At 46.4% G+C, this 144,179-nt stretch overlaps 1 protein-coding gene and 1 long non-coding RNA gene across 3 annotated transcripts; one reads left to right on the top strand and one right to left on the bottom strand.

The window, feature by feature from the left end:
* Positions 1-24,586: 24,586 nt before the first annotated feature.
* Positions 24,587-78,736, bottom strand: TUNAR (transmembrane neural differentiation associated intracellular calcium regulator). 2 transcript variants are annotated; one of them, XM_070358497.1, is made up of 3 exons: positions 78,496-78,631; positions 77,898-78,233; positions 24,587-27,052 (listed from the first exon to the last, which is right to left on the bottom strand). In XM_070358497.1, the coding sequence occupies exons 2-3, from the start codon at positions 77,907-77,909 to the stop codon at positions 26,867-26,869; spliced, it is 198 nt and encodes a 65-aa protein (XP_070214598.1). In that variant the 5' UTR covers positions 77,910-78,233; positions 78,496-78,631; the 3' UTR covers positions 24,587-26,866. The 2 variants fall into 2 exon arrangements, with proteins under 2 accessions (XP_070214598.1, XP_070214597.1); XM_070358496.1 differs by lacking the exon at positions 77,898-78,233 and having other exon boundaries at positions 78,496-78,736.
* A 17,323-nt stretch (positions 78,737-96,059) lies between these two features.
* On the top strand, positions 96,060-103,660 carry LOC138984407 (uncharacterized). Its single transcript, XR_011461672.1, has 3 exons — positions 96,060-96,149; positions 98,116-98,200; positions 98,826-103,660. It is a non-coding gene; the product is annotated as an uncharacterized lncRNA (long non-coding RNA).
* The last annotated feature ends 40,519 nt before the right edge of the window (positions 103,661-144,179 follow it).

Raw genomic sequence — 144,179 nt, 5'->3', positions numbered from 1 at the left:
ATGTAAAGGCAGCATTTAGAGAAAGCAATAAATGATCATGCAGAACACTGAAGCTAGCAATTTAGGGAGATAAGGCCACTGCTAGGTCTGAAAAAGCAAGAGGGAGTGGTTACCTGAGCCCAGATACAGAGACATGTATGAAGAAGCCACCCAAGAGGGAATGTGGCCCTTGGATGGGCCACATAGGATCCATCAGGGAGGGAGCAGGGAGAATAAATTTCTGGATGGCCTCTTCTCAGTTCCTGCATTCTCCACTGGGGCTTCCCATTGCCTGAACTTAACTGGAAGCCAGAGGCAAGGGAGGCATTGCTGCGGGTCATAGAGTTCAGCCTCTTGGAACACAGAACAGAGTGGAGAATAGTAGAAAAAGATTCAGAGAAGCAAATGGAAGACATTCAGGACTGCTAATAAGTGATGGACCTGGCAGGTAGGTCCAGGCAGCTTGATCCCAGGGCCCATGTTTGGAACCAGCGCCTCTCACTTTGAACTTGGCAGAGGGAGCTGGGCCCACAGAGTCATCAGTGCACCAAAAGCACCTCTCAGGGATTTCCACAGAACTTCTCAGGCACTAAGCCTCACCCATGAATTATTCACTTGTCACATCAATATTTGATTTCTAACAAAAGAGCTGACTTTAAGAGTGCTGTGGTGCAGAATGGAGCCAATCTGAGCCCAGGGCTGCAACCAACTCTTTGTAGGTCCGATTCACCTTTGGCAGTTAAATGTTTTGGAATAGATAAGGGTCCATGATGTGTTTCATAATTATTTTATAAGTTGAGGCTGGCTATCAAGATGATGGTATATTTATGAACATCAATGGCATCCAACCAATTGAAGGCAGCTCACTCAGACCACAAAATATCAGCTCTGGGAAGACTCATATATGATCCCGGAAACTGAAAGTCCATGTTTTGAGTACCTCTTGAGATGAAAAACACCAAAACAGCGGGTTCTGGGACAACCCCGTGTTACTAGACAATGGCAGAAAGAGTGGAGAGTATTGTTCTAGAGTATGTGCCAGCCGAGTTGCCAGAGGCTGAGAACAGCCCCATTCTCTCTATACCTTTGGTGCCTTTGCACTTGATGTTTTATCTGCTTATAACATCCTCTACCTTTAATCAAATGACCAAATCTTACTCAATCTTCAAGTATCACCTTTTCTATGAAGGCTTTCATGATTTTCCCCCAGGCAGAGTGAAACCTTCTTAAGTAACACGATATTTATCTGTCTCCTCCCACCCCCAGACTGTGACTTAGCTTTATCCCATGGTCAGAGACCATGTCAGGATTATGTCTGGAGACCATGTTACAGTCATGTCTGGAGACCATGTCATTCATGTCTAGCTTGGCAGGAAACCTGGAACATAGTAGCTGCTCCATACCCTCTGGATGGATGGATAAAAGAGTTAATGAAGCCTGCAGTTTCAGAGGAAGCTATTTTTAGTGTTGGAGAAAGGACTTAACAAATTTCTGTGAGAAATCCAACTGAAAATTCCTGTCTGTTCTTTGGGTTCAGTAGGGAACCTCAGCTGGAATTCTGAGCTATAAAAAGTGTACATGTGGCAAAAATGTGCAAGAAATATGTGTATTTGGGTACTGGGTTTGTTCCCAGTGCGTGTGTGTGTGCGATTCTAGTCCCTGGAGGTCAGTCTATCCCTAAGTTTCTTTGACTATAACATGAAGATCATCCTACCTAGCCTTCTGGGTTACTGTAAGTTTTAAATGTGATGATATACTGACATATGAAAATTGTTGGGCACATATTCAGCAATGAATGATGATTTCTTGCTTCCTCCTTAGGCTGTCTCACCTCAGATTGCTAACACCAAGTGCAGGACTCCACATGGCATTGTTGCCAAGGCAATGTGAAGCAGATTCCCAGAGCACCAGCCAGTAGGCTATGGCATGCTTCTCACACTCCCCTGAAGCTTTTCCCTTCCCACTGCCTTGGTACTGGCCTATGTCCCTAAAACCTTTCATCTCAGACTTTGTCCTGAACTGGTTTAACCTCCCTGGGTCTGATTTTTACCACTTGAATCCATCTCCCATACTCCAGCCAGAGTTATGTTCCTAGAGCACAACTTAGACCAAACCACTATGCAGCTTAAATATATGTCACTGTCTCCTCCCTCCCAACTGAGCTGAGTCCAGCTCACTGAGACAGCAGTCAACACTAGCTGACATCTGGCTCTGCCGGTCCTCCTTTTGCACTACTTTCTCCATTCACCAAATGCTCTGAGAGTAGAATTTCTCTTCTTCGTGTAATTCTGCCTGTCCCACATTTGAGCCTTTCCCCTTACTGTTCTTTTGATCTGGGATGCCCTTGGTCCCACCTTCATGCTAAGAGCAACTTGGCTTTCAAGAATCAGTTGTATAATAACTAGAACTGGAGGCTGTCTTTCCCTTCCTGATACTTAAAGCTGATTCCGTGTCTCTCTCCATGACTCATATAGGGTTAGACAAACCACTACCATCGCCACTACTGCTATAGACTGAATAGTTGTGTCCTACAAAAATTCACATATTGAAATCTTAATCCCCATGCGTTAAAAGGTAGGCGCCTTTGGGAGTGCATTAGCTCATGAGGATGGAGTCCTCATGAATAGGATTAGTGTCCTTAGAAACCCCAGAGAGATCCCTTACCTCTTCTGCTACGTGAGGACACCTCAAGAAGACGCCATCTATGTACCAGGAAGATGGTCCTTGTCATATTGAATCTGCCAGTGCCTTGATCTTTTGATTTTCTAACCTCCAGAACTGTGAGAAATAAATGTCTAGGATATCACTGAGTTTGTGCTGTTTTGTTCAGTTCAGTTCAGTCTCTCAGTCATGTCCAACTCTTTGAGACCCCATGAACCACAGCACGCCAGGCCTCCCTGTCCATCATCAACTCTCAGAGTTTACCCAAATTCACGTCCATTGAGTCGGTGATGCCATCCAACCATCTCATCTTCTGTCACCCCCTTCTCCTCCTGCCCTCAATCTTTCCCAGCATCAGGGTCTTTTCAAATGAGTCAGCTCTTTGCATCAGGTGGCCAAAGTATTGGAGTTCCAGAGTCATCATCAATTCTTCCAGTGAACACCCAGGACTTGTCTCCTTTAGGTTGGACTGGCTGGATCTCCTTGCAGTCCAAGGGACTCTCAAGAGTCTTCTCCAACACCACAGTTCAAAAGCATCAATTCTTCGGCACTCAGCTTTCTTTATAGTCCAACTCTCACATCCATACATGACCACTGGAAAAACCATAGCCTTGATTAGACAGACCTTTGTTGACAAGGTAATGTCTCTGCTTTTTAATATGCTGTCTATGTTGGTCGTAACTTTTCTTCCAAAGAGTAAGCGTCTTTTAATTTCATGGCTGCAATCACCATCTGCAGTGATTTTGGAGCCCCCTGAAATAAAATCAGCCACTGTTTCCACTGTTTCCCCATCTCTTTGCCATGAAGTGATGGGAATGGATGACATGATCTTATTTTTCTGAATGTTGAGTTTTAAGCCAATTTTTTCACTCTCCTCTTTCACTTTCATTAAGAGGTTCTTTAGTTCTTCTTCACTTTCTGGCATAAGGGTGATGTCATCTGCATATCTGAGGTTATTGATATTTCTCCCGGCAATCTTGATTCCAGCTTGTGTTTCTTCCAGCCCAGCATTTCTCACGATGTACTCCGCATTTAAGTTAAATAAGCAGGGTGACAATATACAGCTTTGATGTACTCCTTTTCCTATTTGGAACCAGTCTTTTGTTCCATGTCCAGTTCTAACTGTTGCTTCCTGACCTGCATACAGGTTTCTCAAGAGGCAGGTCAGGCGGTATTTCCATCTCTTTCAGAATTTTCCACAGTTTATTGTGGTCCACACAGTCAAAGGCTTTGGCATAGTTGTACAGCAGCTCAAATTAATTTAGACCACCACTACCATTACTGTTGTCCCCTTCCCTCTCCTCCGCTTCTTCATCATTGGGTTCGATCCTTGGTGAAGGGAAAGGCTACCCACTCCAGTGTTCAGGCCTGGAGAATTCAAGCCCCTTGTATAGTCCAGGGGATTGCAAAGAGTCAGACATGACTGAGCGACTTTCACTTCACTTTAAGACTGGCTTATAAAGTCCTCCCCACACACTCCCTGCTCTTTCTCTTTCTGCCACTGCCATCAGGACCAAGAGAAGGACAAAGCTGTAAGATGTAAGGAGGCTGGGTCCTAGAATTACCATATGGAATAAGGAGCACTGACTTTGGATTATGATGGGGTAAGAAATAAATTTACTGTGTTCAGTCAACAAGAATTTGGGTTCTACCCTGACTAGTATACCAGAGTTTGGGTAAAAGAGGAAAGTGTGAATTTGGGTTCTGCTACTTGTAAGTCATATGACCTTGGTCAACTTGCAAGCTCTTCTTCTTCCTTTGTGAAATGGGGATAATGAAACCATCCAGCTCATCGGGAGCCTGTAGTCTAAAATGAGATCATGAGCAGAAAGTGCTTAGCACAGCACTTGGCACAAAGTGAAGCGCATGTCAGCGTCTGTGATTGTTAATGTTATCCTCTGCCTGGGGTGTTGGGTCTTGAAACTTGTACTTTGCTTCCTGCCGGGCATTGCTCCTTGTGTTTCATCTCTTTTGGGAAATGCATAGAGTGAGGAGGCTACAGTTTGTTGCACCTTCTTAATCACTGCAACAGCACAGAGGGCAGTGTTTGTACAAAGAGCGGGCCACTGTAAAGGGCTGGGAGCAAGGGATGTTTTGTAGAGGACGTGATGTCCAGAGGGCTAACTGGGTGTTAACTTGCCCTAATTTTTATCCATTCTAAATGATTCATTTCCTCTAAGTGATTGGGTTCTGACAGAATGTGGTCCACTGGAGAAGGGAATGGCAAACCACTTCAGTATTCTTGCCTTGAGCAGTATGAAAAGGCAAAAAGATAGGACAATGAAAGATGAAACTCCGGGAGTTGGTGATGGACAGGGAGGCCTGGCCATGCTGCAGTCCATGGGGTCACAAAGAGTCGGACACGACTGAGCGACTGAACTGAACTGAGCTGACTGAAGTGATGGGGGTGCAGCTATACATGATGGCATGTGGTAAGTAATGGGCAGCATTTTTTTTTTTCCTTAGAGGCACATAAAATGATGCACCCTAGACATACAGGATTGAGGGGTGGAAGTGTACGTGGGAGGATCAGGGAATGAGCTTCCGATGAAGCGGGGGCATAGACAAAGACCCTGAGGAGGGGAGAACCTGGCCCCATAGTGGGGGCTCTCATGCCCAGGGGTGGAGGCTTCTCGCTGTGTTGCAGATTAAGCATGGAGCTGCTGTCTTACACGGAGGGATGTTCATTCTTGAACTTTGGCGGCAGCACATTCTGCTGAGATGGAAATAAGGAAGCGTTGCTCTTGGCACTCCCATAAAGCCTGGGAATAAGAGGGCCTGGGCTGCCTATGGTGACTGTACAAGGGCATTACTCCACCCCCACCCCTACCCTCCCCATCCTGTCCTACAATTGTCATCTTCTGTGGCCCACATCCCAGGCTGCCTCAATAAAGATTTATTCCCTAACCACAGAGATCCATGGGAATTGGGGGCTATATCTTATTCATCATTATGACCCCACCCCACCCTGTAGTGTGGTGCATAATGTCCTGCACACAGTCGGTGCAAAATAAATACTTGCTGCATTGAATTAGATGAAAGAAAACCTGGACTCCCACTCCGGATCACTTGACGTTACAGTGAGGCTTCACACTGACACTTGTAAATGATCTGGTTCAGGGTGATCCTGACCATGAACAAGTCATTGTGGGCAATTGGCTTTTTTTTCCCCTTAGCATTCCTTCATTCCTGTCTCTAGGAATGACAACATAGAACCTGGGGAATTTTTTTTTTTAAATTCTCAGATCTTAACTCAACATTGGAGATATCATCATTTCTAGGATTACAGCTGTGAATTTAGAAAAATAATAATAATAAAAATTCATTGAAAAAAGACAAAGAAATTTATTAGTTCTTGCAACAGAAAATCAGAAGCAGGCTATCATCAGGTATGGCTGGATCAGGGGGCTCAGATAAGGTAATTTCTAGTAGGCTTCTTCCTCATAGTGTCCCTTCTTTAGATTTAAGAGGTTCTGAATGAACACTGTGGCAGATGCTACTCCCAGTCTCTGTAGGAGACCCACATTTCTCGGAGTCATCTCCTTGAAGGCCATCTTTATAAATGAAGCAGCAGACATTCCCTGTCCTCCAAGTCCTTTCCAAAGAACCACTCCCTGCAAGCCCTTCTCACAGCTCCAGACTTGATCCTTTTATATCCTCAGTGTGAGCAAAGGGCTATCTCAACACTCACCTTGATATCTAATACCTGTTGTATTTGGCTGCTTCACTGAAGCTATTAGACATTCCATTATATAATTTCTGTGCAGCTGTAGGCAAAGTTGGAAGTGAATACTGATCTTGATTTAGCTTGATCTCAAAGCTAAAATAACTTAGAAAGGATCAGAATGAGTGATGGAGGCTTGGAAGTTCTGCTCATGGGATTGAGGCATGTATACCTCATCCCCAAGTCTCTGTTTTCTCATCAAGATTGCCTTCACAGGGGTGTGACTGAGATTCAGCAAGGCAGTGATTTGCACGGAGCCACTGTAGGTCCAGGATCATAACAACAAATCATTGTTGTTGGATAATCACATGTATGAACACTAACTCAGTTCTCACAGCAAGCCAATGTAACAGGCTCTGTTGTTAACACTCCCATTTCACAGGCAAGATCATTAAACCACAAAGCGGTTGAATAACTTGCCAAGGTCTTCTGGTTAGTAAGTAGTAAAGATAGAATTTGAACCTACAGAGGTGAACTCTAGGACCTTGGTCTTCGTCACTGTGCCATACAATCTCCTGGCAAGTTGTAGCTCCTTTGCCCCTGTCCCTTGAATTGAATTCAGCTGACTTTGCCTCAGTCCTCCCTGCCATATTGTCCACACCTAGTTCCATGTTCATTATAGCTTGACAAGTTACACAGCCCTGTGAGGTCGATTGCGCCAAAAACTTGGAGTTCTAGCTTATGGATGGAGGTTTGGAAGAGTTTGCACAAATCTGTGTCTTGGAACAAATCTGGTTTTTTATATACGAGACAGTCTGCATGCCAGATTTATGAAGCCAATATATATTCGCCATTTGGACGAGGATTCTCTGGGGGATAAAACCCAGTGGCTGGCTATTAACAAAGAAAACAAATCTATCACACTACTTGGCAGGAAAGAGTGCCGTACTTCCAAGTGACATCAGGAAAATGGGTTGTGTCTTTTTCCCACCAACTGGCAACCACATTCTCTACAGAGGGAGCCAGCCTGTAGCCCAATGCAGCCTGTAAGGTAGGAGCCATGCTAGGCCTGACCCTTCTACCTGGTGTCATTAGGGAGGCAGGCGGTTCTCATGTGGTCATGACACCTCCTGAGAGTATGACTCAGGGCTATTACTTCCCCTGCTTGAGCCTGTCTCCCCACCGATAAAACAGAGGGAGGGGTGAACCAGAGGATGCTGAAAGTTCCCCTGCAATGTGTGATTGCAGATCCAGAGTCTGTGCATAGTGCACAGTCAGTGGTTTGGATGCTAAGGAGCATCCATAAGACACCAAGAAAGATGGAAATCCGCATTTTGCAATCAGAGGTGTTAAGTAAAGGAGGGTCAGGAGGAAAGCTTTAGGTTCTCGGGATCTCAGAATAGGTTTCCATCTTTTCTAGCTCCTGTCCTATTGTACATATACCCTGACAGAGAGTGAGAAGAGATGCTGGGCTGTTGTCTCATGTTGGATCTTTTTGATTGCTAGAAACATGAACTTTTTTTTTTTGTAAGTCCCTAAGACCTCAGCCCAGAAAGGGAAGTGATGCACCCGGGCTTGAGGGACTCCTATTCTTCTTCAGATCTTACTGGACATAAGCTTCAGTCTCTAGGAGCCGCTTCCTCTCATAGCCAGAAATCAAATGAGCAGTGCAGGGTAGTGGTTAAGCATTTCAATCTGCCTGGGCTTAAACTGAAGCTCTTCTACTTATTAACTTTGTCCCATAGGCAGATCTGTTACTCTGTCCAAGCCTCAGTATTCTCATTTGTAAAATGTAGATGATATATGAAACTACCCCAGAAAGTGTTGCAAATACTAGTGTGTTCAGTAACTTTTAGCTATGATGATGATAATGATGTCACAGCTTTGCCATTCAAGCCACAAACAGTCTTCCTAATCTTTAGTCTAATTGTTATAGGTTGGTTTTGGACCATTCAAAGCTGGTCACGTGGGAAGTTACTCTGATTGACTCACCCATGAGGCAGTCAAGAGAAAGGGGGAGTGCGCAGACGTAGGACTTAGAAGACGATGACAATTCCTCGATACAATCATGTCTACTAACAGCAGCTGCTGCTAAGTCACTTCAGTCGTCTCCGACTCTGTGTGACCCCATAGACGGCAGCCCACCAGGCTCCCCCGTCCCTGGGATTCTCCAGGCAAGAACACTGGAGCAGGTTGCCATTTCCTTCTCCAATGCATGAAAGTGAAAAGTGAAAGTGAAGAGCAGCATGCACAAGAAGGAATTCTGTTTTTGCAAACAGGATTGTAGGTATTCACTACAAGATGCGGTAGCAGATTCCCCATTCACTAACAAAGCCACCATTTCAGGACCTCTCACATCTGAATATGCTTTTTAACGAGGCTCTGGGTGGGGTGAGAGCAATGTATTCACAGGGCCATAGGTCTGGTGAAAGTAATATATTTAACCACTACTGATTAATACTGCTGTCTTTTCCCCATCTGATTTCCCCTCCATCATACCTTCCTCTGGGTCAGGTAATATTGGAGTGGCTGTGAGCATACTTAGTATCTGGCTAAAGGGATGTTGAGTTAGGGACACATTTATTTTTAGTTTTGTGGGCTAAATTTATGTCATTCGGTCTCTTTCACATACACTTAAGCTATTGATAGCTCACTCTGCAGGAAGAGTTTCCAGGAAAATTGTCACTCACTTAACTGACTTAGCTGGCATTATGACTAAAAGGCCAGAGATAGATTCTTACAATGAATACAACCTATGGCAGCCGGCGGCAGAAATATGTGGTTAACAAAGGAGAAATAAAGTTTGAAATATACAAGGAAGAAGCTTATCTGGAAAATTTCTGATTCCTTCATGCTCCCAGAGTCTCATAGTTTGGCTGGTTTTAAGTACACATGACAACTTGGAATTTAGAGTAGGAGTAATGAAGTCTGCATAGGATAAAACTGTTTAAGTCCACCCACCACGGTGGGTGACATCTTAAAGGGCCTAGCAAGTATTTTGGAAACTCAGAAGACATAAGATGCAGAAACTTTATTCTAAATGTGGGTGTGTAGTTGGCATTTACAAATTTCATTTTCCTAATGATTAATGACATTTTCAAGTGATTATTGCTCATTTGTACATTTTCCTTTATGAAATTTCTACTCTAGTCTTCTGCTCATTAAAAAAAATGGGTTTCCCTTGCTTTTATTAGTGAACTGCATATGATCTTTTTGTATTCTGATCACAATTAAATATACTATGAACATTTTCTTCCAATCTGTTTCAACTTTTCTAATGGTGCATTTTGATGAACAAAAGGTTTAAATTTTATGAAGTATCATTTATCAGTTTACTGTTTTCTAAAAAAGATCATGGCATCCGGTCCCATCACTTCATGGGAAATAGATGGGGAAACAGTGTAAACAGTGTCAGACTTTATTCTTTTGGGCTCCAAAATCACTGCAGATGGTGACTGCAGCCATGAAATTAAAAGACGCTTACTCCTTGAAAGGAAAGTTATGACCAACCTAGATAGCATATTCAAAAGCAGAGACATTACTTTGCCAACAAAGGTTCATCTAGTCAAGGCTATGGTTTTTCCTGTGGTCATGTATGGATGTGAGAGTTGGACTGTGAAGAAGGCTGAGCGCCGAAGAATTGATGCTTTTGAACTGTGGTGTTGGAGAAGACTCTTGAGAGTCCCCTGGACTGCAAGGAGATCCAACCAGTCCATTCTGAAGGAGATCAGCCCTGGGGTTTCTTTGGAAGGAATGATGCCAAAGCTGAAACTCCAGTACTTTGGCCACCTCATGTGAAGAGTTGACTCATTGGAAAAGACTCTGATGCTGGGAGGGACTGGGGGCAGGAGGAGAAGGGGACGACAGAGGATGAGATGGCTGGATGGCATCACTGACTCAATGGATGTGAGTCTGAGTGAACTCTGGGAGTTGGTGATGGACAGGGAAGCCTGGTGTGCTGCGATTCATGGGGTCGCAAAGAGTCGGACACAACTGAGTGACTAAACTGAACTGAACTGAATGAGTGCTTTCTGTGCCCCGTCTTGGAAATCTCTACTGATCTCAAGATTGAAGTATTCCCTTGTGTTTCCTTTAGGAAACTTTATAGGTTATTGATATTTCTCCCGGCAATCTTGATTCCAGTTTGTGTTTCTTCCAGTCCAGTGTTTCTCATGATGTACTCTGCATATAAGTTAAATAAACAGGATGACAATATACAGCCTTGACGAACTCCTTTTCCTATTTGGAACCAGTCTGTTGTTCCATGTCCAGTTCTAACTGTTGCTTCCTGACCTGCATACAAATTTCTCAAGAGGCAGATCAGGTGGTCTGGTACTCCCATCTCTTTCAGAATTTTCCACAGTTTATTGTGATCCACACAGTCAAAGGCTTGGGCATAGTCAATAAAGCAGAAATAGATGTTTTTCTGGAACTCTCTTGCTTTTTCTATGATCCAGCGGATGTTGGCAATTTGATCTCTGGTTCCTCTGTCTTTTCTAAAACAGCTTGAACATCAGGAAGTTCATGGTTCACATATTGCTGAAGCCTGGCTTGGAGAATTTTGAGCATTACTTTACTAGCATGTGAGATGAGTGCAATTGTGTGGTAGTTTGAGCATTCTTTGGCATTGCCTTTCTTTGGGATTGGAATGAAAACTGACCTTTTCCAGTCCTATGGCCACTGCTGAGTTTTCCAAATTTGCTGGCATATTGAGTGCAGCACTTTCACAGCATCATCTTTCAGGATTTGGAGTAGCTCAACTGGAATTCCATCACCTCCACTAGCTTTGTTTGTAGTGATGCTTTCTAAGGCCCACTTGACTTCACATTCCAGGATGTCTGGCTCTAGGTGAGTGATCACACCGTCATGATTATCTGGGTCGTGAAGATCTTTTTTGTACAGTTCTTCTGTGTATTCTTGCCATCTCTTCTTAATATCTTCTACTTCTGTTAGGTCCATACCATTTCTGTCCTTTATCGAGCTCATCTTTGCATGAAATGTTCCTTTGGTATCTCTGATTTTCTTGAAGAGATCCCTAGTCTTTCCCATTCTGTTGTTTTCCTCTATTTCTTTGCACTGATCGCTGAAGAAGGCTCTTATCTCTTCTTGCTATTCTTTGGAACTCTGCATTCAGATGTTTATATCTTTCCTTTTCTCCTTTGCTTTTCGCTTCTCTTCTTTTCACAGCTATTTGTAAGTCCTCCCCAGACAGCCATTGTGCTTTTTTGCATTTCTTTTCCATGGGGATGGTCTTGATCCCTGTCTCCTGTACAATGTCATGAACCTCATTCCATAGTTCATCAGGCACTCTATCTATCAGATCTAGGCCCTTAAATCTATTTCTCACTTCCACTGTCTAATCATAAGGGATTTGATTTAGGTCATACCTGAATGGTCTAGTGGTTTTCCCTACTTTCTTCAATTTAAGTCTGAATTTGGCAATAAGGAGTTCATGGTCTGAGCCACAGTCAGCTCCTGGTCTTGTTTTTGCTGACTGTATAGAGCTTCTCCATCTTTGGCTGCAAAGAATATAATCAATCTGATTTCGGTGTTGACCATCTGGTGATGTCCATGTATAGAGTCTTCTCTTGTGTTGTTGGAAGAGGGTGTTTGTTATGACCAGTGCATTTTCTTGGCAAAACTCTATTAGTCTTTGCTCTGCTTCATTCCATATTCCAAGGCCAAATTTGCCTGTTACTCCACGTGTTTCTTGACTTCCTACTTTTGCATTCCAGTCCCCTATAATGAAAAGGACATCTTTTTTGGGTGTTAGTTCTAAAAGGTCTTGTAGGTCTTCATAGAACCGTTCAACTTCAGCTTCTTCAGCATTACTGGTTGGGGCATAGACTTGGATTACTGTGATATTGAATGGTTTGCCTTGGAAACGAACAGAGATCATTCTGTCATTTTTGAGATTGCATCCAAGTACTGCATTTTGGACTCTTTTGTTGAACATGATGGCTACTCCATTTTTTCTGAGGGATTCCTGCCTGCAGTAGTAGATATAATGGTCATCTGAGTTAAATTCACCCATTCCAGTCCATTTTAGTTCGCTGATTCCTAGAATGTCGACATTCACTCTTGCCATCTCTTGTTTGACGACTTCCACTTTGCCTTGATTCATGGACCTGACATTCCAGGTTCCTATGCAATATTGCTCTTTACAGCATCGGACCTTGCTTCTATCACAAGTCACATCCACAGCTGGGTATTGTTTTTGCTTTGGCTCCATCCCTTCATTCTTTCTGGAGTTATTTCTCCACTGATCTCCAGTAGCATATTGGGCACCTACTGACCTGGGGAGTTTCTCTTTCAGTATCCTATCATTTTGCCTTTTCATACTGTTCATGGGGTTCTCAAGGCAAGAATACTGAAGTGGTTTGCCATTCCCTTCTCCAGTGGACAACATTCTGTCAAATCTCTCCACCATGACCTGCCCATCTTGGGTTGCCCCACGGGCATGGCTTAGTTTCATTGAGTTAGACAAGGCTGTGGTCCTAGTGTGATTAGATTGACTAGTTTTCTGTGAGTATGGTTTCAGTGTGTTTGCCCTCTGATGCCCTCTTGCAACACCTACCGTCAAGATTGCCGGGAGAAATATCAATAACCTCAGATATGCAGATGACACCACCCTTATGGCAGAAAGTGAAGAAGAACTCAAAAGCCTCTTGATGAAAGTGAAAGTGGAGAGTGAAAAAGTTGGCTTAAAGCTCAACATTCAGAAAACGAAGATCATGGCATCCGGTCCCACCACTTCATGGGAAACAGATGAGGAAACAGTGGAAACAGTGTCAGACTTTATTTTTCTGGGCTCCAAAATCACTACAGATGGTGACTGCAGCCATGAAATTAAAAGACACTTACTCCTTGGAAGGAAAGTTATGACCAACCTAGATAGCATATTCAAAAGCAGAGACATTACTTTGCCAACAAAGGTCTGGCTAGTCAAGGCTATGGTTTTTCCTGTGGTCATGTACGGATGTGAGAGTTGGACTGTGAAGAAGGCTGAGTGCCGAAGAATTGATGCTTTTGAACTGTGGTGTTGGAAAAGACTCTTGAGAGTCTCTTGGACTGCAAGGAGATCCAACCAGTCCATTCTGAAGGAGATCAGCCCTGGGGTTTCTTTGGAAGGAATGATGCTAAAGCTGAAACTCCAGTACTTTGGCCATCTTATGTGAAGAGTTGACTCATTGGAAAAGACTCTGATGCTGGGAGGGACTGGGGGCAGGAGGAGAAGGGGACGACAGAGGATGAGATGGCTGGATGGCATCACTGACTCAATGGATGTGAGTCTGAGTGAACTCCGGGAGTTGGTGATGGACAGGGAGGCCTGGCGTGCTGCGATTCATGGGGTCGAAAAGAGTCGGACACGACTGAGTGACTGATCTGATCTGATAGGTTTAACTTTTTCATTGGTCTTAGACTCATATCAAGTTAATTTTGTATGATTTGTATAAGACAGGGAGTAAAGGTTCATTTTTCCCCTCCATAAGGATATTCAAATGATTGAGCACTATTTGTTGAAAATATTTTAATTTTCCCATTAAACTGCACTAGAATTTTGTTAAAAAATCAATTGCTGTATTAGGTATGGGCTCATTTCTGGCTTTTCTATGTTGTTCCATTGATCCCTTTGTTGCTCTTGACATCAAATACCAACACATCTGTTAATTCTAGCTTCTGAGTGAGTCTTGAAGTTAAGGGAGTATACCCTCAAACTTTGTCTCTTTTTTTAAAAAATTAGTTTTTATATGTCCTTTGAATTTCCATATAAACTTTAGAATCAGTTTGTTTATCACTACCCAGAAAACCTACTGAAATTTGATAGAGATTGTTTTAAATACATAGGTCAAACTTGGGAAAACTGAAATCTTAACAATATTAGCTTCTGGGTCCATGAATATACAATGTCTATTTATTTAGATCTTTAAAATGTCTCTTCAGTTCAGTTCAGTTCAGTCGCTCAGTCGTCTCCGACTCTTTGCGACCCCATGAATCGCAGCATGCCAGGCTTTCCTGTCCATCACCAACTCCCAGAGTTCACTCAGACTCTTGTCCATCAAGTCAGTGATGTCTCTTAGCAAGTATTTGTTGCTTTGATCACAGATCTGACATATACTTTTGAATTTATTTTTAGTGACATCATACTTTTTTTGCATTAGTATTTTGTTCCCAATTATTTGTGGAAGGGAAGCATTCAGTTTTTTGCCATTAAGATAATTTTAGCTATAGTCTTTATTTATGGATATCCCTTAGTACTTTGAAAAAGTTATGTTGTATTCCTGGTTTGCCAATAATTTTTATCACAAATGGGTGTTGAATTTTGTCATATTGTTTTTCTGTGTCTATTGAGATATGATCTTATGTTTCTCCTCCTTTATTCTGGTAGTATGGTAAGCTACATGGATTGATTTTCTGGATAAACCTTGCTTTGTCACACCATATTATTCTTTTTATATATTGCTGAATGTGATTTACTAATGCTGAAAGGATTTTTGCATCTATGTCCATGAGAGATAATGGTGTGTAGAGTGGGGTTTGTTATTGTTATTGTTTTTTAAATGTCTGTGATTTTGGTATCAGGGAGTGTTAGCCTCATATAATGAGTTAGTAAATGTTCCCACCTACTTTATATTCTTAAAGCTTTTGCATCATGTTATCTTTTTTCTTTCCTCCCTTGTGTCTTTGACAGAATTTACCAGAGAAGCTACTAAAAGGCTAAAAATTTTCTTAGTGGGGAGGTATTTAATTTCAAATTAAATTTCTTTAATATATATAGGGCTTTTAAGGTTTTTTTTTATTTCTTTTTGAGTCACGTTTGACAACTTGTGTCTCTTAAGAGAGCTTATCCATTTCATCTAAATTGTTAAATTTCTTGACACGTAATTGTTCATGCATGCGTGCGTGCTAAGTCGATTCAGTCATGTCTGATGCTTTGCCACCCCGTGGAGTGCAGCCTGCCAGGCTCCTCCTGTCCATGGGATTCTCCAGGCAAGAATACTGGAATGGGTTGCCACGCCCTCCTCCAGGGGAACTTCCCAACCCAGGGATAGAACCTGAGTCTCTACATCTTCTCTAGATTTTTACCACTAGCACCACCTAGGAAGCCCATAATTGCTTATAATATGCAATTATTATCATTTTAATGTCTCTAGGCTACATAGTTGGAGAAGGCAATGGCACCCCACTCCAGTACTCCTGCCTGGAAAATCCCATGGACGGAGAAGCCTGGTAGGTGGCAGTCCATGGGGTCGCACAGAGTCGGACACGACTGAGCGACTTCACTTTCACTTTTCACTTTCATGCATTGGAGAAGGAAATGGCAACCCACTCCAGTGTTCTTGCCTGGAGAACCCCAGGGACGGGTGGGCTGCCGTCTCTGAGGTCGCACAGAGTCGGACACGACTGAAGCAACTTAGCAGCAGCAGCAGCAGGCTACATAGTGATATCCTTTCATTCCTGACACCAGTAAATTGAGGCTTCTCTCTTTTTTTCTTGATCAGTCTTACAGATTTATAATTTTATCAATCTTCCTAAAGAACCAGCGTTTAGTTTCACTGACTTTGTTTCCTATTTTTCTGTTCTACTTCATTGACTTTGCTCTTACCTTTATCCCTTTCTTTCTACTTACCAGGATTCTTAATTTGCTCGTTTTTTGCATAGCTTCTTTATTTTATTTATGTCTTTATTGCCTGTTCTGGGTCTTCACTGTTGCACGGGCTTTCCTCTAGCTGTGGCGAGCCGGGGCTGCTCTCTAGTTGCGGTACGGGGGCTTCTCACTGCAGTGGCTTTTCTTGTTGGGCAGCACAGAATCTAGTGTGTGTGGGGCTTCAGTATTTGTGGCTTGAGAGCTCAGTAGTTGTGGTTCCCAAGCTCTAGAGCACAGGCTCAGTAGCTGTGGCATACGGGCTTATTTGCTCCTCGGTTGTGGGATCTTCCCAGACCAGGAGTCAAACTCGTGTCTCCTGAGTTGACAGGCAGATTCCTTACCACTGAGCCACCAGGGAAGCCCTCCTGTGGTGTAGCTTCTTCATGTGGATGCTTAGATTATGTGAGTGCTTAGATTTTCTTCTTGAAGCTTATTTTATGTTTTCTGATGCAAACAGTAATGTTATGTTTAATATCATTTTTCATTTGTTCATTTCTAGCATATATAATGGAGAAGGCAATGGCACCCCACTTCAGTACTCTTGCCTGGAAAATCCCATGGACAGAGGAGCCTGGTGGGCTGCAGTCCATGGGGTCGCTAAGAGTCGGACATGACTGAGCGACTTCACTTTCACTTTTCACTTTCATGTATTGGAAATGGAAATGGCAACCCACTCTAGTATTCTTGCCTGGAGAATCCCAGGGACAGGGAAGCCTGCTGGGCTGCCGTCTATGGGGTCACACAGAGACGGACACAACTGAAGCGACTTAGCAGCAGCAACAGCATATATAAATTGTTTGCATATCAACCTTAAATCTTGCAATCTTATTAAATTCACTCATTATTTCTAAGTTATGTTGTGAATTTCATAAGATTTTCTATGTAAACAATAGTATTATTTGTGAATAAAGATGATTTTACTCTTCTTGATCCAATCTTTAAAACTCTTACTTATTTTTCCTTCCATTGTACTGGCTAGGACCTCTGGTATGTGGGATGTGTGCGTGCTCAGTCACGTCTGACTCCTTGACCCCATGGACCTGCCAGGCTCCTCTGTCCATGGGATCTTCCAGGTAAGAATACTGGAGTGGATTGCGATTTCCTTCTCCAACAGTTGACGAAAACTTACTTTCACTTTCACACTCCGGGCTTCCCTGGTGGCTCAGACAGTAAAGAATCTGCCTGCAATGTGGGAGACCCAGGTTCGATTCCTGGGTAGGGAAGATCCCCTGGAGGAGGGCATGGAAACCCAGTCTAGTATTCTTGCCTGGAGAATCCTATGGACAGAGGACCCTGGGGAGCTACAGGCCATGGGGTAGCAGAGTTGGACACAACTGAGCAACTAAGCATGCAACACACATGTTAGCAAACATGCTCAATTCTTTCATTTCATGGGGACCTTTGGTACCCCTCTCTTAGGGTGGCTGTTCACCAACTCTTTGCTCTGCTGACTCTCTCATTTTGCACCAGAAGTATTGGATCCATCGGAGGCATTCACAATTACCAGGATTAGATTCATCCCATTCTGTACGTAGAGGTTTCAGAGTGCTATGATATGAGCTTTCAGTGTATCCATTGTGATTTGTGGCACAAACATCTAGATTAGTTTTATGTGGAGATTTGTTTTGGATTGTCTGCTGTTTCTTTGTTCCTTGATCTTGTTTTCTAAAGTGGGAAGCATATTAAATACTCGTCCACAAGATGAGGTCGGTGTGTTCAGTTGGGAACACAGACAGCTGAAAAAGAAGGTGGCCCTTTTATGTGGTCATTGCCAGGAAATCTCCTCAAAACCACTAAAAATAGTCATATTATATATTCCAGTCTATGGAGTAACATCTTTTTGTTATCCTGCCAAGATTAGGGAAACAGTACAGCAGTGATTTCTTTATAAATATTGATAGAGGAGTTTGGCATAGAATATTTAAATTATATCTATGACAAGGCACTTGGTATAAATGCCTGGAATGTGAATTGTAAATATAGTTATAATAGTGTTTACAAATAGTGTTTACAAATTCTATTCTATAACTTTATGCTGATAAATAAACTATGGATTTAGTTTTGGAATTGAAAACTAAAAAAGAACAGATACCAGTCCTAACAGTGAGTATATCCATGCTGGTGTCTAGCAAAAAGACCAGCTCTGAAAGGAGGAGAGGAAACAGGATGCAGGGTCTAGAATGAGATACCCAAATTATCTTGTACCCAAATTATTGAAGACATAATTAGAATTATATTAATATATTTCATACATAAAAGTATTTAAATTTAAAATATTTTCCAGTTATATTTCATAAATGGAAAATATTTTAAATTTAAGGAGGAATAGTAAGTCTTGGGGTGTTACTATCTATCCCTGGAGACTTTATTCAGATATCATTGCCTCTAAAAAAAAGTGCTCATACATATAATTTGTCTCAAGGCCATACAACTAGTAAGGAACAGAACTCTTCAACTCCTTACACTTTTCAATGCAAGATCACTTTGCAAGAGGGATCTAGAATGTCATGTTAGAAGAAATGGTTGGTTGGGACCATTTCCAACCAAGCAGTGCCTAAGACTCCAAGCTCCCAATACAGAGGGACCCACGTTCGATTCCTGGTCAGGGAACTAGATAGATCCCAAAGGCCACAATTAAAGATCCTGCATGCCACAACTAAGACCCAGAACAGCAAATAAATGAATATTTTTCGGTTATTTGTTTATTTATTTGATGGCACTGGGTCTTAGTTGGGTGGTTACTAAGGTGGTTACTAAGGCTGGCTTCAAAGGAGCTGAGGATCCTGTACTCCGATGTCTTGGGAAATAAGGCTCAGTAAGCACCTTCTGGGTACCAGGTCCCATGCTAGGCACTGAACATGTGCTAGGCACAAGAGCTATAAACCTGATCAAGTTTTTGCAAGACACCATCCTATTTTATAGATAAGAGAGCGGAGGCTCCCAGAAGCGAGCTGAGGCTCACTGGGTAAGAGCAGCAGAGACCAAGCGCTAGGGCGACCTCTTCCAGCAGCCATGACTGTGACTCTGTCTTCTCCTGGAAAAGTAAAGAGCCAGCAGAGGAAGGATGTGCTCGTATCTGACTGAGGCTGGAGGCTGGTCTCCATCTGCTTCATCCATTCCACAGAGATTCTTCTGAGCACTTGGAATACAGAAGCTTAAAGTACAGGGCACAATCTGTCTGCACAAAAGAGTTTTAAAATTTCCCATCCTGCCATACTGTTCACAACACATTCACATACATACCTTTGTCTTCCTAATGAATACTTTTTTAAAAATTTTCTTTTTGAGTAGAAGACAGAGCTAAAATTTCAAATTACTGATGAAGAGCTGATTGTGCTCTCATTTTAATATAGGGCCACTTCCAAGTCTCTGATACTTAGTTTTTCAATTAAATAGACCTTTGCATCATCCCGGGTGAGATGAATCACTTAATATTGTCAGGAAAAGGATTCTGAAACACCACTGAATCTGATTTTTGTGTCGTTATTGTTATTCCTTAATGGGAAAAGATTTTTAAAGACATGCTTTTTAATTGCTGGTATTAATAGTTAATGGGCTTCCCTGGTGTCTCAGACAGTAAAGAATCTACCTGCAATGTGGGAGACCTGGGTTCGATCCCTAGGTTGGAAAGATTCCCTGGAGAAGGAAATGGCAACCCACTCCAGTATTCTTGCCTGGAGAATTCCATGGACAAAGAAGCACGGTGGGCTATAGTCCATGGGGTCGCAAAGAGTCGGACATGACTGAGCCACTAACACTAACTATTAATAGCTAATAGAAGCTTGCATTCCTTCATTTCCAAAATGCTATTACATAAAAATGTAATCCCCTGGAGTAGGAAATGGAAACCCACTCCAGTATTTTTGCCTGGAAAATTCCATGGACAGAGGAGCCTGGTGGGCTGCAGTTCATGGGGTTGCAGAGCTGGACATGACTGAGTGACTGAGCACACAGCACAAAAATGTAATCTACACACCAGCACTGAGAGATCAGATTTATTAAATTCATGACAGGAAAATGAAATATTCTTTCAGAAATATTAAGGATCCATCTCAAGATCAATAGTCAATCAGTGGCAGAGTTAGGACTCAAACACAGATTTTCTGGTTTAAGCCCCAGCCCCATTTCTGAAGGTCATCCCGGTCCTTAAAATAAACGAGAGAGTGGTCCCTGATGAGGAGTGAGTGATAGATTTGGTGCTCACGCTTACTGCTCAAATACCCACAGGCGATGGAATTATCCACCAGTTTTTCTGAAGCAAAGTGTGGGAGAAAAGACTTATTGCCCAGCTCTGGTGGCCAAGCTCACATCAAACCAGAGTGTCCCACTGAAGCTGAGTTCACACATCTCTTTAATACAGAGGCAGAATCTTTAGAACTTCAGAACCCCAAGTTCTACAGCAGAGTCGTCAGAACTAAAAATACTAAAGTTGGACTCTTTAGAACTGAAAGCAAAGAGACCAAGGAGAAAGCAGGGCCAGTCTGATCAGGTAATGTCTCAGAGGCCAGGACAATAGAGGCTCACACGGTGAGAAGGTAATACAACCAGGAGAAGGACAAGCATGTTGGGCTGTGTTCCCTGATTCCTATTCAGAATTATAAATACCAGTCTCTGGGAAATGACTAAGGGGTTAGCTAAGCTAATGATGTATGAACTCCAAAGGAACCTACTAGTTTATCCTGGAATGTGCAGGTTTGTGAGGAAGTGTTTGAAGTCCACATTTCCTGGGTTGGAGGTCCCAGAGATTCAGAGACCTGCAGGCATTCCAGGAGCCCTGATTTGTGGCTGGTCCATGCCAGTGGATCATCAGTTTGTGCTTTTGACCTTCCGTGATAGAAGCATCTTCCTGGTTTAGAAAAAGATGTCAGCTTACAGGTCAGGGAGATGTGACGAGCAAACTTTGGACCACCTCTGCTCGATCTAACTTTGATTCCTTTAGTCCCAATGCATGCTGCGAAGTCATTTCAGTTGTGTCCGATCCTTTGCAACCCTGTGGACTGAAGCCCACCAGGCTCCTCTGTTCATGGCATTCTCCAGGCAAGAATACTGAAGTGGGTTGCCATGCCCTCCTCCAAGGGATCTTCCCGACCCAGGGAGTGAACCCACATCTCCTACCTCTCCTGCATTGGCTGATGGGTTCCTAACCATTAGCGCCACCTGGAAAGCCCAGTCCCAATGAGACAGATAATAGTTTAAAATGTTGTCCTTTTATTGCTGACTAGCTACTTCCAAGTACCTTAGAACCATTCAGCTGTCACCCTTTGGCTTCCTGCTGTCTGCCGAGTGTGGGGAGTAGATGGGCTGCTTTGAATGTCTGAACAGGACGTTGGGTTGTGCTGTCCTCCAGCAATTAGGGGCAGGTGACAGAGCTGATGTCCAGGATTTGGAGCCAAGTCTCTGCATACCTGGCAGGCTGCTGTCCCAGGTAGGGAGAGGCATGCTGCAGAGACATCCAATCATGACTCTTACCTAATTTTGCATTCCCCATTATTGTCTAATAGAAATAGAGTAAATAAGCACACCTCTTACAATGAGTCTTGTAGTGAAAAATTATATATTATGTGACCTTATTTCTCATGGCAACATGTAGCCCTTCTATGAAAAGCACATACCAGTTTTGTACAACTTGTTCACAAACAACAGAAAATATTAAGTCTGTCCATTCCATCTGCTTCCCACAAGAGGAAAGAATCATTATGTAGTGAGGTCAGAAGGTACCCCAGTCCACAGGGGCATCTTTCTGGGGCCGTCTCATATAGAGGTCCTTCCTTTAGTGGGTGGGGCTACAGGGCACTCGAGGAGAGTCTCTCAGAAGAGAAGGCAGGAATTTGGCCTCTGGAACTTTCTCTTCCTAAAGTGTGACATGATCATAGCCAGTCTGGGTTCCCAAAGTAGCTGTTAGGAAATTGTTTAAGCAGCCAATGAGATTGTCTCTATGAAAAACAGTGAAACGAGGTGGGTGGGCTTTCTGGTGTTCTGCAGGCAGTTGACAGAAAAAGGGAGCCCTTAGACTAAGTATGGGTGATGGCAACAGTGAGAGATGGTGAGCTGGGGCCCTGGGGCTTTGAGGGGGAGAGGGAGAGGAAATGAACAGAGGACAGGAAAGAAGGAGAGAGAGGAGGAGAGCGAGAGAGAATGTGGGACATAAAGAGACAGATAAGAACTGCTCCCATATTAGATACACACAGGTGTTTGTTAGAAGCAATGTGAATGTAGGTTTTGATCCAGTGTTTCTTTAGTAAATGGTACTCATATCCAGGGGCTTCCCAGGTGGCATTAATGGTAAAGAACCTGTCTGCTAATGCAGGAGACACAAGAGACATGGGTTTGATCCCTGGGTTGAGGAGATCCCCTGGAGGCAGGCATGGCAACCCACTCCAGTATTCTTGCCCGGAGAATCCCATGGACAGAGGAAGCTGAAGGGCTACAATCCATGGGGTCACAAAGAGTCAGACACAACTGAAGCAACTTAGCACACACACACACATGAACAATGACATGCGGGTTTAAGTGACATTCTTTGGCTGCAAAGGTGAAGGTAGCAGCTTCTGGGCCCCTGGCCACATGACGCCATGGTTTCCTGCTGCTGCTGCTGTTGCTGCTGCTAAGTCGCTTCAGTCGTGTCTGACTCTGTGCGACCCCAGAGACGGCACCCCATCAGGCTCCCCCGTCCCTGGGATTCTCCAGGCAAGAACACTGGAGTGGGTTGCCATTTCCTTCTCCAATGCAGGAAAGTGGAAGTCGCTCAGTTGTGTCCGACTCTTAGTGACCCCACGGACTGCAGCCTACCAGGCTCCTCCGTCCATGGGATTTTCCAGGCAAGAGTACTGGAGTGGGGTGCCATTGCCCTAGTCAAAGTGAAATTGTTATTTGCTCAGTCGTGTCCGACTCTTGAAGACCCCATGGAACCCGCCAGTTTCCTCTCTATGGAATTCTCCAGGCAAGAATACTGGAGTGGGTTGCCATTCTCTTCTGGGGATCTTCCCGAGTCAGGGATTGAACTCTGGTCTCTCACATTGCAGGCAGATTCTTTACCGTCTGAGCCACCAGAGAACCTTTGCTAAGTCAACTCACCTTTCCAGGCCACAGTTTCTGTATCAATAAAAACGAGGTTAAAACTCCTGATGAGACTTGGGGCTATTAGCAGCCCCTGTTGACAGATGAGGAAAACTGAGGCTCACAAAGCTGGTCATATCGATCATATAAGACAGATGAAAGTCAGGCCCAGGCTGTTTCTGGCCATCGACAAGCACCCTGTGGCCCCTAACCACCAAGGGCACACTGCCATGGGTGCCTGGCCCTCCCCTGCCAGAACCCAGGCTTTCCGAGTCGCTTTCTGGTGTAGAAGTCAAAGGCATCGATTCAGCCATGTTGGCCAGACCAGCTTTGTTGTGACCCGGGAGAGGCAGGTGTAGTGGGAAGCTGTGTGACGTGACTGGATTGGCCCAAACACTCCAGCAGAGCTCAAACCCACAGCCTGGGCCACTCAAGGTCTGTGGATGGCACAGAGGTGGGACAGGCCTGGTTCTGCTGGTTTCGAGTTGTGTGACCTTGGAAAAGTCGATCAGCCTTTTTGAACCTTTCTCCTCATCTTCTAGGGCTTCCCGGGTGGCTCAGTGGTAAAGAGTCAGCCTGCCAATGCAGGAGATGTGGGTTTGATCCTTGGGTAGGGAAGATCCCCTGGAGGAGGGCATGGCAGCCCACTCCAGTATTCTTGCCTGGGATGGAGAGAGGAGCCTGGTGGGCTACAGTCCATAGGGTCACAAAGTGTCAGACACAACTGAGTGAGTGAACACACACACACTTCACCTTGTGAGATGGGGTAGGATCTCACGGGCTGTTGTGAAGGTCCCTTAGGATGGGAGGGAAGTCTCAGCCCTCGGGCTGGTCGTTTGGGTTGTTGCTATTCATGCCAAGGCTGGGCTCGGCATACTAAGCCCCAGGGCCACCAGCTGCCTCCCCATCACATCCCCACGAGATACCTTGAGATCATGGAGGAAACTATGAGTTTGCCCAGTCTGTGTTCTTGGGCTTTGCTAAATGAGGGCAGAAATGAAAGACTCTCTCTGCAGGAGAGAGTGCTGCCACTTGGGTTAGCAGTCATTGAACGGGCACCTTTATTTCCAGGCTGTGGATTAGGACAGTGTAGAAGGACCATCGGGGAGCTGTTGAGAGGATCGGAAAGGCAGTTTTTCCCCTCAATAACTTTCAAATTAGTACACTTGAAAAATCACCAGGGCTTCCACAGTTCAAACAAAGCAGTTTCATTGGAACAGAGTCACATTCAGTTTTGTCTGCTTGAAAAAAAAAAAAAAATCAGCACCTCCCTGGTGGTCCAATGGTTAAAACTTCACCTTCCAATCCACAGGATGTGAGTTCGATCCCTGGTTGGGGAGTTAGGATTCCCAACCAAAAAAAAAAAAAAAACATAAAATAGGAAAACAAGCAAAGGTAAAACAGAAACAACACTAGCAAATTCAAAAAACTTCAAAAATGGTCCACATCAAAAAAAAGAAATCTGAAATAAAATAAAACAAATATATATATAGGTAAAGGAATGACGTGAAGGTTTAAAAATACCAGGACGCTGGGGGGTGGAAAAAGGACATCGGTAGATTTTTTTTTTTTTCCATTGCACCTTTATTGTGTACACTGTTCAGAATTCTCACACAGTCTTTCTAGAACCACACGGAACCCGTGAGATGGCTCCCTCCCCCGACAGTCCATTATATTTCTAAGCAGCCTCCTCCTGGCCTCCCTCCTCGAGTCCTCACGTGGCCAGCGTTGTGCCAGGATGCAAGGAGTTGCCAGGGGTTATTCATTCTTAGGAGGGAAGGAGGGCGGGGAGCAGAGCTGGCCCTCGGCAAACCACGGGTGTGCATCCGGCCCCGCGGGCCCTCTCCCCGCCAGTCCCTGCCTCTCCATTCCCTCTTTGCCCAGCATGTGACGCCCCTCAGTGGGCTAGGGAATCAGACAGCTCTGGGAATTTGCCTTCTGACTCACCACTGCCAGCTACCTGACCTCGGGGAAGTTTCACCATCTGAGTTCCCCTTTCTTCCTCTACGATGTGGGACAGAGACTCTCCAGCTCATTTCCTGTGAGCATTCAACGACTGAAGGGATTCAGGGTCGGGCACAGCGCCTAGCACACAGTATGTCCTGAACGCACATCGACTTCTGTTCCTTCTGGTGGGGAAGAGAAAACTCTTGATGAGGGCCAGGTGCTCGGGGCATCTGCTTTATAAAGAGCCTGGTCCTTAACATGTCCAAGAAGTGACTCTCTAAGGGTGAAATTTCAGACACCACGACATTGGGAGGGAGAGACCTGGCGGTGATCTCCTGGACATCATTCGACTCCACATAGGCAGCCTGCTGCTTCTTTTGCCCACAGGCAAGGCTGGCGCTGGCAGAAGGAACACTAACCCTGTTTATAAGGCCATGCCGCTGCAGCCAGTAAAAGGCCCGTCTCAGGGAGGCAGGAGAACAGGGCACATTCATCCTGATTCAACTGTCCCTGCCAGGGAGGAAGTAGCTTCTTGTGGGTGTAAACCAGGAGCTTGAAGAAATGTAGCAATCTTTTAGGGTGACCATTGCATCCCCTTCTAGAGCTCTTGAAAAGTCATCTGTTGCAGGGGTGTCCTCCCAGCCTGAAACAGCCAGGTGAGCTCTTGGGGGGTGGGGTCCAAGTGTCATCCACACCCCCACCTACTTTGCAAAGGCTCCCAGGAGGCTCACTACGGGAATTACGCACCTAACGCTGAGCTTTTCCCCCGCTTGTCCTTCCCACCCATCTTTCATGGCATGTGGCCATCAAAATCAAATCTCATCGACAAATGGTCACAAGAATGAAATGACGCTGCCAATGAGAAGCTGAATACTCCATCCTATAGTTGATCCACAGATGTAGCCGCGCCCTTCCTCCATGGTATTCCTTGTAAAAAGAAACATTTTAAGCTGATCTATATCACTCAGCCCTGTTCATGCAGTAGTCTCAGTAAGGATACGGTACATCCAAAGTCCACATGCCCACGACCATTTTACATCTCCAGTATAACAATGAAAAGTCGCTCAGTGGACAATCCTAAAACATGCACCAACCAAGATCACAGCTGGTCTTATGGGAAAATGTCCTCCAGACTGAAAAGCACGAGAGGGAAACGATTCCAGATGAGAGAACAAGGACTAGAGCGATTACACAACAGAACCACTGCAGTCTAAGGTAGATACAGCAGGTAAAACCAAGGAAAGCTGTATGGATCCAGGAGCGCGTCTCCAAATATTTGGTTCATGCTAAAAAATAGAGCACATTTATTAAAAATATATATTTATAAACCTTGATATGAACAGATACACACATCAAGCCAATGAAAAAAAAGAAAAAATAAGTTATCTCCCCGGTATCAAATAGTTAGACACTTTTGATGAATGAGATGCTTGTCAAGGATTGTCCCTGTGGTTTTTTGGTACCAAACAGTTCATCGAGTTAGGAGGAAACATGTGTCCTGGGAGACAGGCCGAGAGCTGTGTCTGCTGTGAGCTGCGTCCACCCCTGTTCCTCTTTTTGAACACGTGGCATCTGTCAGTGACCTGGGATAACCCATCTCTGCACCCATCCACTCCCTGATGGTGTCAAAGGGCAGTTTTCCAAGCATCCTTTCGGGTCCCCTGCCAACGATGTTGAGTTCCTTGCTGTGTGAATGAGTTTTGGTGGATTCATTGTGCTTTAGTGTCTGCTCCTTGCAGCAGGATTGGTTGATTTTGGTGACCCTTTATGGAGTTCGAAGGTGCATCTGATTGGGCGGTATGTGTCGGTCAAGGCTGCTTGCTGGCACAGTGTCCGGTCACTGATCGGCCAACACACAGGACTCCTCCTGTCTTTTGGCCATCCCGAGGCCTGAGGGCCCACTGGGCCATTCACAGAGTGGTGTAGATGTATACAAATATGATGACGATCAGGTTCAGAATGGTCCCAATAATCCCCAGCATCGCCAAGACACTCTCTTCTTTACTCTCTTTTTCCTGGCCTCCTCTGTCTTCGTCATTTCCACTCGTGATTACCATCTTGGTGGCAAATGTCTTTATCTTCCTCACCAGACTAACCTGTGATTGGAAAGAGGCAGCACAAAAAAATGACAGTTTATAAGCATCCTCTCCAAAGCCTGGCAGACCGGGTCGGGGAGTGATTTCATGTCTGGGGACTAGGCCTTGGGTGGGCCCGAAAAATCTCTCATGGAGAAAACCTTGGGATGCACTGCTCTTTGACCATGGAGAAATGGCAGAGCATGGCTGATCACTTTCAAGGATGAAGATTGTGATATTGGCATAAAGAGCTCAGCCCGGCGTTCAGCTTGGCCACCACCCATTCTACTGGGATTTTGTTTTACTCCTTTTCCTTGAAGCAGAGACAGACAGCTGCACAGTCATCCAACACAAGCACGTGGGCTCTCCCACAGCAGCGGGAACTTGACACGTGTTCACGTACTAGATCCCACCCTAGACAAGTACAGTCCTGCTCGTGCATGAAGTGGGTAGGAGGGCGTCGTGGTCACACTGTGCTTTAAACACTGGCCACCCTGTGAACAAGGGTGACCGAACCTAGGGAAGGCAAGTTACTGAGACCAGAGAGGATGGAAAGGGGGGAGGGAGAGAGCATCATAAGAAACCCACATCACCGCCAGCGGGAGCACACACTGGTCAAATCATTCTGGAAAGTTCCCTGGCATTACCCAGAGAAGCAAAGAGATAGTCCCCAGCTGGGCTGAGCTCCTGACCTCCTAGATGTTCATTGAAGAGAAATCCCTGTACCTGTGAACCTGGCGACAGTGACAGGAATGCTCCTGTGAGCTTCAGCTGGGAAGGCAGAGGACCAGAAATTACCCAAACAGGCATCAAGAGTTGAAGAGAAGGACACGTGGCTCCTACGATGGACGCATCCACACCAAAGAATATGACACGGCAGTGAAATGAACGCACAGCGGCTACACGTGATGGTGTGGGTGAGGCCCCGTCTCGTATGAAGAAGGATGGTGCAGAGAACACCCACAGCATGTGTCAATTCATAAAGACTCAAACAGGGCACGTCAAACAAGTATATTTAGCGACACGCACTTAGGTGTTTGTAAAATGCAAGAGAATGACCAACAGAATTCAGGAGAGTGGCTACTTACAGGAAAGGACAGAGCGGGAATCCCCTCAGAGCAGCAGCAGAGACCTTCAATATACTGGTCATTTTCCATTTGTGAGGCTGTGCGGGAAGCATGTCGAGGTTCGTTTTTTATCTTTATCCTTTCAACTGTTTCAGAGATTGCCTGACGTGTATGACGTATTTTGCAATAACAAAGATATTTCTATTTATTCTTTAAAATAATATGACCATTCAGGGGGCCTGGTGGGCAGCTGAAACCTTCTTTTCCACTGATGACTAATCCAAACAACGTGGGGGGTGGGGTGGTGGGGATGACTAATGTGTATGAGATGGCAGCAGCAACAGCCTGTCCTACTTGATGAGATGGGACAGGGACCAGGCCAGGGCCCCTGGCTGTACCTCTTCTATTAGAGAGCTGTGTTTTTTCGAGCTAGAAGGCTTTTCAGGCTCCAGAGTGGTGACAGTCAATTTTCTGTCAACCTGACTGATTCCTGGATCCTGGGGTGCCCAGACATTTTTCAAACATGATTCTGGGTATGTCTGTGAGGGTGGTTGCTGGATGAGATTGACATTGGAATCGGTAGACTGAGCAAAGCAGACTGCCTTCCCCAGTGTGGGTGGGCCTCATCTAAGCTGTCCAAGGCCTGAATAGCAAAAAAGGGCTGAGTGAGAAGGAACTCTTCCTGCCCGACTGCCTTTGAGCTAGGACATCAGCTGTTTTCTGCTTTTGCATCCAGAGGGAAACCTAGGCTCTTCCTGGGTATTGAACCTGCCAGCCTTCAGACTGAAATGAAACCATCAGCTCTCCTGAATCTCCTGGTTGCTGACTCACTCTGCAGATCCTAAGACTTGGGGGTCTCCATAATGACATGGCGCTTCCCAGGTGGCACTAGGGGTAAAGAACCTGCCTGTCAATGCAGGTTAGACGGAACAGACGCAGGTTCGATCCCTGGGTCAGGAAGATGCCCTGGAGGAGGGCATAGCAACCCTCTCCAGTATTCTTGCCTGGAGAATCCCACAGACAGAGGAGCCTGGTGGTCCAGAGTGTTGCACAGAGTTGGACATGACTGAAGTGACTTAGCACACATAATGATATGAGCCAATTTCTTATAACAAGCCTCTATCTTTCTATCTATCTCTGTCTCTCTCTCACTGGTTCTGCTTCTCTGAAGAACTCCTGACAAGTCAGTTCAGGGGTCAAAGGATATCTCAGGACAAACATATTAGAGGAATCACGAAAAGGACTCCAGGTAGGCAGAGAGGGCGGCTGCCAGGTGAAACGCCTGCATGCCTCTTCCCTCCTCTGGGCACATGAACCCCTGCAAGGGCCAGGTCACACCTTGGGAATCTGGTCTGGATTCAGGACACAGTGTAGGTGGATAGATTTCTTTGTGAAGGAGAGGCACACGGTGAAGACCAAGGGAACTGATGTAACAGGCACGTGTGCACAAACGAACAAATGTGTGCCTTAAAGGGAAGGCTCATTCCCTTCACAACTTTGGCTTACTTGACAGACTCAGAGTGGGTTCCTACCACCCTAAAGTGGTCAGGGCAAGACTTCGTCTTTTCAGAGCTATCCACTCTGTCCTAGCCAATGGAATGAAACTTCTTGGAATAACATCTATATACAGGATGTAATTTCTAATTAAAATTGCTTTTTAAATGAAAAAAGCAGCTTTGGCTAGGCAAAGCTTCTAGGCTGGACATGTTTGGTTTTCTTTCTTTTTCTTTCCAGTACAGTTTTTTTGATGATGGGTAATACACAAACAGAAAGGTGCACAGACTTTAACCATACTTGATGAGTGTTCATACCTGTTAGCTGTCACCAACATCAAGAAACAGAACCTTCAAGTACCCTAGGAGGCTCCCTCTTCCATTCAATCCTTTTCTTCCTTCTTCTTGAAAACCGTTACCTTGATTTCTAACATCCTAGGCTAGTTTTGCCTGTTTACGGATTTTATGGAAACAGAACCATACAGGATGTCCTCTTTTGAGTCTTTCCCCTTCACTGTTATGCTGTGTGTAGCTGCAGCTCGTTCATTCTCATTGTGAACAGTACTCCATTATATAAACAGACCCACTACGTATGCATTTATTTTACTGCTGATGGGCATTTGGGTTGCTTTCAGTTTGAGGTCATTATGCTGTTCTGAACATTCTTTTACATTTCTGCTGGCAAACGCACATATGCATTTCCCCAATGTTTTAAATGAAAATTTTCACATACAGCAAAAGAAAAAATTTATACTGAGCACCCATCCACTCAGCAACTAAATGTCACTATTAGCATGTTACTATACTTGGTTTTAGTCACTCACCTAGAGCCAGACATCCTGGAGTATAAAGTCAAGGGGCCCTTAGGAAGCATCGCTAAGAGCAAAACTAGTGGAGATGATGGAATTTCAGCTGAGCTATTTAGAACACAAATCATGATGCTGTTCGAGTGCTACACTCAATATATCAGCAAAGTTGGAAAACTCAGCAGTGGCCACAGGACTGGAAAAGGTCAGTTTTCATTCTAATCCCAAAGAAGGGCAATGCCAAAGAATGCTCAAACTACTGTACAATTGCAGTCATTTCAAACGATAGCAAGGGTACGCTCAAAATCTTTCAAGCCAGGCTTCAGCAGTACATGAACTGAGAACTTCCAGATGTACAAGCTGGGTTTCAAAGAGGCAGAGGAAACAGAGATAAATATGCCAACATTTGCTGGACCATGGAGAAAGCAAGGGAGTTCCAGAAAGCCTTCTACTTCTGTTTCATTGACTATGCTAAAAGCCTTTGAATGTATGGATCACAACACACTGTGGAAAATCTTTAAAAGATGGAAGTACCAGACCACCTTACCTGCCTCCTGAGAAACCTGTATGCAGGTCAAGAAGCAACAGTTAGAACTGGACACGGAACAACGGACTGGTTCAAAATTGGGAAAAGAGTAAGACAAGGCTGTATATTGTCATCCTGCTTATTTAACTTACATGCAGATTACATCATGTGAAATGCCAGTCTGGATAAATCACAAGCTGGAGTCAAGATCACCAAAAGAAATATCAACAACCTCAGATTTGCAGATGATACCACCCTAATGGCAGAAAGCAAAGAGGAACTAAAGAGTCTCCTAATGAAAAACAAAGAGGAGAGTGAAAAAATTTGTTTAAAACTCAACATTCAAAAAATGAAGATCATGGCATCTGGTCCCCTCACTTCACGGCAAACAGAAGAGGAAAAAGTGGAAGCAGTGACAGATTTTACTTTCTTGGGCTCCAAAATCACTGTGAACAGCGACTGCAGCCATGAAATTAAAGGACACTTGCTCCTTGGAAGAAGGAAAGTGAGGACAAACCTAGACAGTGTATTAAAATACAGAGATATCACTTTGCTGACAAAGGCTCATATAGTCAAAAAGTTATGGTTTTTTGCAGTGGTAAAGAATCTGCCTGTCAATGCAGGAGACGCTGGAGATGTGGGTTTGATCCCTGGGTTGGAAAGATACCCTGGAGTAGGAAATAGCCACCCACTCCAGTATTCTTGCCTGGAAAATTCCATAGACAGAGGAGCCTGGCTGGCTGTAGTCCATGGGGTTGCAAAGAGTCGGAGATGACTGAGCACACACATCATCTTTCCAGTAGTCATGTATGAATGTTTCAGTTGAACCATATGGAAGGCTGAGTACCGAAGAACTCATGCTTTCATATTGTGGTGGTGGAGACGCTTTTGAGAATCCCTTGGACGGCAAGGAGATCAAACCAGTCAATCCTAAAGGAAACCAAACCTGAGTATTCATTGGAAGGACTGATGCTGAAGCTGAAGCCCCAATACTCGGGCCACCTGATGTGAAGAGCTGACTCACTGGAAAAGACTGATGCTGGGAAAGATTGAGGGCAGGAGGAGAAGGGGACGACAGAGATGAGATGGTTGGATGGCATCATCGACTGGATGGACATGAGCATGACAAACAGGAGATAGTGAAGGACAGGGGAGCCTGGCGTGCTGCAGTCCATGGGGATGCAAAGAGTCAAACATGACTTACTGAACAACATTTGCTTTCTCAGATACCTATCCCTGAATCTTATCCAGCCATCTTTTTGGGGTGCATTTCAAAGTAAACTGCAAATATCATTATCTGTGTCGGGTGCTCAGTCATGTCTGACTCTTTGCAACCCCATGGACTAGAGCCTGCCAGGCACCTCTGTCCATGGGATTTTACAGGCAAGAATATAGGAGTGGGTTGCCATTTCCTTCTCCAGGGAACTATCATCCATTTAAATACTTTCCTTTAAATACTGCAGTTTACATGTATTAACTAGAGTCAAGGTTTGTTTGGAATGTTTTCTTTTGATGTAAATCTGTGCCATTTCCTATTGGCTCCATCCCCCTAAGAGAAGAACTGCTAGGGTATAAGGTATAAGTGGTTGCACGCACTCACTTGTTTCTGAGTGCAAGGTTGGCCCCTTGTTTCATCTTGGTGATTCCATGGCCTTTGCATGGGGTCACAAGAAGGCAAAGGGACATCCACTCCCTTCTCTGCCCTGGACAGACATCTACCCAAGCACCAGTTCTCTTTCATGGGTCTCTTGTTTCTTGTAGTTCCCTTAGCCAGACTTCAAGCCCTGAGAGAGTAAGCTTTTGAATCTCCAACACCAAGCACAGGGCTTGGCATGGACCAGGCATTTGGGGAAAGTGCACTGAAGCAGTGCGTGAGTGGGTGCTGCAGGCTGGGGGAGCGGTGGGGGTGGGGGTGTGAATCTGGCCATCCCCGTCTCTGCAGGGCAGGGACAAGATCACCAAGGTTGGTCTAAAGAGACACAATTAGCTCTGCCCTTAAAACCCAACACCCATCATCGCAGTCACTCAAGCAAAACAAAGTACCAGTCACGGAGGCTGCTTGGTTTCAAGGCTTAATTTAGCCTCTTCCCCGAGTTAACCCAAGACAGCTCTGACTCAGGAGGAAGTGGAGGAGAATAATCAGGTCGACTGTGTTTACTTTCTGAGGTCTCTGCAGCAAACCAAGAGCCCAGAAGAGGCCTTCTCCGACTCCCGAGAGCTACATTCCAAAAGTCTGCCTCCAAGGGGCTTGAGTCATTAGCCTGAATCTCCCCAGAGAAATGGCGTTGGGAATGCAGCCGGGTTCCCAAGGGAGCCACCGAGGGTTTCCTTAGAGAGAAGTGATTGGAACACGGTTTTCCTTGGGAAAAGCTGTCTGGTCAGGGAGTGGAGGAGAATGAAAGAGGTTGGGAGATTAGCTGAAAACTAGACCAATAACAGAGATGGGAGGGGAAAACAGAACCAAAATAAAACAGAAAGGAAAGCTGGGGACTAGGCAACGTCTGACATGAAGCCAGATGCATAGGCATAAGTTCATTCATTCATTCCGTCACTCATTCCTACCTGCCAGGAACTGGAGTGGGGCAAGGGGAGTGAGAGTTAGCTGCTAACGAGAAAGGCATTTTTTTGGGCATGTTAAAATGTTCTAGACTTAGATTTTGGTGATGGTTGCACAATTCTGAATTGTACACTTTGAAGAGGTGAATGCAGTGGTTTGTGGATTTTATCTCAATAAAGAGGTTTATCTCAAAAAGAGAGCATTTGCAACAGTAGTGGAAATATAAATTACCTAGAAATCAATCTAACAAAAATATGTAAAATTCTTTAAAAAGAAAAGTTTACAGACATAAAGTTGCACCTATATAAGAAGGAAGACACACCATCTTCAAGGATTGTGAGAGTCAGTATCTAGAAAACATGATTTCTACCTAAGGTGATCTATATACAGAGCTACTACAGTCAAAATTTCTACAGGGTCTTTGGTGCTACCCAGCAGGCTGATTCTCGGAGAAGGCAATGGCACCCCACTCCAGCACTCTTGCCTGGAAAATCCCATGGATGGAGGAGCCTGGTAGGCTGCAGTCCATGGGGTCACACAGAGTCGGACACAACTGAAGCGACTTAGCAGCAGCAGCAGGAGCAGCAGGCTGATTCTAAAATGTATATCAAAGTGCAGAGAGATAATAATAGGCAAATTATTTATTAAGGAAAAATAAGGAAAGGGAACTTGCCTTATAAGACATCATGAATTATTGTACAGCTTTAGGAGTTAACCCTTAGAAAAATAAGTCCAAAGAACAGAAAAAGAGCCACACATATATGGACACTGCTCATCACTGGGGGACATGGGCTTCCCATTTATTCCAGCTTCCCAGTGCTGGAATAATTGGGTAACTATATAGAAAAAAATCAAACCAAATTCCACCAGTTCCAGGTGGATTACAGACAGCTGCGAAAAGGAAAACTTAAGAACTTTTATAAGACAATATAAGTGAATATGTTTATGACCTTGAGGCTGAGGATACCTTATTGAGACATAAAAGTTCAAACTATAAAGAAAATTAGTAATAAATTCAAAAGCATTAAATTTAATACCTCTGTTTATAAAAAAAGTGTCATAAAGTCAAGCCATAATCTTGGATACATATATACACACACATGTGTATGTACTATGTGTCTACATATACATACTATATACACTGTATATCATACATATCATGTTAGTGTCATGCCAGTAAGAAAATGATAAAACTCCCAGTAGAAAACTGGGCAAAAATCATGTTCAGGCACTTCTCAAAAGAGTAAGTAAGCATCGAGAAGCTAAACCTCAGTAATCAGAGAAACGCAAATTAAAATACGATGAGAAAAAAAAAAAAAAACAAAATACAGTGAGTTACTACCCAACAGGCATGATGGACAAGAGGTAAAAAAATCAGAGAAAGCCATTCGATACTGACAAAGGCTGTAAGGCAACAGGGAGGCTTGTTCACAGCTTCGGGAGTACTGGGGCTTTCCAGGTGGCTCAGTGGTAAAGATCATCCTGCCAGTGCAGGAGACGCAAGAGACACGGGTTCGATCGCTGAGCCGGGAAGATCCCCTGGAGAAGGAAACGGCAACCCACTCCAGTATTTCTGCCTGGAGAATTCCATGGACAGAGGAGCCTGGTGGGCTACGTCCACGGGCTTGCAAAGAGACAGACATGACTGAGCGACTGAGCACATGCAGAAGTACAGCGTGGTCACCGTCACTTTGTAAGGTAGGATGCTATCATCTCATAAAGATGCATATACTCAGACCCAGGTGACCCACCATCCCACCTGCGGGCACATACCTGGGTACACCTGCACAATGTCCCAGAGCTGCCAAGAATGCTGACAGACAGCAATGTCAGTGTTCACGACATGTTGGGAACAACACAAATGTCCATCCACCGTGGCTTGTCATATATTCTATATGGCGAGAAAAGGAGTGAAATGCTGCAGCCTGCAAGAATGAATCGCTGCTACAATGTAGATTTAAAAGTAAGCCGCCAAAGACTGCATAAAGGATATCCCCATCTATATGAAGTTCAGAAACAGGGGAAACTGAACAAGTTGTTTAGAGATACAGTAAGTGAGTGAAAGTCACTGAGTCATGTCTGACTCTTTGCGATCCCCTGGAGTATACAGTCCATGGAATTTTCCAGGCCAGAATACTGGAGTGGGTAGCCTTTCCTTTCTCCAGGGGATCTTCCCAACCCAGGGATCGAACCCAGGTCTCCCGCATTGCAGGCAGATTCTTTACCAGCTGAGCCACAAGGGAAGCCCAAGAATACTGGACTGGGTAGCATATCCCTTCTCCAGAGGATCTTCCCGACCCAGGAATTGAACCAAGGTCTCCTGCATTGCAGGCGGATTCTTTACCAACTGATCTATCAGGGATAAAACTACAAAGAAAAGCAAGAGAATAATAAACCACAAGGCCAGGGGAGTGATTACTACCAAGTAGAGAGGGGGAGTGGAAGGGATCCGGGACCCCTGAAGTACTGGTAACATTTCTTAAGTGGGGAGGTGGGTACATGGATGCTTTACACTTTACATTTTCTAAATAGACTTTTGATATCCATCCAATAATTAATACAATTATTTAATGAGTAATTATTTCAACTGAATACTTACTAATGAAACAAAGCTTATAATAAAAACAAATGTATAATTCATTAAAACAACTTAAAAAAAAAGATCCACAGGGCTCTAAAGACTACAAGTATTGCTGCTGCTGTGGCTGCTGCTATGTCGCTTCAGTCGTGTCTGACTCTGTGCGACCCCATAGATGGCAGCCCATCAGGCTCCCCCGTCCCTGGGATTCTCCAGGCAAGAACACTGGAGTGGATTGCCATTTCCTCCTCCAATGCATGAAAGTGAAAAGTGAAAGTGAAGTTGCTCAATTGTGTCCAACTCTTCGCGACCCCATGGACTGCAGCCTACCAGGCTCCTCCATCCATGGGATTTTCCAGGCAAGAGTACTGGAGCTATGTAAATATGTATGTGTAAATTTCAGGGGGAGCCCTGTGCTCTGTAACCAGGGAGAGGCCACCCTCTCTGCAAAGACCAAGGTGATGTTATAGAACTCTGCTCAATGTTATGTGGCAGCCTGGATGGGAGGCGAGTCTGGGGAGAATGGATACACATATATGTATGGCTGAGTTCCCTTGCTGTTCACCTAAAACCATCACAGCATTGTTAATTGGCTATATCCCAAAACAAATTAAAAAAAAAAAAGATCAAGGTGACTGTGCAGGCAACAACGCCTCAGGTTTTGAGAAAGTGATATTCAGTGGGAAGAAATCACAATGCTGCCCTCAAATGCATCTGACATCCTAGCTCGGCTCTGTGGTTTACCAGCTGTGTGAGTTGGGCAAGCGGCTTCACCTCTCTCAGACTCCGTTTGCTAATCTGTAAGGTGTGGGTTAATACTCAGCTTGTAGGACTAAACAGAATGGCCGTGAACTGTCTGGTTCAAGGACTGGCAGCTACTGAGATTAAATGATGAAGATGTGCATGGTGATTGGCACTTGTTCTCGTGGCCCCAGGAGCCTCCTTTCCTCCAGCTAAACACCACCCACCTCTAACTGGTTTGTGCAGTCTCGCCTAATCACGTTCCTGCTCCTGGAAAGACCCATTCCAAAATCACAGCATTTACAAGGCAAACAGTACTCCAGGCAAGGTCTTCCCAGCCCGGTGGGGCAGGGCTATCCCCTCCATCCTTCTGGGGCAGCACACCCACTAACGCTGCCCAGAACCACACTGGCTTTGGGGTCACCACACCATGCTATGGAATCGTCATGCTACAGAGCCATGTGGACCTCTTCCTGTCCGAGGGAAGTGAGTGTGTGGAAGCCAAAGCCAGGACTAAGTATTCTGACTCTGTTACATTTCAGCAGGCTGACTTTTGCCCATGGAGCCACCCGTGAGGCCATCTCAGCTTCCAGAGGACCCCTTCTACCCACCCAGTCCTCCTCCATCTTCAGACCGTCCACAAACTGGACATGCACACCCTCCACGCTGTTGTCTAGATGATTCACGTCCCAATTTTTGACCAGATTTCCAGGGTGATGCTAACGTGTTCATAGCATCATAAGTCATTTGACTTCTATTGTTTGCTTTCCCCTTCTATGCATATTTCTCTATCTTTTTTGTAAGATGCCGTGAAGTCCAGCTAAGATTTCTAGGTCTACCACGCCAGTGACCTTGCCAGAGGAGGACATGGCTGAGAGACGCAGTCCTAGGGACCCACGCTGGGTCCTGGTGCCCTAGGCAACCCCTAGGGGTTGCAGGGTCCCCTTCTCTACACCCAATTTCTCAGAGCTGCTTAGTAAGTCACACATCTTCCTTCAGCTGCCACTTGGCAATCAACAGCAAACAGGGAATGAAAAAAAAAAACTTACAGGATTATGAAACATTGCGCAGCAGTTTAAAATGAGGATCAAAAGACCAAGTGGCCTGAAGGCAGATGCCCCCGCTATGAGATGGGAGAAAAAACCCCACAAGATATTGCAATTCAGTCCTACTTAGGATTCCAAATAATAGTTTTAAAGCCTCACTAGAACAAGAGAAAAATGCCTGGGGGGAGAATATTTTGAAATTTTCTGTCATGTATTTGACTATGTTACTTTAGATGTGAAGAGCTGACTCACTGGAAAAGACCCGGATGCTGGGAAAGACTGGGGGCAAAAGGAGAAGAGGGCGGCAGAGGATGAGATGGTTGGATAGCATCACCAACTCAATGGACATGAATCTGAGCAAACTCCAGGAGACAGCAAAGGGAAAGCTTGGAGTGCTGCAGTCCATGGGGTCACAGTCAGACCCGACTGAGCGACTGAACACACATTGTTTATATTCCCTCATATTGAAAACACATATATGCGTAAATAAAACCATGAAGACTCCAAGTGCTTCTGTCTTTCTAAGAGCCTTAGAAAATTCACTATACGAGTGAAAAGGACAAAGCAGGCAGCCTTCTCTGTGACATATCTCTCTGTTGGGGGAAGGAAGTGGGGAGGGGGCTAGAATTTGAGCTGGGAAAGGGGTGTGGCTGAGTGTGGGAATGCCAAATGTTAAAAGTTCTGACAGTGTTTTGTTCCACCAGAGATACTCAAGGCACATGGACCTGGCTTCAGTACCCTTTAATTCTAGCAGAAATTCGCCAGTCTTGGGACTAAATCTGTGCTCCCCAACATGCTAAGAGGTACCACTCATTCAAGACAAGGAGGGGAGAGACCATTTCATTCAAGTTCTTTCCAGGATTTGCTGACCACCTTCCCAAGAGTGGCTCTGGCTCAATTGTAATTCCCAGTGTTTTTCCATCTCAAGGACATTTTTATATTGTTGGGGGGAGGAAGTTTCATTCCATCCTATTTAACAAGGATGAGCTTTTGCCTGGACATTCAGAAACGCTGGATGACAAATCCAGTGGATGATGCCAGAGCATTAAAGAACCATTGACATCTCCTTAGAGAACAGACCTCAGTGGTCACTTAAAACACAGCATCCCCTGGGGAACCCATAGACCAGGATCCCCATCAGTATCCTCCGAGCATCCACAGAGCATGCGCCAATAGAAAACCAGGTCCCTCGGGCATCTCGTGACCCAGGGAGGGGGAGACATAAACATCACTATGGAGATGCGAGCCCTGGGCACAGGGGAACACACAATGGGGGAGTCCCCACTCACGTGAGAGGCATGCAGGGAATTCTCCCAGGAAGATGGGAGGGAGCTAAGCTGAGACCCGAATAGCTAGCAGGACTAGTTCAGCCCATTGTAAGAGAAAACTAGGCGTTAGGAGATTGGCAGGCGCAAAGAAAAGGTGAATGTGCGAAAGGCTGCGTGCAGTGAGTCTGGGCGATGAAGCATCCCAGTGAGTCTGGGGAGAGCTGAAGTCTCAGGGGGAAGAGGTCAGTACAGGGGCTCTTGTAAACCACACAAAGAGCTTTGGAATTTATTTCACAGACTATGCAATAAGTACATGGATGCTAGTTTCGTATTTATTGTCTCAACCATACATATACACTATACGTGAGATGGGCTTCCCCAGTGGCTCAGGGGTAAAGAGTCCCCCTGCAATGCAGGAAACACGGAGATGCAGGTTTGATCCCTGGGTCAGAAAGATCCCTTGAAGGAGGGCATTGCAACCCACTCAAGTACTCTTGCCTGGAGAATCCCATGGCCAGGGGAGCCAGGCAGGCTATAGTCCTCAGGGTCACAAAGAGTCAGGATGTGACTGAGCATGAGCACAAGCACACATGAGAAACTTCATGAAAAAATTGCCAAAACCCATTTAGCTCCTAAAATCAGACCCCAGTAATAAAAAATGGTAACTCGCTCTCCAAGATGAAATGTTCAGACCAGGTGGCCTCCAGCTCTGCCTCGGGAAATCAGCCAGGAAGCACTGTCTGAGGGACAGACACCCAGCATCCAGGTCAGGTCCTCTGCAGAAGCTGGGCAAGAGTTCTCCAGAGGACAAACTCCTGCCCGTGTGCCCACATCCAGTCTAAGCAGCCACAGAGCAGCCTGTGCTTCATTAGACGCTACTCAAGGCAGATGGCAGCTCGGACACACCTGTGAATTTACCCCCGGGGGCTCCAAAGAGCCGGCGAAGAAAAAGCATTTGTAAAGCATTTAACCTGCTCCACAAAGGTTTGCAATTGTTATTATTATCATTACTGGGTCCAAGTTTGTACTGCTCATCAGAGACAATTTGTTGGGACAAGGAATAGCTACTTTATTTGGAAAGCTGGCAGACTGAGAAGATGGTGGACTCATGTCCCAAAGAACCATCTTGCCTGAGTTAGAATTTGGGCTTCTTTTATACCAAGAGGGGAGGAAGTAAAGTCAAGCATTTCTTGGTTCTGGTCAGCCTCCAGAAGGGATGTGCTAGTTTCTTCCTTCCTGCAGTTATTCACAGGTGGGCCTGGTCAGGAGGTTTCCTGTGAGCTAAACAAAGTTGTTTTAGCTTAATGCTCATTACCTCAGAGACAGGGTTCCCAGAGATGGGCCATTATGTATAATGTAAGCTTATAGGCATCATCCCTTTAGTGATTAACTTGTAATAAAATACAAAGGTTCTCCTCTATTACATCATCATTATCATTGTCTTTTACTGACAGATATTGCTGGATCCAGCTTTGCACATGAGACCCATCATGACATGACCAGTAACTACTTCTCTAGCTACCCAAGAAGATAACAATTGTAGCTGCTAATCAGTAAGTACAAGGTATGGGCCAAACTCTATATTGTCATCCAGCCTGTCAGCCACTTGAAAAGTATTCACTGAGCACCTACTATGTGCCAGGCCCTATTTGAGAGTCCTGGGATACAGCAGCAGCAAAAAGAAGTGCTTGTCCCCTTTAAGAGACACGGAACTGAGACTCAAAATAGTTACTGAACACCTACAACATGCCTGGCACTGCCCTAGGCACTAGGGGTATGGCCGTGAATAAAACAAAGAACTCAAAAACTGAGTCAGGATCGAGCCAAAGTACTGCTCACCCTCTGCCTCCCTCTCATGCCTCTCACTCTGCTCCTGCAGCCCCCTCCCCTTAACTCCCACCGTGTTCTCTAACCTCAGCGCATCTGCCCACTCTCCTCCCAGCTTGGACAACTGCCATTCATCCATTCAGGTTCAGCTTACTTGGCAGCCTCTCTCCAAGGATCCCTTCTTGACATCGGGAGGCCCACTGCAGACTGCGTCTTGAGCACCACCAGTCCTATTCTGTAACCATCCCTTTATCTGGGTCCTTCCCTACTCAACTGTGAGCTACTGAGTCTGGTTCATCTCCATATCCCAACCCTCCCCCACCTGGCCTGGACTTCTAATGGTGCTCAGTGTACTGAAATAGCAAGTGAATGAATGAATGAAAAGATGGAATCAAGGGAGCCTGGGGAAACCCAGGGCATCTTTCTTTCTTCTCTTGTCTGCCATCTACAAATGGTGACACCATTTGCACTCAGAGTGAGCAACGGACAGACTGACCAGCCTGGCCTACCTGCTCCTAACCTGGGGAAGAGCCTGGGCAAATCTCTCTGCACTCAGCTCACCCGTGTGGTCAAGGTGAGTGTGGGTCCAGATAATAAGATATGGGGGCCCTTGTCGGTAGATGGGCTTGTTTTCTTTCCCACCTTGAAGTCTGATGAAAGGGAGGCTTAGTTTACTATGTGGAGGGTAAGAAAAGTTTAAATACTCATATAAACAGAAAAAACAGCTCCTTGTACTAACCTTTAAGGGTAAATTAATCAGTCTTTCTCTCGCTTAGATGAGAGTACACTTTTTAGTTTTGGGAAGAGTGAATTATATTAGCCTAGACTTCCCTGAGATCATCAGGGAGCTCCAGGGAAAGACTGCTTAAACTCAGCAGTGGAAACAAGACACAACCCCACCAGCCTGCCTGCTACTTCCTCTGCGCCATGGACCCCACTTGCCAGGAGAACCCACGCCCAATTCTCAGGAGAAGCAGGAAGTAGGGAAAGAGGCGGGGACTCTGAGGAGCCGTATCTGAGTTCCAGTTTGGCCCCCAGTGAGCTGTGTCACCTTAAATACATTATCCTCTGTCTCCAGTCCTCATCTGTAATCAATTCAAGATGGACACAAACCTTGACTTTCAAGAAACAAATATTTTCCAACAGTTGAGGGTAAAGCTTACTGGAGGGAAAGTTGGCAACACCCAGTAGAACTGCATGTGCATTTATCTGCCAAGCTGGCAAGCTCACTCCTTGGACAGAGCTCTGAAGATAACACCCAGCACTGCAAAAATATTCACGCAGTTTATTCAGTGCAACATCACTGGAAAATGCAAAAATGTGATAAGCAACCTAAACACTCAGACACAGGAGGGGAGCTGAATGAACTCTGGTATAGCCACACGGTGGAGTACTATGCAGCTGTAAAGAAGGAGGGCAAGAGAGTGATACGAACTAATTTGGGGATCATTCCAGGACTTACGGTTAAATTAGAAAAGCAAACAGTGAGAGTGGAATGCTACAATTCATTCAAGATTGAGGCTGTAAGATATACAACCTGCTCATCAGTACAGAGGAAATACAGAAAGGCTAAATTAGAAATGAAAGAGAAGATGGGCTACCTAGAGGAGGTAAGAAAGGGGTAGAGAGAAGTCAAGGATGAGATCAGATTGGCAGGGATGAAGAGGGAGTGACACGCCTCCGAGTATATCTTTTGGTTCAGATCTGATGGAGAAGCACTGTGATGTTTCATATGACCTTCATATGCACACAAAAAGCAACTAAAAACAACCAAGATGTGAGAGAAACTCAAAATAGGATGTCAGTGCTAACATAAGGACCAAATTGCTATAAATAAGTAATATAACCACAGTGAAGAGGGTGGGAAAGAAAAGTATTAACTTCAGAGGCTTTGGAAAACCATGCTTTGAATGTGTAGTGTGGCACTGAGGATAGAAGTCGCTGGCATCACTTAGTAAACGCATTTCTCACAGGGATGTGGGTCAGCAATTCTGAAACTGCTCTATACTGGAGTTAAATACATATATCTGAGATAATGAGAACTGGGCTTCTCACTGCTGGAGAAAGGAATTACACATAAGGAAAGGAGGGAAGGTTAAATGAACCTTGTGCCGTTGAACTGGAATTAGAGCTATCAGGATAGACTTACGGTTTTTAATATACATACAGGTAGGTGGATACAGGAATACAGATGAGGATATATTCGTGTGTTAGTGCATCGCCATGTAACTCCCAGCTGTGTCCCTGGGAGGGTCTGAACGCAGTGACACCTCAGTAGCAATGAGCACACCCAACACCCAGATCTTGGTTTCTATATGCCATTCTCCAATGAAAGGAACCAGGACCCTTGGAGAAGTGGCTTGCCACAGGATTTGGGAAAGGAAAATACAAGATAACTTTGAACATCTTACGACTTGAAAAAATAAAGAAATGCTCACAAAAAAATGAGTGGGGATGGTCAAAAACACAAGTACAAAACTGAAGGTGTTCCTAATATGAAGCCAAAGCTGGAACAACATAAGCAAGAAAATAAATAGCCACAGTAACAAATCATAGCTTACAGAATAATGTAACTATCCAGGGGTCTATATAGCTATAAATAACCACATACACAAATAAATGGGAGAGAAGGGCCAGTTCTTTCTTACAGTAGAATTCCAAGTAGTAAAAGCAGAAATAAAGAAGGAAATAGAAAATTATCATTAGGCAAAGATTACAGTCATAACTGTTGTAGAAAAGACCCCTTGATGGATGCTAAAATTAATGGGTGAAAATTTAGGGAGAAAGAGCATTTGCTTAGTCTCCTGGGTAAAGTACCTCCCTCCAGACACCTATTAATTTGAAAGGAAAGATAGGAACTTGACGGTGGAGAAGCCTGGCAGACAGCACCTTAGACAAGTGACCAAGGTCAACATGACCAGTCATGAGATGTAGACACTATAAACCTGATAGGAGGCAGAGAGCAGGACACAGCGTCACCTCCGTGGGATCCCTGCCCGAAACGGACCACCTCGGTTCACACCTGATGGAACATCGCACAAACCCAAACTGAGGGTCATTCTACAAAATCACTGATCAGTGCTCTTCAAAAGTGCCAAGATCATGAAGAGCAAGAAAAGACAGAGCAACTGTTACAGACTGGAGGGGACGAAGGAGCCAGGACAATTAAGGGATGTGGGATCCTGGGTGGGACGCTGGAACAGGGAAAGAACCTTCGTGGGAACTCTGCTGACTTCAGAGTAAGGTCTGAGGTTTAGTTAGTAGCCGTGTACGATGCTCTCTGCCTGGGTTTGCTCACTGCACTCTGACCATGCAAGACGTGAACTTGAGGGGAAGCTGGGGGAGGAGAACTCTGTGCTATTTCCACAACTGTAAGTCTAAATTAGTTTTTTGAGAGGTAATGCTTAGCATCATCATTCAGTTACTTCACAACTGCTTTTGCCAGATCACCAGGCCTTTGCCGGGCCCTACAGAACTGTCTGTGGCGTGTGTGTGGGCATGCTCAGTTGTGTCCGACTCTTTTGCGACCCCATGGACTGTAGCCTGTTAGGCTCCTCTGTCCATGGGATTTCCCAGGCAAGAACACTGGAGTGGGTTGCCTTTTCCATCTCGAGGGGATCTTTCCGACCCAGGGGACAACCTGCGTCTCCTGCATCTCCTGCACCGCAGACAGATTCTTTACCACTGAGCCACCTAGGAAGACCTGCTAAAGTGTCAATCACTCTGTGGGGGCTGGGAAGGGGACCAATCCTTGGTGAAAGGAGCTCCAGAACTGAAGGGAACTTGTGGCACCTTTTAATGTCCTCAGCCAAGGCTGGAGTTCTAAGGGGTCCACAATCAGTCTCTGCAGAGATCCCAGACTAGGTTGCCCCTCGGCTCCCTGACTCTTCTGCAGACACCACCACCACTACCCAACCGCCCCCCTCCTACAGTGCCTTGCTTCTCAAGAGCACCCAGGACTCCAGGCCTCCACCGCTCAGGGGCTGAGTCTCAGGGCCCCAGGTTCTGGTCAGTTTACATTCTGCATTTCCGGACTCACAATGAGGCCTGGTCGGCATGCACCTGTGCTGCACTTTGAAACAGGTCCCTGCCTGATTGCAGCTCCTAGTTCCTGTCTGAGAAGCCTGATCAGCAACCCTGGGCCTGGGCTGCTGACCTTCATGTCCGCTCCATCCTCCAGGGAAAGATTGCTTTGCTCCAGAAGCTGACTGATGGCTGGCACTCTGCTCCTGAGGCTGGAGGGGTCAGGCTGCCGCCTTCCCGAGTCTGGCCCATGCCCACCTGCTCCTCAACCCTGCCTATCTTGTGGCACGTGTACCCCACTGCCCAGCAGACAGACCCCCAATACCCCACAGACCCACAATGCCAACTGCTTGCCGGCCTCAGTCTGTCTGCCAGACCACCTTTTCCCAGCTCCCCAAAGACGCAGGTCCCAGCCAGCCACTCAGGCCAAGCAGCATATCTCCAGGTGTATCAGGCAAGACCCCAGATCTATTCTCAGGCAACTAGCAGAACTCACATTATATGGACGTGAGCTGTCAAACACATCCACAGCCCACAGCATCTGCCAAAACCCTCTTCCCCAGCTGTGGTGGGTCACAGATGACCACAGAACCTCTGACACACTCTACCCTGCAGAGGCTGGATCTGTGTCCCCTCCCTTGGGGTGACAGCACAGAGTTGGGAGTGACCCTGTGCCAGTTTCTGGGTCCAGCCTCAAGACACTGGTGGCTTCCACTTCCTACCCTCTGGAACACTGCACTCCAGGGGAAGCCAGGTGCCCCCAAAGAAGGTCAACATCCCTAGGACTGCCTGCTGCAGAGAGGCCTGATCCTTGCCCATGGAGAGGAACGAGGAAAGAGAGGCTGAAAACCCCAGCTGTGCCAACCGCCCCACCCAGGTACCAAACGTCTGAGTGGATGAACCTTCAAACCACATGACCTGAATGCAGGAGTCCTCATGCGGAAACCGCCCCATCAAGCCCAGTCCATCCACAGAGACTTAAGAGATAATAACAACTTCTGTTTCAAGCCACTAAGTTCTGGCTGTTGTGCAGAAGATGAGATGGTTGGATGGCATCACCCATTCAATGGATATGAACTTGGGTGAACTCTGGGAGATAGTGAGGGTCAGGGAGGCCTGGCATGCTGCATGAGGTCGCAAAGAGTCAGACACGACTTAGCGACTGAACAACGACAGCAACGCAGCAAGAGATAACATTGGCTGAAGGAGGCTTTTGTTTGCAACCCTCCAGGAGAAAGAAGCTTGTCTTCTTCAAGTAACAGCAAGTTATTACAGCAGAATCTGATAGTTAAACAGGCAGACAGTGTCTTCTGGGAGAATAGCAAAGATCATGAACATCAGTTTTCTCATCTGTAAAGTGGGTGTCACAATTCCCCAGGGAGTCGGATGAGAACTGGGTGACCAAGCTGGCCGTATCTGAGATCTGTGTCCAACATGCGTCACTGGGTGTGTGTGGGTGGGCAGGGCCGGGGGCGGGGGGTGCTTCATTCTGAAATCCATGGATCTGAGTTCAAATAGATCCAGACACCTAGCAGGGACTCAGGGTATCGAGTCTGGCTGCCCTCACCTGGACAGTCCCACTTGGCTAAGCCATCATCTCTCACTTCCTGCTGGCCAAGGGACCTTGGACACCCTGAGGGTAGTCAGGGGAGCACGGGCTGATGGAGCCCTTCCTAGGGGCTAGACAGTGTTCTGGGCATTTCACATCCGTGGACAATTTTAACCCTCATAACAATCACAGAGGAGGAAGTGCTGCCATCATATTTTACCAAGCAGCAAAGTCAAGCCAGTGAGAGGAAGGGACATCCCAAAGCAGGTCCCACAGCTGGGAGGTGTCAAGAGATCTGGACACACATCTGGCTTTAAGCCTATGCTCCCAAGTACCCCATTCTATTGCTTCCTGGCAAAGGGCCACAAACCTCCCTCTCTCTGTTCATCTCTGAGCCTCCGTTTTCCTGGTGTACAAAATACGATGGGAACACCTTCCTGCTAAGTGTTGTGCAGATTAATGAGAACTCACCTTGGTGCCCAGCACACCTCTTCTGTCTCTCCCCATCACCACATTTTGTGGGTGAAGATTGCAAATAAAGGATATCCCTCCTCCTTGGAAGAAAAGCTATGACAAATCTAGACAGCATACTAAAAGGCAGGGCAACTCTGTGCCAACAAAGGTCCATATAGTCAAAGGTACAGTTTTTCCAGTAGTCATGTATGGATGTGAGCTGGACCATAAAGAAGGCTGAGACTGAAGAACTGATGCTTTCAAATTGTGGTGCCAGAGAAGACTCTTGAGAATCACTTTAGACAGCAAAGGAGGTCAAACCAGTGAATCCTAAAGGAAATCAACCCTGAATATTCATTGAAAGGACTGATGCTGAAGCTCCAATACTTTGGCCACCTAATGCGAAGAGCTGACTCACTGGAAAACACCTTGATGCTGGGAAAGATTGAGGGCAAGAGGAGAAGGGGACAACAGAGGATGAGACAGTTGGATAGCATCAAAAACTTGGTGGACATGAGTTTGAGCAAACTCTGGGAGAGAGTGAAGGACAAGGAAACCTGGCGTGCTGCAGTCCATGGGGTCGCAAAGAGTCAGACATGACTTAGCAACCAAACAACTGAGAAAATGTATGTTCCTTAGTCTCCCCAAAAAATCACACAGGGAAAGGACAATCCTTTTGAGGAAACTCAACGTGAAGGTCTTGATCAGATGAGAAAGAGAAGAAGCTGACGTGACTGTGAAGGAATGTGGACCCCTCCTCCTGCAGGGGATATGGAAGCAAAAGTCTCTATTCTTTGCCCCCCACCCCAGTCCAGGCTGAGAAGTTTAACTGGCATATGAAAAGGATGTGGCCAGAAAGTCCTTTAAAGCAGGTCTCCAAATCTTCAGGATCTAATGCCTGATGTAATGATGATAGAAATAAAGTGCACCATAAATATAATGAATCATCCAGAAACCACCATGCCCCCACCCCACAGTCCACAGAAAGATTCTCTTCCACGAAACTGGTTCCTGGTGCCAAAAAGGTTGGGGACCGTGGCTTTAAAGAAGTGAGTTCCTCACCCCATCTCCTGATTACCCAGCACTCGTGTGTCCCCATTTCTCAGTTCCCCTGGGGGAGGTCCCGGGGTTTCCGGAGGACACAGCACAGTGCCTGTAATTGAGATTTCTTAGCACTCAGGTCTTGCTGAGCAAACAGCTCAGCCAGCTAGCTGTGGATCAACAGCCCGTATTTCATGAATATTTTTCTTTGGATGGTTGTACCCATCAACACTTCACTTTCTCAGGAGCATTTGCATTTTAATGTGAATTTTTTCTCGACACGACTAGACAGCTGGGTGGGTTTTACCATCGACTGAGATACCAAAATCCCATCTCTGCATATGGATTCTCCAAGGGTGTTTGTGTCCTGGCTGGAAATAACATCCATCTGAATGACAGCTTTTCTGAAGAAGCTGCTACTGACATGCAGACGTTACATGTAAGGGTTACAATTTTGATCCAATGCGTGTCTAAAACTAATGGGGAAAAATTTTTTTAATGGATTTTGCTATCAGGCCTCATCCTCCCCCAAACATATATAATATAGCTCCTGCCTACCTGTCCAAATTCCTCCTACTCTCCTTCTCAGTCCTTCCTGTACCAACTGCAACCCTTTTGGCAAATACCACCCCCAACGCTTTGCACTTGACATTTCCTCTATCAGACACTTTGACCGAACTTTTGTGCTGACTTGCTCCCACCGTATTCAAGTTTTGCTCAGATAGTCTGCTGTCAAAGAACTCTTCCTGGCTACCCCATCTGTAAAGGTCCTACCTCTTCATCCTTCATCCACATTCCTACTTTATTTTCCTCAAGGTGCTGATCATGACCTGAAAGCATATTATTTTTCATTCTTCCTCTTCTTCCTCGCTTGGAAGATTAGCCACATGAAGGCAATCTTGTCCTCCAGCGAAGCCCCAGTGCCAAGAACAATGTCAAGTGAATAAATAGACTCCAAAAGTTGCTTTAAATAAGTGCCCATTTTCCAGATGAGACAGTGTGGCCCACTGCGGGTAAACGATTTGTCCATGACAGCAGGATCCAGGGGCATCAACCGTTACACTGTCGTGAGCCCAAATCTATCAGATTAACTCCTACAGTCTATATTGGCATACCTTCTTTCTTTTTTAAATTATTTATTTGGCCACATCAAGTCTTAGTCATGGCATGTGGGATCTTCGTTGCATTATGCGGGATCTTTCGTTGCAGTCCACAGAGTCTCTAGCTGCAGCATGAAGGTTTAGTGGCTCTGGGGCATGTGGGATCTTAATTCTCTGACCAGGGATCGAACCTGCATCCCCTGAATTGCAAGACAGATTCTTAATCACTGGACCACCAGGGAAGTATCTATATTTGCATAATTTCTATTTCATGACTCAACCCAAGCACATTGGCTCCCTTGACATCTCCGACACCGACACCACCTACATGGGGGCTGGTGCCCAGAAGATGCTCAGGCAACATCTGCAGAAAGAAGTCTGAATGCATGAGCAGGATTCCTTGTCTATGATTCACATGGGGGAGAGGAGACGGGAACATCAGGGGTCTTCCCATCCGACCACTCCCTGGTCACTCAACCCCTTTTCTAAGATCTTCCATGCAGGGGTGCCCAGATTTCTGCTGGAGCATCTCAGGGCTGCAGGAATCACTGCCTCCCACGAGCAGTTGCTCTTGTCAGAAAGCTTTTCCGCCAGCCAGACGATAGCTTGTGCTCCTTTCTCTGCTAAGCACACGCCTTCTGGAACTCTTCCTTGAATCGCTTCCTACTCATCTCAAACGTTATGTTAGAAAATAAAAGAGAGAATCAATAAATGATCGCTGAAGATAAAAGGCTGGGGGAAAACACGCTCTTAAAATGCTAAAGGCGGCTGAAAAAGAGAGAAAAAGGAATTTAACAGAAGCACTTGTAAACCATGCGCCCTCAGTCCTGTCTATCTGCACATAAAACAGCCCAGAACTTCCCGCTACGAGACTGTCTGTCCATAAAATGGGGATGTGGGCCAGATGGGTTCATTGCTTCTAAAGGCAGTGCTGCCCCTCTTTTACTGCCTTTTGTTAGATGCTGACAGGTGGTCAGAAATCCAGCAACACTTGTCCTTCTGGGACCATTCTCTGCCTGGGACCCTGAGCACCATGTCCTACACAGGAATAGCTGACGTGGATGAGCACTGTGTCCAGGCCACCCACTCACTGCCTAGCACAGCCCTGGGCACGAGGCAGCCTCTGTCTGCAGCCTGCATCCAACAGACCTACGGCTCCCCAAGGGGAAAGAGGGTGGGGAGGGATAAACTCAGAGCCTGGGTTTAGCAGATCCAAACTACCACCGATAAAACAGATAAACAACAAGGTCCTACTGTATGGCACAGGGAACTATATTCAATATTCTGTAATAAACCGCCAGGGAACAGAACATGAAAAAGAATATATGTATGTATAACTGAATCACTTTGCTATACACCAGAAACTAACACAACATCGTAAATCAACTATGCCTGCGTGTTAAATTGCTTCAGTCGTGTCCAACTCTGCGACCCCATCAGCGGTAGCCCACCAGGCTCCTCTGTCCATGGGATTCTCCAGGCAAGAATACTGGAGTGGATTGTCATGCCCTCCTGCAGGGTATCTTCCCAAGCCAGAGATACAACCTCCATCTCTTACGTCTCCTGCATTAGAAAGCGGGTTCTTTACTGCTAGTGCTACCTGGGAAGCTCCCAAATACTCCAATTTAAAAAAAAACAGGGAAAATAAAAAGGAATCCAAGGCTGCAAATGGCAGACTCCTCCGCTGCCCTGGGCTCCACCCGCTGGGGCCCAGGGACCCTGGAACAGGACTCTGCCTTCTGCAGCTCTGGCCCCGGCTTCATCCTTAGCCACGTCCTGCCATCCTCACCTAGTAACATTCAGCTCTCGCTGTGCACAGAGGCTCAGACTCCTGCTGAGGGCAGAGACTGCCCTGCCCACCCCTTGTAATTAGCACTGTTCTACGCTTACAGAAAGACTCTTACAAGTTTGCAGAATAAACAAAAACCATCAAGGAACAGCCAAAAGCTCCCAATACGTGCCTGCATCTCAGATCTCCTCTGTGATTTGAGGACCTTCCGAAGCTGAAGGGCTCCTGTGAATTTCCTTTAAGTAAGTGTATTGTTTCCTCTCCACAAGTCAGAACATTCTAAGGAGAAAGCTCTCACTAGGAGAAGAGGAGGATAAGTGAACTAAAGTACCCGCTGTTAATATTTACTCCACGTTTTCCCAATTTTGCACCTTATCTGGAGTCATGAACCCCTTTGAATTCTTCCTATGCAGGCAGAAAGCCCTGGGCACCAAGGAGTCCTTCTAGGGGGCGCTGGTACACTGGTACACTGGGGTGCCCAGGTAGTCTCTTCAATGAGAGGGTCTCCTGTCCTGAGAGGGAGGACTCAGGTCTTTTCTGGGGTTGCAGGGAGCCTGGGAGTGGGTTGTGCAGGCCTCCCACCTGGGGAAAGGTCATGGGGTCTGGGAGAAGCAACCAGCCCGGGGCTGATCTGCACGTCCCCTGACAAAAACCACGGGACTCAGAAGGAACTCAAGCAGACCTCCTCCTGGGGCAGCAGAGACAAGTGCATGGGAAATGTGACCCCAGTCAGAAAGGAAATGAGAGAAAAGGAGAATAAAAAAAGCAAGCATCTGCACCTGTGCAGAGCCTGGGAAGTGTCCCTGTCCAGCTGTGTGACTGAGGCTGGCCACTCCCTCTTTGCAGGTCTCGCTGTTTCCATCTTTAAATTAAGTGAGGCGGACATGACACCAGACAATCTGTGGGGCTGCTTCCAGCTCCTGCATCCCATTATTCAATAGCCTCAGTCGGGAAATATATGAGAGAGTAGATTGGGATCAGAAAGCCAGGCACCTGTTGAAGCCACCAGCATCTGCCAGCAGAAATAACTCTTCCTCCTTTGCTGAGAAGCTGGGCCAACTACTCTCCCCGGTACTGCACAAGGCATGCTGCATTCACCGATGCTCTGACCACCCTCAGCCTCTTCCTACACTTGGTAGGATGAGAAATGCATCTTACTTTTTTCTGGATGGCCAGCACCTAGCACAGGGCTTGGCACGCTGCGGGCACACAGTAATACTTGATGGGTGGGGCTCCAGCAAATCCCCGGGATGGCTCACAACACCCACTCTGGTGGGGACTGCTGACTGCCTCACCAAGTCCAAGGTCTCCTTTTCCCTGGTACACAGCCAGGCTTCATTTCCCATCTGTCTTGCTGTGAAGTGTGGCCATGTGACTGAGATCTTACCACTGGATGCGAGCGAAGTGATGCATGCCAGGGCTTTGGGAGGTGGAGCAGTCGAGCTGCCCTCTTTGTTATTCCTCCAGCCTGGGACAAATGGCGAGAAGGTCTTAAGAGTATGGAGAAGTCCGAGATGGGGAAGTTGGGTCCCCGCGCCGCCGCCTGGAGGAGAGTTGTCCACCCAGCAGGCACACCCACTGGACGGTTTATGCATGAGAAATACACTTCCAGTGTATCTGAGACAGTACATTTTGGGGTCATTTGTTATAGTCCTTCTGTTTGCCCTAACATTCTCTCTGCCCTTTTAAAAATGGAAAAGAAAACTGTTGAATTGCAAAAGGGGAAAGTTACAGAAAAGCTGATGCATTTGCAACATTTCGTTTAGAACTGGTGTTTCCAGGGCTCTGAGGATCAAATCTCTCCTCTGCTTACGGACACACTGATGCCACCCTTCTCCCACAACCTACTATTAGCAGAAAATGCCAGCACTCCAACAGTCAGCAAAGTGAATGAGTCTGGGCCTAAAATCAATCAAGTCTCTTGAAAAACAGGTACTGAAGACCTACTCGTTATAAAGCACGGGGATGGATGCCCTAAATTTGCTGTCTGTGTTTCCAAACCCTAAATCAGTCTGCGTGGCCTGACAGGCACAAGTACAATCAGCACAGTCAGAGGTGGCAGAAGAGAATAACTGACATTGACGGAGTCCCAGAACTTCTCAGACGGATGGGAGTCGGAGGGCAGGGCATCCAGACATGAAAGATACAGACCTTTTTATGGGGTGAGGTGGTCAGTCATATTGGAGAAGGCAATGGCACCCCACTCCAGCACTCTTGCCTGGAAAATCCCATGGACGGAGGAGCCCGGTAGGCTGCAGTCCATGGGGTTGCGAAAAGTCAGACACGACTGAGCGACTTCACTTTCACTTTTCACTTTCATGCACTGGAGAAGGAAATGGCAACCCACTGCAGTGTTCTTGCCTGGAGAATCCCAGGGACGGGGGAGCCTCATAGGCTGCCGTCTATGGGGTCGCAGAGTCGGACACGACTGAAGCGACTTAGCAGGTTAGTCATATATGAAAAGAAAGAAGTACTCAGCTACCAAGAAACAAAGTTGCAGAGAAGAGCAGATCAGAAAGCACAGGGCTGGGTGCACCAGCTCTGCTCTTCCTCCCTGTGGGACCTTGGCCAGCTCCTCAGTCTTTCTCAGTCCGATCATTCATCTGCCTGGGAAGAAACTTACAGCAGCCGCTAGGCTTTTCTCAACTCCAGATAAACAGCACAGGAGCCAATGGGCAACACGAGAGAAAGACCCAGATAAGCAAACACAACAACTGACCTTAGAGGAGAGAAATAACTCATGGGTTAAAGCACATAAAGAAATCACAATTTTTAATTCATATCCCACCACTCAGCATAATAATAGTTACGAAACAGAAATAGATTCTGAAATAGACTTCAGAAACAGAAATAGATTTCCTACCAGGAAAAGAAGCAGAGAATAAGGGAAAGCTCTTAGGATTTAAAAATATTTCAGCAAAGATGTTTTTAAAAGTGATTGTAAAAGATGGACTGGAAAATGAAATCAACAAAATCTAGACTAAATAGCAGAAAGTCAAAAAAATAAGAAAATATGAGGAAAAAAAATGTGGAAATATCTTGATCCATTCTGGAAGGTTTAAGAGCCAACAAGTAAGGGGTTCAGAAATGCAGCATGGACACAAATTAGAGATATGTTAAAAAATCAAATATATTAGGATCTCCCAGAGCTAAGGGACTACGTCTTCAGTTTACAGAGTCCGTTAAGTGTCCAGAGCAATGAATGAATGAAATGTATCCTCATGTAATGCATAAATGTGAAGGGTGAGGAAAAATTCCTAACGTCTGCCAGGAAAGAAAAGCGGGAAATAGACTACGTGAAAGCCTTTGACCATATGGATCACAACCAACTGTGGAAAATTCTTAAAGAGATGGGGCATCAGTGGTGGCTCAGAGGGTAAAGAATCTGCCTGCTATGTGGGAGACCCAAGTTCAATTTCTGGGTTGGGAAGATCCCCTGGAGGAGGGCATGGCAACCCACTCTAGTATTCTTACCTGGAGAATTCCATGGACGAAGGAGGCTGGTGGGCCACAGTCTATAGGTCACAAAGAGTCAAACGTGACTAAGTGACTAACACTTGCACTTTCACACTTCACCAGTCTCCTGAGAAACTATGCAGGTCAAGAAGCAACAGTTAGAACCAGATAAGGAACAACAGACCGGTTCAAAATTGGGAAAGGAGTTCGTCAGGGCTGTATACTGTCACCCTGCTTATTTAACTTATATGCAGAAATTCTGGGCTCGATGAAGCCCAAGCTGGAATCAAGATTGCCAGGAGAAATATCAACAACCTCAGATATGCCTATAATGTCAGAAAGTGAAGAGAAACTAAAGAGCCTCTTGATCAGGCTGAAAGAGGAGAGGGGAAAAGCTGGCTGAAAAGTCAACTTCATAAACCTAATATCATGGCAACCGGTCCTTTACTTCACGGCAAATAGATGGGGAAGAAGTGGAAACAGTGACATTTTATTTTCTTGGGCTCAAAAATCACTGTGGACAGTGACTGCAGCCATGAAATTAAAAGACCCTTGCTCCTTGGAAGGAAAGCTATGACAAACCCAGATAGCATACTAAAAAACAGAGACATCACTCTGTCGACAAAGGTCAAAGCTATGTGTTTTCCAGTAGTCATGAACAGATGTGAGACTTGGACCATAAAAAAGGCCGAGTGCTCAAGAAATGATGCTTTTGAATTGTGGTTATGGAGAAGACTCTTGAGAGTCCCTTGGACTGTAAGAAGATCAAATTGGTCAATCCTAAAGGAAATCAACCCTGAATATTCATTGGAGGGACTGATGCTGAAGCTGAAGCTCCAACGCTCTGGCCACTTGACGTGAAGAGCCAATTCACTGGAAAAGACCCTGATGCGGGGAAAGACTGAGGGCAGGAGAAGAAGGGAACAACAGAGGATGAGATGGTTGGATGGCATCATCAAAACAAGGACAAGAGTTTGAGCAAACTCCAGGAGATAGTAAAGGACAGGGAAGCCTGGTGTGCTGCAGTCCATGGAGTCGCAGAGTCAGACAACTTGGCAAGTGAACAACAAGGACAACAGAAAATCTACAAGGGATCTGGAATCAAACTTCTCATCAGCAAGGTAGACAGCTCTAAAGTCATCCAGATTCTTTAGGAAAAGGATTCTGAACCGGAAGTCTGCCCTCAGTGTGAGTATAAAATACAGACATTTTCAGACAGTTTACTTTCCAAGTATCTTTTCTTAGGAGACCCCAACCCTGGAAAGCAGTAAAGGGAAACCCAGATGATCTCAAGGGAGCAGACATGCAGAGGAAGCAGCCTGCTTCAGGAACAGAGAGGGTCTTGAGAGGACAAAAAGCAAAAACAAAAAACTGGGAGAGGCTTAATAGAGCAGGTGGTATGAAAAATAGGGAGAGTATGAAAAAATGAAGATACGATAAACACAGATAAAGCAAGAAGGAAAAAGAAAGACAGTGAGAAATTCCAGCAAGGAGGAAAAAACAAAACACAAAACTCGGCACAATAAGGTCATGATCCAAACAAAAATATGGCATGATTTTAAACAGTGGACGGAGTTTCAGCAAAGAGAATCCATCTGAATCTGTTATGGAGCATTCTGCCATGAGGGACCCAGGGGTTGTGAAGCTGATCTTTGGAGGAAGCAGTGGAATCCCAGGACATGGTTTAACCCAGCATCAGACACTTCTGATAGAGCAATTATTACATCAAGTCACCTGTTGGTTTTGATTTTTAGAGTCAATTTACAACAAAGCATGTGGCAGAAAATACAGGACTGGAAGTAAATGGGAACAACCCCGATGTAACATCAACCATAAAAGGTGTGTGATTCTGAATCTGAGAGGAAAGGCCAGAAGAATTCCAAAACACTGATAACCTCAGCTTCCAAAATGTGGAGACGGAAGTGTCATGAAAGGGTAACGGGGAAAACAGTTATATAAATAAGTAAATAAAAGCACTAGAGGAGCTGTTTGAACCTCACCTGCAAATAGTTTTTTTCTCCCCCAAACTTACTTATTTTTAATTGAAGGAAAATTGCTTCCCAATAGTGTGTTGGCCCCTGCCATGTATCAACGTGAGTCAGCTGTAGGTACACAAGTGTCCCCTCCCTCTTTAACCTCCATCCCACCTCCCGCCCCTTGCCACCCCTCTCGGTTGTTACAGAGCCCCGATCTGAGTTCCCTGAATCATACAGCAAATTCCCATTGACTGTCTATATCTTACCCACGGCAGTGTATATGGTTCCATGTTCCTCTCCGCTCGTCCCACCCTCTCCTTCCCCCTTCTTCACCCATGTCCATAAGTCTGTTCTCTGTGTCTGCATCTCCACTGTTGAGCTGTAAACAGATTCATCAGTACCATCTTTCTAGATTCCATATATTTTTGTTAATATATGATATTCATTTTTCTCTTTCTGACTTACTTGGCATATACCCTGAGGAAACCAAAATTGAAAAAGGCAAATGCTACCCCAACGTTCACTGCAACACTATTTACAGTCACTAGAACATGGAAGCAACCTAGACGTCCATCATCAGGTGAACGGATAAAGAAACAGTGGTACATATATGCAACGGAATATTACTCAGAAAATACGTTTTTTAAAGTTCCCAGGCCCCCCAAAACGTCTGCAGACTTATTTTGTGTCTGTATTATTTGGAAAAACAACAACTTTCTGTTGATGGAATACGGCAGTAGAGAGCTGTATAGTTTGCAGACAGTTTAGGGGTGTAAAGAGTAGAGTCTCCCTCCAGCCTTCTCTCTGGGAAGCCTTCCTCACCAAAGATGCCCCCCTCCCACGTTAGGCCTAGTGGTGGGCTAAATCCCTGATGGGACCTTGTAGGGATTCTACATCATTGCTAGAATGCAGTAAGTCTCACTTTGCGGAAATGTGAGGTTCAGTGATCTCTGACTCTGATGTGGGGGCTGACTCCTGGGACCTACTGTGAGGCTGTAATGGTAACTACCCGGCAAAGCACAGGAGCCTGGCTGACTCCATCATGCCAGTGCCCGGATTTGGGCTTGACTCATCCTACAGCAACTCTCCACGGCCCTGACCCTACACCCGTGAACACACATGCACCAAAAGCAGGCCCACGCGTGCTCTGCTGGAATCCAGTTCCGTGGGCACAGAGCTAGGCTGGGGTCCAGTACTTCTCCCATCAGATCAAACCTGCGTGCAAATCTGCCTTTCCTGCCCCACGCCTCATGTCCTGCCCCTCCCACTGGTCCTTGCCAGGTCCCAACACGCTTTTGCCTAGAGCTGAGCTCCCAGGTAAAGAACCCACCTGCCAACGCAGTAGACATAAGGGACGCAGATTCAATCTCTGGGTTGGAAAGATTCCCCTGGGGAAGGACAGGGCAACCCACTCCAGTATTCTTGCCTGGAAAATCTCATGGACAGAGGAGCCTGGCAGGCTAGGGTCCATGGGGTCCCAAAGAGTCAGATACAACTGAATTGACTTAGCACGCTCCCCTCCCCAGTTCTTCCTGCCTGGACTGCCCTCTTTCACGTGGCTGATTCTTGCTTTTCCTTTAAGATACAGCTCAGAGGGCCCCTCCCCAGGAAACCTCTCTGAGGAGCTTATTCTGGTTTCAGTGCTGGTCTGAGCTCTGAGCATCATCCAGAGATGCCGCTCTCTGACCTGACTCCCAGAAGGGTGAGCCTGCATCGTCCAATTCTGCCCTTGGCTCCAGCCCAGTGCCACCAAAGAGATGCTGTCTGGCAAGGGCACACACGGATGAACGCTCCACCCAGTGGAGGTGCATCCTCCCATCCTGCCAGTCACTAAATACCTCCAGACCTTGGCTGTACGCCCCTCCACGCCCATCAGCAGCTTGCCGCGGGGACTGGCAGGCAGGCTCCTCTATTTAGAGCTCTTGAAGCTTTGCAGTGGTGCAAAAAGAAGCAGGTCAACTGGTGGAAAAGCCTGCTCTTTCAGGCACAGCCTTAGGGATTTTTTGTAAATGTAAAAACCTAACAATCTATAGACCTACAGCTGAGCACCTGCAGAAGGTCATGGGCCTGATGCCAAGCCTTCTTCCTCTGTTGACCAGGAACAGTTTATACTCAGGGAAAAAAAAATGTTTTGATGAGCGTGAAAGCCACAGAGGCCCTGCAAACCCCTGAACCACCTCACGAAGCTAGACCGCCTCTCTCCCTCCCCTAATCTCAGGCAGCCCGGGGAGGGAACCCAAAGCCCTCTGGGCTCCATCAGGGCATGACTATCTAAACTAATTCATTTAGGGGTCCCCAATCCCTCCTTAGAAGGCAATGGCACCCCACTCCAGTACTCTTGCCTGGAAAATCCCATGGACGGAGGAGCCCGGTAGGCTGCAGTCCATGGGGTCGCTAAGAGTTGGACATGACTGAGTGACTTCACTTTCGCTTTCGCACATTGGAGAAGGAAATGGCAACCCACTCCAGTGTTCTTGCCTGGAGAATCCCAGGGACGGCGGAGCCTAGTGGGCTGCCGTCTATGGGGTTGCACAGAGTCGGACACGACTGAAGCGACTTAGCAGCCACAGCAGCAACCCTTCCTTGCACAGACATGGCAAAGAGCGTGCGCTCAATGACAGCTCATTAGCGGGAACTGCCTCGCCTAATCCCAGGCACACAAGTTCTGACAAAACGGTGTTTGTTTCACCCCTAAAGGACACCAAGTCCAAGGACATGAGCTTTTCTTCCCTGAAACACTCCCCCATCCCACTGACCCAGCAAGGGACCACCCGGCACAAGCTGCCCCTCTTCCCTCTTCCAGAAACTTGCCGTTTCCCTGAACAGAGTCTGCCCAGTCTGGGCGTGGCAAATCGGCTCTCTGCTTTTGAAAAACATATCTTAATTTATTCCTTAATTTTTGGTTGTGCCCTGCACGGCATGGAGGATTTAAGTTCCCCGACCAGGGATTGAACCCATGCCCCCGTGCAATGGAAGCGTGGACACTGAAGCACTAGGCCTCCAGGAAAGTCAACTGGCTCTCTGGTTTGAGTCAACGGGCACAAGGGTGTCTGGGCACCAGGCACTGTGCTAAATCCACCACACGCATCACGTCTACAAGGCGGGGCCTCAGGCTGGAGGATGAAGCAGGCCCAGCAGTGGAGCCATGGTCAGTCCCCGTCTCGCATCTCAGCCTTGGAGGCAGTGTCCGTGGGAGCTTTCTCAAGTACTGCTGTCCCAGCCCCACTGCAGACTAGCTGAATCCTAATGCAAAACAGAAAAGACCCTGATGCTGGGAAATACGGAAGGCAGGAGGAGAAGGGGACAACAGAGGATGAGATGGTTGGGTGGCATCACCGACTCAATGGACGTGAGTTTGAGCAAGCTCCGGGAAGCCTGGCGTGCTGCCGTCAGTGGGATCGCAAAGAGTCAGACACGACTGAGTGACTGAACAACAACAAATGCAAAATGAGGAGGCCCAGGCATCAGGATTCTCCAGGAGGTCCTAGCAGGCGGTTGAGGTTGCGGACTCGGGACTGGGCACGCAGCCTTGGGTAACGGGTCTTCTCAGTGTGCCCATGTATGGTGCACCGGGCGCTCTGCTGGCTGCTGGGGGAGCCTGTGGTCTTTCAGAAACAGCCCTGCCCTCAGGGAGCATTCAGGCAGCTTCTGGAACCAGGGCCACACACCAAGGGGGAAGCCAGCTCCAAACTGTCAGAGCTACAAGGAACTAGTGGGGCATGGCCCTTGTGCTGGGGTCCTGGGCCACTTGGATTCTTCCTGGCGGCCCCTCTTCCTTAAAGGGCCAGGCAAGTATCTTCAGGTCTGCCACACCCATGCCCACCCAGGTTGCCCCAGACTCCCATCTCCCGAGACCCGAAATTCCCATCCTCCAAACCTAAGTGTCCCAGCCTGCCTCTCTGCTACCAACAGGACAGACTGCTCCTGCCCAAACTCCGCAACTGCCCCCGCCCCTGGTGCCCTCTCTTTTCTTGGTTCTCCTCTAAGGTCTTGGCAGAAGACCCCTTCTAGAACTCTCTAAAGGCTCCCTGCTTCCCTGGTGGCTCAGCAGTAAAGAATCCACCTGCAATGGGAGCGATGCAATAGATTTGGGTTCAATACCTGGATTGGGAAGATCCCCTGGAGGAGGAAATGGCAACCCACTCCAGTATTCTTCCTGGGAAAAATCCCATGGACAGAGGATCCTGGTGGACTGCAGTCCATACAGTTGCAAAGAGCTGGACACAACTGAGCAACTGACCACACACACACACACACACACACACACACAACAAAGGGTCCCTGCCTATCCTCCTCTCTCTGGTCTCCTCTAGTGACAAGATGTTCCCACCGTGGGCCACAGTTGCTGCAGACTTGACAGATCTAGAGCATCAGGCATGTCCACGCTTCCACTTGCAAATGCAACAAGTTTACCAGAGGGCCAACTCCACCCACCCCCAATCCTTTCCTCAGATCTGTTCCCACCCATCCCTGCAGCCAGATGGTGTGGAGCCGTCCTTGACAATGCTCTGTTCTTCAATCAAGTCCTGCCACTTTCTCCTCAAACATCTTCTACATTATGACTAGAGTTGACATTTCTCAAGTATGGGGTTTTAATGAACATACACACCAGCTCACCGCATCCTGAAGCAGCCCTGAAGTGCGCACGAAGCAAAGAGACTCGCCCACGAGTATCTCAGGGGACCCCAGCGCCTGCCATGGGGTGACTGAGTTTGTAAAAACGTGGCAGATCCCATGCACCCAAAACTGTGCTGGAGGGAAAATAGAACTGGCCAGACATCCCTGCCCTGGAGATGTCTGCGAACTGGTGGGGAAAGAGCCAGACTAGCTTGAACGTCTAAGCACTGAGCCACCTCCCCAAACACAGCTGCCCCTTGGTCTCCCTGAAGTCAGAACGACACCCAGACTGAGCAAGGCGCCAGGTGCCGTCTGGAGCCCTGAAGAAGAATGCTCCAGCCAGCCGGGCCGCCCTGCATCCTCCAATATGCCGTGTGCCCACGCTGCCACCCACTCACTGCATCCAGGCTTTGGCAGCATCCCAAACAGATGCCCAAAAGGCAGAACCCGTCCCGGTGAGCTCTAAGCTGACAGCAGCTGACTTCTTGCCCCATGCTAACACAGAAGCCAGAGGACTCTCCAGGAGTATGTGCCAAGTCAACCTGAGAAGAGGACAGGTGAGACCCCCTTGGGCCAGAGATAAGTGACTACTCACGGAACCTTCTGGTTGAAGGCATGGTCCACTCGAGACCCCACCACCCAGGCAGTCTCTCAGAAGATGGATTGTATTTTGTTCCCCCCAAAGATACAATTCAACAGAACAAATTCAAGTCCTGACCACCAGTACCTGTGACCTTATTTGGGTCTCTGGAGATGTACTCAGGTTAAGATGAGGCCATACTGGACTGTTGTTGCTTAGTCACTGAGTCGTGTCCCACTCTTTGCGACCCCATGGGCTGTAGCCCACCAGGCTCCTCTGGCCATGGGATTCTCCAATCAAAAATACTGGAGCAGGTTGCCATTTCCTTCTCTAGGGGATCTTCCTGACCCAGGAATCGAACCTGCATCTCCTGCATTGGCAGGCGGATTCTTTACAGCTTGAACCACCAGGGAAGCCCCTATACTGGTTAGTATGGGTTTAAATCCAATGCCTGGTGTCTTTATAAGAGAAAAGAGAACATTTGGTACAGAGACACTCGGTTCACAGGGAGAACATCACGGGATGGAGGCAGACACTGGAATGATACAGCTATAGGCCAAACACCACCCAGATTGCCAGCAACCACGGGAAACCTGCAAGAGGCAAAGGCAAGGTTTCCCCTAAAATCTTCAAAGGGAGCGTGGCCCAGCTGACACCTCGATTTCGGACTTCTGGCCTCCAGAATGCATTTCTGTTGTTTTAAGCCATCTAGCTTGTGTTATTGTTACTACAGCCCAGGAAACTAAGCACTCAGCAAGGACACCGGACAAAGGAACAGCCAGATCAAAAAGCCCTGCCCATAAGCAGGTGCTGCGCAGAATCACAGGGCTGTGAATGTGGTAGGAAGTCGTCCATGGGGTGAGACCTGGTAGTACAGAGACCCTGGTCCACATTCCTGCTCCACCCGTGTGACCCTCTGGGCACGCTCCCAAGGCAGTCTGAGCCTTGTCACCTGTCATTTCAGGCCATTAAGCTCCACCCATCCACCCACAGAGCTGCAAAATTCAACTGGGCCCAAGATGGGCTTTATGAACAAAATGGTTGTATGAATTACAAGACTTTCATGGGAGAGCTATGACAAACCTAGACAGTATATTCAAAAGTGGAGACATCACTTTGTTGACAAAGGTCCGTATAGTCAAAGCTGTGATTTTTCCAGGAATCATGTACAGATGGACCATAAAGAAGGCTGAGTGCTGAAGAATTGATGCTTTCAAACTGTGCTGCTGGAGAAGACTCTTGAGAGTCCCTTGGACAGCAAGGAGATCAAATCAGTCAATCCTACAGGAAATCAACCCTGAATATGCACTGAAAAGACTGATGCTGAAGCTGAAGCTCCAATACTTTGGCCACTTGATGCAAAGAGCTGACTCACTGGAAAACACCCTGATGCTGTGAAAGACTGAGGGCAGAAGGGGGAGTCAGAGCATGAGATGGTTGGATGGCATCACCAACTCAATGGACATGAACTTGAGCAAACTCCAGGAGACAGCGAAGGACAGGGAAGCCCGGAGTGCTGCAGTCCATGGGATTGAAAAAGAGTCAGACACAACTCAGCAACACAACAGTAACAACATGAAACAAAGTGGAAGTTGTTCTAAAAGCCAGTGGTTTTCTCCAAGAAGGGAATTAATGTTCAAAGTCGACGTTACTCTCAAGGCTGCCCTCTAGGGAAGTGAAACTCAGTATAGCTCTCACCAGAATGCATTTTCAAAAATCAGTTGACTCATTTGAGTGTCTCTGCATACTGAAAACATTTGCTCTATTTAAAAGTGTTTTCCAGCAAGGATTTCTCGTTTGCAAATGTTGCTTCCACCTCCACATTACCAAGCGGGCTGTCCTTCTAAATCACAGACTGGTTGGTGTCACAGAGTGTACCCCACGCTGGGCTGGCTCTGACTGTCATGGTTCTCCATGCTCTCCCAGACCTGCGTCCACATTCCTGCGTCCATCCCCAACCTGGGGAGCATTCTTCCTTCCTCGGGCCAATGCTTCCTTCTCATCCTTCAGGGGCTGACTAAGGAAACACCTCTTTGGGGAGATTTCCAGGGCAGCTCTGTTAGTCTCTGAGCAGCATGTTCATTGTGCTAGCTCACCCATATCACATGCTTCCCTCTGTTATAGATGGGACCATCACCTTCACCCAAAAAGACCCTTTTTAAGGAGTCAATACCTAGAATCAAATCTCACTCCTTTTCGTGCCATCTGTGCCACTCTGGACAAGGCTTTGAGCTTTGTTTTCTCCATTGCACAAGGTGGAGGCAATAACAGTGACCACAGGAGGCTCGGAATTAAATAGTGCATGTCAGGCTCTGAGCCCAGGGCCAGCACATGTCACTATCATTAAGTGACCTCTGAGGCTTCCCTGGTGGCTCAATGGTAAAGAATCTGCCTGCAATGCCAGAGAGGCAAGTTCAATCCCTGGGTCAGAAAGATCTCCTGGAGAAAGGAATGGCAGCCCACTCTAGTATTCTTGCCTGGAGAGTTCCATGGACAAAAGAGATTGGCAGGTTACAGTCCATGGGGTCGGGTCGTAAAGAGTCACACAACTGAGTGACTAACACTTTCACTTTTTTTCACTTTCAAGTGACCTCTACAGGCTCCTTAATGTCCATGAGTCCCCAGTGTGAGTTCACAGACCAGATAAGGGGACCCACAGGCATTAAGGAGACCAAGATCTTAGCTGTCTTTGGCAAAATGAAATAAAAAAAAAAGAACACTACATGTTGATTGGTTAATTAATTAGATTTAATTAAGTGAATTAATGAAAAATAAATACTCTTTGGAAATTCCAATAGTAGAGTCTTCCTATTTTTTTCCTCAGTATTCATCAACTGAGGACGCTAACTGAGAGCAGATCAGAATTTGGCAATCTCATGCTGATTCCTTGATTAAACAAATTTCCCCACCTGCGGACATCAAAAGGCTGGCAACTGTAACCCTACACCATGAAATGGGGAAGTGAAACCTCCCCTCTGCATGCGCTTCCTGGGGAACCATCCCAGTTACATGTAAGGACAGTCAGCTCTCCCCGCCACGTGACTCCAGCAGCCCAGCTACAGGTGCTCAGACCAGAAGCCTCCCACCCCCAAGCCAGGCCACTCAGCTTGTCTCCTGGGAATCTAGGCCCCCAAGAAGAGGGGGTGAGTTGTGAGGTCATGCAGATATAGGGCTGAGGCTGCCACTTGGGGATGACCATGATTGAGCCACAAACTCAGAGGAACAGAAGAGAGAGCCAGAGTTGAGAGACGGGAGCAGGAGGGAGGTGCCAGGTGGTGAGACCCCAGGCTCCCGACAGGGTGAAGGGAGAGCCCAGGCTCCCGACAGGGCGAAGGGAGGCGTCCTGACAGCTGATGATTTTTCTGTGACTGCTTCTCCTTTGTGAAGCGAGACTGCACTTTTTTTCGGTCTCCGTGACGTGCTGATTCCTTACCCACCATCTCCTAGGGCTTATAATAATCCACATGTTGATTTTTCCATCTTTCCACCCCTCTGGGTTCCATGAGGGCAGACACTGGGTGGGTCCTATTGGGACAGAGCAGCTGCTCAATGAAAAGTCTCTGGGTGGATGGAAAGATAATTATAAGCCTACTTGGGGTGGGGTGGGGAGTCTGATTCCTGCCACCCCATGTGCCAATCAAGACACAGGACTTCCCTGGGAATAGCCCCGAGAGAAGTCATTTCTCTGCACTGTTACCTCTCTAAATCTTCCGGGAAAACAAGAAGTGAGAGAGCCAGAAACCAGAACCAGACAGGGGTGACTGCTTGTGGGCTTATGGGGAAGAAGTCCCTGCCTAAGTCCCTTCTCACAAGCAAGGCCCATCCCCAATGAAGGACCAGGTGAAAGAGGCGGCCCAGAGTCATCGGAAACGTTCTGTTCTCAGTCCTGGTTCCAGCCCAGAGGATGTAAGACAAGATCCTAGGGCATCATGGTCCAAGGCAGGAGAATGGCCTGCAGAGCAGGGACCAGAATCAACTGAGAAGCAGTGCAGGTTGGGGGAGAAGAGAGGAGAGGACACAGAGCGATGGGAGGGCGGGGTCGGGAGAGAAAGGAGGCAGGGAAGGAGGTGCAGGGACGTCTGACTTTTCCATGAGATGCAGCGAGCACAGGGCTGAGGACCCATGAGCACGTTTCCATCTCTTTTAAAGTCAGAAGGAAAAAAAAAAAAAACACAACTTTGTACTTAGAAGAAAATGTTACAATATATAATACAAAAGTATTCCTCGTGACATTAATTCAATCATGAGATACAACTTTTAATACTTTTTGAGGCGGAAAGGCCCATGGAGGCAAAAGGGCCGGTGAAAATGAGCAGGAGGCCTGGGTGCAGGGGAGGGAGGCGAGGGAATGAAAGAGGCGGCGAGGAGGGGTGATGACACGTGGTCTGCACCAGCGCCTCTCTGAACCACCGAGCAGACATCAGACTCTCAGCAGCTTTGTGTGCTTCTTCAGGGAAGATGCCTGGAAGGCAGACAGGAGGGTGCAGGGCTTTAGGGAGCTCCAGTTTCCCGCAGAGCAAGGTGGTCAGTGTTTGTAAATGTCAGCAGAATGACCGGAAGTGCTCAGGGTCCGATCGCCTGAGTCACATCCCACTCGGCCGCCCACCATAGACCACCACCTGTACAAGCCACCCAAGCTCTCCATGGTGGCTTAAAATGTGTCCCAAATTCGTCAACGTAATTCCCTTCAACAGGGGCCCTGATGTAGACAGCCTTAGTGATTTGCTTCTAAGGGACAGCTTACGCCAGAAGTGACACTGTGAGTTCCAAGACCATAAAAGGGAGATACAGAGAGCCCTCCCACCCCTCGGCGCCCTCTTGGGACATGTGCACTAGAGCCCTGAGCCAGTGTAGGAAGTCCGGCTGGCCTGGCCTGCCTTGCTGGACAGACCATGTAGACAGACTGCCCAGAGATCCAAGGAGCCTCAGCTGTGCCAGCCCCCTCCCCACACCCCCCAGGCTGTGTGCATCCTCCTGGCCCAGTGCCATGCATGGAAGTGAGGAAGCTTCTGGATGATTTCAGCCATAGCCACAGCCTGACTACAATCTTACATGAGGCCTTCAGCAAGAACCATCTAGCTGAGCCCAGGTGGCCCCTAGACTCCTGAGGAAAAATAAAGGATGCCTAGTGTTTAAAAAGCCACTATTTGGAGATGTTTTATAGGCAGCAATCTCTAAGCCTTAGTTTCCCCATCTGTAAAATGGGAATGATAAAAGTAACTGCTTTCTTGAGCTGTTGCTCAGATTAAATAGCCCATGGAAAGACATTTAGCACAGTCTCCACCGAGATTAAGCACCTAGTATGTAAATGCTATGATTATCATTGTTATTACAACCACTGTACGGAAGAGAAACAGGGCTTGAAGAGCCTAAAGCAAACTGCACACGAAGTGACTTAGATTCTGCATGGTTTGACTCTGAAAATAGGTTCAACTAACACACATGCCCCCTGGAAGAAGCTGTGACAGTAGTCAAAATCTCACTGACGGGACCTGCCTGGTGGTCCAATGGTGAGGAATCTGCCTGCCAATGCAGGGGACACGGTTCCGTTCCTGATCCAGGAAGATCTCGCATGTCATGGGACAACTGAGCCTGTACTCCGCAACCGCTGAGCCACACTCCTAAAGCCTGTGCTCTGCAACAGGAGAAGCCACACCAGTGAGAAGCCTGAGCACCACAAACAGAAAATCGCCCCCACTCGCCACAACTAGAGAAAGCCCACATGCATCAATGAAGACCAGCATAGGCATAAATAACTAAGTAAATAAAGTTTTGTAAAAGGCACTTAAAAAAAAAAAATTCTCATTGAAGAACTGCCATTTCCATCTGGGAGGAGCTATGTTCTTGACCAGAAAAGCAGAGGGACTAAAGGCAGACACTCAAAACATCTTCAAAATAATCACCCTGCCTATCTGCATGGCACTCAGACATTTTCCAGAACATTTAGCCTCCCTCCACAAGAGGATAATATTTTTTAGCTCTGCTCTCTCCTTTCGTTAAAAATAAGTATAAATAAGGCAGTGAAACCTGTGAAACTTGCCAGCAGGTAGATTACTTCTGTCCCAAACTGCCATAACACACGGGCCTCCCAAGATTATTTATCTAATACATATATTCAAACAAGTTTGGGGGGTAATAACCTGGGAAAGTTTGCAAACAATTCCTTCACGTTCCTGAGGGCTGTGATGGATGCATTTTATGAACGGGAACCGTACTTATATATCTGCCTAATAAAGCCTTGAAGGTTTTACTGTTGTGAAATCAGCCGACAGTACTGCCATCAATCAGCTCTCACGCGTTTGGGAGCACCTACTTGATAAGGTGAAACACAGCCGGGAGAGCCGGGTTGCTACAGAAGTTCATCAAACAAGCCCCTTTCCACACAGCACCCCTCACTCAGCCCCTAAGAGGCCTGGAGTCACTCCGACGCTAAGGAAACTCTGTCTATGGTGCTGGACATGCAGGAACAGAGACACCGATGGGGATACCATGGGTGCTTTGGACTAAATTCGGGTACATCCAAGGAACTTGGAGAACCTGGGTGGCAGGCTTTCCTGGATGACTGATGGGGCTCTTCCGGATACCCCAAGCTCCAAACAGACCACAGCCTCAGTGCTACGCATGCCCAGATCCTGAGAAGCATTCTAATCTGCTCTGATACCATTCTCTCGAGTCACATATCCCCACACGCTGCAGAACTGCAATGAACCACAAAAGGGCCAGAGACCTAGGGGGTCACTCCCAGCCCCCTCCAACTGGGGTTGCCCAGAACCCTGACTCTGGGCCTGGCTTCCAAGAGGAAAGGCAAAGGAGCAAGGAGAAGGCCACATCCTTCCTGACTGGTTGGGGGCAAAGCAGTGTGAGTACAAACTGTCCATCTCCAAGTGGACCTGCGCCAACCCTGGGCACTGGCCAACTTCAAAGATCATGACCGGCTCCAGACTGATTTGATGCCCTGCTGGGCTCCAGTCCCACTGTGTGACCTTGGGCCAGTTGCTTCACCTCTCTGGGCCTCTATTTCTTGACCTACAAATGGGGCCTTTGAGAGGGTGGAGTTGCGTCCCTTCTCCCAGCCCACATTCCCGGACAGTGAGCCTGTCAGTGGACAGCAGTTCTTCAAACTGCCCATGATGCTCTGCCCTTGGCATGATCTGGCAGTCAGCCTGCCCTAGGGAAGGCTCTTTTTCCAGGGCCAAACTCCCCAGAAACAGCTAAGAATTTGCCTGCTGGCCTACAGGACAAGCTCTGTATCTCCCTCTCCTTCTCTTGGCAACAAGAAGGTGGAGGATGGAAGTGGCATAACCACATCCACTAGTGACCCCTCGGACCCTCTGCCTTGTGCCCACTCCACCGGCTCTGCAGAAGTCACCCATCCTGCCAAGGATGCCGATTTCAAGGCTAACGTTTCGACCGGCACGGGCTTAGGTTCCTGACACTGACCCTCTTCCCACGCATTGAGTCCATCACTGGGGGGAGCTCAGGGAGGCCAGCCGGCAAACACACACCCTGGATTCTCTCAGCTGTGGATGTAGGTCTGGGAGCATCGTTTTTAGGCCAGGAGCAGCCTGAATGCGCTTGCAGAGGCGCAGGGAGACCCACGGCTCAGTGAATCAGGCTGGGACACTGCCCGCTCCATTTCCTGTTGGCTGGAGGCCACGATGGCTGGGCAGCGAGCGCTGCAGCCAGCGGCTACCTCGCTCTCCCTCGGAGTCCGGCAGGGTCGGTGGAGCTGGGGTCTGGGCAGTGGGGCCAGACTGTATCTATCCCTCAGCAGACACAGAGCAGTAGCAAGGTGCAGGTCACAGACAGTCACGCTCATCCCGCAGAGACAATGTCTTCTTTTTACACGCCTGTGTGTTCTACACACCTTCACGGTAATATAGACTTTATAAAGGGAGTGTGAAACAGGATCACCAGCTATCTGGTTAAAAGCCACACCCTCGCTCAAGCACTTCCCATGGCTCCCATCACCTGAGAGACCCGGTCTTCCAGACACACTCCCGCAGGGCCAGAACTGACTCACCTGTGCTCCTGCAGCTCGATGCTACAGCCTTGCACCACCTGCTCATCTACCTGCAATGGTCCAGCCTCTGCACCTTTGCTCTCCTCTTCCCTCCTGCCTGGTATGCCTCTGGGCTTCATCTTTGCTTGACAAATCCCTACTTGTCTCTCAAGACTCATGGCAAACGCCCCCCACCCTCCCCCATCTAAACCCACCTCCGCCTTCGCAGGGCACATCAACCACTCTAATTAGCTACAGGTAGTCACACGTTTCCCCAACTGTCTCTGAGTCCCCTGAGGACAAAGAGCATCCTGCCTGTCTCCATCCCCACACCATCCTCCCTGATGGGCTCTTAGTGATGGCCTGGTCTGTGTGTCCACTGCAGGGATGTGCAAGATGGATGCTAAGAGTGACCAGGCTTCCTTCCACAAGATTCAAGGAAAAGCACCTACTGTGGGCAGGACCCAGAAGGTCCTGAGGTTTGCATGGCCTTTTTCAAGTGATACACTGACAGGCAGACTGGCTTCAAGGGACCATGAATTAACGTTGTGTTGACCCATCTAAGATCATCTTTATATCTTCCATCTCTATACCAGGTCACGCACTCAGCTCTGCTTGGAGACAAATCTTACGAAGTGGTCCATCTCTCCCTCCTACTCAGCACACAATATTTCTGAGTGTGGTTTGCTTCACGCAGGCCCAAGAAAGTCACTCTGATAAACCTTCCACCTCTTCCTCGGTGGAAGACGGAGGCCAGAGGACTCCAGCCCAGGCCTCACTGTTGCATCTGCATGAAAGCAAGCAGACGCCAGAGCCGCTGCGTCTCCCGTGTAAGGGGGGCCTGCAATGGTGCCTGGACATAGCTGGTGCTCTGGGCATGTTTCTGGAAGGAAGAGAAGGAGGGACAGCAGGCCCCCACCCCAGGATTAACTGTGGCTGAAGAAACATCTCACCCAGTGGAAGGAATGGAATCAGGGTCTTTCTAGAAAAATTCCTCTGGAAGAGAACTCCAGACCCACTTCGATGACCCCATCAGGGATGAATCACCCTATAATCCGGTGCTCTGAGTTAAAGGGCTGCTCCTAAAACAGTGCATATGTGGCGGAGGGCCTGGAAGCTGAGACTGGCCCCGTGAGCATGACAGCGTCACCTGGACAAGGTTTCAAAGCCGTGGGGGCACGGAGCATGGCAGCTCATCAGGGCTGCTCCCCACCTGCTGAGCCCCCTTCCCCTCCAGCCTCCAGGCCCCGTGGGCTCCTGGAGAGTGACGGGGCTTCGGGCAGCTGCGACGGTTTCAGGAACAGCATGGAAGCCGGTGTGCGGCTAGAAGGGGAGAAGCGAGGGGCGGGGCAGGCAAGGTCGGACACAGGGCCAGGTGGTGCAGGGCCCTGGAGACAGCCCCTGTCAGTGCTCTCGGGGACACTGGCGAGCTCCGAGCAGAGACGACCCCGATCCTTTGGAAGGCTCCCTCCGGCAGCGGCTGGAAAGCAAACTGTCGAGGGTGGCGGGGGAGCAGAACAAAAGGTTCTGAGAGCCATAAGAGCAGCCGGGGTGGAGGTGGAGAGATGGGTCAGCATGAGTTGGGTGCTGTATTCTAGGTGTTTGGGGGCAGGAAGGGGCATGAGTGATCAACCACCTGCAAGAGCCAGGGGTTCTCACCTGCTTATTGCTCCTGAGCTAAGAATTACCGGGAGGGTGCTAAAATACAGATTCTGGGCCCCCACCCTCTGAGGTTCTGACTCAGTAGGTCCACAACAAGACCCAGGAATCTGTATTTTAGTAAGCTCCCCAGATGCTTTCATGGAAGTGGCCCCACTGTATCCCACTTGGGAAAAACCCTATGTTATGACTCAATCCTTGAACCTAACAGCCAGCAGAGAGTCAGAGTGGGATGGAGGCTTGTCCCAGGAGCCCAGGTGAGACAAGAGGTGGGCGCCAGGCTGACAAGCAGGCCCCCTGACTCCCAGGCTGGGCCCTCCTCACTGGCTTCCTTTGTTCCGCTGCAGATGGGCAGGGGTGCGCTCCCAGGCCTACAGGAGCCACGCACAGATATACTGCAGCTGTCCATCGTCTACCAGTTTGGCCCCAATGCCCAGCAGTGCCTAGACGGAGCTGGTGTACAACAGATTTTTGTTCAGCCATTGATGATCACCACCTGTCCGATGGGAGAATGATGGGGGCGGATCTCAGTGATCAAGCAGGACCAGAGAGGCACACAGGGTGGAGATGGCAACACTCCTGGACAGATGGACGGGGCAGCTCTCCAACTCCACAGGGCTGTCCTGGAGCAGGCCAAGGACAGCCAGACCTCGTGGAAAAGCAACCTCAGCATCTACAGAGATTTCAGACCCACGTTATCTCGGTAAAACTGTGAAAAGCCTCAGCCTTCCCTCATAGTGAACAAGTGTATCCTTCCACTCCTGCCTCCAGGTGGAGAATGCAGGCTTCCATGTCTATCTTTAGAGTGTAACACTGCAAAGCCAGGCTAACTCTCTTAGAAGTTTTCATTACAGCCCTCTCACCAGGAACATGTGCTCATAAACTGTTTCCAGTTTAGGCATGATGCTCTCAAGGCCCATTCACTGTATTTAAAAAGAGAAGACTTGTCGATATCAATCATTAAAAGATTTCTGAATTTTAAAAAAATCAAGAATCTTTCAATGGGGAAGGGGGCTCATGTTGAGGCCAATGTGACTTGCGTGGTTTATCTGTGGCAAAATGAAACAGTCTTGGTCAGGCTCCCAGACTATATTAGCAGATACAGGCTCAAAAGCTGGGATGATGAAAAAACAGGAAGCCCTGGGCATTCCTTATGTGTGCTTCTGCTCAGAGGTGCTAAATGAGGCATACAGAGTGGCTCATCACAGTTTATTAAGAAACTGAAGCAAGTGAGAATACACAGACCCTCCCCAACACCCTGTCTGACCTGTGATTCTGGTTTCAACGATGCTGAGTGCAGAAGCATCCAGCCTAGCAAATACTAAGACAGGTCCTCGAAGTCTACCAGAAGGCTTTACAAAGGTGCAGGTTTTTTAACCCCATGTAAGATTTCATTTACACTTGTCACAAGCCACATACGAAGAAGGCATGAGACATCTAGAATTCTTTAGTAAATTTATTCTGTGATTCTCGATGCTGGAAATGGACGTTAAATCATTTCTACTTACTGGGCCCCAATAACTGTTGATAGGAATCACCAATCAGAGGCCAGGGACTGTACTGCCTTCCTGCGTCACCCCCAAAGCCTCTGTACTGCCAGTTTCGCATTCTCTGTCACTGAATAACCATATACTGAACATCTGGCCCAGAACTGAAGCTACCAGGAATCTGTCCACTCAAGGTTTGGGTGCAAAAGGTAAAAATTCTATGGGTCTCACTGGGGACAAACCATGTAATTTCTAGTTCACCAAATCAAAAACACTGTGCTGGCTGCTAAGACATTTTGGTACTTTACCGATGACAGATGAATCACAATTGAGTTTTTCAACTCATTCTGTCTGCTTTTTCTCATTAATCACCTATCACAAATCTCGACGCTCTTGGCATATAAGCCGTTTAGGAATCCAGAGGAGATGGAGAGAGGGTCCTTTTTGTTAAGACATCACTTGCTCTGATGCAGGCAAGGCCAGAATCACTGCTGAAAGGAATTTAAACTGCTGGTGAAGACAGTCAGCTTGAGTATCATTGCTAGAATGTAAGGATGGGTGATTTCAATGAGCTCCCTTTAGCATCTGTGTAAATTTGTGTGTTGCAGACGGGATTCTGGAGTCTCCTTCCTGGGTATGGATGACATCTTCCAGATCTGTGGAGCTATCAGCAAAGATGGCAACAGCTACACTAACGTGGGTGACTTCTGCAGGCTCCACCAAGTTTCTGCTATGACTGCATCTCTATTCCAGGGCTTGAAAAGTTCTTGAAACTGACATTCCCTCCTCCAAGCCCTGGAAATTCTTAAGAGCTGGAGGTGGACCTTTGTATGTTCCTCCTACTTCCTTCTCTCCTTTGTTGTCTGGGGGAGGATTAACCCGTGTAGCATCCTGGAACCAGAGTCATACTCATTTCGGAAGCTTCTGTTACATAACTTTTAGTCTGTGTCCCTTTTTGTGAGGTGCAGGCTGGCAATGCCTTTCAAAATATCCCACGTGTCAGCCCGTGATCGCTCCCAGGGTGACATGGGACCTACAGAGCTATTTTAGCTTCCTCCAAAGAACCACCAACTCTAACCTTTATAGGGTAATACTTGACTTATTTCTAATTATCTTTCGAATCTAATACATTCGACACAGAGTTCAAAGAAACTCAACCTCTTGAATGCAGAAGTCTTTTAAGAACTAGATAGCTGCCCCCCACCACCCATGTTACCTACGTCAGAGCTACATGCTCTCTCCGTGCCATGGCGCTATTTAGAAATTTGACAAGAAAGACACAATTTGGTTTCCAGACACACTGCAGCACCCATGGGAATGAAGTCTGAGGGGCAAGGGCGGGGGTGTGTTTTCAACCCCAGCACTTGAAATCGTGCTTTTTTCTGCCATTCCGTAACTGTGTGACCCTGAGTGACACACCGCAGCTCTCTGAGTTCAGGCTCTGAATCTAGAACAGGGGTTCATAAGATCTACTTTGCAGCAGAGTCAGGAGGATTAAATGTGTAAAGACTGGTGGTTCCTTTCTTCCACCCTCTGTATCTGACAACAATCGCAGCTTCGCTAGGAATGCTGACCTCTGACCTCAGACTGCTTAAGTGTGACAAGCCAGCCTGCCCAGGGAACCCAGCAAAAACACCACTGCCAAATCGACGAACTTCTCACCATTTCTCAGCTTCAGCTGAATTCAAGGCTCTAATTAAAGTACTTTCCATTTTCAAAACAACTGCAAACGGTAATTACACACTTATCTTCCTACCTTCCAGGAACAGCCTGAAAAGACTACGGAGAAACCTCCACGGCCCCTGGACCTCAAGCTATACAGTTAGACGTGACATTTCTCCTACTCCATGGACCCAAATTACGTAAGGGCTCCTGCGGCTCCTGGCACAGGGACCCTAGAGAGGGTCCCGCTCAGCCCTCTGAGATGCGTGCCAAGACTCCACCCCACAAGGCGCCCCGATGGGGAAACTGGCATCGCTGTTTTTGAGATGAAAAGTTGTTTCATCACATACTCAGGGTAGTGCTCCCCCTTAGGATTATCAAGACGATTGTTTATAATGGCCCGTTCTTTACTGTTTATACGGATGTTTAATAGGAAACGTTATGTAACCTTAAAGCACAGAGCATTCTGGAGCTATTAATAACTAGCTGCATCTAGATTCCGAGGACTCTTCGGGCTTAAGAGTTGAAGAGGACCTCCTGGCACTAATGTACACACACACCCAGGGACACAGAGACACACAGACACACAAACTCATGGCACAGACGTAAATGAAGACCCCAAGAATGCGGGTGACTCGTCCAAGGTCACAAAGCCAATAAACAGAGTCAAAAATAATCTCCAGGTCTCCTGGCCTCTGGAAGATGTTTCTTTTCTCTACACCCCCCGCCCCCCTCCACCCCCGTAAGTTCCTGTGTACATCCTTAACCCTGTACAAGTACCGCAGTGTCCAAACTGGGTTCTCACAAGGCAGGGGCTAGTCAGCCCCAGTCAAGAGTTCCCGGTCTAAACGTTCTAGTTAGAAATGGGACACTCATGAGGAAACATCTTGTCATTCATTTGTGATAAGACCTGTCCTGCTGTCTCAACAGAAACATGAGGCACTGAAATATATTTGAACATGAGGCCATTATAGGTGTGGTGTGGAAGAGGTCCGCTTTAGAGATCTTCCAGAAAAGAAGTGGGTTTAAGACAAAGCAGAATCGAAAATGGAGATTTTGTTCTCAATCGCACACTTTCCCACCAGGAAGGTTAAAAAAAAAAAAAAAAAAAAATAAAGAGAGAACTGATGAATTAAAAACTATAGATGAGGAACAGGGTAACATTTTCCTGTGAAACTCGGCTTTGGGTAGCAACAGCATGATATACGACACAAAAACTGTTCTCTCATAATTACATTATCATTTTCAAAAGTAACTTCATGAAAATTGTTTCTCTGCATTCATTTTTATTCAAAACCTCACCCATTAGACATGAGGCACTAAAACACACAATGTTGGGAGATTAATATGCCCACACAAGACGCATTACTTGCCATTCACAGACCATGCGAGCTTGTCAAAAATAAAAGCTTTGCTCTGGTTCTGTGAACAACAAACAGTCATAAAACCCACTGGGAGCTTAGTTTCTGGGGGAAAAGGTGGGACATGCCTGCTTCATTGGAGATTCAGTAACGCTTTAAAAGGTTCATTAATCCAGATCTTTAAAAGACCTATGACAACTCCATTAAGAGCCCATAGGTCAAGTTGATGAATTTAGCTGTAATCAACAGGCAAAGACTAAGTCAAGGTCTAAACAGCCTTGTGGCCCGTTTCATGTGACAAACCCCCTGAATACCTGCTGAGGCAAGCGTCACCATTCGCTAATACAATCAGCAAACAGTGCAGAGAAGAGCGTCTAAAAATCACTTTATTTCCTGGCATTACTGGGTTAGTCGGAGAAGGTTTTACCTTGCAACTACGATGGATTCCTTCTGGAAAGAACAGGCAGGCTCACCAGCTGGCCGCTTTCAAGCCGGCTGGACATCCAGTCGATGTGCTGTATTTCATCAGTTCTTAGAGATCAATGTCATCTCTCCAAATGCAATGCCTAACCTGCCCCATAACCCCAATCTGGCACCTTGGAACGTTTGACAGCTATCACACTTTAGCCCAATAAATAATCCACTAAAGCACGGCCTGGGCTTCACCTCCTGTGGATGCAACCTGAATTTTGCAGCTCCCTCGGGCACCACGTCCTCCTCTTGGAGATCAACAACCTATTCAGTGTAGAGCTATCCGTCCAAACGTATGTGTCTGACTAGCTCACACACCCCAGCTCCGGCCTGTGACCCACCCTTCTCCCACTAGAAGAATCATTTCATTGGAAGGGATCTGAGGGTTCATCTAGTGTAACTCTTGACATTTTACTATCAGGGAAACCGATGGCCCTTCCCTGACTTGACACCAGTACCATCCAAGTCCTGTAGACAACCATGTCCAACACTTGCTGACTCAAACGACTAAACAAGCCATTCAGATGAGGACCAAACGACTCTGTGTGGCTTCCCCCTTGAGGGTCGCTCTAAGTGCACTTAAGCAGGCAGTTAGCGGCAAAACCAGAGAGCTGGGAGCAAGCAAAGGCTTCCAATCTACATGAAAACCCCTCTCCTTTTCTTCTGGATTGAGCTGTGGGACGTTCTGCTGACAAGGAGGGTTGGCAAACATGAGCCAAGATGAAATTTCCAACAGGGCTGATTCCTACAGGGTGGCCATCTGGGATCAGCCAGTTAAGTAACCATCTCCAAGACTTACCCAACCAGCCTTGATGAGCCCTCACCCTTTAGAAAGGTTCAGGACTCAGTTCTGAAGCCAAGCATGTGCTAGGCACACGCAGCACAGAAGAAGCACACAGGAGGATGCCAATGCCCACCTTTCTCTCCTTTAAGTGGTCTGGGAGCAAAAGAATAAAAGAAAGAGAGCACCCAGGGGAACATCTCTTCCTCCCACCTGAACAGAAGTGGCCGAGCACTTAACAGTTCACATTAAGGCTGAGCAGTTGCATGATGAAGGGAGGGATGAAAACATACACACCACCAGCGATTTATGTCATCCGAGCAGATACTCGTCAGCACAACTATTTTCACATGGGCACAGCAACTCCAGATAAAAGCAGGTAGTAGGAGAACTGGGACAGGTGTGTTTGTTACAAAGGGATCAGCTCTCCAGGGAGTGGGGGAAAGAGCTCCCTGGTTGCCAATCTGTGGTCTCCCTGGTTTGCACTTCCCGGCCCTGTGACCTTGATTAAGTCATCAACCTCCCTGGGCCTCAGTTTCCTCATCTGAGCCGGAGAAGGGGAACCCACTTCCTCGGGTGGTTTGGAGGCTCCCTGCCCTGCACAGCCTGGACACCCTTTTCCAGGTCACTATATATGAGTCGTCTCTTTCCCACAAATGATGGAGACTGAACCCAGGTTGCCTATGTCATTATCTCGACCAAACAGGTCTCCTGCCTGCGTGTCAAGCCCGTATCCACCTCCCTGATAGCCCAGGGAGGCACCAGGTCTCGAACGCAGCCCGGCAGCGTTCGGCCTCCAGGCAGGGCTTGGGGAATAGGGGAATACAGTGGTTCAATCGGAAGCGCCGCGGGCAGGCTCTGGGTGAGTGGGGGCCGGGCAGGGGCTCAGAGGCAGCCTCCGGGGTCCGTGGCAAAGGGGCTTTGTTCCGGTGGCGGAGGGCCTGGCTTACCGAGCAGCGCATCCGGAGGCGGGCGGGGGGGCGCGCGGGGCACGCAGCAGAGCCACAGCCCGGCCGGGGCCCGGGGCGCCCAAGGCGGAGGAAGGCGAAGAGGAGAAGGAGGAAGACGAGGTGGAGAACCAGGAGGCGGCCGCCGGCTCCCGCCTCATTCTCCCGGGCACCGCCGATCCGCTGGCCGCCGCCTGCTGGGGCTGGCCGCCCGGCGCCGGACCCCGCGCGCGCGGCTCATGTCCCCGTCCGCCGCTGGCGAGGTGTGCGCGCAGCCTGGTTGTCTCCGGGCGGCGCCCCGGGGCTCCTCATGCCCCGCGCGGGGCTCGGCAGGAGGACCTCGGGGAGGCGGCGCGGAGGGAAAGAGAGGAAGAGAGAGCGTGAGTGCGCGCAGAGCTGCGCCCCGCGGGTCCGGGGGCGGCGGGCGCCCGGCAGGACCGCGCCGCCCCACCCACCGCGCCGCTGCGCCTGGCTCTGCGCGCCCGCCTGGTGGGGCACGGAGCCCCAGAAACTTTAGCACATGGCCGGTCCGGCGGCCGTTCCCCCCCACCCCCTCCATCTCGCTTCCCCTCCCCGGCCCGGGTCCCCGAGAGCGGCTTACCGGCGACGACGGCGATCGCGGCCGCGGGGTGCCCAATCTGCCGCGCGCGGAGCTGTGCGCACCGGCTGGGAAGGAGGGAAGGGCTGGCGGCGTCGAGGTCCCTGCAGGGGAGGGGCACCTCGGCGGCGACGGGCCGCGCGGGTTTAAGGGAGCCGGGGAGGCGGGCGGCGTGCCAGCCCCGGTCCGCAGGCCCGGATGGGGGAGGGCCCGTGCGCCCCCCCCCCCCCGCGGCGCCGCTGCTGACAACGCGCGCGGGTTTCCCCGGCCCGGGGTCTGCGGAGCCAGCCCCCGTTACTTAGCGACTCGCTCCGGGGAGCCCACGCTGACGCGCGCGACTAGCAGGGCTGCGGCAACAGAGCGAAGGGGAGGAGAGGGGAGGGGAGCTCCGAGGAGGGGGCAGTGCGGGGAGGGCGGGTGGCCGCGGCCCGAGCTCCTCCCTCCGCCTCCCCTTCTGCGCTGGGGAGGGGGCCCCGGGGAAGACGTCCTCCAGCACGGGCCTGGAGGATACGGGGTGGGGGAAGGCCCGCACCGAGCGGGAGCGGATGGGGAGGGGGGGCGCCGCGGAGATGCGCCTCCCCCTCGCTAGGGCTGCAGCAGCAGGTGGCGGCGACGTGGCCGTGGAGACCCGGCTACTGCAAGGGCCGGGCCGGGCACGCGAGGACTGTGGCAGTGGGCGCGTGGGTGTGTGCGACACGCTCCCACCCACGTGGCATATTGGGGACCTGGGGACGCGGGCGGAGGAGGAGCCTCCTCCTTCCTCTGGTCTCTCTCTCCCTCATTCCTGGATTTTTGCTCCTGCGCTGCGCTGACTGTCTCTTCCCCTTGGAAGCCCGGGTCACTCAGCTCGCTGCTTTCCGCTCCTCCTTCCTTAACGCCCAACAGATGACCCGGGATGTCAGATGTCGGGAACAGCTTCATGCTGTTCAAACCAAGCCCGGTGTTGGCAGCTCCCCACCCTGCCCGCTCCCTGTACCCAGTTGCCGACATTGGGGGCGGGCCCTTTAATCTGACTCGGGGTACCTTACTATTTTGAGATTTGGGGCCCCTCCAATTGCCTGCATTATGCGCAATGTGTCCTAAATTACTTCCCACCTTCCACAAAACCGGGTTCCTCCCCAGACCTGGTAGCTAAGTGTTAGCACCTAAGGTGCACCTTAAATGTGACCTGTAAAGCTACAGCCTGATCTGGGAGACCCCCAAAATTCATCCCAAAGCCAGGGAAAGTGGACAAGAGTTTGTGTAAGACCTCATCACAGGCAGGAACCGCTTTCCCAGGTGAAACAGATACCCTGTCCAGGTCCACTGGGTGCCTCGGAGCAAGCAGAGCCCGGGCCTCCTGATGTCCGAGCACCCACATCCCCACTGCCGCTCTTCAGCAGCTGGGTGCAGGCAATCTCACCTCCTTCCTCCTCGGAGGACCTCTTATTCCTGCTGCCTCCCCAGCCTGGACCAAGCCCACACCCCCTTTTCACCCTACTGTCCTCTCTGGTGTGCCTGCCAGGAGAAAGAGGCAGCTCACCCACAGAGGAGAAGGGATCTCCCCGGCCAAGAAAGCTCCAGCATCCTAGCAGGGGTTCTCACCAGGGCAGATCCCATCCCTGTGGGGCTTTAGAGAATACCATGGCCCGAGTGGGTTTTGTTGGCCCTGTGACAAGACTTTTCCTAGTTATTAGTATTGCCATCATCATCGTGAGTATTACTGAGATGCCAGTAACTCTTGTTGAAAACCCCTGCAAACCCACCCTGTATCTTAAGAGACAGAGGTCCAAGGACTTCCCTGGTGGGCTAGTGATTGAGAATCTGCCTGCCAATACAGGGGACACGAGTTCGACCCCTGGTCCAGGAAGATTCTACATGCCGTGGAGCAACAGAACCTATGCACCATGACTGCTGAGCCCAAGTGCCTAGAGCCTATGCTCTGCAACAAGAGAAGCCCCTGCACCGCTGCAAAGAGTAGCCCCCGCTCACTGCAACGAGAGAAAGCCCTCACATGCACAGGGAAGACCCAGAGCAGCTGTAAAAACAAAAACAAACAAACAAAAAACATAAAAAATGGAACAGAGGTCCAAAGGCAGCAGTTTTCTGAGAAAACCACTTGGCATCGCAGCCCATGCTCCACAGTTGAGATCCAGCATCTTCCAGTGCAATCGAAAGCAACATTCCTGAATTTCCAATCAGTTTTTATGGGTGGCGGCAGCCTGGCAGCTGGTCCACAGAAACTCCAGAAGAACTGCTTCCTGGCGCCATATTGGCAGCTGGCTCTTTCTTCAGCCTAGACTTTCCAATATGCAGCTCTAATTGGACATCTGATTTGGTCAGGGAGCCCAGTGCTGACAATAAATACAGGCTCAGAGCTTACGTTCCATGCACAGCCTGTACTGGGGCCCCCCTGTTCCAAGAAACAAGGGAGCCTGTGGGGAAATGTGATTTGACAGGATGAACATCTCATTCACTGTTCACAAAGATCTGAAAAATAATTGGCTTGTGTCAAAGTCAAAGCCAACATGTTCATCCTTTACAGTGTGAATATGGTGGGGGCGGAGGGGAGCAAGAAGACAACAGGCAGGACTTCCTCTGCATCATATTGCTATTCCTCACGCTTTTCTCAGTAAAGGTGGGGAATATACGAACACGCTGAGGTTGAGGAAGCTCGTGAGTCGTCAGGGCCACATCTTTCCAGGACGTCCATCTGCACCACAGGAACTGCCCCCCCACCCCATATTTGTCAGGAGTGTCCCCTGGAGGTCAGGCAGAATGCTGGGCACCAAGGATGCAAAGATGAATTAGATAAGCCCTCTGTCCTCTGGGTCTTCCTCGGGACATCTTTAGAGGACGTAACTCATGCCACGTATTAATACTAAGGGTTTTATCTACAAGAGCTCCTTTTAACCTCATTAACCCTTCTCTGCATGCATGTGTGCCAGGTCACTTCAGTCATTTCTGACTCTGCCACTCTATGGACTGTAGCCCGCCAGGCTCCTCTGTCCATGGGATTCTCCAGGCAAGAATACTGGAGTGGGTTGCCATGCGCTTATCCAGGGGATCTTTAAGGGGACCTAAGGATCGAACCTACATCTTCTGTGGCTCCTGCATTGCAGACAGATTCTTTAGCACTGAGACACCGGGGAAGCCCCAACCCTTCTCTGAAGGATTTTCTGAAAGGTTATATACATTCCCTAAGGTCACACGGCTGGCAAATGATTGGACTTGGGAGTTGCAACCTGGTCTCCCTGACCCCCAAATCCATGTTCCTAACCATTTCCTTGTATTATCTGCCAGGCTAAAGAAAAATGGAGACAATAATAATATAGAAAATGCCCATTCGACATTTAAGATTATAAATAAGATGTGTGTGTGTGTGTGTTGTATATGTGTGTGTGTGTGAAGTCACCAGGATTGTTCCTGGAAGAGTCAACTCTCAATAAAAGCTAACTGTTGCTATCATTTCTGTACTTTATTGTGCCCATCTTTGCATGAAATATTCCCTTAGTATCTCTAATTTTCTTGAAGAGATCTCTAGACTTTCCCATTCTATTGTTTTCCTCTATTTCTTTGCATTGATCGCTGAGGAAGGCTTTCTTATCTCTCCTTGCTATCCTTTAGAACTCTGCATTCAAATGGGTATATCTTTCCTTTTCTTCTTGGCCTTTCACTTCTCTTCTATTCGCAACTATTTGAAGGACTCTTCAGACAACGATTTTGCCTTTTTTGCATTTCTTTTCCTTGGGGATGGTCTTGATCCCTGCCTCCCATACAATGTCACAAACCTCCGTCCATAGTTCTTCAGGCACTCTGTCTATCAGATCTAATCCCTTGAATCTATTTGTCACTTCCACTGTATAATCATGAGGGATTTGATTTAGGTCATATCTGAATGGTCTAGTGGTTTTCCCTACTTTCTTCAATTTAAGTCTGAATTTGGCAATAAGGAGTTCATGGTCTGCCACAGTCAGCTCTTGGTGTTGTTTTTGCTGACTGTATAGAGCTTCTCCATCTTTGGCTGCAAAGAATATAATCAATCTGATTTCGGTGTTGACCATCTGGTGATGTCCATGTGTAGAGTCTTCTCTTGTGTTGTTGGAAGAGGGTGTTTGCTATGACCAGTGCGTTCTCTTGGCAAAACTCTATTACCCTTTGCCCTGCTTCATTCCGTATTCCAAGGCCAAATTTGCCTGTTACCCCAGGTGTTTCTTGACTTCCTACTTTTGCATTACAGTCCCCTATAATGAAAAGGATATCTTTTTTGGGCGTTAGTTCTAAAAGGTCTTGTAGGTCTTCACAGAACCGTTCAACTTCAACTTCTCCAGCATTACTGGTCAGGGCATAAACTTGGATTACTGTGATATTGAATGGTTTACCTTGGAAACAGAGATCATTCTATCATTTTTGAGATTGCATCCAATTCAGACTCCTTTGTTGACCACGATGGCTACTCCATTTTCTTCTAAGGGATTCCTGCCCACAGTAGTAGATATAATGGTCATCTGAGTTAAATTCACCCATTCCAGTCCATTTCAGTTTGCTGATTCCTAGAATGTGGACGTTCACTCTTGCCATCTTCTGTTTGACCACTTTCCATTTGCTTTGATTCATGGACCTGACATTCCAGGTTTCTATGCAATAGTGCTCTTTATAGCATCGGATCTTGCTTCTGTCACCAGTCACATCCACAACTGGGTATTGTTTTTGCTTTGGCTTCACCCCTTCATTCTTTCTAAGGGAACGTTTCATGAAAGATGGCCACAATAAAGGACAGAAATGGTATGGGCCTAACAGAAGCAGAAGATATTAAGAAGAGGTGGCAAGAATACACAGAACAACTATACAAAAAGGATTTTTATGACCCAGATAATCACGATGGTGTGATCACCAATCTAGAGCCAGACATCCTAGAATGTGAAGTCAAGTCGGCCTTAGGAAGCATCACCATGAACAAAGCTAGTGAAGGTGATGGAATTCCAGTTGAGCTATTTCAAATCCTAAAGATGATGCTGTGAAAGTGCTGCACTCAATAGCCCAGCACATTTGGAAAACAGCAGTGGCCACAGGACTAGAAAAGGTTGGTTTTCATTCCAATCCCAAAGAAAGGCAATGAAAAGAATGCTCAAACTACCGCATAACTGCACTCATCTCACACGCTAGTAAGGTAATGCTCAAAATTCTCCAAGCAGGCTTCAACAGTACGTGAACCGTGAACTTCCAGATGTTCAAGCTGGATTTAGAAAAGGCAGAAACAAGAGACCAAATTTCCAACATCTGCTGGATCATCAAAAAAGCAAGAGAGTTCCAGAAAAACATCTACTTCTGCTTTATTGACTATACCAAGGCCTTTGACTGTGTGGACCACAACAAACTCTGGACAATTGTTCAAGAGATGGAAATACAAGATCACCTGATCTGCCTCTTGAGAAATCTGTATGCAGGTCAGAAAGCAACAGTTAGAATAGGACATGGAACAACAGACTAGTTCCAAATCAGGAAAGGTGTACATCAAGGCTGTATATTGCCACCCTGTTTATTTAACTTATATGCAGGGTACGTCATGAGACACGCTGGCCTGGAGGAAGCACAAGCTGGAATCAAGATTTCCGGGAGAAATATCAATAACCTCAGATATGCAGATGACACCACCCTCATGGCAAAAAGCGAAGAACTAAAGAGCCTCTTGATGAAAGTGAAAGAGAAGAGTGAAAAAATTGGTTGAGGTTCAGCATACAGAAAACTAAGATCATGGCATCTGGTCCCATCACTTCATGGCAAATAGATGGAGAGACAATGGAAACAGTGACAAACTTTACTTTGGGGGGCTCCAAAATCACTGCAGATGGTGACTGCAGACATGAAATTAAAAGATGCTTGCTCCTTGGAAGAAAAGTTATGAGCAACCTAGACAGCATACTAAAAGGCAGAGATATTACTTTGCCAACAAAGGTCCATCTAGTCAAAGCCATGATTTTTCCAGTAGTCATGTATGGATGTGAGAGTTGGACTATAAAGAAAGCTGAGCACCGAAGAGTTGATGCTTTTGAGCTGTGGTGTTGGAGAATACTCTTGGCGGTCCCTTGGATTGCAAGGAGATCCAACCAGTCCATCCTAAAGGAAATCAGTCCTGAATATTCATTGGAAGGACTGATGTTGAAGCTGAAATTCCAATACTTTGACCACCTGATGCAAAGAACTGACTCCTTGGAAAAGACCCTGATGCTGGGAAAGATGGAAGGCGGGAGGAGAAGGGGACGACAGAGGATGATATGGCTGGATGGTATTACTGACTCAATGGACTTGAGTTTGAGTGAACTCCGGGAGTTGGTGATGGATGGGGAGGCCTGGCGTGCTGCAGTCCACGGGGTTGCAAAGAGTCAGACACGACTGAGCAACTGAACTGAACTGACTGATCACTATCATCATTAGACCCGCAATTTTATTTTGAATTAATAAACCCCATCTTATGGGGATTTCCAAATACTATTGTTGGAAGAAAAGACAAAAGTGGTAAAAGTGCAGACCTCTGTCTGCAGGACTGTAGCTGGTTGCACAGAGGAGGTGGTATTTGAGTTGAGTCTCTAGGCTTGAGTAGGTAATGGAGGGTAGAGAGGGCAGGAGCAGCAATGGGCTGATCAGGAGGAATGAGTGGGAGAATTCACAGAGCTGTGAACAAGCAGCTCATGTGCTCAGGGGTTGAGACCCAAGACGGGAAAGCCAGAGGCTGAACAGGAGCTGGGGAAGCCACGGCATCTGTGAATGCTGGTCCCTTCTCTAAAGACGCAGGCAGGACCCTCTGCTGAGCCGGGGCCTTGGGGTGGGGAGTGGGGAGGGAGGACAGTGGGGCAGGGAGCCAGAAAGAGGACCCAGCCTCTAGGCAACCTCCAGGCCACACACGACAGTGGCACCTCCCATCACAGGGGCCACGGGTCATGATCCTTGACAACCTCAGCGCTCTGCAGGCCCCTTCCAGGACAGAATTCATCACACCAGTCCCTTAATGCAAGAGCAACCTTAGCAATGTGTAGTGGCACATGATATGCAGAGGAGACATGGCCCCCTCACCCATTCTCAGAATTTTTCTACAGCTCATTCATTCATTGGTACATTCATTCATTCAATACTGTAATATTATGTTTAATATTATAATATGTTTATTGAACATTTACTATATGCCCAGCACTCTGTTGGCTCTGGTGGGGAAAGAGATCAGTCAGTGGTGGGGAGCGATGGCAAGACCAGGGCTCAGAGCTGTAGTGACTACAGGCCGTCTGGTTGCACAAAAGAGGGGCTCTTCCCTGGATTCAGGGCATTGAGGAAGGTTTCCTTGGTGGGATGATCCCTCAGCCTCAAAGCCAGTACCTTGCAGAGCCCACGACTTGAACCTGGGGCTTCTTCCAGGCTGGCTGGTCTGGTCCTGATAATTGTAGCATCTGAAATGAGCAGTGTTGCTGCTAACAAGACAGCCAGGGTTAAAGATAGGGCCTGTATGGGGGGCCAGGGGGTAAGGGGCAGGCTCTTGAAAGGCAGGTGAAATGAAACACTCTCCTGCCTAGAAAAGGAAGCTTTAGGTCTGACTCTTTCCTTTCCAACACCCATTTTAATTTGATTATCAAAAGAATTCCACCAGCCACACTAAGAAGAGGTGAGAGACTTGGAATTGGGACAACAGAACAGAGGACCGTGGGAGAAAAGAAAACAGATAACTTGGAAAGAGGGTATTACCACCTTCAAACAGCTGAAGTGAGTGAAAGTCGCTCAGCTGTGTCCGACTCTTTTCAACCCCATGGACTATAGCTTGCCAGGCTCCTCTGTCCATGGAATTCTCCAGGCAAGACTACTGGAATGGGTTGCCATTCCCTTCTCCAGGGAATCTTCCTGACCCTGGGATTGAATCTGTGCTGCAGGTAGAATCCTTACCGTCTGAGCCACCAGAAAAACTTCAAACAGCTGAAGGTCTTTCTTATCATAGGAAAGGTTGCGTTAGATTTTGTGTGTGGCCCCCAAACGTTGAACTGAACCACCAGGGAGACAGTTTTTCTTCAGGACAAGGAAGACTAACACTTAGATCGATGAACTAGGGCTCACAGACAGCCATATCTGGCCCTCTGACTGCTTTTGTAAACAGTGTTATTGGAGCATACCCTGCCCGTTCATTCATGTACTGTCTATGGTGCTTTCATGCTACAAGAACAGAGTTGAGTGCTGCAGGGACTGTATAGCCCACTAAACCTAAATAATTCTGTATCTGGCCCTTTGAAAAACAGTTTGCCTGAATTAGAGCAACCCAGATACCAAGATACCAGATACAAGATACCAGAGGATGAGATGGTTGGATGGCATCACCGACTTGATGAACATGAGTTTGAACAAGCTCCAGGAGTTGGTGATGGACAGGGAAGCCTGGCATGCTGCAGTCCATGGGGTCGCAGAGTCAGACACGACTGAGCAACTGAACTGACTAACCGACTGAGATACCAAGTGTCTGAGCAAACTCCGGGATAAAGTGAAGGACAGGGAAGCCTGGCATGCGGCGGCAGAGTCTGGCATGACTTAGCAACTCAACAACAAGATACCAAATGAGGTGCCTTGGGAGGCAGGAAGTTCCCCATCACTTGGGGGTATTCAACATAAGCTGAAGTCCTGTTAAGCAGTGATGTGGCTAAGAGTCCAAATGAACATTGAGGTCCCTTTGAGATCATAAGGATCCAGCAGTTAATGACAACTACTCACATTTCTTCAGTGCCCACCAGTCGTATAGTCACAACTATCAGAGAATAAATCCATCTTCAGGGCAGCCTCAGTAGGACATCAGGCCTACAGTGTTTCATCACCAGACCTGAAGTCCATCAAACAGAGCGATAGCATCCTCTGCCTGTTTAATGTAAGACAGATGATGGGCAGATTCAGGCAATTATCTTCCCTGGTGGCTCAGATGGTAAAGAACCTGCCTGCAATGCGGGAGACCTGGGTTCAATCCCCGGGTCAGGAAGATCCCCTGGAGAAGGAAATAGCAACCCACTCCAGTATTTTTGCCTGGAGAATCCCATGGATAGAGAGGAGCCTGGCAGGCTACAGACCATGGAGTCACAAAGAGTCAGACACGACTGACCGACTAACAAGTGTGAGCCTCTTCAGGAAGTCTTTACACCCAAGCCTCAGTTACAAGGAAGATGCGTTCACATGTACTCTCCCTGATGAATGAGGGTGGATCGTTTCTGGGCCACAAATGTACCCACAAGGCTTACCTGTTACTGTGTGTTTAAAAGGAATTCCCTATGAAATAAACTAATTTAGCTTTGGTAGGCTTCTGTTGGGCTTCCCAGGTGGCGCTAGTGGTAAAGAACCCGCCTGCCAATGCAGGAGACTTAAAGAGACATGGATTCTATCCCTGGGTAAGGAAGATTCCCTGGAGGAGGACGTGGCAACCCACTCCACTATTCTTGCCTGGAGAATTCCATGGACAGAGGAGCCTGTCAGGCTACAGTCCACAGGGTTGCAAAGAGTCGGACACAACTGAAGTGACTTAGCATGCACGCACACAAGCTTCTATCGGGGTCCTCAGGGACGTCATTCAGAACACTCAGTGCCAGACCTTGAACTGGACAGAGCAGCTGCCCTTGAAAAGCTGATGGCCTGTGCCCCAGCTCGCTTGGCCAGAATGTGATGAATATCTGGTAGATCCCAAAGGCAGGGAGAGACTCACTCGGCCAGGTGCACTTATCCAGCAAAGCAACGTTGCTGCACAGTGCTGTTAACAGAAATTTGTTTTCTTTCCAAGTAGAACTGCAAAGAAAAGCAAAATGTTCTCTTTAGAGGGGAAAAAAAGTCTGTGGCCCTTTCACTGTCTTGTCCTCAGCTAGATTATATATAAACAGCGTCAGTTCCCCCACCTCAGACTGTCTTGCAAACACTGTGATGGATGCAAGAAAACATTTTTATGCAGTAATCCACAGCCTGTGTGCAGAAGCAAAGATTTTCCAGCCAGACGAGGAGAAGGACCCCTTATGAAGTGCACTGGCAAAGACTAACTTGATTAAATACTGTTCTTAATGACCACACGAAGGACTGCTTTCTGATCCTTACTGGCCCAGACCAGTTCACACCATGGTGAATTCCAGGTACTGATTTTCCCAAAGCCTTTGTCGCTTGCCTTGAGTTTTCATCCCTTTCCCCAGTCAAAATAAAACAACAGCAGCAACAAACTCATTTCGTGTTTTTCCATTTCATATTTTTCTTGCTGCTGCTTTTGCTTTCAGGTGACAGTTAGATAATCAAGGTACGTACTGATAGGTCGCCTTTGGCACAATTCCCCAGTCGAGAGACAGACACCCCTAAGAGCTTTCTCCTGAGAAGCATTCAGATGTTATTCAAGCTCTGATGCATCCATTCTCAGACACTTAATCACGCTCAAAACCCATTTGAACCAAAGTTTTGCTAGCTCTCCAGCTAGGGGGAATCTTGGTACGTAGAATTTTAAAAGAGCAGAGAGAATGCTGGAGACTCCACCTGGCGATAAACAAAAGAGATGCCTCGGAAAAGCCTCTCAGCGTTCCTTGCCTTCACAGGCATCCCTAAGCTGCCCTACTCCTTTGTCCTGTCTTTCTGTGATATGGATTGTCTAATCTCAGTGCTGAGGCCACGTATCCAACCTCACCTCTGTTCCAGGCTCCAGAGCCCATGAACCTCAACTTTGCTTTTTTTTTTTTTTTTTACCATCTGCCTAGTCATAGCTTGAATGGCATTGAATTCTTAAATGAGGGTTGATTGGTGTGTGTTTACGACAACTGACAGTGTGGAGAGCAAGGTACTACTAGCCAGGTCCCCAGATAATTATAAATAAAATGGCTCCTAGATATTTTATTGATAGTTACCTGGTGTCAACATTCTTGGTTGCAGCTCCCAAGGTAAAATTTTAAAGTATTATTGAATTCATCTCCCCATATACATTCAAGTACACGTTACCTTATTCCAAGGATTACTATATTAATGTAGTAATTTAGTTCTGCTGGGAAGATCTTCCCATAAAATAGACATTTCCATAAAATTACTGAAAATGTGAAGGTTGTTGAAGTCATTCATTCTTCCTTAGTTTCAACTATCCATAATGTTAATTGCTCTAAATGCTGACAAATACTCTCCAATGACAGGGAAGCCATGGTCATTAAGAGGTAACGTGCCACAGAGCTGAGCTATGATCAGAGACCTTGAATCCGCCCCCTCCTCCACACACACCAGATTAAGCTTATCATCTGCTACCGTTAGACAAACCATTGCGCTGTCACCTCAGGCATGTGTACGAGAGAAATCACTTGCCTGCAAAGAAGACAGAAGTTTTCATACCTTGTCTTTCTGATCAAGATCCTTGCTAAGACTTTTTATTTGTTCCAACAAATTGGCCAGAAGCTGACCTGGCCTGTTGGAGACTGCCTAAAACCAAATCCTATTCAAGGAGGCTGGTTGCCTTGCAATCGAGTCCTCTAAACAAATAAAAAGGGAGGGGCTTCCAGTCGTTTATGAAAAGGTATCTTATAAAACACATGCATGCCTAATTGCCAGGGTGATTACATGAATAACCCATTTACAAAAATGTCCCAAGATGTTTCACTGAGTTAAGAAACCTTTCAAAAGGAATAATCAGGATACACAAATTTCTGCTGAAGTTTTTTCATCATTTACCATCACCACCATCTTTAGCATCATTACCAGCATTTCTCGAACCTCTATTCTATGCCAGCCGCTTTCACATACATTAGTTCAACCTAAAATTCACAGAAATGCTGCAAGTACATCTCTTTATCCCCATTAAACAGGTGAAGAAGCAATGGTCCCAAGATTTTTAATCTTGGAAAATGTAAACTTAGCTGGTGAATATTTCAAGTTGTTAGAAGTCATTAATTTACTGGTAACAGTAAAATATCTGATCAGAAAAGGCTTTAGCTAATAAAATGCAATGTGCTCTGTTACATCAATGAACATACGTGCAGAACTTTCAAGTAATAATTATTTCTCCCTTTTCAGAGTTACAAAAGAAGCAGTGTCTGACTTATCTCTCTCCCTTCTAAATGGCTAGTATTTTAAAAATTATTGTTATTTTCAGAGTTTACCCACTCAAAATAATCACTGCGCTTACTTTTGAACAAAGAACAAATGTTCTTTCATTTCTTATCTGTCGTATTCTAAACTATTAAAGTTTAACTGTCAACTCCCTGTTAAAACATCATTGCAATCCATTACATTTTTAGAAACCATTGAATATACAAGTCCAGAAGGTGCCTCTCTGTTTGCTTCCAGCCCATTCCGGTTTCCTGAAGTCCTTTCAAAGATCACTCACTAACGGAGTTTCATAGCAGTGTTTATGTTACAAGAACAAGTCTTGCAACTGGCTTGAGTAGGATGGAAAAGGTGGAAGCAGTGTAATCAGTAAAAATGAAAATGTGTTTATTTGTTGCCATTTTAGAGGTGGCTGGCATCCTGTGTGTGTGTGTGGTGAGAAAGAGAGGGAGAGAGAGAATGTGTATGCTTCATCAAATAGCTGGAGAAGTTATAAAGGAGGAGAGATGCAAACTGATAGTACAGAAAGCAGCAGGCAGCAGTGGGTCTCTCGTGATGACTTTGAGTTAATACTCCTCCAGGGAAGACGCAACAACAACAAAAAAAGAAAGCACACGTAGAGCAAATTCTGTCCTACAGCGTTAAAAATGGTCGGGTCAGCCAAGCTTTTCTGGCAAAGCAGTATAGAATATATGTTTACCCTGTTAATTTTAAGTATTACAACCGGACAGTGACTAATATCCAAAGGTTATAATCTGCTTTGGGGGTTAAGTATGATGGAAGAGTGATAAAGAAAATGCAAAGTTGTTTTTTTTTCACAGTAGCTTGGGAAAACACTGCCTTGAAAAGCTAGTGTAACACTGCACTTCTCCCCTCAATATGAGATAAACTAATTAATATGTATCACAAATCCAACCACAGTACTGGACCCAGGAATTTCTTTGGTGCAGTATTATTGAGAAGCATGTACAGTCAGGGCCAACCTGGGGAAGTGAGGGCTTTAAGGCATCTAGAGGGGTGTTTGGGGGGTTTTTTGTATTTTTTTTACTCTGTTCTGGTGATAAATTTCTGGGAGCAGCTCATGGAGCCATACTGATTCTCTCATGTGTGTGTGTTCAGTCACTAAGTCATGTCTGGCTCTTTGCGACCCCATGGACTGCAGCCCACCAGGCTCCTCTGTCCATGGGGTTTTTCCAGGCAAGAATACTGGAGTGGGTTACCATTTCCTTCTCCAGGGGATCTTCCCAACCCAGGGATTGAACCCACGTCTCCTGTGTCTCCTGCACTGGCAGACGGATTCTTTACTACCGAGCCACCTGGGAAGCCCCGTTGATTCTTTCACTAAGTGGCCAACATGCACAGCTTGCAAAAATGTATTGATGGCTATTTTCCTTTATGCATGGTTGATGTGGTGGCTGGGGAAGCAATGGTGGCTACCATCAGGGAACCACCTACCAGCAGACTTGCAGAAAGCTGGCCCTGCACGTGTTGTTTTAATAAATCCTTCTACCGAATTGAGAGGTGGTTCAGGTATTACCCTCCATTGTAGGGAAAAAACCCACAGATCAGTGGTACTAAGACACATCTAAAGTCGCTGCCTTAGTTATCCATTGCTGTGTAATATATTACCACAATGCCGTGGCTTAGAACACACAAGTATTATTTAATAGTTATCGTAGGTCAGAAATACGGGCATTGCTTGCATGGGTCCTCTGCTTCCGAGGTGTCTCACAAAACTGCAACTGTGTGCCCGTCAGGGCCAGTGTCTCATCTGAAAGCTCAACTGGGGATGTAGTCACTCCAGACTTGTTTTGCTTTATTCCACACTGTTGTTGGCAGAATTTATTTATTTTTTTAAAGGTTACTTTCCACTTTACAGTTATTACAAAATATTGGCTATATTCTTGATGTTGTACAACTTATACTTGAGCCTACCCAATAATTTCTGCCTCCAACACCCACATCCTTATTTTACCTCTCCCCAACCCTGCTGGTAACAACCAGTTTGTTCTCTATATCTGTGAGTTTCCTTTTTGGTTATATTCACTATTTGTTGTACTTTTTAGATTGCACATGTAAGTGATCTCGAAGAGTATTTGTCTTTCTCCATCTGATGTATTTTACTAAGCATGATGCCCCCCAAGTCCATCCATGTCGCTGCAAATGGCGAAGCTTTCTTCTTTTTTGTGAGTGAGTAGTGTTCCATTGTATATCTAATTTCTTTTGGGAAACTTGTCTACACTTTGACAGTTTTCACACATGAGACCCACATTCCCATGAATGAATGAAAACCAACATGAACAGCAGCTATGATGCAGGCACGTGACCTGGGCTTTTTCAATCACATCCCCCCATGAGAACTGGATGTGGAAGTGTTACATGAGGCATCAGTCTCGATCACAACCCAGGAGATGATGTCTACACGCACAACAGAGGAGAAATCTATTCCTCTGGGGCAGCTTCTGGTATCCAGCCTGGGGTGATTGGTACCAAGTTGTGGGTATTGGCTATTATGGCATTCTGGGGCGCTCAGTATTAGTTGTGGCTATGTGGTTTCTGAAAGCATGTTGTCTTAACCCCATGAGATAATGAATGGACTCGAATCTCTGATTTTTCAATAAGAACCCTGACCAATATGACAAATTTTTCCAGCGTCCCTCTTGGCACTTCCCCACACCCTCTGTGCTATGATTGGACTGCATTAAAAATATTCGGAGTCACCAAATACTCCCTTCTTTCTCTGAATCTTGGGCTTCTCCACATGATATTCCCTGTGTCTGAGACATTCTTGCATGCATAGGTGCTTCAGTTGTGTCTGACTCTTTGCAACCCTATGGACTGTAGCCCATCAGGTTCCTCTGTCCATGGGATTCTCCAGGCAAGAATGCTGGAGAGAGTTGCCATTTCCTCCTCCAGGGGATCTTCCCGACCCAGGGATCCAACCCACGTCTGTATTGGCAGGCCGATTCTTTACCACTAGCGCCAATTGGCTAGCCCTGAGACATTCTTACTTGCTGCTTGTTTACCTGGATTTCTTCTATTCAGTTTTCAGGTTCTATCTTGGTGTTACTTTCCCGAGACATTCTTTCCCGACTGTCTGTGTGAACAGTCTGTTTTTGACCTAAACTGCAGCCCATAAACTATTGCATTTTCATAAACTATTAACTCATCTACATCTATCCCTAGATTATGAGAAAACAACATGCTTATATTATTCACTCTTTGCAGTGGGACAGCCATTGTTCTGCCCATCCACACTTGCTCTTATTCTGGAAAATACTGTATCTAATTCTGCTATACTGGTAAGAATGAGACTGTTATCTTTTTGCTGGTTCCAATCCCCCTGGTAACTAGTAGGGTAGAAACCTGATGCAAGCTGGGCCAAATACAGCCTTTCATTAGGATTTTTGAACAAGAAGGGAGAAGAAGTGAGCTTCAGATCCATCCAGATTCCAAATTTTGAGATGTGAGTCTGGGGATTTTAGAGGTCAAGCCCCGTGTGTTATTTATCTGTTGCACAACCAAAAATACCACAAACCTATTGGTGTAAAACAACACACATTTACTATCTCAGAGTTCCTGTGGTTCATGAATCTCGGCACGGATTTCCTGAATTTCATCTGAGAGCTACAATCAAGTGTCCACCAGTGCCCGAGTCTCATCTCAAGGTTCAAGTAGGGAAGGAACCCTTTCCAAGTTCGTACGATTATTCGCAGAACTCAGGTCCTTGAAGCCTATAGGACTGAGGGTCTTGGCTGGTTGGCTGTTGCTGGCCAGAGGCCACCTTCTGTTCCCGCCTGTTTGTTGGCTGAGGTTGCTCTCAATTCCTTGCCACGTGAGCCTTCCCAACATGTCCACTGGCTTCATCCAAGCCAGCAAGGGAAAATATACTAACAAGAAAGGTGTTACCGTCTTCTGTAATATAATCTCAGACGTGACATCTCATCACCTTTGCCATATCCTGATACTGAGAAGCAAGTCACGGGTCCTGCCCACGTTCAAGGACTACGGATAGTAGCTCACACGTGCTGGCCCCTCTAAGCATTTAAGCCTTGACTACTCAATGGTTTCCTGAATCCATGCATTAAGGATTGAAATAAGAATATCTGATGTACCAAGTAAGAACTCAGCCAGGCGAAAGTATTAGTTTTGATGTGATTAACAGTTTCAATATGTATGAGAATCATATAGCACATCCCGCTTATGGCTATGAGTACATAATTTTCCTTAATGCTTGTCAGACACGGAATTTAGATTAGTTGCTATTTTTTAACACAGTTTCAGTAATTCTTGATAATCAATTTGTTTCAGAAAGAATTCAGCATTCTTGCAGTTCAATGTTCTAAAAATATGCTCTAGGAAAAAAATTATAGCCTAATGCAGAGTGCATGTCTTTTTCTTTTTTTTTGCTGAATAATGCTCTTTGTTTCTGCAGAGTCATGTGCGTTCCCCACTGGTTTGGTTCAGATAGTTAAAATAGTTGAAATGTTTTGCTTGCTCTTTTTAATACTTGAAGGGTGTCAGCGTGCATTTTGGCATAGCTAGAAATGGCCCACGAGGGGTTCTCTTTACAATATTTGGCAAAGGTAATCTCTCAGATTTGCTAGTTGTATAAAGTGGAACATAAATACTTTCAAATGAAAAGTATTACCTGACTTAAACATCTCTGAATCTGTGGTTTTAGGGCACCCCGAGTAGAAAAGTGCTTTGTAGACTTTGAGGCACTATACAAACGCTAGTTGCTGTTGTTAGAAACAACAGTATCATTGTGGTGGAATTTGCTATTAAGAGATGTAGAGGGAGACCTTTTCTATTTGACACACACAGAAAGGGTAGCTGCCAACTAGGTAGAATTTTGGACTTCAGTAGAAGAAGCTGGGAGAGGAACATCACAGAACTCACCGGGTGAGGCTCACACTTGAGTTAGCGACGGTCAGGTTCATCTCCCCCAGCAGATGTCGAACTCCTTGAAGTCGAGAAGCATGCTATTCATCTCTCTGTCAGCCCCTTCTCCACGCCAAGTACCAGACTCTCAGCAAATGTTCCTTCCTTTGCGATGAATGCCTTTGCAAGCCAAGTCACCCGAACGAATCAGTTCTGTATATTGTAGAAGGACTGAATTTGCTTCCTTCACCAAATTACATCTTGTAGCTTTCTTTCCTTTTTCTTTCGGCTTTCTGTAAGCGATCAGAAGCTGTAAAACTCTAAAAGGATGCTAATTAGAAGTTAGTATAACTCACAGAGAAAGCTCTTTAAAATGGCAGACATGAAGATGGAACATGATAACAGAATTTGCAAAATGGGTCCTTACTTCACTATATCATGTGGCATTAAATACTTTTAATAGAACCACATCTTTCAAAAGCAGAGAGGCACACTGCTGGCTGTTTCTATTGTACCTCTATAAATTGAAGTTATTGGCCTGTATTGCTGTTATCTGATAGAACGGGTTCAACCTCACAGTTTGGGAGGGGAGAAATGATCTGCGTGTACCCTGAGTTTTTATTCTTTCTCTTTCTCATCCAGTTGTCATCTCTGTAGAATGGAATCTCAAGAAGACCATGAGATTTGTTGGCTGTATCTTTTACTAGCAGTGTGACCTTGGGCAAGAGATTGATGTAAGTTTCAGTTCATTCATCTGTAAAATGGGGATCCCAGGCTTGTCTCCGAAGCTTCTTAAGAGAATTGAATAAATCCGTGTGGAAGCACTGTGCAGAGTGGCAAAGACCTACCTCCTTCCTCCTCCCTTTCTTTTCCTCCTTTCTTCTTCCCTCTCTCCTCCCTCCATCCTTCAATTCTTCTTTTTCTACCTTAAAATCATTCTCAGGGCTTCAGCAAGATACATTCTCCTTGAAGGTGGAAGAAAGAATAAGAGGAGAAAAAAAGAGAGAAAGAAAAGCAAGATGGAAGTAGACCCACAGATTTGCAGACCTCCCTGGTTTGCTTTCGTTGGCAGCAATAGAGTAGGTTAGAGAGGAGTCAGTGAAGGGGGCACAGGTGCACTTGACTGTGGTGTCGAGGGCTGACCACCTGGATCACAGCCTTGGCTCAGCCTTGACTGTCCACGAGACTTTGGGCAAGTCATTTGGCCTCTTTGAGCCTTAGTTTCCTCATCTGTGAAATGGGCATAATAGCTGCTGTCTCACAGAACATTAGATAATGGATATGACAGTCTTATATAAACTGTAAAACTCTACAAAAGTACTGGGGATTATTTGATTGTTAGTTAATAATGAATCCAAAAGCACTTGGAAAATCTAAATCCTACCCTCAAAAGGGAACATTTTCAAGTTCCTCCTTTCATTTTAAAGGTGCAGAACCATGAAATACCAGTGCATTGGCTAAGAGGTCTATTTTATATTCAGGTATTCGGGTAGGGCTGTAATTGAATTTCGTCATTAATGAATGGAATGGAAGTTCCATTTTTATTTCTCCAACCTATACTTTTTATTGCACGTCTACAGTTGGCTGGATTTGGGGCTGGGCCCTAGAGATGGAGCGACCCAAGTCTCTGTCCCCTTTTCCCATCCCACCGCTCAAGATGGGTGTAAGAACGTTTCCAGTAGAGGAGGGGCTAGGGATTCCTGAAGCAGAGGACTTCTAGGGAAGCTGTAGGTCACAGCAGGGATGCTGGTTAGGATATTACTTGTAAGTGGATTCATTCTATCTTGAACCTAGTAAGTTTCTTTTTCATATTATTTTTTTTACTAATTTTGCTGCTGATTGCTAAGTGCCTAGGAAATAAACCTACTACTCACCACTTTATTGGAAAAAGTCTGTCTTCTTCATTAACCTCTGCATCCCTTGTGTCTTTCTAAATGAACTCTACAGACACTAACCCATAGAATTTGAGAACTGGGAAAGGGCCTTAGAGACAACATATTCTGGTTCCCTCATTTTACAGAGTGTGAGCCAAGACCTGGAGAGACCAGGTGACTCATTCAAGGTCACACAGTAAATTAGTAACAGGGTTGGGAATACAATCTAACCTCAGGCTCTTTGCATGACTCCCAGCTGCTCCCAACTCTAAAATGTGTTCTTATTTTCCACGCTACCGACAGCATTCTTCCCAAGTCACCACTGCCTGTTTTATTTTTTTCTTTTAAGAAATATATATCTTGTCTTTTAAAATTATTGTGTTATTTTTAAAATTTTTATTATTTTTAATATTATTTTATTATTTTTAAAACTAGCTTTCAGATGTACAACATAGTGATTCAAAATGTATATAGCTTATACTCTGTTAAAGTCATTATAAAAGATTAGCTATATTCCCTGTGCTGTATAATATATCCTTATAGCTTATTTATTTTACACATAGTACTTTGTACTTCTTAATTCCCTACCTCTTTTTTCCCACTCCCCCTTCCATCTCCCCACTGGTAACCACGAGTTTATTCTCTATACCTGTGAGTCTGTTTCTGTTTTGTTATATTCATTCGTTCTATTGTTTTATATTCCACTGGTAAGTGATAACATACAGTATCCATCCCTCTCTGTCTGACTTATTTCACTAGCATAATACCCTCCAGGTTCATCCATGCTGTTGCAAATTACTGTCTGTTTTCTGAACTAATCACTCAGGATCCAAGGTTAAGCTAGTGATGGCCCTGGGTAACTTTCTTCCAGAGAAGACAGCACTGATGAGAAACTGAGTTTGGCATCGCAGGTGAGCACGTTCTGGTTTGGTTATTTCGGGACAGCAGTTTGCTTGGGGTACTTCATGGCACTCCAGAGCCCTGGGAAAAAAGTCTAAAACTAGTAACATCTTTAGTTTTTTTTTTTTTTTTTCTCCACTGGGAAATGTTAGAGCAGAGAACTGGAAGCCTGAACACCAGGACTTAGCTCTGGGTCATCTCCCTAATTTTCCACGTGACCATAGGCATATGTCACTGTGCTTTTTCATTCATTGATTTGGTCAGACAGTTACACAGTCCATTTAGTCATTAAAATTGAGGGCCTCATGCTCGGCATTGGGGATACACTCACATATCAAACGTGGACTCTGTCCTTGGCTGGGCAGTCTCATGTGGGAGCGGACACACAGCAGGTACATAGTGTCCTGCAGTTCCTGGGCTCATAGAGGGTTTGATGACATTGCACCCAATTTAGATGGGGGCAGGGGTGGGGGATGGTGCTGAGATCCAGGGAAGAGGTCACGAAAGAGGAGGAGTTAAATATAAGGAAGCCCTGAAGGATTAATAGGTAACCAGAGGATCTCAGAGGTACAAAATACTATCCATGCATCCATCTATCCATCCATCCATTTCTCTCTCCATGCATTTTATTGACAGGTGTTAAACATCTCCTAAAGATCGAGGAATAAGGAGACGATAAGCTAGTTTCTGTCCCCAAGGAGTGCCCATGACCTTGAGCAAAAGAACTCTGGGGCCACAGAGGAGCATCTGGCTTCAGGGGACAGTAAGTCACTTGCTCTGACTGGAGCAGAAGCCCCTGTGAAGAAGCAGCTGGAGACACTGGAGAAGGAGACAGGACCTTGTACCCCGTGAAAGGCCTTAGGAACCATCATAGGAAATTCGTGATGTACCTGAATGACCAGGAGGATGGTTTACGGGAAGATCAGCATGAGGGGAAGAGAAGGGCAGAGAGCCGCCTCAGCCAACCTGGGATTTGGGACGCTGTCTCTGGCTGAACAGTGAAGGATGAATGGACGGGGGAAGAGCAAAGGGGGCAAGTTAGGAGACTGTCGCTGATGTCAGGGGGACTGTCAGGGTGACCCGGATGAGGGTGAGGGCAGAAAAGATAGAGGGGACATCACTGAGCAGGAACCAGAAAATCTTATTTTACATGCCCCTGACACTAAAGAGAAAGTTAAGAGATAATAAGTCTCACCTGTGGTCATGACCCTGCGTTAAGGTCATCACCCATGAATCTCAGTCCCAGGGAAGCCAGCCGTGCACCTGCTGCCAGCCGGGGCCACATGGTCCCCTCTGTTGGACGCATTTCTTCATCAGTCACACCTGAGACTTGAGCTGATGCTCCGCTGGCTTCAGCTGTGTGACCGTCTCTGCTCTGCGTGCTGGCAGCTGGCCCCTGAGCATCTGCTTTTATCAAGGGTGTTTAGGGTCTTAGGATAGGGGCGATTTTAATAGTCTGGACCTCTTGGAAGACAGGGAGCCAGAGGAGAAAAGTGGCGACCCGCAGTGGAGTAATCAGAGAAGCCATCCAAGGAGGAGGTGGGCTGGGGGGCACAGCCATGGGGAGGGATCTCTCTAGAGGAAAGGGAAGCCACCACGTGGGGCCAGAACAGGACAGCACGGGGGTCCTGGCGGGATGGCCCTGGCTGCCTATGGCCAAACGCTGCCGTGACTGGTCATAGCATCCCAGGCTGGCTGGGGAATACGGTGAGTAGACCGCTGAGTGCAAGCCCGTGGCTACCTCCCTTGCTAGGATGTATTCTGTGAGAGGAGAGAAAGGACAGAGGAGATGGTAGAAAGAGAAGGATGAAGTCACCTTGCAGGTGTGGATGGAGCTTGATTACTGGGGCCTTGAAAGCCAAACAACAGGCAGAAACACACACGTCTCCATCCCACCCCCTTCCTGCTCCTGGAACCGCGATGTGGATGGTCCAGTTTAGTGCTTGAGAGTGCTGGCTCACTTTCCAGTCCCCGGTCTAGCCCAAACCTCAGGCAGTTTACTCAACTTTGCTGAGCCTTGATTTACTCATCTGTATTATGGGGTTGCCTTTTCATGCTGTTCATGGGGTTCACAAGGCAAGAATGCTGAAGTGGTTTGCCATTCCCTTCTCCAGTGGACCATGTTTTGTCGGAACTCTCCACCATGGCCCATTATTTTGGGTGGCTCATATACTCAAAGCCATGTTTTTTCCAGTAGTCATGTACAGATGTGAGAGTTAGACCATAAAGAAGGCTGAGCGCTGAAGAACTGATGCTTTCAAACTGTTGTAGTGTTGAAAAAGACTCTTGAGAATCCCCTGGAAAGCAAGGAGGTCAAACCAGTGAATCCTAAAGGAAATCAGTCCTGAATATTCATTGGAAGGACTGATCCTGAAGCTGAAGCTCCGACACTTTGGCCACCTGATGCAAAGAGCCTACTCACTGAAAAAGACCCTGATGCTGGGAAATATTGAGGGCAGGAGGAGAAGGGGGCAACAGAGAATGAGTTGGTTGTACGGCATCATTGACTCAATGAACATGAGTTTGAGCAAACTCTGGGAGATAGTGAAGGACAAGGAAGCCTGGCGTGCTGCAGTCCATAGGGTTGCAAAGAGTCGGACACAACTGAGCAATTGAAGAACAGCAACAACACATGGGTTTGGGAATAATAGTACCAACATGCCCTGCTCTGTTGGGATGATGAAAGGAGATCATGTGATTAAGATCCTAACACAGTGCTCGGTGTACCATAAGGGCTCAGAGCAGGTTGGTGCTGCTTCAGAGTGGCCCAGTGGGTCCTTGGCTTTCTGACCTGCCCAGTGTTCTTCCCTTTGAATGTCTTTGCACGATTCCTTCATCCTCACCCACCGTTGGTCCCGTCAGAATCCTGAGCTACTCTACAACCTGCAGCATGATTCTTCTCTTCTAAAAGACTCCTGTCAGTTTCATACATTTTGCATGATCCCCTCCCTGAGAAAGTGGGTTTTCAATAATAAACGCTATTTGAAATGACATACGTTCCCCCAGTACGTGTCCACGAGCACTGTATGGCTGGGAGAAGGATCCACCAGGATACGCACAGTGAGTATGCTCAGCTGTGGAAATCCTTGGGCTATAAATAGTGTGTGTGTTTTTTTAATATGATGGACTCATTTTCTCTGATCATAAAATCCATGGCTTCTATTTATAGCCATAGTGATGCTCTGCTAGTACTGAGGGATTTTAAAAATAGGCTGTAGGAAATAAGATGTGCTCGGCCAAGTCTCTCAGTACAGAGGCAGCAGAAGGGGCCTGGAGATCTGGGACTGGGATTCAGGGTCTTGGCATTAACCCTACGCTGTCTCTAAGTCATCCTCCATTTCAGCTTGCTTCAGGCCTTTTGCCTTCAACTTGCATTACTTTTGCTTCAGTGAAGAGTTTTATTCATTCATTGGGAACTTACTCTGGGTCAGCTGTGATTGTAGGAAATAGAGTGTTTCTAGTATCAAGGTGCTCATAGCCTAGTGGGGGAGAAACAGACCTGTAAATTCACACAAGACTCCATGATGAGACTGATAAATGCCAAGCCCAGGTATAAATAAAGACCTGGAAAGCACAGAAAAAGGTTCACCTAATTCTGTCCAGGGCAGCAGAAGAGTCACCTCTGTTGGGTTGAATAGTGACCTCCAAAGATACCCAGGTCCTGATTCTGGAATACGTGCATGTTACCTTATGCGGCAAAAGAGACTTTGCAGGTGTGATTAAGTTAAGGGTCTTGGGATGAGAGATCATCCTGGTTTAGCAGTGGGCCCAATGTCATCAAAGTTTCCTCATGAGATGGAGGCAGAAGGGTCAGATGAAAGAGAGAGGAGAAGAAGAGATGTCTCCAGAAGCAGGGAGAGATTTGAAGATTTGATGTGCTTTGAAGATGCAAAAAGGGGCCATGAGCCAAAGAACAGAGCTCTAGAAGCTGGAAAAGGCAAGAAAAAGGATTCTCCGTGAGAGTTAAGGAGGGAGTGGAGCCCAGCCAATATCTTGGTTTCAGCCCAGTGAAGCTGATTTCAGACCCGTGAGCTCCAGGAGAGGAAGAGAATCAATTTGTTTTTGTTTCAAGCCATCAAGGTTATGATGATTTGAGTTAGTGGCCATCAGAAAATGAGCATACCACCCAAGGTAACACTTCAGCTGAATGGTTGTAACAAACAGCTGATGTTTGGGGCCTCTCAATATCCATTCCCTCCTGTTGGTACCTGCATCCAGTTTTTGCTTAATGATGCCCTACTCAGCACCACTGGTGCGGCCCTGAGGCCAGCTCAGCTCCAGCCCTGGGGAGGCCCAGGCTGCCCTTAGTCACTCAGTCATGTCCAACTCTTTGTGACCACCTGGACTGTAGTCCACCAGGCTCCTCTGTCCGTGGAATTTTCCAGGCAAGAATACTGGAGTGGGTTGCCATTTCCTACTCCAGGGGATCTTCCCAACCCAGGGATCAAAACTGCATCTCTTTCCTCTGCTACACTGGCAGGTGGATTATTTACCACTGAGCCACCTGGGAAGCCCCAGGGCTTAGACTCAAACTTATTAGCATAACCCATCCCCAGGCCACATAACTGGCTCTGGGCTGAGCATACAACATATGTTGATCCAATCAGATGTTAAAAGAATTGCTTTCCCACCACAGCTCAGCTCTGGATGAACAAGGAAGGGTGTAGCCCCAGAAAGACCCTCTTGGAGTCAGGTAGGAAGAGTCATCCTGAGAAGAATACCATCTCTGAGCAAAGGGAATCTGGAGACGGTGAGAGATGCAGGGTCCTGGTTGTGTGCCTGAGCGTCTGGACTTTTAAGATGCACAAATCAATTACATTTCTGTGACCGTGAATTTTAGGTTATCAGGTTGACTGAGAATCAGGGTACCCAGATATTTGGTTAAAACGTGATTTCTGGGTATGTCTGTGAAGGACCTTCCAGAAGAAATTAGTGTTTGAATTGATGAACTGAACAAAGCAGATGGCCCTCCCTACTGTGGGTAAGATCATCCAATCCACTGGAGGCTGACATGGAACAGAAAGGCTGAGGAAGGGATCGTTCGATCTTTCTCTCTGATTGGCTTCAAGCTGTGTGTGTGTGTTAGTTGTTTCGTCAGCTCTGCAACCCTGTGGACTGCATACCTCCAGGCTCCTCTGTCCATGAGATTCTCCAGGCTCCTCTGTCCATGAGATTCTCCAGGCTCCTCTGTCCATGAGATTCTCCAGGCAAGAATACTGGAGTGGGTAGCCATTCCCTTCTCCAAGGGAACTACCCAACCCAGGGATTGAACCTGGGTCTCCTGCATTGCAGGTAGATCCTTTATCATCTGAGCCACCAGGGAAGAAGTAGTCTTTGAGCTAGGATGTGGATAATCAAGCGGGGTCATCAGTCTCCTCCTGCCTTTGGACTCAGCCTCAGACTTCAACTTACACCACTGGCTTTCCTGGGTCTTCAGCTTGCCAACCACAGATCTTAGACTTCTCAGCCTCCTAACCATGTGAGCCCATTCCTTATGGTAAATTTCTTGATATTTATCTCCTATTGGTTTTGTTTTTCTGAAGGACCCAGACTAAAATAGTTTTAATATTAAAAAACGTTTTGTGTGACTTTTTTTGTTACCAGCCCCTAAAAAATATCAAATAAAGAATGGGGAGGTTCTGCTGTGAGCAGAGGGAAGGGAGAAGACCAAACATGAGGTCAGAAGCCAGTGTTGTGACTGCCGTAAGTATTTGTGGAAGCAGTCAGGCAAGCGTGCATGCTTAATCATGTCTGAATGTCTGCGACTCCCATGGACTGTAACATGCCAAGGATTTCCCAGGCAAGAAAACTGGAATGCGTTGCCATCTCCTCCTCCAGGGTATCTTCCCGACCCAGGGATCAAACCCAAGTCTCCTGTGTTTCCTGCACTGCAGGTGTATACCCCACCACTGAGGCACCTGGGAAGCCTCAGTATTTGTGGAGAAGGAAAAGGAAACCCAGAGACTTGAAGGCCAAGATCACAGTGCCCAGTGAGAGATGGCTAAAGATAGATCACCGTGCTATGGGTGTCAGAGCTCAGAGGAGGTTGGCCGGCATTGATTCTAAACCCTTTGTTTTACAGATAGGAAATAAAGATGCTGATACAGATAAAGATGCAGATAAGGATACTGGCGCAGAGAGGCTTGCTTCAGGCCACCCAGTGAGTCAGTGACTCACACAGAACCAGAAGCTACTCCTCTCTAGTTTCCCTGCCTGCTGCCCCCCAGGTCTGCTCTGCCCTGACTCTGCTGTTGTGTAAGTGAATGGTCAACCTAAGGCCAGGTCAGCCACTTACACACAGGTGCCCAGAAGCCCAGCTGGGCAGTCTACAGCTGGGTGTTCCGGATGGTCCAGGCTCCAAGCGGAAACCCTTTTCATGCTTTCTCGCTATATGTGGCTCACTGAGGGAACAGAGGACGACCTAGGACCTCATGTGCTTTTCTGTAACTACAGACAGTTTGGTGTACAAGACAGAGAGGGAGAGTGGGAGTCCCAGAACTGGGTCCAGCCAAACTCTGCCTTTTAGAACTCTATGCCCAGAGATGGCTGTTTAACCAGCAGCCCTGTTATTATCCATGTGATCTTGCTACCTTTCAAGGGGTAGCAACTATGTAGAGACGTTGGAAGTAAGGTGCTTTCTCAGTCGTAAAATGCTGGCATCCCCCTAGACAGTCGTCACTCAGATTATCCCTTCCCTGAAGGATGCTCCGTAGAAGCTGATGGCCTCGACAGCAGGCCCATATGGCACTCCAGGGAGCGAGCTGGCTCCCAGGGCCAGGCTGCAGTTCAATGCCTTGATCTAGAAATAAGCCATTTAGGAATCTGCCTTAAACTGAGCATGGAGAAGTGTGCCCAGGACTATGGAAACACCCATTTGAGTCTCATTGTTGTGCTTCTTGGTGCAAAAAGAAAGCAAGCTGCGGTGGGGAGTAAGAGAGATGTCTTTAAAAATAAGAGAAATTTCCCTCCCAGTAGCTCAGTATAACAGTGTGCCTCTTTATCCTCCTGTCAATGCAGAAGACACGGGTTCGATCCCTGATCTGGGAAGATCCACCAATAGCAGTGCAACTAAGCTGGTGAGCCACAGCTACGGAGCCTGTGCTCTAGAGCCCGGGAGCCACAGCTACTGAGCCCAGGGACCGTGACTGCTGAAAGCCATGTGCCCTAGGGCTGTGCACTACAGCTAGACAGTAGCCGCCGCTCTCTGCAGCTGGAGAAAGCACAAGTGCAGCAACAAAGACCCAGCACAGCCGTAGATAAACTTTTTGAAAAAGAAAAAAAAAAAAATAATCTGCATCTTTCATGCAGCAGAAGTGGAAGATAAGATCAGCAAGTGGCATCAAAATATAAGCCGTAAATGTAGAATGTCGCAGAAATGGAAGGAACTTTATAAACCATCGAACTGCTTTCGTTTTACAAATGAAGAAACGGAGGCCCCAAGAGCAAAGCGCCTTGACCGAGGCTGTGCAGCAAATTCATAGCGTGGCCAGGCCTGGAACCCGGCTGTTCTGGCTCCGAGTTGTGTGCCTTCCATATGGATGCCCACAATCCGGTCTTAGAGCTAGGGTGTGCCTGTCTCCCTTAGCTGGGCATTTATATTGACCAGAAAACACATGTCACTGTATCAAATATGATGATATTTACTTGTTATGCTTTAGAGACATATTATGCTTTAGAAACAAATCTTTGCATGAGATGTTATAGCATCCAGGAGATTTCTTTCTCTAAAATAGTGTGAAGTGCTTTTCAACAAATGTGAACTCTCTGTTTCTAAGCCACCATCATGTCCAGCTCTGAGTTCACACTGAACCTTTCCATGTCTTCTCTAACAGCCGTAACACCCTACGAGTCACTATCTAGCCCACTAAAATGCAGGATGCGCTATCCTGGGTTCCACCTGACACGGCTTTGGAATAAAATCTGGATTCAGATGCTGGATTTGCCAATCACTCACTTTGCAAATTTGACCAAGAGGCTTCTTTTTATTCTGGGGATCAAATTCCTCTCTAATCTTTGCTGCTTCTCAAGTTTGAGGAAAGATTACATACAGTGTACACAAGACACTTGAGAAGGGCATGGCAACCCACTCCAGTATTGTTGCCTGGAGACTCCCATGGACACAGGAGTCTGGAGGGCTACAGTCGATAGCGTCGGACATGACTGAAGTGACTCAGCATGCACACAGGCACTAGATACCTAGTGGATGGCTTAGTCCATGGTGGTCATTATTCTATTGGTGTTGCATACCAACCATCATGAAATGACAGATACTGGGAGATGGAGAGAGGAGAGGCTTTTGACCACCCTCAGCAGCCTTAGATAAGGACTTGCTCCACAAGAGTCCACTTTAATGCAACTGATATTACTGAAGATCCACAACACACCTATGGAAGGGATGCTATGATGAAAGAATCAAAATCACTGCTCTCAAGGAGCCCACAGTCCAGCGGGGATGCCGATAAATACGAATTATCACACAGACCAGAGAGAAATCCTGACAGACAAAAGAGTGCACAGTAGGAAGCTACAGTGGGATCACACCACTGTAGCCCTGGTGAGAGCATTCACGATCAAATGGTACAACTTCAGTTTTTGATGGAGTCGTTGATTCATTCCTGAGTGGAGCCAAATTGGAGAAGTTGCAGGATCGACTCCTCAAGTGCCACAGCCAGCAGAGATAATTGATAAGGCAACCTAGGAAGGATTTTTCAATCACTGATTTCTGTGCAACAAGGATGACTGTCCTTTAAGCTAATAAGGAGCACTTTTAAAGTTGTGCTCTTTCAGCCAAACACAGGGGTGCATGAACTTTCCTTCCATGACATCAGAGTGCGCTGTGCAGAAAAGGCTCTACATTGTGAAAACAAATTAACTTGTGCTTTTCTTATGGAATGGATCTCTGCAGTATCAGACTAGGAATGGAGCCAGCAAGAGCTGTAGGCTACAGATAGGAAGACACGATCCTAAATAGACGCTATCCTAAACTGTGACCTTTGAGTAATTACAGATGAAGAGAAGAAAACATTCTCTGTACTGTCATAGGATCATAGGAATATCCTGTGACACAACTGGTTGATACTGACATCCATTTTATTTGACTTTATTTTAAAATGTTGATGTATAGCAGAGGCCAACACAATATTGTAAAGCAATCATCCTTCAATTAAAAAAGATCTTTTTCTAATATGTTTACAAAATATGTTTTCATATATGTGACTAAAAAATATGATTTATGAAAAATAATGGAACCCAGCTTTCAAATATTCTTATAGTTCCCAGCCTTTCATACTGTTACAGCCTATGAGAAGTAAACAAAAGTTTTTTGGGGTTGGGTTCCCAGAAATGCTCTTCAAAGGGAGAAAATTCTTCTGCTTGTGTTTTTCTTCCTTCCATGCTCCTGCCTGGAACACAGATGTGGTGGCTGGAGCTGCTGCACCCACATTGCAACCATGTAAAAAAGGCTAAGCATAACATAGTGTCTCTGATCCTGAGCCAATATCAGCCAACCCCTACTTTTGAATTTACCTTTTTGTGAGAACAATAAACTATATTGTTTATGTCACTGTTATTTGAGTTTTCCACAGCATCATCCAAATGCAAATCCCTAAATGATAAACACTGATATTGAAAAGTGGTTTAAGCTGTGTATCGGCATGAAATCCCGATGAGGATAGATGTAAAATGTAAGATGTAAAAAGAACCAAAGTAATAAAGAAGAGGGTCTGGATAGGCCCAGAACTTCTTCCCTACCCCAGGCCAAGAATTGTACCTATTTCCTACTAGTAGGGGTTGGTGTTTATAAGTATAATCAAACAGACTTATATTCCCCTTAATTTAATTTGCATTTGCTTTTTATCACCTTTATTGATATATAAGTGACACAAAAAACTGCATATTTTTAACATATAAAACTTGATGATCTTGAACACATACTCATGTTCTGATACCATCACCACAATCTAGATAATAAGCATCCATCACCTGCCAAATTTCCTCATGTGCCCTTTTAAAAATTTCTTGTGGCAAGAGTATTTAACATAAGGTCTATGCTCTTAACAAATTTTTAGGTGCACAATACCTACTGTTAACCACGAGCGTGAGGCCGTATAGCAGATCCCTACGACTCATTCATCTTGTGCTAGTGCAGCTTTATACCCACTGAACAACACGGTTATTTCCCCCTGGCAACCACCATTCGAATTTCTGCTTTATGAGTTTCAAAAATTATTAAATACCTGCAAATTCAGCAGCAGCTTTGTTTTAGAAGAAAAAACAGTAGCTTTGTGTTAAGTGTGCATGATAGAGAACCTTGAAGACAAGCTGCTCAGGTATCCCACTTTCTTCTTCAGTATCACGGTAAGTTTAAGCCAAGGTCTCTTACTCTAGCCAGAGTCTGAAGTTCCACTCACCTTGGTCAATCAGCACTGATTGCAGAGCACCATGGAGACATGTCATTTCCCATAACTTCCCCAGCTTTTTACTGTCCAAAGAATGACAGCGTAGTTCAAGGCATATTGAAGAACACTGATGCTCTGTCTGAATTTTCTATTTGGTTTAATTGTTTTGTTTTGTTTTTCCCTTTAATTGAATTTCTGTTGCTGTAAGGTAGAAAACTTGTCACAGGGGTCAGCTCATGACTTCTAAGTCACCCTCCTTCATTAGCATGGATCAGCTGCACTAATCCAGGTTTCATGTTTGCTAATCTGTTCTAAAGGATTGGTCAGTTTCTTTTGCCACCAATTAACTGTGTTGCTTGACTTGTGCCATCATTTTACGGGTCTCACAACAAGACAAGAACTTACTTAACCAGACATTTCTCCGAAGAAGACATACAAATGGCAAACAGGTATATGAGATCTGCTCAACATACCTAATCATTGGGGGAAAACAAATCAAAACCGTCAGGAGACATCAGCTTACACTTATTAGAATGGCCATTATCAAGAAACTGAATAAGTGTTAGTAGTGATGTGGAGAAACTGGGAGCTTTGTACATTGTTGGTAGTAATGTAAAATGCTGGGGAAATGGTGGAAAACCATGGAAAACAGTATGGAGGTTCCTCAACAAATTAGAGATAGACTACCACGTGATCCAGCAATCCTACTCCTGGGTATATATCCAAAAGAATGAAAATCAAGATCTTGAAGAGATATCTGTGCTTTCCTGTTCATTTCAAAATCATTCATAATAGGCACGGTATGGAAACAACTCAAATGTTCATCAACGGATAAATGGATAAAGAAAATGTGGCACATCCACACAATGGAATGTTCCTTCAGCCTTTGCTGGAGGTTGTTCAGTTGCTAAGTCCTGTCTGACTCTTTGCAAGCCCATGGACTGCAGCACACCAGGTCTCCCTGTCCCTCACTATCTCCCGGAGTTTGCCCAAGTTCATGTCCACTGAATTGACGATGCCGTCTAAACAACTCATCATCTGTCACCCTTTTCTCCTTTTGCCTTCAATCTTTCCCAGCATCAGGGTCTTTTTTAATGAGTCAGTTCTTTGCATCAGGTGGCCATAGTACTGGAGTTTCAGCTTCAGCATCAGTCCTTCCAATGAATATTTAGGGTTAATTTCCTTTAGGGTTGACAGATTTGATCTCCCTGCAATCCAGGGAATTCTCAAGAGTCTTCTTCTGCTGCTGCTGCTGCTGCTGCTACTACTACAAGAGTCTTCTCCAGCACCACAGTTCAAAAGCATCAGTTCTTTAGCACTCAGTCTTTCTTATGGTCCCACTCTCACATTCATACATGACTACTGGAAAAACCATAGTTTTGACTCTATGGACCTTTGTCAGTAAAGTGATGTCTCTGTTTTTTAATATGCTATCTAGGTTTGTCATAACTTTTCTTCCAAGGAGAAAGTTTTTTAATGTTATGGGTGCAGTTTCCTTCCACAGTGATTTTGGAGTCCAAGAAAATAAAGTCTGTTACTGTTTCCATTTTCCCCATCTATTTGCCATGAAGTGATGGGACCAGATGCCATGGTCTTAGTTTTTTCAGTGTTGAGTTTTAAGCCAGTTTTTTCACTCTCCTCTTTCACCTTCATCAAGGGACTCTTTAGTTCATCTTTGCTTTATGCCATTAGGGTGCTGTCATCTGCAGATTTGAGGTTATTGATATTTCTCCCAGCAATCTTGATTCCAGCTTGTGCTTCATCCAGCCCAGCATTTTGCATGATGGACTCTGCATATAAGTTAAATAAGCAAATTAAATAAGCCAATCACAGAACAGGTAGTTCATGGTTCCACTTACATGAGGTATCTAAAATAGTCAAATTCAGAGAAGCAAACAAGAATGATAGTTGCCAAGGAATGGCAAGACGGGGGTGTGGGGAATTGTCCAGTGGATATGAAGTTACACGTGTATAAGATGAGTAAGTTCTGGAGACCTGCTGTACAACAGAGTGCTTATTGTTAACAATATGAATCATGCATTTGAAAACTTGTTAAGGGCTTCCCTAGTGGCTCAGCAGTAAAGAATCCTCCTGCCAACACAGGAGACGTGGGCTCAATCCCTGATCAGGGAAGATCTCACATAGCACAGAGCTCCCAAGCCCATGTGCCCTAGAGCCCGTGCTCCGCAAGAGAAGCCACTGCATCAGAAGCCCAGGCACCACAGCTAGGGATTAGCACCACTCTCCACAATGAGAGGAAAACCCACGCAGCAACAAAGACCCAATGCAACCAAAAGTAATTAAATTACTTTAAAAATTTGTTAAGAGGGTAGATCTCTTAAGTGTTCTTATCAGTTCAGTTCAGTTCAGTCGCTCAGTCATGTCCGACTCTTTGCTACCCCATGAACCACAGCACGCCAGGCCTCCCTGTCCATCACCAACTCCCAGAGTTCAACCAAACCCATGTCCATTGAGTCAGTGATGCCATCCAACCATCTCATCCTCTGTTGTCCCCTTCTCCTCCTGCCCTCAGTCTTTCCCAGCATCAGGGGCTTTTCCAATGAGTCAGCTCTTAGCATCAGGTGGCCAAAGTATTGGAGTTTCAGCTTCAGCATCAGTTCTTCCAATGAAAACCCAGGACTAATCTCCTTTAGGATGGACTGGTTGGATCTCCTTGCAGTCCAAGGGACTCTCAAGAGTCTTCTCCAACACCACAGTTCAAAAGCATCAATTCTTTGGCACTCAGCTTTCTTTATAGTCCAACTCTCACATCCATACCTTGACTTAGACAGACCTTTGTTGACAAAGTAATGCCTCTGCTTTTCAATATGCTTTCTAGGTTGGTCATAACTTTCCTTCCAAGCAGTAAGCATGCACACATACAAAGGGACCCAAAGAAACTTTTGGAGGTGATGGATATGTTTATAACCTTGATTGTGGGGCCTCTCTGGTGGTCCAGTGGTTAATTAAGAATCTGCCTTCCAGTGCAGGGTGCATGGGTTCAATCCCACATACTGCTGAGAGACTAAGCCCAGTCACCACAACTACTGAGCCAGGGCTCTAGAACCCACTAGTTAAAACTACTGAGCCCAAGCACCTAGATTTGGTGCTCTGCAACAAGAGAGGGGACTGCAACGAGAAGCACACTTGCCACAGCTAGAGAGCAGCCCCCATTCTCCACAAGTAGAGAAAAGCCCTTGCAGCAGTGAAAACCCAACACAGCCATAAATAGATAAATCATTAAAGTAAAAATCTTGACTGTGATGATGGTGTCAGGGTGTATGCACGTGTCCACACTCATCAAATTGCACCGTGTTTTTATATACCATTTATGTTTCAACAAAGCTGGAAAAAAAGAAAATAAATACAAAATTATGTACACACAGGTGCTCATAAACAACATTTAGGTTGTGGATTTGCATTCTTTCCCCCAGATCCTGTAAACACCCTTGATCACTTGATTGTTGCTTTTCAAGACATCGAGGCAGCATGGGATCCCCAGCCACAGATATTTGCTTCACTCTCAGTAAATTTGCAACATGGAGCTCTATGCTCAGGCTTTTCTGCTTATAATAATTTTTGTTTTAACAACCCACCAGAAGGTAATCTTTTTGAAGACATCACAAGTGACAATTAGGGATTCAATTTAAGATAAAAATCCAACTCTATGTGGTGCTGCCAAGTCAAATAACTCAAATTAGGTAACAACTCCAGACAGGTAGAGACAACATTTTCACAAAAGGCAAGTCCTTTTTAAAAGCTGCAACCCGATTGCAGGCCCATTAGCATTTGAGAAGACATGATTCTGCAATTGAGAAAATACAATGTAATAACTGTCATATGGAATTCACTAAAGTTAATTTTTCAATAAACACTATGTTAAATAAATTTCAAAGTACGGGTGTAGCTGAAATCTGTGATTTTCTTACTGACTCTTTCTAACACTCAGAAGTCAAAGAACCCGTGCTGGTAGCATTAGAGTCCCTTCAGTCTCAGGAGACTTCCTGCTCCATCAGGCAGAGATGGGGGTAGTTCTGGGGTCACTAAGGGTGCTGCATAACTGGGGCTCAGTTACTGCAGATGGTTGTCCAGCAACTTCTCTGGACTATTGTCAACAGTATCCTGGTATCAACAACAATCAGAACCGAATTTGCCTAAAACAACCTCATTTGAGCTTGGCCTTCCTTGAAGGATGGATGAGATGGTGTATTAGTGACATGGGGCTACAATAACAATAGCATAGACTGGTGACTTCTAAACAACAGAAATTCAGTTTTCACAGTCCTAGAGGCTGACCAGGCTTCTAGCCTGGTCAATACCTCTGGTATTAGACCTTGGGGTGCCAGTGTGGCCAGGTTCTGGGGAGAGCCCTCTTCTACGGTATAGATGGCCCACTTCTCGAGGTGTCTTCATGTGGTAGAAAGAGGGAGAAAGAGTTCTCTTCTGCTTCTTATCAGAGCACTGACCCATCCTGAGGGCCCCACCTCATGGCCTAATGACCTCCCCACGCCAAAAACCATCACATTGGGATTGGAGTTTCAGTGGACAGATCCAGAGGGACACAAGCATTCGGTTCATTGCAGTCTGGGAGTGGAGGGGGGCTCAGTGGAGGAAGGGACATAGGACAAGAGGAGGCGATTCTAGGAGAAGAGCAAGAACAAAGCTCAAGGATGGGGGCGTGTCTAGGAGGCCTGAACGATGAAAGGGCATCTTGTCGTGACAGGAGGAGGTGAGGGGTAAGGAGCCTTGACTCAGGAGACCTGAATGGGGCTCACTGCAGCGTCCTGGGCCGTCGTTCCCATGCCGTGCTGTATGCGTATTAGTTGCTCAGTCGTGTCCAGCTGTTTTTGACCCCATGGACTGTAGCCTGCCAGTCTCCTCTGTCCATGGGATTCTCCAGGCAAGAATACTGGAGTGGGTTGCCATGCCCTCCTCCAGGAAATCTTCCCAACCCAGGGGTCAAACCCAGGTCTCCTGCATTGCAGGTGGATTCTTTACCATCTGAGCCACCAGGGAAGCCCAAGAATACTGGAATGGGTAGCCTATCCCTTCTCCAGGGGATCTTCCCAACTTAGGGATCCAACTAGGGTCTCCACATTGTAGGCAGACTCTTTACCAGCTGAGCTACCAGGGAAGCCCTCTCTCCCATGATATGAAATTACAAATTTTTCCAACTCCATTTGGCAGAAGTTAAAGAGTTACGAGGTATTTGACCTTTATCTTATGCCTTTTTAAAATGCTTTTAAATATCAGGTCAACATTAGCATTTAGACCAAAATATGAATACTTATCTACCTCAAACTAGCCAGCTAGAATATCACTTCTAACCTTGTGTACAAAGATGACATTTCCCGCTAAACAAACTCCAAGTCACGAGTAATTACTCCATGGCGGCCCTTCTCAGCATTCACGTCTCACTGTGATGTTGGTCACCTAGACAATCCACTTCTAGATTTTCAAAACCCGCTGTTCTCTGATTCTGACAGTTCTTAAGCATGTTTTATTATAATAGGAGCCACAATACAAGGATTAAATGGCTGGGCCACTTAGCAGAATAGAACTCTTCTGTTGTAGTAAAAATTCTTCCAATCGCTTCAGTAAAGAATGGTGCAGATTGAGTTCTGAAAAGGTTTTGGGTTGGCCAAGAAGTTTGTTCGGATTTTCCCATACAATCTGAACGGACTTTTTGGCTAACCAAATATGTTCGTGTCCTCATTCTCGGTTGGGCTTCCCTGGTGGCTCAGAGGTAAAGAATCTGCCTGCGAAGGCAGGAAACATAAGAGATGCAGGTTTAATCCCTGGATTGGGAAGACCCCCTTGAGAAGGGAATGGCAAGCCACTCCAGAGTCTTGCCTGGGAAATTCCATGGACAGAGGAGTCGGTGGGCTACAGTCCATGGGGTCACAAAGATTCAGACAGGACTGAGCGACTGAGCACGCGCGCGCGCGCACGCACACACACACACACACACACACACACACACACGAGCTCCTATGGGACTCTCACGCTGATCTGACAGGAGGTGGAGCTTAGGCATAATGAGAGTGATGGGGAGCAGCTGTAAACATATGAAACTCCCTCGCCCACCTCCTGTTATGTGCCCTCCTTCCTAGTAGGCAACCGACCAGGCTCAGTCTAAGGCCGGGGGCTGGGGACCCCTGCTCCTCCAGCTTAAAGGTAAGCTCGTGTTCACCCCTCAGGCTGCATTCTACTAAGATTTGTACCAAAGGAACAAGCAGGAGAAAGAGCAAACTTGTTGAGGTTAACACCCAGCTTTCTAGAAAAGGACACCCTTCTTCCCTCTCAAATCACCATGCCCTTCTTCGTTGCCTAGTGAATGTCTGTCGCGTACAAAGAGTATTCTCAAAACTAAATTTGACTATGTCTCATGAGCCCAAACGCAGGTCGGTGTATTCCACTCGACCTCACCTCACAGTCCCGGTGCAGCAAAAGAATAATGAGAAAATTAATTGTGCATTTTAGTTCTGTTTTTTAAAGAAATGAACTAATAAATAAGGTGAGATCCTGTCAGACGCTCAGCTCCCTGTAGATCTGTTATCCAACTTCTGTGTTCATAATTCAAAATCTTTTCTAATGAGTGAATTTTTTTCAGCTGCAGGATGCTGTTTAGTATTTCAAGGACTTCTCTGAATAGTAATATTTAGGACAAGTTCCCTTGATCAAATCTCTCTAGGCCTTTTCAGAAGATGCAAAACACCTCATCCAGCTGACACCAGTATAAAGAGTAAAACCCAAACCATGTTTCTGAATTCCCCATCCCTGATACTGGACCCTCTACATCATCTTGTGGGAATGCAGGTGGTGGGCGCAGCTGGAAGGAGAGGCAGAGCCCAGGAAGGGGAGAAGATGAGATTCAGAGATCTGTGCATCCTGGTTTTGCTATGTGTCACCTGGGATTCTGCTAATTGATTAGGCTCTCTCATTTTTTTCCCTTTACACCTTGAAAAGTGACTGGTGGTTCAGTGAAACCATATACACATTTTGGGTAGTTTCGAGCAAGAAGGAAGCCTACTGCATTAGGATAAAGAAAAGAATTTGGTGCAAATGGGTTCAATTAGACATCAATGGGATGTGTTTAGTCAAAAAGGTGGAAAATCATTTGAGGAGGAACATGATGTATGTTCGGAAATACTTGGTGTGTGATGGTGGCAGAAGTGAGTGTTCAGTTTCAGATGGGGTGATGTGGTCAGAAAGATGTAAGGGAACGTAGGCAAGAAAGGAAGAGAGGAGGAGGCTTGAATCCCTCTAGCCTTGTGAGGTGTGAGTCAGGGACTCAGGGGATGTCAACCAGGGTACTGAGGGTCTGCTTAGGACCTCAGGCCAGGTGTGTGGGTATCCACCCTGGTCTCCCTCTGTGTGTGAGGTCCCTCCTTGTGCAAACAGACTAAACAGTGACAGGCACCAGAAAGAAAGGCACGGTCTTAGGGGATTCCCCTGGGAATGGGCGTTGGAGCAGAGCTTGAGCCGCATTTGATAGAAGTTGAAAGGGATATTGTGGAGAAGGGAGATTATTGACAGACAGACAGGTAACCATGCATGCAGAGTAAGAGAGAGCTGGACTGTGTGTCTGAGAGCATCGTGAACTTGTCTGTTCATTCTCCCAAGGGATGGTTGCAAATTGCAAAAGAAAGAAACGCTACATGCTTTTAAACCTGCATTGCCTCTTATGCCCTGCTTATACTGTCACCGTAGTGGGTCCTGGGCTGGGCCAGAGTTCATGGTCTCGGTGGCTTACATGCGCTTGTGTGGTTGTTGTGGTTGGGGGCAGCTGCACTGGTTTGCTGACTCAGTTACTCTTGTATCCCTTGAAGTAACCAAGAAAGATTGAGCCCACCCAAAAGGAGGCAAAAGAGGGGAAAAGGCAGTTGACACATACCAAGTATCTTTCTTATAATAGGCACTCACTGTCAACTCTATTCATTCCTAGGGTTTATTTGAAAAAAAAAAACAAGGTAAAAATTGCTTGTCATGAATATGCACAGAAACTTTAGATCCTCAGCACCAGGTACATAAAAATCAGAGTTGCATACCTTTTAAGCAGTGGTTAAAATAACCCAGTGATGGACTGCCTTGATTTTTTAAATAACATAAGATTTTGGACCCAACTATTCCAATCAGAAAGCAGGAAGGAATTTGGGTGAAGGTGCAGAGGGCTCAGACCCTGGATCTGACTGCACCCGGACTTGGTAGCACCAAAGGATGCCAGGTGCTCCCCCTCCTGCCTACCAATCAGCCTTGAAGATGGAATCCTTGTCCACCCATCTTTCTGAGTTTGGCAGACCATTCTAAAATCTGCTTTATCCTTTGTGGAGGGATCAGACAGACAGAAGGCAAAACTCAGAAATGAAAATATTATGCTTTCTTAAATTAGAAAAAAAAAACACCTAAGCATTTAAAATGACTGTTTTTCTTCACTTAAACTTGCCATAAATTAAAAATAGTTTTATAAAGGCTACTAGTCCTTACAGTCAAAGCTATGGATTTTCCAGTAGTCATGTACAGATGTGAGTTGGACCAGAAAGAAATCTAAGGACTGAAGAATTGATGCTTTCAAATTGTGATGCTGGAGAAGACTCTTGAGAGTCCCTTGGACAGCAAGGAGATCAAACCAGTCAATCCTAAAGGAGATCATGCCTGAATATTCATTGGAAGGACTGATGCTGAAGCTGAGGCTCTAATACTTTGGCTCCACCTGATGAGAAGACCTGACTCATTGAAAAAGATCCTGATGCTGGGAAAGATTGAAGACAAAAGGAGAAAGGGGCAGCAGAGGATGAGATGATTCTATAGCATCAGTGACTCAATAGGCTTTCCTGGTGGCTCAGCCAGTAAAGAATCCATCTGCACCAAAGGAAACTATAAGCAAGGTGAAAAGACAGCCTTCAGAATGGGAGAAAATAATAGCAAATGAAGCAACAGACAAAGAGTTAATCTCAAAAATATACAAGCAACTCCTGCAGCTCAATTCCAGAAAAATAAACGACCCTATCAAAAAATGGGCCAAAGAACTAAACAGACATTTCTCCAAAGAAGACATACAGATGGCTAACAAACACATGAAAAGATGCTCAACATCACTCATTATTAGAGAAATGCAAATCAAAACCACAATGAGGTACTATTTCACGCCAGTCAGAATGGCTGCTATCCAAAAGTCTACAAGCAATAAATGCTGAAGAGGGTGTGGAGAAAAGAGAACCCTCTTACACTGTTGGTGGGAATGCAAACTGGTACAGCCACTAAGGAGGACAGTGTGGAGATTCCTTAAAAAACTGGAAATAGAACTGCCATATGACCCAGCACTCCCACTGCTGGGCATACACACCGAGGAAACCAGAATTGAAAGAGACACGTGTACCCCAATGTTCATCGCAGCACTGGACATGGAAGCAACCTAGATGTCCATCAGCAGATGAATGGATAAGAAAGCTGTGGTACATATACACAATGGAGTATTACTCAGCCATTAAAAAGAATACATTTGAATCAGTTCTAATGAGGTGGATGAAACTGGAGCCTATTATACAGAGTGAAGTAAGCCAGAAAGAAAAACACCAATACAGTATACGAATGCATATATATGGAATTTAGAAAGATGGTAACGATGACCCTGTATGAGAGACAGCAAAAGAGACACAGATGTATAGAACAGTCTTTCGGACTCTGTGGGAAAGTGTAAGGGTGGGATGGTTTGGGAGAATGGCATTGAAACATGTATATTATCATGTGTGAAATGAATCACCAGTCCATGTTTGATGCATGATACAGGATGCTCGGGGCTGGTGCACTGGGATGACCCAGAGGGATGGGATGGGGAGGGAGGTGGGAGGAGGTTCAGGATGGGGAACACATGTACATCCATGGTGGATTCATGTCAATGTATGGCAAAACCAGTACAATATTGTAAAGTAATTAGCCTCCAATTAAAATAAATACATTTTTTTAAAAAGAATATACTCAGAGGTATTAATTACTGAATAAAGGAATGTGATTATTTTAAAATTCTTTAAATTTTTTCCCTTAACTCTTGCAATAAACTCAAGATGCTAACAGAAAAAAAAAAAAGAATCCATCTGCAATGCAGGAAACTGGGGTTTGATCCCCGGGTTGGGAAGATCTCCTGGAGAAGGCAAGGCTACCCACTCCAGTATTCTGGCCTGGACAGTTCCATGGACTGTATAGTCCATGGGGTCACAAAGAGTCAGATATGACTGAGCGACTTTCACACACATAGTGACTCAATGGATACGAATTTGAGCAAACTCCAGGAGATAGTGGAGGACAGAGGAGCCTGGCATGCTGCCGTCCATGGGGTCACAAAGAATCAGACACGACCTAGCGAGTGAACAACAACAGCAAAGGCTGGCTACTAGATTAAAAAAAAAAAGTATTAGAAGAATATCAAAGGACACAGGGAGCCCAGAAATAAACACAAAATATTAGTATGAGAATGTTTCATCTCAGTGGAGGGGGAAAAAAAGAATATTTCATGGATAAGATGAATAATTGGCAAAATATCTTTTAAAAGTTCCCAGCACTCTTCCTTATACCAAAGTAAGTTCCAGATGGAAAAAGATGGACATATAAGAGAGAATCACAAAATGACTACTGTGATAGTTTCAAAACAAATAAAACAACATCAGCTCCTCCCTGCATTGGGCAGTGCCTGGTGTATTTGAGACGTCCAGTAAACATTTGTAAAATCGACATGCAACGTGTTAGTTTCTTCATACACGCTTTGTATGTTTTGTTTCATCCTTCTGCCAGGACTTAGACATGGGAAATAATAGTTTCCATATTTTGTTGAAGAGAAACAGAGGCACAAAGAGGTTAGGGAAGTCCCCAAGGACCACCAGCTAATTAATAAATGTAATGTTTAAACACCGAAATTTCAGCTCCAGAGCCCTTGCTTGCTTGCTTTTCCCCTGCATGTGTGTATCTCCATATATGCTTGTGTTTTTCTGATAGATGACATTTTTTAACTGTTTATTACAGAAAAAGCTTACACACATACAGAAATAGAATATAGTACAGTGAGTTTCCAAGGACCCATTTGAAAGAGGCATCATAGCCTATCCCACTTCATTTGTAGCCCCATCCGTTTCTGTCCATCTTGGGTGAGTTTGAAACAGAGCCCAGACTGCACATCACTTCAGGTGAAAATTTCTTCCCTCGATCCTAAAAGACAGAAACATTTTTCTTCAAACATTACCGCAGTTTCATCATCCAGCCCATATGCTACCTGGCACATGGTCAGCATCTGAAAAACATATATTGAATGAATGAATAGATGATTGAATGAGTGAATGAATGAATGAAGTGCCCCAGCTTTGTTTTCAACCGCATCTTCCCATTTCACTTTGCAAACCCTCTACTTCAGCCAAACAGGGTGACTTTGGGTCGCTGCTGATGGCATATGGTTGTGCTTTATTGAACATCTGTGCACTGAGCTGAGAGTTTGACTCACATCCTGTGTGATTATTACTACAACCCAGAAAGGAGGGAGAATTCCCCCATTTTACAGATGAGAAAAATGAGGCTCATAGAGACCAATAACTTGCCCCTTGGATGTGCAGTCAGTGAGAGTCAGCACTTGGATTTAAACCCACATGTCCATCTTGAAGGTCCATATTCATTCCTCCTTGTGGCTGTGACCTAGGCTGTCTGAAGACCCTGTACTTAACTCCAAAGTCCCTTATACCCCATCACTTGCCCTGAAAAATGATAGTGTTCAGCCCACTTCTCCCTGGACCTGTATGTGTATTATTCTTCCCTGCGACCAGTATCTTTGGGAATTTCACTGGTCATATCACGTCTGCCCTATGCTAGATGATCCTGCCACCCTTGCAATTCTAACCAGTGTGAGCACCACCCGTTGAAGCTGGGGGACAAGGATGTGGGGGCATCGTGTGACAACGAGCAAGTACAGCTTCAGCAGGCTCATCCAAGGACATGGCCTTGGGGCCGCTGTTCCCCACAGCCACCTGGAAGTGCTTTAATTGGGGGCCTGAGCCACAGACGACATCTTCATTACAGGCCCGGAAACAAGGTGCCAGGTCATCTGAGAACAGGCTGCCCAGAGCGCGGTTTGTCCTCCGCCGATGTTGATTTCAGCCATTAAACCCCAGTCACTGTAATAGTCCTGATAATTTCTCTGGGAGGAAAAAAAAAAAAAAAAACACAAAACCTAATTTGCAGAATTGCAGAGGTTGGAGAGCCCTTCTGGCTTTGTTAGTCATACCCTAATCCAATTCCCTTTTTTAATACTGGTGATTAATCTTTTAAAGTTATCCAAAGGGTGAAGTGCTTTGCCCAGGTAACATACCTGGCCTGAGACACAGCTCTGAGTGGGAAGCCAGGAGTTCGGTCTTCCCATTTCATGTTCCACGCACTCTGCCCAGATCCCTGGAGAAATGATGGCCCATTAGAGCAACTTCCCACCCTAAGGATCCAGGGTAGGGGTTACAACTGTGTTCTGGTCTAATCCTAGTTCCTCTACTTGGCAGTGTATGACCTGGGGCAAGTTTGAAATCTTCCTTTGCCATGGTTTTCTCATCTGCAAGATGAGATGAGATGACAAAACATGATACCCACCTGGGTAAGGGAGGGTTATCGTGAAGGTCAAATACATTAACACATACAAGTAAAGTTTTTAACTTTGCCTGGTACATAACAGAGCTTCCCTGGTGGCTCAGACAAAGAATCTGCCTGCAAAGCAGGAGACCCAGGTTTGATCCCCAGGTCGGGAGGATCTCCTGGAGGAGGAAATGGCAACCCACTCCAGTATTCTTGCCTGGAGAATTTCATGGAGAGAGGAGCCTGGGGGGCTACAAGTCCATAGGGCTGCAAAGAATTAGACACGATTGAGCGACTAACAATTTCATTTTTTTCACTGGTACATAATAAAAACTATGCAAATATTTGCTATTACTATTATTATCATTATGTATCTATGAGTTACTAACTAGGTGCAGGAAATAAACAGCTGTATCTTTTAAAGAGTAAAGTTAAAACGATTTGTACCAGTTTATAATAACTCCTTAATAAAGGAATAGATGAATATATGAATATACAGATAGATGATCAAGAGTCAAAATACTTCTGAAAGGCTAGATAATGACTTGGATGTTTTTCCATGTGACATATCTATTTAACCGAGAAGTCCGTCATCTTAGGGTGTTAATGGTGTGATTTCAGACACAGTGGTTTCCCAACAGGGTGGACATTTAGGGGCGGCGGGGGGACCTTCCCAAGGTATTTGATCTCCGTATTAAAATAATCTTCTTAGCTCCAATGCAGAGCTAATTGGGGCTCTGAGCTGCAGGAGGGAATCCCAGCCATGATCGACATGCATTTAAGCTCTGAAGGTAGCTTGTCAGCTGACGGAGAGATGGAGAGCAGACATGAAAGTTAATGACACAGAAAGACAGAAATGGATGGGAAAGGTACAATTATCTCTTGCTTGAGCATTTTCTGCCCGGTCAGGAGCATAGTTAAATTCATACTGTCTCAGGAGACCAGAGATAAGGTTTGCCTTGCAAAAGCATCCGTTCTGTCACCATCCTGCAAGTACCTACTATGTGCCAGGCACTGAGCCTGAGGTTGGGAATGTCAAGGGGACCCAGGTGCAGTCCCTCTTCTCCACAACCCAGCAGAGAAGTAACTCAACATTTCAGAGTGCTGCAGCAGAGAGAGTATGTCTGCACTGGATTCTCACCAATGCAAGAGGGTGGAGGGGGCCCTCTTGCATCTTCGTTGAAGGAGGTCAGAGAAAACTGCAGGGAGAGGGGACGCTTAAGCTGTAGTTCCAGGTAGGTGAAGAAGAGCTTACTGTAAGAAAAGCTGTTAGCTTCCTAACAGAAGCAATAGTACGTCAAAGGGCATCAAGGCAAGTGGCCACTGGTGTCACGGTCATAACAGCAGTGAATGCCTGGGGGGGGCGGCGTGGGAAGTGGGGAGCAGAGGGATACAAAGGAAGTTATACTCTCTCCTGCCAGCTGTTGGAGGGTCATGAGCAGAGGCTGATTTTGACGCGGTTAGCACCTCTTCTCATTTTCACAGAGGAAGAAAATGCAGATGTGAAATGACTCCTCCAGGGACAAGCAGCAAGTTCATGTCAGAGCTAGAACCCTACTCTCCAAACTGCTCCTTCAGTTCCTTTCCATCCTGCTCTGTTGCCCCCCTTTAAACTTAGGAAATTTTAAAAAATTAATTTATTTATATTTAATTGATGGATAATTGCTTACAGTCTTGTGTTGGTTCCTGCCATACATCAACCATGAATCAGCCACAGGTATGCATATGTCCCCTCCCTCTTGAACCTCCCTCCCACCCCTCGAGGTTATCACAGAGGACCGGATTTGAACTCCGTGTGTCATGCAGTAAATTTCCACTGGCTATTTAATTTTGCATATGGTCATGTATAGGTTCCAGTCCTATTCTCTCAGTTTGTCCTACCCTCTTCTTCCCCTGCTGTGTCCACGAATGTAAACCTAGGACATTTTAAAAAATAACATAAAACAAAAACTCCAGTCAGAGAGAGGCCATGCGAGGACAAGGAATTCCATTTAAGGCTGTTGGAGATGGAATCTCTCTTCCACTTGACAACTCAGAGACTCAGCTTACTCATCTATAAATTAGACAAGATTAAACTTTATATGCATGACAATGAGATACACACCGTGAAGATACCCAGCATCGTGCTTGGAAAGTAATGGGGGATCAGTGGACACTGACTGTCACCACTGACGGGATGAAACCTTACTGATGCCTTTGGTGAATGGAAATCTCATCTCAGTTCATAAAATCTGTCTGTAGACCAGGGTCATTTTCTTGGAGGATCTTTAGGGGAAATGCCCAGGTCTCTCTGCATTAGTGGTTTCCTTTAACCCAACTGTCTTCTCTCAGCCAAACCAGTACAGGGCTCCCTGGGGTAGCTCTGTTCAGGGAAAGCTCCCAGCCTGGCATTGGTATTCTAAGCAGCTTTGGTTCTCTGAAATGACTGCCCACAAGTTACTTGGGCACTAATTTGCATGTTGTGTTTGTCGCATTTTGAAATGGTTCTTTTGTTTTTGGCACAGCAGACACACTGGAGGAGGAACTTGGGGAAAAGCGTAATCTATCTGAATTTGAGGGTAGTAAACAGTCTTAAGCCAAGCGCTGAGCTGTGTCTGAGCTGAGAACACTTGTGTGTCCTTGAAGCTGTGACTACACTAGGGTGAAGGAAGCGGGAACCACTCTTCAGGGTGTGCGTCACCATAGCACACTGTGCTGTTTCCACTGAGAGTCCTGGATGGCGTCTGACAGTCACACTAAACTGGAGAGGGGGGAAAAAAGTTTCTTAGTGCAACTGTGTAATTAAGGTGGTGTTAAGCAGGCTTCTGTATCTTACAATGATATGAAAGTTGGACCATAAAAACACCTTATAATGACCAAACCCTGGTGAGTTGCCCTGCTCATGGGACAGTGAAATGCAAAGGACTTTTTCATCGCTTCTTCCTCTCCACCTCTTGGCAGTGGTGCCCTGGTTGTTCATTTTATTCCTTGACATTTTCTCCTTTCCTGATTTCCCAAAGCTGCCCTCTTATGGGTCCCCAGATCCTCTCTGACCCCTTTCTGTGCCCTAAATGTCTGGATTCCCCAAGAGACAGACCTGCGACCCCTTCTGTTTTCTGTCTCCTCTCCTTTTCTAAGGAATCTGTTGTTCATGTCATGTTGTTTCTCTGAGTGTGAACCCAAATCTCTGTTTAGTCTCAACCTTTCTCCCAGGATCACTATTTTTTTTCCAGCATAGACCTCAGCAGCACCTTGGCCCCCCTCTGTTTCCCCGGACCACGCCCCCACTCCACCACTCCACCATATGCAATCAGTTAAACGCCCATCAGTTCTGCCTTTGTCGTCCCTCTGACATGTGTCTTGTATCTTCTGTCTGTCGTGTGTCCTTGGATCCCAAGAAGACGCAGGAGCCTCCCAGCTGGCCCCTCAGGTTCAGTCCTGCTCCTACCTGAATTCTCTTTTAATGTTACTGCCACTCCTCACTACTAAAGCTTTCACCAGCTCTCTGTCAGCAATCACCATGTGCCTGGACAGGGATACATTTGGCAAACAAACCCTTGATTATAACATGACTTCCATTGAGCAGGGATTTGGTTGTCCTAGTCACCAGGGGTCTTTCATATTTAGAGCATCTCTGGAACAAAGCAGGTACCCAACTGATGCTTGTAAGATGAACAAAAAATAAAGTCCCTAGCACAGTACTCTCACTGATAACGTTGTTTCCCATGGAGGTACAGCTTAGAACTTCTGCAACAAATATGCCGGTACCTGGAATCGAACAATTAAATGAATGGCAGAAGGTAGGAGGCTGATTGTTGACTGTTGGAGAGGGAGGTTAGTGGTAAGCTAGAACGATCCATGTGGAATGGACTAGAGTTGGAGCCACCAGAATGAACTCATGTTTACAGATACGTGTGTGTACAGAGGTTAGTACGCACATGTTATTTCCTTTCGCAGTCAGCTCAGAGAGTCTAGCAGCAGCAGACACCCCAACAGAACAAAGCACCCAGATCCTGGTTTCTAGTTCTCCAGTAAAAGCAACCAGGGAAGAGATCCTTGGAAAAATGGCTGGTGCTAGAACTAGGGCTGGGCATATGTTAGATGAGCTTGGAGCATCTTACAGTGACAGAAAGTAAGGATGTGCTCACAAAACTCATGATGATGAATGTATGCCAAGGGGACACAAGAGCCAATAGAAAGAAGAAAAGCTGGAACAATTTGAACAACAAAGTAAATAATGAAACTCCGGGAGATGGTGAAGGGCAGGGAGGCCTGGTGTGCTGCAGTCCACCAGGGTCGCAAAGAGTCAGCCACGACTGAGTGGCTGAACAACAACAAAGTGTTGGACTGTAACCAAAAGTATAAAATCAGTATCCATAGGTGCGTACTGATATAAGTATATGATTGAATAAATAAATGGGCGAAGATAGTCAAATCTCCCATGCAGAAAAATTCAAATCATTCATGTAGATCCTCCATGTCTTACAGGTGGGCTGTGCAAAGTAACTTCCTTCAGAAGATGACAGTATGGGAAGGGTGGTCGTGCAGGCGGTGGGGGTGGGCCAGGGTGTAACTTTATAGTGGAGAGACCTGACAAGCATAACCTCAGCATGGTGATCAAGGTCAACATCAACAGGGATATTGTACTGATAACATGAACGACTGACAAGCGTGATGAGAAAGGCAGTTTACCTTCTGTGGTTTTCTTCACCCAAACTAATCATCCTAGTTAATCATGAGAAAAAAAAAAACACAAAAATGAGATATTCTAATACCTAACCAGTACTCCTCAAATTGACAAGGTCATCAAAAACAAGAAAAGTCCGGGGACCCATCACAGACCAGAGGAACTTAAAGGAACGTGATGACAAGATGTAACTCAGTGTCCTGGGTGAGAGCAGGACATTAGGTAAAACTAAGGGAACGAAGTACGGTCGGTGCCTGACTTGTGATAGCTCCACTCAACGATTTTTTGACATTATACTGATGCAAAAGCAGTATGCCTTCCGTAGAACCATACTTCAAGTTTTGAAGTTTGATCTTTTCCCAGCCTAGTGATAAGCGGTACAATCCTCTTCCGTGATGCTGGGTGAGCACAGCTCCCAGTCAGCCGTGTGATCGAGAGGGTAAACAACTGATACACTGCCTACTATCCTGTACCCAGACAGCCATTCTGTGTTCCACTTTCAGTGCGGTGTTCGGTAAATTACATGAGGTGTTCGACATTCTTATAAGCTAGGCATTTTGTTAGATGCTTCTGCCCAACCGTAGTCTAATGTGAGTGTTCTGAACATGTAAGCTAGGCTGGACTAAACTATGATGTTCAGTAGGTTAGTGTATTAAATGCGTATTTGACCTAAGATATTTCCAACCTGTGATATTTCCAATTTACAATAGTTTTATCAGGGCTAAAGCCATTGTAAGTAGAGGAAGATCTGTATGGATTTGAGTTTATATTAAATAAACTCAAATATATTTGTGGCAAATATATCATAATTATGTATGACAAGTATATCATCAATTTAATAAGAAGGGAATCTGTGTTATTGTAACTTTTTGGAAAGTCTAAAACTATTATAAGAGGAGAGTGAAAAAACTGGCTTGAAATTCAACATTAAGAATTTTAAGATCGTGGCATCTGGTCCCATCAGTTCATGGCAAATAGATGGGGAAAAACTGGAAGCAGTGACAGATTTTATTCTCTTGGGCTCTAAAATCACTGTGGATGGTGACTGCAGCCATGAAATTAAAAGATGCTTGCTCCTTGAAAGGAAACCTATGACAAACCTAGACAGCATATTAAAAAGCAGAGACATCGCTTTGCCGACAAAGGTCATCTAGTCAAAGTTATGGTTTTTCCAGTGGTCATGTATGTATGACTACATGGGAGTTGGACCAGAAAGAAGGCTGAGCACCAAAGAATTGATGCTTTCAAATTGTGGTGCTGGAGAAGACTCTTGAGAGATCTTCTTGGACTGCAAAAGATCAAACCAATCAATCCTAGAGGAAATTAACCCTGAATATTCATTGGAAGGACTGATGCTGAAGCTGAAACTCCAGTACTATGGCCACCTGATGCGAAGAACTGACTCATTAGAAAAGACCCTGATGCTGGGAAAGATTGAAGGCAAAAGGAGAAAAGGGTGACAGAGGATGAGATAGTTAGGTAGCATTAGCAACTCAATGGACACGAATTTGAGCAAACCAAGAAACAGTGGAGGTCAGATGAGCCTGACATGCTGCAGTCCATGGGGTCGCAAAGAGGCAGACATGACTTAGTGACTGAAAAACAACAAGCTATTGTGAAATAAAAATGCTATTCTGTAAACGATAGGGAGTTATTCAAAATGATAGTACAGTTTTACACAAGCTAAATGGTCAAGAAGTACATAAAGACTACAATAAGTATGTCATTTTACTTTGCAAAATGTCTCTGCCTTATAATGTCATAGGTAATGTTGAGGAAACAGACACATAAACAGTTCATTTAAGACAATTTGGTAATTGACTGTAACGAGGGAAATGACTCCACCTCTCAACTATTACTGTTAAAGAAAAAATTATTCCGACACTTGTTAAATGGTGGGGAAGACTTTCTTTGAACTATTACCATAGGAGAGAGAGATCAGGGTCAACTCCAAATACAGCAAGACAAGGGGAGATTCATAGCCAATGAGCAGAGTGCTGGGATCAAAGGGTAGAAAAATATCAAAAGGAAACATCAAGGGTAGGGGGATTCTTTTTTCCTTTTTGGCCACACTCCACAGCAAGCAGAATCTTAGTTCCCCAACTCGGGACCGAACCCACGCCCCCTGCACTGGTAGTGTGGAATTTTAACCACTGGACGGCCAGGGAAGTCCCAGGGGATCCTTACTAAACTAGCTTAACAAGATTCTTGCTGACAGCTGGTCAGAGTGATCAGTTACCAACGATAGGAGACTCGAAACTGACTCAGCAGGATTCTGCTAAAAAACGAACTCAGCAAGAACAGACACAGGGACCTCAGATCAAGGCCAAGTTAAGAAGAGGGCTCAGAGCAGCCCAGCTAAAGTTTGGTCAAGGAGAAAGCTTTTGCCATTGCCTGGCTTGGCCTCCTGTGGCGTAGGTTGTTCCAAGTAGAATCTGCTTGGCTACAATAAAAAGCAGTCAACCAGCCCCAATAACAAGCCAGTGAGTGTACTCTGCACCTTCCATATTTATGGGACAGAGCTGCAGGAAGCACAGTGGGTCTCTGGCTTCCTCCAGCTTTCTTCCTCGTGGTGGCCCCAGCTAGGCTTCTCGCTCAGCCTATTTCTCCGCTCCTCTGTTACTCATGATCACTGCCCCAAGTGAGCACTGGACAAGATGCCAACCCAGCTAGAATCCCCCAGACCTTCTTGTTGAGTGGTCCTCACTTTTGATCTCTGTGACTTAGTTCCTCTTATGAGGGTCTAGTTGGCTCAGCCCAGACCACAAGTGAGCCATTCTTGTATTTTTGAAATCGTTATTGGAGTATTCCTGACAAGTCACCCTTGAGTTATTTCTGTGATTGGTCCAATCAGCTGCAGTGGGGTCAGAGTCACATGTTTTCTTTTATAAAAGAAATGAACAAAACCAGTTACATCAGAAGGGTAAGTTGGCTGCGGGAGGTAAACTGGTTGACCTTCTGACAGATGGAACTTTGACAGATGTTCCATTCAAGAACATTACTGTGATTGCTGAAAAGACTGTAATGTTCTTGGGGTTGACTTTTACCTCTCTGAGTCAGAAGCCTATGGCTGTATTTCTTCAGTCTTTTACTATCTTGTGCTGAAATGCCAAGATGTCAGGGTTGGAGTGACGATTATGATTCTGATTCTTGGCCAATCTCTGATGTAAGGCTACACGCTAGGAGCCTGAAGATCTCCTGCCATCCCTGTTCTGCCACCCCAGTTGTGTGCACCCCAGTCCAGTCATTTACCTACCTGACTGACCTGTATTCCAGTATGTTGAATTGAGGAGAAGGAAATGGCAACCCACTCCAGTATTCTTGCCTGGAGAATCCCAGGGACAGAGGAGCCTGGTGGGCTGCCATCTATGGGGTTGCACAGAGTGGGACATGACTGAAGCGACTTAGCAGCAGCAGCATGTTAAACTGAGTGAGGAGAGCCATTGGAAGCACCATGAATCCAGTCCGCAGTCAACAGTCAATGAACATTCACCCCCTGCCTGCTGTGTGACAATGAATGCTCTCTCCTTCCAGCACTTGGCCATCAGGTACAGACAGCAAAAGGAGAGACCGGCATTACCTGATTTTTTTAGGCTCCTCCCATCACTCACATTGACTGTTTTTCTGCTATTAGCACCCAAGAACTGGATTAATGCCACTGTAAAAAGAGCTAGAGAACAGGAGAATGAGCTCAAGAGAATATACACAATAAGACTGCTTTCAAGGAGGAAAATGGAAAAAACCGAGAATGTGGTTGTCACTAGAGAGGGACTGTGGCCATTCTGTGAGGGTAGGAGGCAGAAATCCCTCCCACTTAGCAGCTCCTTCCAGAGCTGTCTCTAATGGGAAGAGAAATCAAAAGCTGGAGAGAGATGTTTGGGGGAAAGAGTTAACAGAGTCCCATCTCCCAGTGGACATGTGCTTACTTGGTTGGACCCTGACACAGCACGTTCAAGGCTGGTTCTATAACTTGGGTCAGGTTGCTTAGACTTGTTAAGTCTCAGTTTCCTTAGCTGCAAAATGAGAGATAAAAATACATTTCTCCCAGAGCCACCGTGAAAAGTTTGTGATAGTATATGTAAAAGTAATACCCTCAGTCCCTGGTACATAGCAGGCATTAAATGCGATCTACCCACCCTCCCCCTCCCCTCACCCCACATCCCGCCAGCCAAGAAGATTCATTTATTCAGAGCATCTCCGAGCTGATGGAACATAGCATACACTTATTTAAAGTTTCAGCTAAAGAAACCCTGGTGGCTCAGAGGGTAAAGCATCTGCCTGCAATGCGGAGACCCAGGTTTGATTCCTGGGTCGGGAAGATTCCTGGAGAAGGAAATGGCAACCCACTCCAGTACTCTTGCCTGGAAAATCCCATGGACAGAGAAGCCTGATAGGCTACTCTCCATGGGGTTGCAAAGAGTCGGACGCGACTTCACTTCCACTTTCAAAGAAACTGAGGCTCAGAAGGCGAACACACTTGCTTGAGTGTGGGACATGGCCTTGCTGCTGACTGCATGATCGGTTCCCTTAATCACAAGCCCGATGGGACAGGCTCATGGGATGCCTACCCTGGTGGGTGAAAGCCAGCACTTCAGCATGGCTCCAGTCCACATAAGCAGTGACCTACGCCCTCACCCAAAGCTAGCTGACACAGCAGAAACGTTGAGCTGTAGTCCCAAGTTTGGGGGTTCACAGGAGAAAGTATGAACTCCCAGAAACCCAGGGTGAACACTGGTGCTTGTGAGGATGACAAACCAGAGACACGGTGGCAAGACAGGGCCTGAATCTAACCCTGGAAGTTCCACCTGGGTCGTAATGGGGTGTGGGAGCGCTCCTAGTTCTGAGGCCGCCTTTGGGGGCAAACGTTCAATCACTCAGTCACTCCCCTTCGTATCTGTCTGCTCAGCAACCATTTCCTCTTTTTCGTGTGTGTCCGTGCCGGGAAATATCCTTGGGAGCCACCACTCCTCGCTTTTAACCACGATGTAACTCTGAATCTGACTCCATCATCCTCTACTCCACCTGTGGGCCTAGCGCCTTGCCTGGCTGGCCAATCAGAGCAGTGCAAGCTGCCCTGGCCATAGTGATTGGTTCAGGGATGGGCACATGACCCAGGCCAGACCAATCAGAGCCAATGAAACTTAACAGGTGTGTGGATTACTTGGACAGAGACCCTCTCTCTTGAAAAGTAGAGTGTTTAAGCCTGGAGTTGCCATCTGCAAGGGGAAGCCACCCCAAGAAGAGAGCCCACAGAAGAACGTTTTTGAGAGGACCTCCGCGGATACAGCCCTCCCCCCACTTGCCTTGGGTGACCAAAGCTTTGGAGAGAAACACCTCTGATGGCCCAGGTTATGTTCATTCTGGGCGTGGAACCGGAATCTGTCTCCAGCTTTGTTCCAGAAGCTACCATATTGGACAGTCCATTTGATCATGCAAACGTAGTGACAGATTTTACCCAGAGTAGCCCTGAACAATCTGGAGCAGTTGCTTCACCCCAAGATGTTATGTGATCTGTGTACAAAAGCGGAAGACTGTTATTGCTGTGGGCAGAGGGATCTCAGGCTGGGAGATGCAACACCCAGAGCCCTCTTCAGGGAAGGACTTGCTGCCCAAATACCGGTGTGCTGTTGGTGGACAGCCTGCCCCTAGCAAACCCCCAGGCATGCTTCAGCTGCAGCTAGCACTGAGTTCAGGGCCGTGGATGCTCAGGAGATCCACATCACATGTCTCCTTCGCCCTCTGCTTCCTTCCCCTTTCCCTTCCTTTCCCTCCCTCCCATGGGAGTGGATCCTGAAGATGCTCTTTAATAAACACTCCTCATGCTAAATTTCTCTGAGGTGGCTGCCCAAAGACCCTGCTTGCTTTGTTTCCTCCCCAGTCTCTGATTAAGGCTGTGAGTGGAGCTCAGGCCCATTTGCTAAATGCAGATGGTGCCAGTGAGTGATGAGAGCTCCAGCCCAGCCTTAATACACATTTTCTTATTTAGCGAATGTTCCCTCTCCAGGGAGCCAGCAGGGACATTAGGGCTTTCATTACAACATTTACAAGATGAAGGGCCCCAGCCAGGAGCCAGCGTCTGAAAGGGAAGAAATGGGCCTGGAGCAGAAAGAGCAGGGTCAGAACTGGGGCATGGTGGGAGTGAAGTGGCCTGGGAAAGGCAGAAGGTGTCAGGGCAGAGTCAGTGGGTCTGACTTCATCTTTGGGGAGAGAAGGAGGAAGGAACTGCTGAGCAACTGTTCTGGGGAGGCCCAGGGCAAGGGAACACCCCATAGAGCATGTCTTCAGTTTTTGTCTTCCCAGCTACACAAGGAAGCCCATATAGCCATCTTCCTTTTGGTGAAGAAAAGCTGAAGCTCAGAGAGGTTAAGTGATTTGTCCAAGGCCACACAGTCTGCTTGGAATAAGAACACCTGCTTTCCGGTTCCAGGGGCTGAAAGTCAAGCCTCTGCCATCTTGGTCCCCAAATTTCCTCCAGCCACCAAGCACTTAAGCATAGGAGGCTACTCTGAAGCCTCTGCTGTCTTCATCTCACAGGAAAGATTTACACTTTGACCTGGGAACTGAACCACTTTCTTTCAACGTTTGCCAAGAAGCCCTGTGCCTTACAAAGGCATCTGCCTCCATACTTTGTGTGCAAACTCCACTCCCGCGGCTGGGCTCGTGGAGGGGGAGGGGCAGAATGAGGGGTTGGGGCAACCAGCCCCACCTCCAGGTCTCCCGCGGCAGGCAGAGTTACTGTCCTCATTTTACCAGTGTGAAGTTGGGCACTGTGTGGCTGAACGGAGCCATGACCCGGCTTGTGTGACACCAGAGTCTACTCTGATCCCTGCCTCGTGTGGCCTTGGAGGCTTCAGTCCTCAGCATGGAGGAGACAAGCCAGGCATGCTTGTTTGATGAATGACTGAATGAATGCTTGAGTGATGCTGCTGATCAAGGGCTCCTGGGGCAGGGAACAGAGCCCTTTGCACACGTGTATCCACAGCTGGCCTCATGCAGGAGGTGTTCAATAATAACGGTGGGATGACTCGCAGGTGGACGGATGACTTTCCTGGGATCTCTGCCCAAGCAGGTGCCTGGATTTTCCTACTGCTTCTTTACCAGTGACAAGGGGGTCTGACCTGGCTGTCTTCCCCTGTGAACTTGCAAAGACCAGATGACTGTGAGGCCCGGGTGTCCCTGGTTGGAGAGCTGCTGGGTCCCCAGGTCAAGTGTCTGGAACTGGATGCAGTAGAGCTTGGCTCTCAGGATCCCCTCCTCCAGTGGGACCGGAAGGGGAGATCAGCCACTGCCTCCCTGAACATGGGCAGGAACCACAGAGCTGGGATGGGGGCAGCAGCCCTCTTGCTGTAGCTTTGGAAGAATCCACCCCTGGAAACACGGGCCCATCGATTGTCACCCACCTGTGGCTTGCTTCCTTGCACTTCTGCATGGCTCTAAGTATGTGCCTGGGCTGACTTGCTGGTCCCAGAAGAGGGGAGAGACATAGAACAGAGCCAAGATTCAGCTAGCTATAGGTGGCCTTGGGCACAAGGATGACGATGGCAGAACCACCTAGTTGAACCCAGATTAGGTCAGAGCCAACATTCAGCCATCAACTCATGAGAAACACTAAATTTTTAGGTTATCGTGGTGATTGCCGCAATGAAATTAAAAGACATTTACTCCTTGGAAGGAAAGTTATGACCAACCTAGACAGCATATTGAAAAGCAGAGACATTACTTTGCCAACAAAGATCCATCTAGTCAAGGCTATGGTTTTTCCAGTGGTCATGTATGGATGTGAGAGTTGGACTATAAAGAAAGCTGAGCACTGAAGAATTGGTGCTTTTGAACTGTGCTGTTGGAGAAGACTCTTGAGAGTCCCTTGGACTGCAAGGAAATCCAACCAGTCCATCCTAAAGGAGATCAGTCCTGGGTGTTCATTGGAAGGACTGATGTTGAAGCTGAAACTCCAGTACTTTGCCACCTCATGCGAAGAGCTGACTCATTTGAAAAGACCCTGATGCTGGGAAAGATTGAGGGCAGGAGGAGAAGGGGATGCCAGAGGATGAGATGGCTGGATGGCATCACTGACTCCATGGACATGGGTTTGAGTAAACTCCGGGAGATGGTGATGGAGAGAGAGACCGGCGTGCTGCAGTTCATGGGGTCACAAAGAGTCAGACATGACTGAGCGACTGAACTGAACTGAAGCCTTTGAATTCTGGGATGGTTTATTGTATAGCTATAGCTAGCTGATTCAGGTGACCTCGGGCAAGTTACTTAATCAATCTGTGCCTCACTTGCCCATTTGTAAAGTGGGGGAGTTGATAGTACTTGTTCCATGGAATTTTTCTGAGGATCAGATGAATTAACATCTGGAAAACACTTAGAAAGATGCCTGGCTCATAGCAAGTGCTATATACATATCTGTCTAGTAAAATACACATCTTGGTGTTTATTTCAATAATGTCAGTCTCCTCCATGTGACTGAAAGTTCCATGAGGTTAGGGTCCACACCTGTTCGCTCATAGTATACCAATGACTATATACTGCTTGGCCCATAAGAGGCACTTAGTAAATACCTGTTGAATTGATAATAGTTTTTCCTCATCCCTAACACACATATGAGTTGTAAGATAGAATACTGAACTTCCTTTAAAAAAAAAAATCTACCATTTAATGAACACTTACTAAGTGCCAGGCACCACAGTATACAACTCGTGTACCTGTCAGTCTATTAGGGCTGCCAAAGCAAAGCAGCACAGACTGAGTGTTCAAAAAGCTGACATTTATTTTCTTGTAATTCTGGAGGCTGAAATTCTGCGATTAGGCAGCAGCATAATCAATTCTATTACAGGCTCTTTTCTTGGTTTGCAGAGAGCCTCCTTCTCACTATGCGCTCGTGGAATGGGGAGGGAGGAAGAGAGAAAATGAAAAGGCGATGTGTCTGGTATTTCTTCTAATAAGGGCACTAATCCCATCACGAGAATGCCACCTTCATGACCTCATCTTAACCTAATTACCTCCCAAAGGTCTCATCTCCAAATACCATCATATTAAAGGTTAAGCTTTCCAAAAAAATGAATTTGTGGTGGGGTGGGGGGTGCATGACACAAAGTGATCCAGAGCAATGTCTGAAATGATAGACTGACTGTCTTCTCGGGAGAGATGAAGAAACTGAGGCTTGGTTGTCTTCGCCAACTGAGGTTGGTTAAGTCACTTGCCCACATTCACACAGCTAAGAAGTAGCAGATTTGACCCCAAGTCTGAGACTTGAATTCCCATGTTCTTCCTGTACCCTGCACGCCTTAGTGTTGGTAAGTAGCACATCTCAGCTAAGATGATGAAGGATAATGGAAAGAGTTGCAGTATAAGAAGGGGTCAAGTCTCTGAAATTGCAGTCTTGGCCTGAAACAGGAAGCCAGCCCTTGGAAGGGAATCTTTAATTAGATGAGCTCAACTTCCTCTCTCAGGAGTGTCTGGCTGGTGCTCTCACTGCCAGAGGAAGCCCCGTGTCAGCTTGTCCTCCCAAGGTGCAGTGGCTTCTCCCCCCACCCTCCTCCCCATCGCCAGCACGCCTTTTCCAAAGGTGGTTTATTGGAGTTTGTTCCCCCAGGGCCACTTCCTGAGCAGAACACAGAGACAGCAGTGAGATGCTTATGTGGTAGTTTTCTTCCTCGGGCAAGCGTTAGAAGGGGTGGGCAGCCCGTCTGAGTAAGCAGGTCTGGGTAGCCTGGGACTTCAGGGGCCAGGATGCTTGGAGCTGCTAAGTCAGGCTGTCCCTGCCTCTGCCTTGCTGGACCCTCTGTGGGACCAAAATTGGAAATGGCCTCCTTGTCGCCTCTCTGCCTCCTTCAGCAGCCCTCCCCTCCCCTTTGGTGGCATCACACTGCATCCTGGGGACCTTGAAAGGAGGAGGGGCTGGAGGCCACAGATCATGGCACCAAGAGCCAGGGGTTTAAGAATCTTGTGTCAGCTGCAGCCTACGAGCTGTGCAGCCTATGGGCAGTTACTCAATCTCTCTGAACATTGATTTTCCCATGTGGAAAATTAAGAACTGTAAGTGCTCTGGGAGCTAGAATTTAGTATCCAAAATAGTAATAAAATATCTTTTTTTTAAAAAAGTCACCACTTTCTACATCCTAGGTTTAGAGCATAGTACTTTATATCTAAAGTCTCATGTAAACATTACAAAAACTCCATAAGGAATTGTAGGATTGATTCACTTTCTTTTTTTTAACAAATGAGGAAACAATCTCAGGGAAGTTAAAGTTGCTTTCAGTGACAGCTGGTTAAACTTTAGGGCCTCCACTCAGCACTCATTTCCATCTCCATCGTTTCTAACAGAACCACAGTTTTACCCAGGTAACCCTCTGGCCCCATGTGCTTCTGGGGGAAGGTGGCCACATCCCTGGATCCAGGACTCAGTCCCATTATCCCTAAGCTAAGCAGCACGTGGCATTCAAGGGCAAAGCCATTGGTTCCCAATGGGCTTGCTGCTTGTGTGAGGTTCTCCTGAGCTGATGCTGTTGCCTGGATGCTGATGCTAATGGCCCCAGTTTCTGCTGGCAGCCATCTGGCCAGCATGAGGGACCCCCCCTTAGGGTGGAGCCAGCATTCGGCAGAGAGATAAAAGAGACTGGGTCTCCAGTGCCATGGCTGGGCTGTTAAACCAACCACTGCCGAGGCCTGTCCTCCCTCTAGACATCCTGTTTTGTCACATAATCAATTTTCTTTATTTTTTTTCCAATCTAGTTGGACATCATTCAATTCATCCTGACGGAAACCATAAATAAAATGGCAGATATGATATAAATTTAGGTCAATCCAACTCCAAACATATGCTTTTTCTAATCAGTCCCTGAATGATAAAGCTTTCTTGTCTCTTTCATTAAATTATGGAACAGCATTTATTGAATAACTGTGAAGTAGGTAAACTTTTTACAAGCAGGAGATTATTTCATTTCACCATAACCTGGGAAGGCAGATTGAACTGATACTACTTTTTTCCCCCCAAAAGAGCAAAGATTCAAAAAGTAAATGGCCAAAAGTGACTTCAGACTCAGATATCTCTGAATCCGGAGCCTGTGCTTTCCCCCAGAATTGCACACCACTTCGCAAAACCCTGTAACCTCCAAGCTTTACCTGTCCCAGGTAAGATCATCAGCAAGCCACATACTCAGACTAGTTCCCATCCTGGGTTTTGTTTTGTTTGTTTTTTTAATTAAAATATAGCTGGTTTACAACGTTGTGTTAGTTCCAGGTATACAGCAAAGTGATTCAGTTACAGATATATATTTATCTATTCTATTTTTTCTCCCTCATAGAGAAAACAAACTTATGGTTACCAAAGGGAAAAGGACTGGGGGTGGGGGGGTGGGGATAAATTAAGAGCTTGAGATGAACAGATACACAATACTGAATATAAAATGGACAATTCATCCTTGTTTTTTAAATTTGTTTTTATGTTTGGCTGTGCTGGGTCTTGTTGCCTCGCAGGCTTTTCTCTAGTTGTGGCAAGTGGGGGCTGCTTTCTAGTCGCGTGCGCAGGCTTCTCCAGGGCCTGCGGGCTTCAGTGGCTGTGGCTCCCGGGCTCTAGAGCACAGGCTCAGTAGCTGTGGTGCCACATACAGGCTTAGTCATTCTGCAGCACGTGGGATCATCCTGGATCAGGGATCGAACCTGTGTCTCCTGCATTGGCAGGTGGATTCTTTACCACTGAGCCCCAGGGGAAGCCCCCATCCTAGTTTTTGTTTTTTTAATTGTTGTCATCTCTTTCCATCCCTTGTATTCTTCTCTTTAAGGGTTTATTGAGCTTGTTGCAATATTGCTTCTGTTTTATATTTTTATTTTTGGTTGAGAGGCATGTGAGATCTTAGCTCCCTAACCAGGGATCAAACCCATACCCCCTGCATTGAAAGGCAAAGTCTTAACCACTGAGTTAAGACTCCCCTTAATCTAGGGGAGTCCCATAATCCATCCTAGTTGTAACTTTCACTGTATACACTCTAGAAAATTGCCCATAATTCACTGGGACTTATCACCAGGCTCTTGTCTTTAATCCTCAGGTCAGGGGGAAATAAGAAGGGCAAGGACCATGTCTCCCATTGCCTCAGAAAAGGACAAGGTTCTGCCAGGAATTCCCCCTTTAGTGGAAATGCTGGGCAGGGGGCCCTTTGCCTAATCCCTCACCCTTGATTTACTTCTTTTCCAGAGGAATTATATTCAGCAACACGAATGTATTGAGCAGCTCCTATGTGCCACGCCCAGTTCTTAGTGCCAAGGGTGGACCAGTGAAGAACATAAAGTCCCAGCTTTAGGGATGATGGTTGGAGCCCAGCATTAGTTGGGTTTGTATTTAGGGGCTGCTTCTCACACATCAGCCCTTGTGTTTTCCCTTCTCTTATCATGCCATCCTCCAGCAGGGCATTTCAGAGGATAATGGAGTCTGGGAAATGTTTATATATTTTTTGAGATACTTAAAAAAATTAAATTATATGACATAGTCACCAAACTTATGCTGTATCTGAAATACATACATTTAGCATACCAATACCTTGAAAGCCAAAGATACAATGCTATCTGATTGTGCTATTTATCAAGTAAGTATGTGTATTTATTCACTGTCTGTATTCATTGTGTCAATTTTAAGTTGGATGGGTCATTTATGAAATTTTTGCACCTGGTTTTATGTCCCTGGGTATATTCCAGTGTCTCCTAGTTTATAGTCTATAGGAACCCAAGTAGACTTTGTATGCTACAGTTGTGTGAAAATTGTATAAATCTTAATCATGTTGAAATGGTTCATGGTGCTTTTCAGGTCTACTATGTATGGATGTGAGAGTTGGACTATAAAGAAAGCTGAGCACCGAAGAATTGATGCTTTTGAACTGTGGTGTTGGAGAAGATTCTTGAGAGTCCCTTGGACTGCAAGGAGATCCAACCAGTCCATTCTGAAGGAGATCAGCCCTGGGATTTCTTTGGAAGGAATGATGCTAAAGCTGAAACTCTAGTACTTTGGCCACCTCATGCGAAGAGTTGACTCATTGGAAAAGACTCTGATGCTGGGAGGGATTGGGGGCAGGAGGAGAAGGGGGCGACAGAGGATGAGATGGCTGGATGGCATCACTGACTCAATGGACATGAATCTGAGTGAACTCCGGGAATTGCTGATGGACACGGAGGCCTGGCGTGCTGCGATTCATGGGGTCGCAAAGAGTCGGACGTGACTGAGCAACTGAACTGAACTGAACTAATATCCTCCTACTTTTCTGTATATTCATTCTATTTCTGAGAATTTGATATTGAAGCTCCAACTAAAAATCTTAATTTATCTGCTTAAAAAAGAATTGTAATATACAGTGGAACTATATGTAACTTTGTTCTGCATTTTCCAAGTCACCTGTAAATGTGTTATCATACCTTCACAATTTAGAAAATATAAAAGAAAGAGAAAAAAAAAACACATTAAAAAAAAATAAAGTTGTATTGGTCATTAAAAGGATATGGTACAGCTACATGAATAGAAAGCTGATGAATGTAAAAAAAGAGGTCAAAAGACATGCAAGGATTTATGATACAATAAAGGCTACATTTTAAATCAGTGGTGTAAAATGAACTTTTCAATAAACAGTGTAAGGTTTCCAAAAGATCATTTGGGGGAAAAACTACATTCCTAACAAAGTAAAAATTTCTAAGATTTACATTAAAAAAAATAATTTCATAAACACACTAGAATAATATATTGGAACTTTCAAAATAATGTCAGAGAGGAGAAAAATCTAAGTATGACACAAAATGTAGAAGTTTACACGAGAATAACGATTGCAGCAGTCTTCTTTTTGTAGTGGCACAATACTAGAAATAACCCTTCAGTTTCTATCAGTAGAAGCCTGCCTTGGAACTGAAGTTTTCCCCAGATAGACCCTTAGGTTTTTCCTCCTTGAATGGGGGATGGAGGGAGGGGGCTAATTTTGCCCTGTTTGTCTCACAGGGTTGTTGGATCTGGGGAAAGACTGTCCCAGCCAAATGGTTGAGCATGGGCTATGGGGGGATGACCAGGGGAATGGTGGGGGAATGACCTGTTGCTGCTGCTGCTAAGTCGCTTCAGTCGTGTCCGACTCTGTGCGACCCCATAGATGGCAGCCCACCAGGCTCCCCCGTCCCTGGGCCTCCAGGCAAGAACACTGGAGTGGGTTGCCATTTCCTTCTCTGATGCATGAAAGTGAAAAGTGAAAGTGAAGTTGCTCAGTCATGTCCAACTCTTACCGACCCCATGGACTGCAGCCCACCAGGCTCCTCCATCCATGGGATTTTCCAGGCAAGAGTACTGGAGTGGGGTGCCATTGCCTTCTCCAAGGGGAATGACCTAGGGGCCCCCAAGTAGGTCCCCAAAGAGAAGCCTGTTCTAAAAAACTTCCCTTCAAAAGGCCAGAGTGACAGAAGTGTCAGAAATGTCAAGTGCAGAAGTGTCAGTGCAGACCCCTGGCCATGGAAGGTGCTGGAGGTTGCTTCTCATAATGGAGCCCCTGGGGCACCAGAATATTTGTGCTCTGAACCAGCCCTCCCCTCGAAGGTAAAAGGAGCTCTCAGCTAAGCCAGCACCATCAACTTTCCAGAGGCCATCTCCTGATACAGCAGTTTGCAAGTTGCAACTTCATTGCCACAGCAGCACCCACTAATGAAAAAGGAGATTGGAGGAAGAAGAAAAATCCTCTTAAAAGCCATCCATTCTGCAGCCAATTTAATATTCTCTTCCGGTGCCCGAATTACAGACGGATGCAACCAAGTAGGAAGACTGCCACTTCCAGGAGCTGGACCAGGGCACTCAGCCTGCCCAGAGGGCACCCTCCCGGAGGTGGGTCATCTCAGCGCTTTTTCCAATCACAGTGAGTGCAAACCGTGCTGGGTGCTTTGGGGTTCACAGAACACTTTCATGTATCTGATGTTTCATTCCCTCCCTACAAGCAGCCCTACAGAGGCACTTGGCTGTGAGGGCCATCTGGACCTGTTGAATCTGGCTGACAGGACCAACATGTTTTCCTTCATCTCGGGGTGCTGGGGGAACCTCTCCAGAAGGTTCGAGGCTGGGCTGACCCTCCTAATGAGAAGGAGCTATGGTTTCTGATGGCCTCTGCACACCTGCTTGCCAGAGACCAGCCACAGCAGCAACATCTCCATTCACAGAGGAGCCAACTGCACTAGAAAGTGACCGACGTGAGGTAGCTGTGAACCCAGATATCCGGGCCCCCTGGAGATGTAGTGGCCCCAAGGCTCTGAACTGCCCCCACTCTAGTCCGCGGAGAATCTTCAAGTCGGCCACAGGGCTGCAGTTTGCACGGATTTTGCTGGGGCGATGCTCAGAAGGAGCGGGCACTACCTTGGGTGCGGTCCTTCCGAGTGGGCGTGGCTTTCCTCAGCTTGAGTCACCATCGGAGTGGGCGCGTCTGTCTTGGGTTTATCAGTCAGTTCAGTCGCTCAGTCCAGTCTGACTCTTTGCGACCCCATGAGTCGCAGCACGCTGGCCTCTCTGTCCATCACCATCTCCCGGAGTTTACTCAAACCCATGTCCATGGAGTCGGTGATGCCATCCAGCCATCTCATCCTCTAGCGTCCCCTTCTCCTCCTGCCCCCAATCCCTCCTAGCATCAGGGTCTTTTCCAGTGAGTCAACTCTTCACATGAGGTGGCCAAAGTATTGGAGTTTCAGCTTCAGCATCAGTCCTTCCAGTGAACACCCAGGACTGATCTCCTTTAGGATGGACTGGTTGGATCTCCTTGCAGTCCAAGAGACTCTCAAGAGTCTTCTCCAACACCACAGTTCAAAAGCATCAATTCTTCGGCACTCAGCTTTCTTCACAGCCCAACTTTCACATCCATACATGACCACTGGAAAAACCATAACCTTGACTAGATGGACCTTTGTTGGCAAAGTAATGTCTCCGCTTTTGAATATGCTATCTAGGTTGGTTATAATTTTCCTTCCAAGCAATAAGTGTCTCTTAATTTCATGGCTGCAATCACCATCTGCAGTGATTTTGGAGCCCCTAAAAATAAAGTCTGACACTGTTTCCACTGTTTCCCCATCTATTTGCCATGAAGTGTTGGGACCAGATGCCATGATCTGAGTTTTCTGAATGTTGAGCTGTAGGCCAACTTTTCCATTCTCCTCTTTCACTTTCATCAAGATGCTCTTTAGTTCCTCTTCACTTTCTGCCATAAGGGTGGTGTCATCTGCATATCTGACATTATTGATATTTCTCCTGGCAATCTTGATTCCAGTTTATTCTTCTTCTAGCCCAGCGTTTCTCATGATGTACTCTGCATATAAGTTAAATAAGCAGGGTGACAATATACAGCCTTGACGAACTCCTTTTCCTATTTGGAACCAGTCTGTTGTTCCATGTCCAGTTCTAACTGTTGCTTCCTGACCTGCATATAGGTTTCTCAAGAGGCAGGTCAGGTGGTCTGGTATTCCCATCTCTTTCAGAATTTTCCACAGTTTATTGTGATCCACATAGTCCAAGGCTTTGGCATAGTCAATAAAGCAGAAATAGATGTTTTTCTGGAACTCTCTTGCTTTTTTGATGATCTCACAAATGTTGGCAATTTGATCTCTGGTTCCTCAGCCTTTTCTAAAACCAGCTTGAACATCTGGAAGTTCACGGTTCACATATTGCTGAAGCCTGGCTTGGGGAATTTTGAGCATTACTTTACTAGCGTGTGAGATGAGTGCAATTGTGCGGTAGTTTGAGCATTCTTTGGCATTGCTTTTCTTTGGGATTGGAATGAAAACTGACCTTTTCTAGTCCTGTGGCCACTGCTGAGTTTTCCAAATTTGCTGGCATATTGAATGCAGCACTTGCACAGCATCATCTTTCAGGATTTGAAATAGCTCAACTGGGATTCCATCACCTCCACTAGCTTTGTTCATAATCATGCTTTCTAAGGCCCACTTGACTTCACATTCCAGGATGTCTGGCTCTAGGTGAGTGATCACACCATCATGATTATCTGGGTCATGAAGATCTTTTTTGTACAGTTCTTCTGTGTATTCTTGCCACCTCTTCTTAATATCTTCTGCTTCTGTTAGGCCCATACCATTTCTGTCCTTTATCAAGCCCATCTTTGCATGAAATGTTCCCTTGGGATCTCTAATTTTCTTGAACAGATCTCTAGTCTTTCCCATTCTGTTGTTTTCCTCTATTTCTTTGCATTGATCACTGAAGAAGGCTTTCTTATCTCTCTTTGCTATTCTTTGGAACTCTGCATTCAGATGTTTATATCTTTCCTTTTCTTCTTTGCTTTTCACTTCTCTTCTTCTCACAGCTATTTGTAAGGCCTCCTCAGACAGCCATTTTGCTTTTTTGCATTTCTTTTTCTTGGGGATGGTCTTGACACCTGCCTCCTGTACAATGTCACAAACCTCTGTCCATAGTTCATAAGGCTCTCTCTCAGATCTAGTCCCTTAAATCTCTTTCTCACTTCCACTGTATAATCATGAGGGATTTGATTTAGGTCATCCCTGAATGGTCTAGTGGTTTTCCCTATTTTCTTCAATTTAAGTCTGAATTTGGCAATAAGGAGTTCATGATCTGAGCCACAATCAGCTCCCAGTCTTGTTTTTGCTGACTGTATAGAGCTTCTCCATCTTTGGCTGCAAAGAATATAATCAATCTGATCTCAGTGTTGAACATCTGATGATGTCCATGTGTAGAGTCTTCTCTTGTGTTGTTGGAAGAGGGTGTTTGCTATGACCAATGCGTTTTGTTGGCAAAACTCTATTAGCCTTTGCCCTGCTTCATTCTGTACTGCAAGGCCAAATTTGCCTATTACTCCAGGTATTTCTTGACTTCTTACTTTTGCATTCCAGTCCCCTATAATGAAAAGGACATCCTTTTTGGGTGTTAGTTCTAAAAGGTCTTGTAGGTTTTCATAGAACCATTCAACTTCAGCTTCTTCAGTGTTACTGGTTAGGGCAGTAACTTGGATTACCGTGATATTAAATGGTTTGCCTTGGAAACGAACAGAGATCATTCTGTTGTTTTTGAGATTGCATCTCAAAGTAGTGCATTTCGGACTCCTTTGTTGACCATGATGGCTACTCCATTTCTTCTAAGGGATTCTTGCCCACAGTAGTAGGTATAGTTGTCATCTGAGTTAAATTCACCCATTCCAGTCCATTTTATTTTGCTGATTCCTAGAATGTCAATGTTCAGTCTTGCCATCTCCTGTTTGACCATTTCCAATTTGCCTTGATTCATGGACCTGACATTCCAGGTTCCTATGCAATATTGCTCTTTACAGCATCGGACCTTGCTTCTATCACCAGTCACATCCACAACTGGGT

This window comes from Bos mutus, chromosome 21 (genome assembly GCF_027580195.1).
Source record: "Bos mutus isolate GX-2022 chromosome 21, NWIPB_WYAK_1.1, whole genome shotgun sequence".
NCBI classification, from domain to species: Eukaryota; Metazoa; Chordata; class Mammalia; order Artiodactyla; family Bovidae; genus Bos; species Bos mutus.
Note: the sequence above shows the minus strand (reverse complement) of the source record. Positions and strands in the feature narration are given on the sequence as shown.